This window comes from Dendrobates tinctorius, unplaced genomic scaffold (assembly GCF_039654945.1).
Source record: "Dendrobates tinctorius isolate UK_male_01 unplaced genomic scaffold, ASM3965494v1 ptg000073l, whole genome shotgun sequence".
NCBI classification, from domain to species: domain Eukaryota; kingdom Metazoa; phylum Chordata; class Amphibia; order Anura; family Dendrobatidae; genus Dendrobates; species Dendrobates tinctorius.
In genome coordinates this window covers 3,153,815-3,297,993 of record NW_027361741.1, presented here as the reverse complement: position 1 = coordinate 3,297,993, position 144,179 = coordinate 3,153,815, and the positions used below count along the sequence as shown (strand labels likewise).

The 144,179-nt window shown below is 43.1% G+C and overlaps 1 protein-coding gene across 2 annotated transcripts; it reads right to left on the bottom strand.

Annotated features, from left to right (window-relative positions):
• Positions 1-55,901: 55,901 nt before the first annotated feature.
• Positions 55,902-124,672, bottom strand: RBM19 (RNA binding motif protein 19). 2 transcript variants are annotated; one of them, XM_073582558.1, is made up of 25 exons: positions 124,520-124,672; positions 120,585-120,767; positions 120,371-120,496; positions 119,976-120,008; positions 119,653-119,842; positions 119,089-119,270; positions 117,661-117,735; positions 117,146-117,224; positions 115,808-115,879; positions 114,489-114,689; positions 114,019-114,149; positions 109,182-109,291; positions 108,134-108,230; positions 107,936-108,046; positions 105,750-105,950; positions 97,497-97,611; positions 97,189-97,331; positions 88,758-88,818; positions 82,521-82,600; positions 80,436-80,491; positions 76,482-76,598; positions 75,595-75,700; positions 60,348-60,468; positions 57,591-57,718; positions 55,902-56,616 (listed from the first exon to the last, which is right to left on the bottom strand). In XM_073582558.1, exons 1-24 carry the CDS (start codon positions 124,553-124,555, stop codon positions 57,636-57,638), a joined length of 2,709 nt encoding a protein of 902 aa, XP_073438659.1. In that variant the 5' UTR covers positions 124,556-124,672; the 3' UTR covers positions 55,902-56,616; positions 57,591-57,635. The 2 variants fall into 2 exon arrangements, with proteins under 2 accessions (XP_073438659.1, XP_073438658.1); XM_073582557.1 differs by having other exon boundaries at positions 57,633-57,718.
• Between the last annotated feature and the right edge of the window lie 19,507 nt (positions 124,673-144,179).

Below are 144,179 nucleotides of genomic sequence, written 5' to 3'. Positions count from 1 at the left end.
CAAAGTGCTAAGAAAAAAAAAAATCTCCATTTCTTCTTCCCACTCCCTCTCCCATCCCACAAAAAGTACATGTTCAGCGTTCACATCCGAACAGTCACTGTCCGGTGCAAGTGCCGAACATTTAACAACAACCTATCCAATCCCAACAGGCAAAGAAATCAATCCATAGATCCATAGAGGTCCATAAGTTAATCTATGTGTAATAATGAGAAATAACACAGGAAAAAGTATTGAACGCGCTTGCTGAAATGTATTTAATACTTCGGAAAAAAAACCCTTTATTGGTGAAGACAGCTTTCAAGATGTCTCCTGTATGAAAAAGCTTGTCACATGCATTGCTCAGGTGTGATTATGGCCTATTCTTCCAAACAAACACTCTTCAAATTCTGAAGTTTCTGTGGGCTCCTTCTATTAACTCTAAACTTTAGTTCCTTACATAAATTTTCTAATGGATTCAGGTCAGGTAATTGGCTGGATCTTGCAAGCAGCTTTATTTTCTGTCTGAAACCAATAGAAAGTTTCCTTGGCTATGTGTTTGGGATCATTGTTTTGCTGAAATGTCCACCTTCCTTTCATCTTCATCATCCTGGTAGATGGCAGCAAGTTTTTTTCAAGAATGTCTCAGTACCTTTGTCAATTCATCCTTCCTTCAATTCTATGAAGTTTACCAGTGAAATTTCTTAAAAAACAGCCCTACACCATGATGTTCCCAACTCCAAGCTTCACTGTTGGTATGCTGCTTCAGCGATGATCTGCAGTGTCTTTTACCCTCCAAACATTTGTATTATGGCATTTAAAGAGTTCAATTTTGGTCTCATTTGACCAGACTATATTCTCCCAGTATTTTCACAGGCTTGTCTAAATGTTGTTGAGCAAACTCCAAAGGTGTATGAACATGCTTTTTGTTCAGCAATGGAGTCTTGCATGGTGAATGTGCCATGGATGTTGAGTGCATTACTTATTGTATTCTATCAAATAATTGTACTTCCTGATTCCAGGTCTTTCTGTAGCTCTCTACAGGTGGTCCTTGGCTCTTGGACAACTTCTCTAATAATTATTTTCACTCCTCTGTCTGAAATCCTGCGGGGAACACTGGACTTGTGGCCGGTTTATGGTGAAATGATGTTCTTCCCACTTCTGGATCATGGCCTCAAGAGTGCTCACTGAACCTTCAGTAGTTTAGACATTCTTCTGTAACCAATACCATCAGTATGTTTTGCAACAATAAGGTTACAAAGTTCTCGAGACAGTTATCTAGTTTTACCCATCATGAGATGTTTCTTGTTTGTCACCTTGGTAATGAGACACCTTATTATAGGCCACCAATTGGACCAGCTGATATTTTTCATTAAGTGGCAGGATTGCTTTCTAATTCCTGATAGATTTCAGCTGAAGTCATGACTTTCAATCTTTTTTTACACTTCTTTCTCTTCCTTTTCCATGTATCATTTCTTATTATTACACATAACTTACTTTATTGACATCTATGGTTTGATTTAATGTCAATAGCACCTTTAGAAATATACTTACTTGGTGACATGTTCAATATACTTATTTCATCTGCTGTACATATATAATATATAAATATATATATTACAGGGATATGCATGTGCAAGAGTGAATCAAATCAGTCTGGAGTGGACACTGCCTAGGTGTAAGCATACATAAGGGAGAAAGCAGCTGTAGGCAGGAAGACAATAAACCTTAGGAAAACAGAGAAACACTGCAGAATTCAAGGCGAAGGAACCAACAGTGGGAATGACCAGCTGGTAGTGTGGGAACGGGGCAGGTGCAGGACTGAATATGGGTGTTACAACAACATGTCTTTCCAATTGTCCTCTGGTGATTTTGTCATGATCATGATATAAACCCCTTCTTTTCCAAAAGATTATGCTAAACAATATGGTTCAAGAGCTAGCAGCAACCCAGTCTGCAAAGGGGTTAACCCTTTCCCTGGAGAGGCCTGGCTGTGGTAAGATAACACCATACAAGTAATACACGTAGGCACAACATTGCTATCTTTGCTCCCTGTCCTGCCTTTTATCTGCTTATAGCGTGAGAATTATCTCTGGGTACACTGCAGAAGCTTATTTTATTCACACAGCCCTATTAGAATCAAACAGTCCTACTTTCACTCACCAGACAGCCTAAGCCCATGGCTGCAGAGCATCCCACTCGCGCAAACATCCCTATAACCTTGAATACAACTTGCCATAGAGCATCCTTGCAGAGCATATGGTAAATAGATGTGCAGAACACAGCCTTCCTCTGTTTTGCAAACTCTCGGCAAAGTGTGTTTTAACCAGTAGACCACAGCAGTCATAACGTGTGTGCGTGCAGATTCGAGGAAGGCTAATAACAGACACAGCGGGGTGAGTGTGTGTTTAGAAATGCGTTCGTTATGGGGAATTGAGTCTCCCGGAGTGGGCAGTTAGCTTTAATTGCAAATGGTTTTCCCATCGTCTCTTGCGGCCCCCCTGCAGCTCACACTGCACGTTGGGGCTTCTGAAAATCCTCAGCTTCACTGACACCATTCAAAAATATATTTTACTCATCATCTGAATCCGGTCTTCTGTGGGGAAGCAGGTTTGGGGTCAGTTACCATTACAGATTTCTGCTTTTGAGAAAAAGACAGACGCATGACTGTCTTGTTCTTGTTTGTAGGTTTATTTCAGGATGTTATAAAGCTATGCTAATTTTTAATTAATTGTTTAGGATGGCTTTCATCTTCTGGCTGCCTCTATTACCATTTTTAGTTTTATATTCATTCAGTACAGATTTGCTTCTTTTTGAATTTTGCTCAGCTATTGCTTTTCTATTCATCTTTCCTGCCTTCCTTTTTATCAATAACCTCTTTCTCCTGCTTCTCTTTTATCCCTTCTTTAGCCTTGCTGCTTCCTCCCCTCTTCAAGCCCTCACCCCCTCCAATGACTCCCCCTCCCATTCTCTTGTGGTACCCGTTTTTATCTCTTCTTTTTTTCCTGCAGGCCCAAGAGATAAAAGACAAATCTTAGCTTTGCTTCTCCCCTGGATAAAATTCTTTTCCTGGTCCTGAAGATAAGAGATGGTGACCAGTCATACACCTCTCTCCCCCTCCTTCATATCGCAGGACCCAAATCCAAGCCAGGCTCCTGTGTTCTTCTAGGGACAAGCAAAAACAATTAACCACTACGGTTTCAGATGCCTCATGATTCATGAAATCTTATAATTATGAATTAGCACCCATGTTTCTACTTACACCAATCTATGTGAGGTATTTCATAAGAAGCTCAGTGTGCTTTAATCTGGACACCAAATCCTACAACAGAAGAAATAATTCAAGATAAAATAAAAATGAATTACTAATCAGCATAACTGAAATGTTAACTCATGGAAACAATAAATCTATGTATTGGATAGGAATATATTTAATGCAACCGAGACCTGACTATGCCAATTGTCCAGGAATTAGTATTTTCCAGACCATTGGATAAACAGGGACAAAGTATAGTGACTGTAGTGGTTGCAGTCACACCTGGGACATGAAGCCTGGGGGGGGGGTCCAAAAGGTCCCTTTGGCCCATGTAAAAAGACTAATTCAATTAAAGACTCATGATTGGATACACTGTTGGAGATTATGCATTAAGGTCCCCAAGCTTCAAAGTATGCTACTGTGGATAACCAATGGATTTTGGTTCAATAACTATTATTTTTTGTTATCATATCCAAACACAACCAAAGAGAATAATGGCAAGCATATCATCAGGAGAAGATGCAGCTGCCATTGGGCCACTACAAATAATGGCTAGTCCAGGTTGGTCGCTCCTAATATACTACAAGGTGAAAAGGAACCAATGCAAGAACTTCCCTATCTAGAGGAAAAGCATTATTATCAAGTGGGTGCTTGCCCCAAAGTTGTGGTAAGAAAGTGGAGTGAGGATCAAAACAGCAGGTTCCACTATTGTTGGCGGCAAAACTATATTAGGATCAGTTTTGATTTTCTTATGGGCAAAGTCCACCATGGGCAAGAAGTGATACTGAGAAAATATATATAATGTGGATAATGAGAAAAGTAGGTTGGGCACTAAAGATGTATATGGAGACTGTTTGGATATTAAGCCAATAGTCATCAAGATATTGAGAGCAGGTGAGTCCTCAAACTGGGTCCAAGGAAACATGAGGAGTGAAAAGTTAGCAAGACATTTGCATCAACAGTTAATTTTTCTTTTTTTGGAGCACATTTCCCCACACCAATTTAAAAATTTCCTAAGTCTCAGAATAATGTGCTTGACAACCAGTAAAGGAAATTACAAATATATTCTTTAAAGTGACTTCCCAACCCTCTCCTTATCATTTTGTCCTTGCAATAGAAACCAGATTTGTGTGCACTAAATACATGTTCCGTCTGTGGCATACTTGTTTCGATACACAGCAGCCAATCAGAGGAGGCAAGGCTGCAAGGAAGAGGAAGAGGGCAGCAGCCTTAACCAATGATGAGACAGGAGGTGTGTTTCAGACTACCACTGACTCCCTGTAGGCTCTGCACCTAAATTATAGTCACAATAAAAAATAAGGCAAAAAGTAACCACTGAGGAAAATAAACAGGAGATAGAGCTCTTCTAGTAGTACAAATTTACAATTTATTTCTAAGATTATGTCTGGACAGTTACTTGGTAGATGTGTACAAACACAGGACAAAAACATTTCCAGCTAAGTTCCCATGATGAGTTTTTGACACTGCATATTTTCATTTCACAAAGAAAGTAGTCTTACAGTTCCAGCAAAGTGAATGGGATTTATAGAAAAATATTAACAAATAAAAATTTTATTTCTACAGTGCCAACATATTCCACAGCACTTTACATTTTAGAGGGGACTTGTACAGACAATAAAGACATCACAGAATAACACATAACTCAACAGATACCAAAAGGAGCGAGTCCTCTGCTCGCAACCACACAATCCACAAGGAAATAGGGAGGCCATGAAAGGTAAAAAGTGCTTGTATTATATGGTCCAGCCAATAATATAATAAATAGAAAACTCACATAACGCTGTATGAACCGGTTACCAGCCGGTGTGTATAGAAATACAGTTAACGCATTCTATTATGTGCATGGAAAGTGTGTGAACAGATGTTATGAGGATCCTGATTTTGAAGAAGATTTTGAAAGGGAAAAACAGGGATAGTTCGATAAGTGAGGCGATAGGTCACTCTAAACAAATGCATTTTTAGGTGACGCTTAAAACTGTAGGTATTGGGAATTGTCCTGGGTAGTGAATTTAGAAATAGAAATCTTATGCAGACTGTGCTTTCTTTTCCGACTGCGTAAACGGACCTATGGTATGTTTTTGAATTCCACAACATGTAAATTTTTCCTTGAGAGTACGCTGAGTTTTATGTGCACATTTTCCCTGTAGTTGTATTAGATGCAGAGAATGAGGAAGAAAAAGAAGAGTTTACAGCAAGACTCCATAGTATCAGAGGCAGGGTTACAATGACAGTTAACACCTCAATACACAGGTTCCACCAATCATAATAGACAATGTCACAGCCGATCTGCTTCCCCTCCCTTCACAAAGACCCTTGCACAGGCTATTCAGACAATTCAATACAAAAGATAAGGTTGAGACTCGACCATTGTGACTAATGTACATGTGATGTTTCCTGAAACAATAGAAAGTTAGATTCTAAAAAAGCCCCAGTGGTCAGTGTGAATATTGCAAGATTTGTACTTTTAATACAGATTGTGATATTTAAAAAAAAAAAAAAACATTGCCATAAATCTTTCATAAATACATGTAACATACAGTATAGTAATTTTCTGATGATAGATTCTCTTTAATGTTTGCAGAGAGATAACAAATGCTAAACCCATAACATCTGATTCGGGACCGTGAAATGTATAGGATAAGACAGTAGCCGTTTCATAGTTGCAGTTAAAAAAATTATACCTAAATTTCACTGCAAAAAGAATTTCTATATTCTCTTTCAAGCAAGTACAGATACGGGTTGGATACTATTGATTGTTTGATATATTAGGTATCTAATTTTATAAATACATCAATGCCAGAAAGAAAAAAAAGATGGTATCGGTCCCTTAAAAGATGATAATAAAAAGATAATTATAGAGGACAAATAAAAGGCTGAGATATTAAAAAGGCACTTTCATTCATGTTCACCAATGACCTGTTTGTTCCAGTGATCTTTCATCAAGGAAAAAAATCAAAGTTCACCACCTAGTTTAACACAAAAAAAGTAACGTTGCATCTGAGCAAATTAAACACTGAAAAATCCCCTGGCCCAGATGGCATTCATTCACGAATATTCTTAGGTTAGGTTCACATTAGAGTTTGTGTGCGCAGTGTTTCGTCTGCATGCGCAAACACATGTCAAAATGCATACAAACATGTTTACGCCGCATTTTTTGTCCGCATCAGCTTATGCATGAGGGCAAAAAACGCTGTGTTTGCATGCGTTTGCATTTTTTCAGCGCATGCATTCAGAGAATTTCCTTGACACAAGCCACACCCAGTGGGCGTGTCTCATTTTCCGGACATGATTATTTGAAAAATGCATGCGTTACGAACACATGTGTACGCATGTCCTTGCGTACGCATGCGTTCCCATAGACAGTAATGCGTTTATTTGATACACTCATCCGCATGCGCATGAATGCGCATATTTGACGGATTTTTGACGCTTCCAAAAATCCAACATGATGCGTTCGCCGGAGTCCGCACACCGAAAAACGACGCATGCGTACACAAACACTTGAGAACTGATGCAAACGCATGCCCCTCCGTACACCATGTTAAAGATAGGGAAACATGATGCATACGTATTGCTGCGGATGAAACGCTGCGCAAACAGACGGAAATGTGAAACCAGTCTGAGACTCTCTTGTAACTAGGGTGGTAATACAGGATTGGACGATGGCTGATGTGGTACCAATATTAAAGAAAGGTAAGATAAGAAGGTGGATCCTAGTAACTACCGTCCGGTAAGTCCAATATCAGTAGTGTGCAAAGTTTTTTGAGGGCATCATAAGAGATGATCTGCAGAAATACGTATATTGCAGAGAATAATATAATAAATAACAACCAGCATAGATTCATGAAGAATAAGTCATATCTAATTAACATGTTGGGATTCTATGAGGAGGTAATTGCAAATCTGGATGTTGGTAATGCAGCTAAAGTGATTTACCTGGACTTTGCAAAGTCATTTGATACTGTTTCTCATAACAGTCATACTGAAGTTACAGAGGCAAGCACTGGGGGAAACTATATGCAGATGGGTAAGGAATTGGTTAAATGACAGGAAACAAAGAGTCGTCATAAATGGTACGTTCTCTAAATAGGATATAGTCAGCAGTGGGGACCGCAGGGATCTGTGCTAGGACCGATTCTTTTTAACTTCTTTATTAATGACCTAGTGGATGGGATTGAGAGTAAAGTGACAGTCTTTGCTGATGACACCACACTATGCAGGATATTGAATCTGACCACTGACATTACAATATTGCAAAACGGTATGAATAAGATGACTGAATGGGCAAACACTTGGCAAAAGAGGTTTAATGTAGACAAATGTAAAGTAATGCACCTAGGATGGAGTAATCCTATTACTGTACCCTACCACAAGGGCACAAGAGGTAGTAATGGCAGACACTATTTTCTTGATGCACATAAAATTGCGGGTTTTAGTTAAATTAGTGACAAATGTACAATTTGTGGAGAAAGGTTGAACTTGATGGACAGAGGTCTTTTTTCGACCTATATAACTTTGTAATTACAGTAGTGTTCCAAGTATTAGCAGTGTCTTCAAAAACATGAGTTAATCACAAAATCTTTTTACTAGTTTTTATTTCCATGCATTGGAAACATTGCACACTGTTCTCTAATTCAAAACATGAAAAGAAATGTATATAATTTTTAACTACTTTACAGAAAATAACAAAAAAATAGCAATGTCTGCATTTGTCTTTGAAAACTCACAATATGTACTTTTTGTGGATTTAGCATTCCTGTGAATCACTAACCTAATATTTAGTTGTATACCAGCAGTTTTTTAGATATGCTTCATATCTATTCATAGAGTCAACCAACGTCTGGCACCTATCAACTGTTATTCCAGCCCAGGATGCTTGGACTACATCCCACAATCTTTTTGTCATTTGCTGGCTTTGCCTCAGAAAAGGAAATGTTAATGTCACCCCACAAGTCTTCTATCGGATTATAGCGAACCTGTCTGTTGGTTTTCTTAAGGTACTGTCACACTTAGCGATGTACCAGCGATCCCGACCAGCGATATGACGCGGTCAGGATCGCTGGTACATCGCTAAGTGGTCGCTAGTGAGCTGCCACACAGGCAGATCTCACCATCGACATCGCTGGGGACGGGGGTCGCTACTTACCTGTCACACTAGGCGATCCTGCGTCCTCCCGCCCGGCTCCATGCTCGTCGCTCGTCTCTCCACAGGAAGCGCCGCAGGAAGCTGACGACGAGAAACAGTCCTAAGCGTTCTCGTGCGATCCGCGATAACCAGCGGGGGAGCGGGTCGTAGGTAAGTATCAGACACAGCGATGTCGCTAGCAATATCGCTATAACATCACAAGTTATAGCGATATTGCTAGCGATATCGCTTAGTGTGACAGTACCTTTAGAATCTGCAAATCACTTGTCCAGCTCATGCAAATATTAAATGGAAGAGATGAAAATGGAATAAAAATCTTGTCTTTTATTAGTGCATCATAAAAACAAGCTGACATGTTTCAGTATTGCCTGAAATGCGTCAGCTTGATTTTATGATGCACTGATAAAGGACAAGATTTTTATTCCATTTTCATCTCCTCCATTTAATATTTGCATGAGCTGGACAAGTGAGTGATTTGCATTTTCACCTGGGAGTCGGCTGGCAGGAACTTGGTGGTGATCTGTGCTCTGCACATGTCTAATGAGAATTGGATTCAAACACATAGTAACATAGTTATTAAGGTTGAAGGAAGACTTTAAGTTCATCTAGTTCAACCCATATCCTGTCCTAACTTGCCCTAACACGTCTGGTTGAGTGAGCTGATGAAATCCTAGTATCTGCAAGTTTCTAAAGGGGGTTTTACACATAGCGATACCGCTAGCGATATCGCCATAACGTCACCGATTTTGTGACGTTATAGCGATATCGCTATGTGTGATACTTACCTCCGACTGGCTCTCCCGCTGGTTATCGCTGATCGCGTGAGAATGTCTGGCTCCATTTCTCGTCGCCAGCTTCCTGCTGGGGCTTCCTGCTGTGACGACGAGCGACGTGTGGAGGCGGGCGGGAGGGCATCAGGATTGCTGTGTGTGAAAGGTAAGTATCGTGCGCTGCGTCGCTGCTGCATCGCTGTGAGGTCTGCCCGTGTGACAGCTCACTAGCGATCATTTAGCGATACACCAGCAATCCTGACCGGGTCGGATCGCTGGTCGGATCGCTGGTGCATCGCTAAATGTAAAAGGGCCTTTAGAATCTACTGCACCATCTGGTAAATTGTTTGACATGTGGTCATATAATTTATACCAAAAGCAGTGATTAATCTGGTTAGTCACATTAGACTGCTATTATTTTGAACACTACTGTATGTAAATATTGATATGTAAGATTTACAACTCTTTTATACAGGTGCTTCTCACAAAATTAGAATATCAATCAGTGATGGTTTGGGGAGCCATGTCATTTTCTGGTGTAGGTCCACTGTGTTTTATCAAGACCAAAGTCAGTGCATCCGTTTACCAGGAAATTTTAGAGCACTTCATACTTCCCTCTGCCATCAAGCTTTTTGGAGATGGAAATTTCATTCTTCAGCAGGACTTGGCACCTGTCCACACTGCCAAAAGTACCAATATGTAGTTTATAAACAACAGTATCACTGTGTTGATTGGCCAGCAATCTTGTCTGACCTTAACCCCATAGTGAATCTATTGGGTATTGTCAAGAGGAAGATGAGAGACACCAGACCCAACAATGCAGACGAGCTGAAGGTTGCTATCAAAGCAACCTGGACTTCCATAACACCTCAGCAGTGCCACAGGCTGATCGCCTCCATGCCACACCACACTGATGCAGTAATTAATGCATGCAAAAAGAGCCACAACCAAGTATTGAATGCATTAACTGAACATACAGTCATGGCCAAAAGTTTAGAGAATGACACAAATATTATATTTTCACATGATCTGCTGCCCTCTGGTTTTTATATGTGTTTGTCAGATGTTTTTATCACATACAGAAATATAATTGCAATCATATTATGAGTAACAAAAGGTTATATTGACAGTTAGAATGAGTTAATGCAGCAAGTCAATATTTGCAGTGTTGACACTTCTTCAGGACCTCAGCAATTCTCCCTGGCATGCTCTCAATCAACTTCTGGATCAAATCCTAACTGATAGCAGTCCATTCTTGCAAAATCAATGCTTTTATTTTGTCTGAATTTGAAGGTTTTTGTTTGTCCACCCGTCTCTTGATGATTGACCACACGTTCTCAATGGTATTAAGATCTGGGGAGTTTCCAGGCCATGGTCCCAAAATCTCTGTTTTGTTCCCTGAGCCATTTAGTTATCACCTTTGCTTTATGGCAAGGTACTCCATCATGTTGAAAAAGGCATTGTTGATCGCCAAACTGCTCTTGGACGGTTGGGAGAAGTTGCTCTTGGAGGACATTCTGGTGCCATTCTTTATTCATGGCTGTGTTTTTAGGCAAGACTGAGAGAGAGCCCATTCCCTTGGCTGAGAAGCCACCCAAAACATGAATGGTTTCAGGCTGCTTGACAGTTGGCATGAGACAAGACTGGTGGTAGCGCTGACCTGGTCTTCTCCGAATAAGCCGTTTTCCAGATGTCCCAAACAATCGAAAAGGGGATTTATCAGAGAAAATGACTTTACCCCAGTCCTCAGCAGTCCACTCCCTGTACCTCTTGCAGAATATCAGTCTGTCCATGATGTTTTTTCTGGAGAGAAGTGGCTTCTTTGCTGCCCTCCTTGAGACCAGGCCTTGCTCCAAGAGTCTCCGCCTCACAGTGTGTGCAGATGCACTCACACCTGCCTGCTGCCATTCCTGAGCAAGCTCTGCACGGCTGGTAGCCCGATCCCGCAGCTGAAACACTTTTAAGAGACGGTCCTGGCACTTGCTGGTCTTTCTTGGGCTCCCTGGAGCCTTTTTGGCAACAAGGGAACCTCTCTCCTTGAAGTTCTTGATGATGCGATAGATTGTTGACTGAGGTGCAATCTTTCTAGCTGCAATACTCTTCCTTGTTAGGCCATTTTTGTGCAGTGCAATGATGACTGCACGTGTTTCTTTAGAGATAACCATGGTTAACAGAAGAGAAACAATGATGCCAAGCACCAGCCTCCTTTTAAAGTGTCCAGTGGTATCATTCTTACTTAATCATGACAGATTGATCTCCAGCCCTGTCCTCATCAACATCCACACCTGTGTTAATGGAGCAATCACTGAAAAGATGTTAGGTGGTCCTTTTAAGGCAGGGCTGCAATGATGTTGAAATGTGTTTTGGGGGATAAAGTTAATTTTCTAGGCAAATATTGACTTTGCAAGTAATTGCTGTTAAGCTGATCACTCTTTATAACATTCTGGGGTATATGCAAATTGCCATTAGAAAAAATGAAGCAGTAGACTTTGTAAAAATTAATATTTGTGTCATTCTCTAAACTTTTGGCCATGACTGTACATTTCAGTGGGCAAACATTTTGGATTTTAAAATCATTATTCAAGCTGGTGTTATAAAGTATTGTAATTTACTGAGATAATAACTTTTGGGTTTTCATTGGCTGTAAGCCATAATCATCAACATTAACAGAAACAAAAGCTTGAAATAGATCACTCTGTAATGACTATATAAAATATGAGTTTCACTTTTTGTATTGAAGAACTGAAATAAATTAACTTTTTGAGTATACGGTTTCTTTTTTTCCTGTATGTGCTCACAGGTATCTATGAATCCCAACATTAGGAATCATGACTTTGGCCACTGGCACACTTTGAGTATTTGGTGAGTTTTTTAACCCATGATATGAAAGTCAAAGCAAGGAGTACATTATAAATGCAGAATGGGTGCACATTTCTACTACACTTTCCCTCTGAATGTTCCACTCCTGGTTTGGTTTACCAATACTAAGCTAAAAAACTCACCAAACTTGGCCTAACTTTCCAGCAAAGCTTTTATTTCCAACCAACTGAAATTCCACTAGTAACAAATTCTGAAAACGGATGGCATGCTAGCTGTCAATTCAGAATATACCGTATATACTCAAGTATAAGCCGACTCGAGTATAGGCCGAGGCACCTAATTTTGCCATGGAAAATTGGGTAAGTGTATTGACTCGAGTATAAGCCGGGTATGCATTGTTCCCTCATCCCTATCCTAGTATGCATGGCTCCCCCGGTCCCTGTCATTGTATGCATGGCTCCCCCGGTCCCTGTCATTGTATGCATGACTCCCCCGGTCCCTGTCATTGTATGCATGGCTCCCCCGGTCCCTGTCATTGTATGCATGGCTCACCAGGTACCTGTCCTACCTGCACGCCCTCGCTGGATCTCGTTGCTTTCGGTGCCAGCAGCTCTTCCTGCGATCAGGTGGCCCTGCTCATTAAGGTAATGAATATGCACTACACGCCTATGGGAGTGAAGAGGCGTGCATATTTATTACCTTAATTACGGGGGCCACATGATTGCTCAGCCGGAAGAGCTGCTGGCACCGGAACGAACGAGATGCAGCGAAGGGGATGCAGGAAGGCGTGTATGTGTGCTGGAAGCCGGCGGCTGCGGCTGGCACTGTGCGCTATTACAGCTGTGGTACAGGCTTTAGCTACAGCCGCCAGCTCCTGCCTCTGTGACCCGCTGCTTCCCCTCCCCCGCTGGCTTTCTGGGACAATTGACTCATGTATAATCTGAGGGGGGCGTTTTCAGCACAAAAAAAGTGCTGAAAATCTCGGCTTATACACGAGTATATACGGTAGTAGAAAATTACACCCACATTTTTTTTTACTTTGCTCTGAGTGTTGACCGACGAATTCACCAAAGCACCAAACCTTTTCATTGGGTATTACATTTCAATTGCTTTGAAGTGAACACTGCTATGCTCGCATACCATATATAACTATGGTCAGTTGTGGCACCATGTCTAGAAAAAAGCAATCAGTACAAGAATTTGTGAAGTTTATCCAACTGGAAATCAGTAGTTTGAGATTTGGAAATATGCCTACTAGTTCATGAAAAAGAATATTTAGTGGCTTGCCTCTTCGCCCAGAAGCTGTTGCATTGCCAAATATGATTCTGATCATTGTCCTCAAGCATATTGACAGTTACAGAAATCAATTTCTAAGCACAGAGATGGCATGACCTTGTAAATTGGATGCTAGACAATATTCTTTTCACTCCGTAGTAGACACCGTGTATAGTATCTAGGTTTCTTAGTATTCTCATCCATAAAAAAGCCATGATTTTGCAAAGCAATCATTCTTGAAAAAGATGTTTTGCTTTAGTCATTTCGAATCCTGGTCCTGAAATTTTAAAATCCTCATGAGTTTTACTCAAGTGTTTACCTGGATGCCAGTTCAGTTTGTAGCTAGGTAGCAGTAAGTATTTAGCTGACAGGTTTTCCAGAGACTACAGGTTTTAGAGCAGTAGAAATAATTAAATTATTTTAAATTCAAATTTGCTAGCTTCAAGAATATAAAAAGAGTTATTAGATTTGCAGCTAATCAATTTGCTGCAAGTCGCCATTACTGCTTAGCTTTAAATTGTCTTTAAAAGATGTGTAACACTCTGTGGTCTCCTAGGACTGTATTGAGTCCCTTTTGAGCTATGTAATGCTAACACAATCTTATAAATGTCAAAGTGACCTCATCATATAAGTGGATAGTAAGCAATGATAGCCAACAGCCTGTTTAACAACACGCTGCACTAACAGCTATGACTTTTTCACAAGGGGTGATGCAAAAATCTTTCCTGTTTGGGGAGTAGCAAGAGATTTTTTCTTTGATAAATGTAGAAGCTATAGCTTTTTCACAAGCCATCCAAAAATTGCCCCGTTTTGGGATCTGAGGTCTCTTTAGATAGAGAAGAAGTAATGGCTTCTTATCAAGTTGTACAAAAATTATCCCTATTTTGGGATATGCCACAGGCTTCTCTTTGCAAAATGAAGAAATATTGGTGTATTCTAAAACTATTATCCCTTTACTTAGGGAGCAGAAACGTGTTCTATTTTGAAAGTGAAGAAACAATGGCAACTGATTTGCAAAATGACTAAACAATTACAATGGCTTTTTATCAAGCTGTCCAAAACTTATCCCTTTTATTATGGAGTAGGAACAAGTTAAATTGAAAACGTAATGACTTGTCAACCAGTTATGAAAAAATCATCCCTATTTTGGGGGCAGTTTCATGTTTGTGTACAGTGTAGAGGGTATGCTTCCCAGTACAGTATAGATATACAACGCATTGGACAAACTCAAGAGAAGTGTGTGGGCATCAGTGACAACAAATGCACAGTACGGAGAATTATTGGGTAGGTAAAGGTACAGTCAAGGCTGAAAGTGTTGGCACCCTCAAAATTGTTCCAGAAAATGAAGTATTTCTCCCAGACAATTATTGCAATTATAAGAAAATATAAAGCTGCACTCTGGATTGTTTAGAATGGTTGTTCTGTCTCCGACACTTAATTCATAATCCTTGATTGTCTATTTGATATTTCCAATGATGTATTGAGAATATATAGAATGTCCAGTTTTCTATAGATTCTATTGTTTTCATTGTTTCTGGCTCCATCTAGTGGCCAGAGTCATAACCGCAGTGTTATTCTATTTTACTTTTGCTTTTCTTCTACAAGTATTTTCCCTCCGTTCACAATGTATTCTGGGAAAGTTGCAAGGCACCCTGGTAAGTTTTGCAAAGGATCATGGTTAGTCCAGCCCCCATTTTCCCTCCAGTTCTTCATTTTCTCTCAGCCTGCATCCTGGAAGCATCTCATTTCTCTTCTCCCTCTGCGACAGCATCGCTGGTATGTAATCATGCTTCTTATATCTAATTTCTGTTTCAGATCAGCCTGCTCAGTTAGTTTCCCCCTCCTCAGCTAGTAGTGCAGATGTTGATTCTTAACGTATTATGTATGATATGTATCCCTGATGTACCCTGTATTGACTCAGTGTATGCATATGTTTTAATTGTAGTTTCAGCGCATCAATATACCACCACGATCAATAAAATACAGATTCAACCTACAGTCTCCTTATAAGACCCTGGTATAGCGGTTTAGCTGCCTGTTTAAGCTACATGAAGTCTGTTCAATTAGTGAGGACAGAACAATGGTAAATCTAGAGAATTGGAACTGCATTACTACCATAGAAAATAGGTAAGTGCTATATTACAAAAATACAGTGGGAAAATAAGTATTTGATCCCTTGCTGATTTTGTAAGTTTTCCCACTGAAAAAGACATGAACAGTCTATAATTTTAAGGGTAGGATAATTTTAACATTGAGAGAGAGAATATCAAAAATAAAATCCAGAAAATGACATTGTATAAAATATATAAATTTATTTGCATTTTGCAGTGGGAAATAAGTATTTGATCCCCTACCAACCATTAAGTTCTGGCTCCTACAGACCAGTTAGACGCTCCTAATCAACTCATACAGCTGTCTTACATACTCACCTTTATAAAAGACTACTGTCCACAGACTCAATTAATCAGTCAGACTCTAACCTCTACAACATGGGCAACACCAGAGCTTTATAAAGATGTCAGGGACAAGATCAAAGACCTGCACAAAGCAGGAATGGGCTACAAAACCATAAGTAAGTTGCTGGGTGAGAAGCAGACAACTGTTGGTGAAATAGTAAGAAAATGGAAGAAATAGAAAATGACTATCAATCGACATCAATCTGAGGCACCATTCAAAATCTCACCTCGATCATGAGGAAGGTGAGAGATCAGCCTAAAACTACACAGGGTAAACTTGTTAATGATCTCAAGGCAGCTGGGACCACAGTCACCAAGAAAACCATTGGTAACACATTATGCTGTAAAGACTTAAAATCCTGCAGTGCTCGCAAGGGCCCCATGCTCAATAAGGCACATGTGTAGACCATCTGAAGTTTGCCAATGAACACCTGGATGATTCTGTGAGAGGTTGGGAGAAGGTGCTGTGGTCAGATGAGACAAACATTGAGGTTTTTGGCATTAACTCAACTCGCCGTGTTTAGAGGAAGAGAAATGCTGCCTATTACCCAAGAACACCATCCCCACTGTCAGGCATGGAGGTGGAAACATTGTTTTGGGGTTGGTTCTCTTCTAAGGGCACAGGACTACTTCACCACTTCAGTGGAAGAATGGATGGAGCCATGTACCATAAAATCCTGAGTGTCAACCTCCTTCCCTCCACCAGCACATTAAAAATAGGTCGTGGCTGGGTCTTCCAGCAAGACAATGAGGTAAAGAGTAAATCATGGCCCAGTTGTGATGGTGCTCAAATAGGTTCCCAAACCAATAGAGTAGTTAAATAAAATTTGGCACTCAACTCATGAAATCCATTTTAAAACTTTTAATGCAGTCCAAAATAAATGTTTCTGTCATCAATGAACCTTCATCGGTATACTGACTGTTTCTGTTATGGCTGTATGGGTATCAGTGCCTGTTTCAGGTTAATGTAGTTGGTATAGGTCAGTGAAGTTGCCAGACTCAGATGCGAAGTGGCAGTATAGGATGCTCAACAATTGGCAGTTAGCACCGTAAGAACAATAAATACTAAAACAACCGGAATTGGTGACCCTATGCCACAAGAGAACACTGGCGAATTGATTTAAAGTCCGGATTTGCCGGGTTGAGAGTATGTGAAAATATCGATGGTGGTTTAGTGGTACTGTATCCCTGTTGTAGTGGATATGCGCATTGCAAGGTATCGGTGGTGGGTGGCCCGTGTCCAACGCGGTGTCTGCCGCCCTGAAAGGCCATTCATTTTCCTTTGCTTGTAGCATGGTTTATGGACCACCAATAAATCAGCCTGATCATTTAAGTGGAAACGATTCCTGTGTTACCCCACAACGCACCTAAGTGAGTAGCATTCTCCCAATTGATGTTAGAAGTGCGGTCAGGATTCCCAGGGAACACTTTTGACTGCTACAGAAGTATTGCATGTCTTGGGTGATGGTGGCTATAAGCCAGAGAGCAAGGTCAGACAGCATGCAGGACCTGTTTAAAAACCTAGTGCAAGCCAAGCAGAAACAGATACAGCAGCAACAGTTGGCACAACAGGAGACAAGTCAGCTTCTTATGCAACAGATTGAGCAGCACCAGCAACCATAGCAACAAAACCAGTACCAACAACAGAAGCAGCAGATTGAACTACTCACAGAGGTGGTTATGGCATGGCGACAGCTCGACTCCAAGATCAGCTGATTATTTCTCTGTCTGGAAGATGGCGAGGAGAGATTTGCAGAAATTGACCCCAGATGATGACATAGAACCTTTTTTAATCATTTTTGAACGTATTGCCGATAGGGAGAAACTCTCCGACAGAGCAGTGGGCGGAAGTGATGGTGCCATACTTAACAGGGGAGCCAAAAAAGGCCTGCTATGAGCTATACTTTCAGGACGCCAAAGAATATGCAAAATTAAAAACAGAAATTTTACAGCTCTTGGGGTGACAATGACTGTGGGCATGTTAGAAGAATTATTCCACATATCCATGATGTGGATACATTACATTACTATCTTTGGTTATCCTCTGTGATGTAAACCTGGAGTAATGTTCTATTGCACATTGTACTACAAGGCTTGTTTTGTGCATCTGGTTCAGGTTTCCGGACAGCCTGAGAAATGGGCGGGTCTGGCTGCCCACATGATAAAATGGAGTCTGTTTGTTTGACACATGGCCTGTCCGTGGAGGTTAGAAATCCTCCTGTGTGATGTCTACAGAATGAACCAGTATGCTGAATGCTATCCAGTCTGCGTGTCCTGGACTGTTTCTAAAGTGACTTTGAACTGTTTACTTTGTTTTGATTGCTCTGAAAGGCCATTTATTTTCCTTTGCTTATGGCATGGTTTATAAAGCACCATAAACCAGCCTGGACATTTAAATGAAACCGGTTCTCATGTTACCTCACCATGCACCCAAGTGAGTAGCATTCCCACAGTACCCATTAAGAAACTTGGCACAATTAAAATAAGGAAATTCACCATGCAGTGATTGAGTTATTTTGCCAAAACGTAAGGCAGCCAAGCCAGAATGTTCCAGGCATTGTTGCTCAAGACATATTCAAGTTGCAGGTCAAGAGTGATCGATCCATCATGAGATTTACTGCTTGATGCACAGCAACTCATCCATTCTATGGTTTTGGTTCCCCAAAAATTCAAGTGCTTTACCTTGCATGAATAAAATGAATGGGGGAGGTGTGCAGAATCAATGCTGATCCCTATTGCTATTGGGGATGGGGTCATATCTATTAAGGAAGATGTGGAAGAAGCATTGTAGGAGGAGACAGATAGCCAAAGTCTGGTGGTGGAAATAGACATGGCTCCTAGTCACAGAGGCTTCATCACCTGTCTTTGTCGTGATGGAGCATTGCGGTCACTCAAAACATTCACCTAGCGGGTCGTGAAGCGCATGTATTGTTTCTGCCTATAGTTTCTGCTCCAGATGTCTATGGTGCAGTGCACTTTGGAGCTCAAAGAGAAGATCAGAGAGTTGACCACAGAAGCTCCAAGCAGGTACTCCTTTCTGAGAAAAATAATGACAGCTGGGTATTTTCCAGCGATGCTGAGCATGCACAATCATTTCTCAAAAGGCAACTGATTCCACTAGGTTGTACAGCAGTGACTGCACCATCAGCAATGTGACTAGTTGGGATTTTAGTTGGCAATCAAAAACGATGACTAAAAGTGTACATCTATTTCCTTGACACACAATTAGGGATGGATATGCGGATGACATGATGACTTTAACCAAGTGCTTAGTGCTTCTGTATGATTTGGCCTGGCAACCAGAAAGACAAGTGTGAGGAACAGGGTGAGGAGGACAATTTGAGCCTTGCTCAGAATTCTGGCCAATTTCTTTTCCCAAATGAGCAGATGATGTCGCTTTATGCGTTGATGGAGAGCTGTAGTTCTTTATCTATTCAAACCTGGATGAGCCTCCTCCACCAACAACACATGCAGCATCAGCTGATCCTTAGCCAACCAAAGAAGAAGCATATTTTGTCACAGAGAATCTTTTATCAGAAGGTTGCCTTGAGCTCAATGTCTTCCAACTGATTTCCACTGCCTTATAGTGGCCTCTACCAATGTCAATGCCCCTATCACCCTGCTTTCACAGCTAACAACACATATAGGGATTTACATTGTCCCCATTATCACCTCCAGGCCCATGTCATCTGACTACAAAGGCTGAGAGTTCATCTTTTACAGTAATCAGCTGGAAGAAGTTGTTCTGGTGAAATATCTTCCTTAAGGCCCTTTTACATTTAGCGATGCACCAGCGATCCAACCAGCGATCCGACCCGGTCAGGATCGCTGGTGCATCGCTAAATGATCGCTAGTGAGCTTTCATACAGAAAGATCTCACAGCGATGCAGCAGCGACGCAGCGCACGATACTTACCATTCACACACAGCGATCCTGCGTCCTCCCGCCCGCCTCCACGCGTCGCTGGACGTCACAGCAGGAAGCCCAGCAGGAAGCCCCCGACGAGAAATGGAGCCGGACATTCTCGCGCGATCAGCGATGAGCAGCGGGGGAGCCGGTCGTTGGTAAGTATCACACATAGCGATATCGCTAGCAATATCGCTATAACGTCACAAAACCAGTGACGTTTTAGCGATATTGCTAGCGATATTGCTTAGTGTAAAACCCCCTTTAGCCACTGGGTGCTGTAGGTTACAAGACAATGGTTCAAGGCAGATAGGGTATCATTGATGGAATCAAAATTCTGCTGTGTAAAACTTTAAATACTATGGTGGCAAAGGAGAAGAGATGAGAAGAACACAGACTTAAGGTGACGATGTTGCAGTCATAGGTAACATCGAGAGATATATTCCATTATGCCCTTTGCATCCTCTACACTAATATTGACAGAATTGAAATTCTGCTTTGTAAAACATTAAATGTTATGGTGGCAGAGGAGACTGATTTAGCATAATTCTGACTCAAGGTGGCAGGGTCGCTGTCAGAGGTAACATAGTGACATAAATTCCATTACACCCTCCATTTCCTCTCCACCAATATGGTTGCCAAACTCAAAGGAGACCAATTGTGAGCTCAGTTTTGTGCCACTACAACCAGGATGGCTGGTGCCAGCAATGCTGCTGTTGACAGAAGCTCCCACATTCTTAGCCATGGTATGTGTTTTTTTTTCTCACACATTTAAAATTCAGTTGCTAGTGCACCTTTTCCGCTTACCATTAATTTTAGATACAAGTATAACGTTTAAAAATTTACAAACATGTTACCCAAATCTGGAAGAATATGGAATCAACAGAAATGCTAGGTGTTAGGAAGCATGTGATGGCTTAAAAGGCTAAATACAGCAACAGCCTGCCTGTAATATTGATGTTTTGTGTATGTTTCTCCAATTGGCAAACTTAATCAGGTGTGCGAAAACAGAATCGTGCTTTAAATGTCTCGATTTTATGTAATTTTTTAGATTTTTTGAAACGCAAATTAAAATTACTTGCCCAAAAAGGACGATGCAATTGCAATTACCAGATACACAGCTACATTCAATTCACCCAGGACAAAAAAATCTGCAAAGAAAGAAAGTTATGTTGCTAGGTTGGTGCATGCCTGGAAAGAAACAAGCAAAAACACATCGGCATGACATGTATGCTTGCAAAATTGTACTAGTCAAACAGGTATGCAAAAATTAAAATAGTTATTTTTTTTATATTTTTTTTTTATTTAGGTGGGGGTGAATAGAATATACCTTTCTCCAAATTCGATGTAACAAGAAATGCTTGAAGGCAACACATGCAAAAAGCCAGCACCTGCAACACGGCACTGTATTGGTGTATTGTACTATTAAAACAAGTGGCAAAAATGCTTTCCATTTTTGTTAGGCTACTTTCACACTTGCGTTTTTTTGCACTGCGTACCGTGTGCAGTGCAAACGCACATAAAAAATGCATCATGCGTTTTTGTGCGTTTTTTGTGCGGTTTTGCGCGCTTTTTTTAAAAAAAGTATGCGTTTCTTTGCGCTGATGTGCGCATTAACATGCGCACGTCAGTGCACCCATAGACTATAATGGGTGGTTGGGTAAAAAAACTCATTGCATGCGCATGGGTTTTTTGGGGGGCAAGTCGGACGCTCAAAAAATGCAACAGAGTGCATTTTGTGCGCCTGAGCGCACACTACAAAAAAACGCATGTGCATACAAATGCATGTGTATTCTCACCCATGTTAAGAATAGGAAAAAAAAGCATGCATTTTTTGGCACAAAAAACAGTGCAAAAAATCGCAAGTGTGAAACCAGCCTTAGAAGCACACTTTGTGAGGTAGACAGTTGTATGAACAAGGGGAAAGCAGAAAAGGGTGCTGACTGTTCAGACACCCGTCCATTGGAAGCTATATACATGCCTAGCTCAGAAAGAGGGGCCAAATTCCTGTTTGTACAAACCAAAAGAAATTACAGCAAAACAAAAGAAGTTAGCTGAAGCATAAGTTGGTATCTGTGCAATGTGTAAAAGCACATTCACACTTTGCCCATTTAACAGACAAAACCCCCTAAAAATGAGCATATACCCATAAGTAAATACGGTAGTAATAGTACATGTAAATAACATACGGTACTTAACACATACGGTTACTGCAGACTTGACATGTTTGACCTGACAGCCCCTTTAAATTATGTGGGCCTGTTCGCTGGCTGATGAAATCTTGAGCAATATGGGACATGGCAATGGCATGTTTTAAATTCAAGTGAATTGAATAGCAGATTGTTTATTTGTCAGGACCTGCAAGTTTCATGAAATTTGACTTTAAGTTGATTTGCAGAAGATCAATTCAATTGTCTCTATGTGGCATGAAAGTTTTGAAACCTGAGTTTTGGTAGCATAAAGTTTTGGTATTCCGTCTTTATGCTGATACTGGTATCTGGATAGATAGATTACAGTTGTGGCCAAAAGTATTGACACCCCTGCAATTCTGTCAGATAATACTCAGTTTCTTCCTGAAAATGATTGCAAACACATTCTTTGGTATTATTATCTTCATTTAATTTGTCTTAAATGTAAAAATACAAAAGAGAATGAAGCAAAAAGCAAAACATTGATCATTTCACACAAAAATCCAAAAATGGGCCAGACAAAAGTATTGGCACCCTCAGCCTAATACTTGGTTGCACAACGTTTAGCTAAAATAACTGCGACCAACCGCTTCCGGTAACCATCAATGAGTTTCTTACAATGCTCTGCTGGAATTTTAGACCATTCTTCTTTGGCAAACTGCTCCAGGTCCCTGATATTTGAAGGGTGCCTTCTCCAAACTGCCATTTTTAGATCTCTCCACAGGTTTTCTATGGAATTCAGGTCTGGACTCAACGCTCACCTCCTTAGAAGTCTCCAGTGCTTTCTCTCAAACCATTTTCTAGTGCTTTTTGAAGTGTGTTTTGGGTCATTGTCCTGCTGGAAGACCCATGACCTCTGAGGGAGACCCAGCTTTCTCACACTGGGCCCTACATTATGCTGCAAAATTTGTTGGTAGTCTTCTGACTTCATAATGCCATGCACACGGTCAAGCAGTCCAGTGCCAGAGGCAGCAAAGCAACCCCAAAACCTCAGGGAACCTCCGCCATGTTTGACTGTAGGGACCGTGTTCTTTTCTTTGAATGCCTCTTTTTTTCTCCTGTAAACTCTATGTTGATGCCTTTGCCCAGAAAGCTCTACTTTTGTCTCATCTGACCAGAGAACATTCTTCCAAAACGTTTTAGGATTTTTCAGGTAAGTTTTAGCAAACTCCAGCCTGGCTTTTTTATGTCTCGGGGTAAAAAGTGGGGTCTTCCTGGGTCTCCTACCATACAGTCCATTTTCATTCAGACGCCGACAGATAGTACGGGTTGACACTGTTGTACCCTTGGACTGCAGGGCAGCTTGAACTTGTTTGGATGTTAGTCGAGATTCTTTATCCAACATCCGCACAATCTTGCGTTGAAATCTCTTGTCAATTTTTCTTTTCCGTCCACATCTAGGGAGGTTAGCCACAGTGCCATGGGCTTTAAACTTCTTGATGACACTGCGCACGGTAGACACAGGAACATTCAGGTCTTTGGAGATGGACTTGTAGCCTTGAGATTGCTCATGCTTCCTTACAATTTGGTTTCTCAAGTCCTCAGACAGTTCTTTGGTCTTCTTTCTTTTCTCCATGCTCAATGTGGTACACACAAGGACACAGGACAGAGGTTGAGTCAACTTTAATCCATGTCAACTGGCTGCAAGTGTGATTTAGTTATTGCCAACACCAGTTAGGTGCCACAGGTAAGTTACAGGTGCTGTTAATTACACAAATTAGACAAGCATCACATGATTTTTCGAACAGTGCCAATACTTTTGTCCACCCTCTTTTTTATGTTTGGTGTGGAATTATATCCAATTTGGCTTTAGGACAATTCTTTTTGTGTTTTTTCATTTAAGACAAATTAAATGAAGATAATAGCAAAGAATTTGTGTTTGCAATCATTTTCAGGAAGAAACTGAGTATTATCTGACAGAATTGCAGGGGTGTCAATACTTTTGGCCACAACTGTATGAGTGAGTAGAGTACGAATACAATAGAATGCATAAGCTTTCTACTGCATCTATACTGTGCTGAGTGTGCAAGCTCAGGCAAGAGATGTTTAAACGCTCCTGCCTCTTGAGCTGTGTACATCTAGGGGCTTTGTTGAGTAATCAGTGGGGGTTCTCAGGACTATCTCAGGATTATGTAGTACAGGAGATTCTAACATATAAGGTCACAAATGGCCAAGTGAAGTTTTCTAACATTTTTTGTAGTCCTACTATCTTTAAGTCATGCAGCATTTTATTGCCATATTCTACAAAATGAACCCCAAATTAATTTACCATACAATGATAACAATTTCTGAAGCTTAAAAGACTCAACAAATAACTGGAAACTTTAATGTAGTACACTTTGTACCCACCTGATGGCAGCCTTGTGCATTGATATCGTACGTTATTAAAATAAACAGTTTGCGTCAAGCATATCCCAAGTCACGCACCACCATACTGTTATATTTATGGCTATAGTAAAAAAAAATCTATTGCTATGATGATCAGTGACTAAAAGAGCTTTTCGTTGATGTTTAAGATAGAATAGAATACTTCAATTATTACAGAGAATAAATTAACTCTTGGTGAAGAACTTGTAGCAAGTAGATTCTGAACTTTACAAGATAGGTTTGAATTTGTTTCATTGGATGCCATTGGTAATAGTTGATATAGATAACACTTGAAAATCTTTTTTTGTAATTGACTACAATATCAGCGCTGGACAGATACACTTGATCATTTTCAGGGCATCTCAATTCCAGTAGAAAGAAAAACTACAAAATTGTGGCCAAAGTGGAGATTAAGAAAACTGGAAGCACATGAGAAATAAACAATGTCAACGTTGTGTAAAAGAGTGGGAACTGAAGATGAATTTTAGCAGAAAGTGGGGAAGCACTATATCCATGCTAACTCTCTGTGATGCAGGGCCGGTAAAGAGGACAGCTGTGCACCATAAAACAAACAGAAACCTCAAGCACGGAAGATGTTTTCCTGAATCTGACTCTTTAGAGATATGTGTGAATGCTTCTGAAGATGTGTGGAGTGCAGGCAAATTATTTTTAATATGGTTTTTGATAAAAAAAAAAGAAAAGTTGACACTTGTGTTTATGCATCAAAATTTCACAATAATTATGTGTTTCATTAGCAAAGGTTTGAGGCATAGTTGGAATTTTCATTCCTAACACTTGTTCTAGAGCTTGTGAACACAATGTATCTGAAAAAAACAAATCAATTGTCATAAAGAATTGTTCACTACACAACGGTCTTCCTGTATCCTGCAGTATGTAAGCTGCTATCAGATACTGGACAAATAGATTGGTTCTTTTACAATAATGATCTTCAGTCTCTGTTCAGAATATTATTATTACTACAGCACAGGTTGGAAAATACACTTTCTCCTTAATTTGGCTGAGTAAATCGTAGGATAATAGTTATCATTAGGCACACTCTGTATCTCGTAGGTTATTTTCTGAAGAACATGTATTAAACTTATTTTAAATAAAAACAAAAGTGAATCGGAAAAACCTTAAGGGTAAATATGCTATCAAGTACATTACTCTATTAAAAAGTCTTAGAGACATATTAGAAGACCACATCAGTTGAGTGGATGGTCTCTGCTGGTTTCCCTAACCACAGTAAATCTAAATCCCTTCATTTTGATTTCATAAATGGAAATGCTTAGTGACTCCTACTTTGTGTCCATCCAATTCACACGGCAAAGCTTGTGTTTTTCTGTTCTTTTGCTCTATCACTGGCTGGAAATTTTGTGTTTTAACTTCCGCCTTGTCCACCACAGAACTCTCTCATCTAGCCTACATAACCACTGCCACATTGAGTACTTTGGTTCTATCTCCAAGAGTTGGCGGCAGATATTTCATGAGGTTTCTGACATCTAGAAACAAACAGCTGTGTTTTGTCAGCTCACTATCCTGATTTCTTCAAAATATAACAATCTATATGTAGAGTGCACAGCCTCAGCAGCTACATGCTTCAGTGTTACACTTGTCAAAAGCATTAACAAAGGTGCCGACTCTGTGTAATTTGCAATATGGACTTTTAAATATTTTTTCAAAAATTCTGACATCTAAAATATAAAGCTTAGACAATGTACATTTTAATTTTAGAATGAAATTAACACACTATCACATATGGACCATACTAGAATAATATGTTATGCAAGATAAGTAAAAAGCATATGACCCGATGGCCTAATTTAAATATGTAATAATAAAGGATAAACCACCTTGAATTAATAAATAATACAGATAAAGTATGATGTCAACAAGTACCCCCAAATACAGTATGATACCCCCAAAGTGAATTCCTCCACAGGAATGGCATGAGGTCATGTCCTCTTCACCCCGCAGGGTCTTAGGTCTCCTCTTCCTGGAATGGGAAACCACACTGAGGAGTAAGTAGAGTTATCACCCTTTAATTTCAATAGGTTTCCTGTTCCTGGGGGTGGATACTCTCTCTTGGTGCGGTACTGTCATGGTGAAGGGAAAATAGCCCATTATCACCTATCTATAGTGAAGCCTCTCCAACGACGTCAATCACAGGACTGTCATTAGGTCATAAAGTTGGCATAAAAGGAGTATACATGGTCTACCACAATGTTTAGGTGGGTGGTACTTGTCAGCTTGCCAGGGTCCAAGATTTCTATATATTATACTGTCTCTGATGCTTTGCCTTCTTCAACAGTGCATCTTGGAGCCTTTTCTTTCTCACACTGACTGCTCTAGGACTGAGCAGACCAATATGTGGTAGGCTGCAATATGTTTCTATCATACAGAAGCTAACATTCACTTTTTCACCAATAGGCATAGTTCTTCTGTGGGATTGGACTAAAGAGGCTAGACTTAGGTGCCCATTAGCGATGAGCGAATGTGCTCAGATAAGGTGTTACCCGAGCATGCTCGTGTGCTAACCGAGTGGCTTTGACATGCTCGAAATATATGTTTGAGTCCCCACGGCTCCATGTCTCGTAGCTGTTCAACAGCCACAACAAATGCTGAGATTGCCTGTTTGTTAGGCATTCCCTGCATGCGTTGCGACTTTTGAACAGCTGAGAGACATGAAGGTGCGAGGAATGAAACATTTTTCAAGCATGCCGAAGTCACGGGATTAGTACACAAACAAGTTTGCTCATCACTAATTCCCATTACTCTGACACTGGTTCAAAGGCTCTCCATCCTTGGTTCACTTTTGGTAGGTACTAACCTCTGCATATGAAGAATATCCCACAAGACTTGTCATTTTGAAGACAATCTGACCCAGTTTGTCCAGGATTTGGCCGAGTATTGGGGGTACTTGAGCGCAATGCTCAAGTTCCTGTCCCAGATATTATGTGGCTGTTACACAGACAATCAACACGTGGGGATTGCCTGCCATACACAATAATGCATTACCCATGTTGGCGCCGAGAGATGGGCGGGGGAAGCAGTGAATATTCATTAAGCATTTACATCTAGAAAGAAAAGGTCCCGCTCAGGTCTGATGTAGGCCATGGCACTATGATCACCGCTCAGACATTCACAGCATATGAAGCCTCATTCACTGAACAAAGCTTGATATTCTGTAGCAATCGCTGCACATTCTCAAGCAGATGGTAGAGCGAGAGCTGGCCACTGTGATGAGCGGTGACTTCAGGAAGGTTCCAGTCTGTCACTGACGCTGAGAGCGTGGGTGTGACATCGGCGGCCGTACCCGCCGATGCCCCTTTAGCGGCGGTGCCCGCCGCAGCTTCCTCTCACCTGCCTCCCCCTGCTCGCGCGTCCTTCCGCGCTGCTTGCCGCTCTGCTGCGGGTAACCGCGCCGGCCTTAGGCCGCGCGCGCGCGCGTTCCTCCGGCCTCTGTTGGCAAGGGGCGTCGCTAGGGGAGGGTCTGTAGGGCGCACTTCCGGTCTCCGCATATATCAGGCGCCCGCTCCATTCTGAGGGCGCCTGATGATTGTTTGTGACTCGCAGCACCCATCGGCCTCACCTTTTTCAGTGTTCCCTGCCTATCCTTGTTGCTCCGTTGTCTGCCCTGTTCCTGGTCCTTGTCCGTCAGCCTGTCTCCTTCCGTGGTCCTCCCTGTACCTTTCCTGTAGTCTTCCTGCCATCACCTTCTGCCTTCCTCCCCGCTACTCCTGCTCTGTCTGCCTGTCCTCCGAGTCGTCCCTGCTGGCTCCGGCTGTCGCGGTTCCGCCCCCTGTGGTCCTGCCCCTAACGATCCCTGTACAGGGGTCGGTCTTCACCAGGTGCGCTCGGCCCAGGGGCTCCGGATCCGCGATCCAGGGGGTCCACTCTTGGACGTATTGCCAGAGGCGTCACAGTATCATCAGGCCATGGATCCCGCCGGTGCCGCTGCCACCACACAAAAGGAATTACTTTTCCTTCGTGAAAATCAGAGCCGGATAATGTCCTTTATGAAGTCTATGGACACCCGGTTGTCCGCCCTGCAGACCTCTGACCCCGGACACGCTCCCCTCTTAGTCAGCCTTCAGCAGGAGCTCGCGCAGCAGCGCGACGCCCAATCCCACATCTTGGGTTACATGGCATCCGTGGATGACCGATTACAGGCCCTGCAATCCTCTGCTGCCGCTGCAACTTCCTCCCCGGATGTAGCCTCTACCCCGGCTCCCCGTCTGGGCAAACCCCCCAGGTACAGTGGAGATCCCAAGTTATGCCGGGGCTTTTTAAATCAATGCAGGCTACATTTTGAGCTTGCCCCCCTTCAGTACCCCACTGACCGCGCCAAGGTGGCGTTCGTTGTGTCCCATCTCGAGGGTGAGGCCCTGTCCTGGGTAAACCCCTTATGGGAAAGAGATGATCCCGTCGTGTTAAGCATACAGACCTTCTTAGAAACCTTTCGCAAGGTATTCGATGAACCGGGTCGCTTAGCGTCCTCCACTGAGGCCCTTTTTAACCTCCGCCAGGGTTCCCTCACAGTGGGGCAATATGCCATCCGCTTCCGGACCCTCGCTTCTGAGTTGGGGTGGAACAATGAGGCTCTGGTAGGAGCCTTTTGGAGAGGCCTCTCCAGTAAGATCAAGGATGAGCTTGCCGGGCGTGACACTCCCACCACTCTGGAGGACCTTATTTCGCTAGCCACTCGCATAGACCTCCGCTTTCAGGAGCGCGCTCGAGAGGCAGTCGGAGAGAGGAGGTCCTTTAGGCTGTATCAGGCCCCTGTCCCCCGTTTCCCGGTATCTCCCGTTAGCACCGCTCCTGAGCCTATGCAGGTCGATCGTGTCAGGCTGTCCGAGCAACGCCGCAGGGAGAGGATGACCAAGGGTCTCTGCCTGTACTGTGGGGGTGCCAACCATTTTGTGCGTACTTGTCCGGAGAAGCCTGAGAGATCGGGAAATGCCTCCACCTAGGTCAGGTAAGAGAGGACCCCCTAGGTGATCAAAATTCCTCTCTTCCCCTTACCCTTTCTGCTTTGCTAATTACAGGTCGGGGGCGTGGATCTGTGGAGGCGTATGTGGACTCGGGTGCTGCCGGTAATTTCATCCGCCAGGAGGAGGTTGATAAACTCCAGATTCCGGTGTTGGTATTGAAGAACCCTCGCGCTATTTCCTCCGTTGACGGTAAACCTTTACCCGGACTCATCACCATGGTTACCGCCGAAGTAGACCTTCAAATCGGAGCTCTCCACCTCGAGAAGATTGCCTTCTATGTCTTGCCACAACTAGCCCATGCTGTTCTCCTAGGGCTTCCCTGGCTCAGACGGCACGAGCCTGTGATTGACTGGCGCTCTGGGGAAGTTCTCCGTTGGGGGCACTCCTGCCAGGAGCACTGCCTACGGGCTCTCACGCGTCCCCGTCCATGCTTGAAGCCTGCCGACCTCCCGGGTCTACCCGCACCCTATCACACGTTTGCCGACGTGTTTAGCAAGAAGGAGGCGGATTCCTTACCCCCTCATCGCTCCTATGACTGCCCTATCGACCTAGTTCCTGGTGCCACTCCTCCCAGAGGGAGAACTTATCCTTTGTCCCCAGCAGAGACCTCGGCTATGTCGGAATATATACAGGAAAATCTGGCCAAGGGGTTCATCCGAAAGTCCTCGTCCCCTGCGGGCGCAGGCTTCTTCTTCGTCCGGAAGAAGGATGGGTCCCTGCGACCTTGTATTGATTACCGGGGCCTGAACAACATCACGGTTAAAAACCGGTACCCGCTCCCGCTGATTCCTGAACTCTTCGACCGGCTGAGGGGGGCCAGAATCTTCACGAAGTTGGATCTGCGGGGAGCTTACAACTTAGTCCGAATCCGAGCGGGGGACGAGTGGAAGACGGCCTTCAATACCCGGGACGGCCATTATGAATACTTGGTCATGCCGTTCGGTCTCTGCAATGCTCCAGCGGTGTTTCAGGAATTCGTAAATGAGGTGTTCCGAGACCTACTCTATTCCTGCGTGGTGGTGTACTTGGACGATATCCTCGTTTTCTCGACCGACCTCTCCTCCCATCGGAGAAGTGTACGCATGGTCCTGCAGCGCCTTCGAGAAAATCGTCTTTACGCCAAGATCGAGAAGTGCCTTTTTGAGCAAACAGCCTTACCCTTCTTGGGGTATATCATCACGGAGTCCGGTCTTAGGATGGATCCGGAGAAGCTGTCCGCGGTACTCCAGTGGCCTCGTCCAGTTGGCATAAAGGCCATCCAGCGTTTCCTCGGCTTCGCTAATTATTACCGGCAGTTTGTACCCCACTTCTCTACAGTCACCAAGCCCATTACGATCCTGACCCGTAAGGGGACGAAGCCTAACGTCTGGCCTTCTGAAGCCGAGGATGCCTTTCTGACCCTGAAGCGCTCGTTTGCCTCTGCTCCGATCTTACACCGTCCAGTGGCTAGTAGGCCCTTCATCCTGGAAGTTGACGCCTCCTCCACTGGAGCTGGGGCAGTTCTCTCCCAACAGGCTCCATCTGGACGTCTTGTCCCCTGCGGGTTCTTCTCCAAATCCTTTTCCCCCGCGGAGTGCAACTACTCCATTGGGGACCGGGAATTATTGGCCATTAAGATGGCGCTGGAGGAATGGCGATATCTGCTCGAGGGGGCAGTGCACCCCTTTACTATCTTCACGGACCACAAAAACCTGGCCTACTTGCAATCTGCCCAGAGACTCAACTCCAGACAAGCCAGGTGGGCTCTGTATTTTTCCCGTTTTGAGTTTAAGCTCCATTTCCGGCCCGGCAGTAAGAACATCAAAGCTGACGCGCTTTCCAGGTCTTTGCAGCCACCAGAGAAGGAGGAGGACCCATCTTATATCATCGAGCCGGCTAAAGTTATCTCCGTGGCTCCCGTGAGGTTCTCTGACCCTCCGCCTGGCAAGACCTTCGTTCCTCCAAACAAACGTCTGGAAGTACTGCGCTGGGGTCATTCTTCCAAGGTTGCTGGGCACGTTGGGATTAAGAAGACTCTTTTGCTTCTGTCCCGGTATTACTGGTGGTCCTCTCTCCACCAGGATGCAAAGGACTTTGTAGCCTCCTGCAGGACTTGTGCTCAGAACAAGATTCCAAGGACTCTGCCCTCCGGCCTCCTTCATCCGTTGCCTGTGCCAGAGGCTCCTTGGCAGCAAATCGCCATGGACTTCGTGACTGATCTGCCCCGCTCTGCAGGATGCACTACCATCTTGGTCGTCGCTGACCGCTTTTCCAAAATGGCCCATTTTATTCCCCTGGTCGGACTGCCATCTGCTCCAAAGTTGGCCGAAATCTTTATCCACCACGTGTTCCGGCTACATGGTCTCCCTCTGCGAATCGTGACCGATCGTGGGGTCCAGTTTACTTCCCGATTCTGGAGGGCCCTCTGTCGGCTCCTGGGCACGTCTCTCGACTTCTCCTCAGCGTATCATCCTCAGACCAACGGCCAAGTGGAACGGATTAACCAAATTCTGACCACCTACCTACGCCACTTTTCTAACGCCCATCAAGATAATTGGGTCTCTCTTCTTCCTTGGGCGGAATTCGCTCATAATAATCATTCCAGCGAATCAACGTCCAAGACACCGTTCTTTGTGGTAACTGGGCTAAATCCTGGGGTTCCATTGCCTTTTTCCGCATCATCCGGAGTTCCTGCAGCAGACACTCTCGCCATGGAGTTTTCTCAAATTTGGAAGGAGACCAGAGAGGCGCTCGAGCTGGCCAACGTCCGAATTAAGAGACACGCGGACAAAAGACGAAGGGATCTACCCCCGTACCAGCCCGGGGACAAAGTCTGGCTTTCTACCAAACATATCCGCCTGAAGGCCCCTGCTTACAAATTAAGTCCTCGGTACATCGGGCCTTTTGAAATACTTGGGCGCATTAACAAGGTAGCCTACAAATTGAGGTTGCCGGCGTCACTCCGGGTCCCTAACGCCTTCCATATCTCGCTCCTCAAACCTGTGGTCTTGAATCGGTTCCAACCAACCTCCATGTCTTCTCCCTCGCCCATCTGTTCTAACAATGTCTTTGAAGTAAAGGACATCCTGGCTATGAAAAGGGTCAAGGGTAAAACTCTTTTTCTTATCGACTGGAAGGGTTTTGGCCCAGAGGAGAGGTCCTGGGAGCCCCGAGAAAATGTCGATGCCCCCCTTATCATGAAAAGATTTCTGACCAGCCTCAGAAGGAGAGGGCATATGGGAGGGGGTACTGTGACATCGGCGGCCGTACCCGCCGATGCCCCTTTAGCGGCGGTGCCCGCCGCAGCTTCCTCTCACCTGCCTCCCCCTGCTCGCGCGTCCTTCCGCGCTGCTTGCCGCTCTGCTGCGGGTAACCGCGCCGGCCTTAGGCCGCGCGCGCGCGTTCCTCCGGCCTCTGTTGGCAAGGGGCGTCGCTAGGGGAGGGTCTGTAGGGCGCACTTCCGGTCTCCGCATATATCAGGCGCCCGCTCCATTCTGAGGGCGCCTGATGATTGTTTGTGACTCGCAGCACCCATCGGCCTCACCTTTTTCAGTGTTCCCTGCCTATCCTTGTTGCTCCGTTGTCTGCCCTGTTCCTGGTCCTTGTCCGTCAGCCTGTCTCCTTCCGTGGTCCTCCCTGTACCTTTCCTGTAGTCTTCCTGCCATCACCTTCTGCCTTCCTCCCCGCTACTCCTGCTCTGTCTGCCTGTCCTCCGAGTCGTCCCTGCTGGCTCCGGCTGTCGCGGTTCCGCCCCCTGTGGTCCTGCCCCTAACGATCCCTGTACAGGGGTCGGTCTTCACCAGGTGCGCTCGGCCCAGGGGCTCCGGATCCGCGATCCAGGGGGTCCACTCTTGGACGTATTGCCAGAGGCGTCACAGTGGGAAACAGCCTCTCTGACCAGCACTAACCTGACGTCACTGCTGGTCAGCCACTGCCGGCTGTCATGGATTGCTGCAAGATCTGGCAGTGTGCTCATTTGACAGCCTATGAAGCGGCACTCAGAGAAGGCACTTATCATGTGACATCGATGTGGACTACGGCAGCCCAGTGTAGGATTTTTTGGGGGGAAATTGGTGAAAGAGGGTGTCTGGGTTTATTGATTTTTACTTACAGGGTTAGTGATGAGGGTGTCTGACTGAAACCTCTCCATTACTAACCCCCAGGACTTGGTCTCAGTGCCAGCTGGTGACATCAACCCCCAATCCCATTACCCAAACTGCCACTGCACCAGGGCAAACGGGAAGAGCTGATACGGCACCAGAATTAGCACATCCAATGTGATGTACTATTTTTTGGGTGGCTGAGGGCTGGGATTTTTAGGCTGCAAAGGCGCCAATAACCATGGCCCTTCCCAGCCTGATAATATCAGCCCGCAGCTTTCTGCTTTGCTTTAGCTGGTTATTAAAAATAGGGGGAGACCCCACGTAATTTTTTTAAATTATTTATTGCTAAAAACAACAGGGAAATACGGTGAGAGATGGGGTTTTATTTTTCTTCTCTTTTATTTTGCTTTATCTAGAAGTCATTATACAGGAAAAAATATTTCCTAACCTTTTTGTTTGTTTTATTGCAAGACCATAAAAGTGGCATAATATTCTGACAACGTTGTTTCCAATAGCAACCTGAGAGTCAGAGAAGCATCCAGGGGTCTTCCACATGCTGTTTCCATTTCAGCTGTGTTTCCATCCATTTCAGTGATTTTCTGGCCGTACCAAATCTCCTGGTAGGGTTTGCCATAAAAATGCTTGTTTTTCAATAATCGAAACTCGATTTGAGTAACAAGTACCCAAGCATTTTAGTGTTGGCCCATCACTGCAAAGTTACATTGTTAAAGTTGCTCAGATCTTTACACTTGCTATTTTACCTGTTGCCAACATTCACTAGCTACTTACATCCCACCCCTCGAAAGGTGCCAATGTCACAATTCAGGGTTATTCAATTTACTTGTCAATGGTTTTAATGTTATAACCTGTGTCTTCAAAAAACAAATTAGTCCAAAGAAGTCTTTTTAACATAGTCATGGCCGAAAGTGTTGGCACTAGTGTTGAGCGTGTATACTCGTTACTCGAGATTTCCCGAGCACATGCTGGGATGATATCCAAGTATTTGGATGTGCTCGGAGATTTAGTTTGTGTCGCTGCAGCTGCATGATTTGCGGCTGCTAGACAGCCTGAATATGTGTGTGGAATGCCTGTTTGTTAGGAAATCCCCACATGTATTTAGGTTGTCTAGCAGCCGCAAATCATGCACCTACGGCGACAGAAACTAAATCTCTGAGCACATCCAAATACTCGGAGATCACCCGAGCATGCTCAGGAAATCTCGAGTAATGAGTATACTCGCTCATCACTAGTTGGCACCCTTGAAATTGTTCCAGAAACTGAAGTATTTCTCCCAGAAAATTAAGGCAATTACATATCTTGTTATACACAGGTTTATTTCCATTGTACTTATTGGAACAACACAAAAAAAAAAAAAGAAAAAAAAAAATGTACATAATTTCACACAAAACCCCCCAAATGGGCGGACTACACTTTACAATACAACTGTATGCAAGAAAATACTGTATTGCAGAGGATACAGTACTTATTTTAAAAGTAGTAACTGGCAAATCAAAGAAACCGTAAAGGCCTGCAGTTAGGCATATCTAGATATACTTTATGTTTATTCTTGACATGTGGCATCAACCTAGATTTACAAACTTAGGATATTCTTCAATAGGACACAGAATTGAAAAGAATATTATTTCCAAAATTGGAGAAGTTTCTATATGATCATTCTGAATAATCTTTCTGAAAAAAAAAAAGAAATATTGCATCATGTAGTTATATTTATGAGTGTGTAAAATGGATGTTCCCAGTGATAAATTCAAAACATTGAATGGAATAAAAACATGACAAGTCTTGGATGCATGTATTCTTATAAAGCCAGACTACTGAAAAAGCACAGTAATATAACATTATAGCAAAGTATAATAACTGGTTTAATATATTTGACAGAGGTGGGCAACATGAACCTAGGGAAACATAAATCCTGGCATCCAGGATGTGCAAGGAAAGTCATTCTTTCCAATTTAAAGAAGGAAATTATGTCTACCATGAGCTATGGGAGGCAGAGCTTATAAAGAAGAAAAAACTAACCGAAAGTTGAGTTAAAGACCCAGAATGGCTAAAAGATATTCAGATTGGAAACAGATGATTATGTATTAAATGAAGGCATTTTTCTATAATTACTTGAAGAGCAAAGTGTTCTGCGTTTCAGGCTTATTCCTCTCTAATCCCATCTACCATCTAATCCCAGCTGCATTTTACACCTTTGTTATAATCCCAGACTTCATGCTGTGTCTATGATAAATGTATCATGAAGCAGACTGGCTTTGTGCTGCACCTTACCTTTCAATGCTACGGTACTACACTGCCATGATTCCACTGTTATGTTTCCTACCCGCCAATGCTCTTTCACCCTCTGACACCCATATGAAACACCAAACTATCAGTAAACAAGTTCTTAAGTGCAATCATTTCCCCTCCTGAGCTGTATCTTAGTGTGCTATATGATCTCCCCTACTCTAATGGCCATTTTTTCTCTTACACGGTTCTTCCTCCAAAACCTATACATTATACCCAGGTTTTCACAAACACTTTTTGCAGCATAGTTCTTCTGAAACATCAAATTGCTAGGCGGCATGTTCCAGACTTGTGGGAAGTGCCCGACCTGCAGATCCCTCTGCTGAAGGACAGAAAGTGCTATACTATGGTCTTAAAGGGGATATCCGGGACTTTAAAAAAAAAAAAAAAAAGTGCCTAAGCACTAATGGGCAGGTAGGTGCAACCTACCTGTCTGTTGTGCCTGGCGCTGTTCTCTGCCGAATATAGTGGTCATTGACTTCCAATGACGCCACGTCAACAGAGTGCAGTTTCCCTTCCTGTTGACAGGGCAGAACTACTGGTGTCATGCTGATTGACAGCTAGCTCCCTGCTGCCTAATTGGGGGAAGTTGGCTGTCCATCAGCATGACATCAGTAGTCCCGCTCTGTCAACAGGAAGAGAAACTGCTGATCTGTTGATCAGTGGTCATAGTGATCAATGGTTACCAAAAGCTCAAAATCAACATTTTAAACAAATTGATTAAGAAAGCCATAGAGTGCTTCAGCTCAGCTCCTATTCAATTCAACAGGTGCTAAGCTGCTTCATCAGAGAATGGCCACTACAGTGTATGGAGCCTTGCCGCTCTATCTCCATACACTGTTTATATCAGGCCAATGCTGCAAATAGCTTATCTGTGTGGGTGCCAGACACCACAAATCGGATATTGATGCCTTATCTAAAATATAGATTATCAATATCTATGTCATGGACAAATCAATTAAACAGAGATTACTGCAGTCAGAGAAAAGGCTATGATGATAAATTCACAAAGTACATTTAGTTTAATGTGGGACATACTGGCACATCAAGGCAAAAGTGCAGCATTTTGCCATAATTTCATTGTATAATCAGTAGACTGCTCCATGTGAATATGCCCTGAAGGATTTATTCACTCCTTACAATCCTGACTCCCCTGTGCCTTACCAACAATTAGGGGGTCCTTAGTGATAAAGATCACTGTTCACTTTGAGGTGAAATAAACATTTTTGGCTTTGTTGCACCTTCATCGTTTATGGTAGAGCCAAGGCACGTGCTCGGGAGCTGTGTCCATGCCATTAGCAGGGGGTGTACGCTGTAACACAGCTTGTTTTATTCATTTGATAGCTGCTATAATTGGTTTTCAATTTTATGTTACACCCTCCTCCCTTACTACATAAATGCTTCACTGAGGTTATTCTTTAAAAAAAAAAGTATGAATTTCAAAGCGCATTTTGTAATTCAAATTTCATAAAAACTATTGCCTATGCTGTAAATTACTACAACAGTAAAAGCACAATAAACACGTTGCATGTGACTGCACTTAAGGCCATATTTGGATAGAAAAGGTATAATGTGAAACAAAACAATAATGTAAACCCCCAAATATTCTACTCAATATATTCTGTTTTGTAGAAATGTCTTCTGCTCTTAATAAAACCCTGATTTCTGTTTCATTTATTGAACATACTGTATGTACATAAATTTGATGCCAAATAAATATGCTTAACATACTTTTTAACCTCTTTACCCCCGAAGATGGCTTGAACGTTAAGGACCAATTACAATTCTGACCACTGTCACTTTATGAGGTTATAACTCTGGAACGCTTCAATGGATCCCGCTGATTCTGAGACTTTTTTTTTGTGACATATTGTACTTCATGATACTGGTAAAATTTCGTTATTACTTGCATTTACTTGTGAAAAAGCGGAAATTTGGAGAAAATTTTGAAAATTTTCAAACTTTGAATTTTCATGCCCTTAAAATCATAGAGATGTCACACAAAATACTTAATCTAACATTTCCCACATGGCTACTGTTGTGAGTTCATTTTCTCCTTCGTCACTGAGGTCTGGTGACCTCCCTATTCTGGTAAAGGAAGGTAATGAGCCTGATTATCAGGCACCTGAGTCTAATGAGGATGACTGGCTGAGTGGAGTCACTGACTGGATATAAGGCTGCCGACGCCCGTCTGCCCTGCGGGTGATTTCTCTGTGGACTTCTAGGACACCAGTCTGATTCCTGCTTCCCTAAAGCTAAGTTTCTTCTTTGCCTGTTTGCATTTATGTTTTGTGTTTGTTTTCTTTGCTTTTCTGGATTCTGCCATTCCCTGCTGGGATGAGCTGAATCTCCTTTTGCCGGTTGCTCTGTCTTCAGAATATTCCTGAGTACTGACATAGCTTTTTTGAAGCCTAGCGTCTTCAGGGCCTTTTTCACTGTCAGTCTGTTGGCTCTTATTTTCATAGGGTTTTTCACAGATTGCAGACAGCAGCCTTCCTGTCCTTTCCTATCTAGGTAGTTTGGGCCCCGTCTTTGCTCAGTCTATCTTTCTGTCTGTGTTAGTGTTTTCATCTTGCTTCACCGTCATATGTTGGGGGCTGCCTATTGCTTTGGGGTCTGCTCTGGGGCAGTTTAGATTTCCCCTTTCTTTCTTTAGGCCTATTTAATTCTCCGGCTGTGATCAAGGGGTCTAGGGCATCGTAGGAACCCCCCACGGCTACTGTTAGTTGTTGTTATAGGATCAGGGGTCTGCAATCCGATAGCTGCCAACCTCTCTGGTTTTCTGGACTTAGCTAGCATTTTGGTTTTTGCCTCCTACGGTGACTCAATCATAACAGAATCACCCGCCATACTGCAGATCCTAGGGTACTCAATAGCAGGAAAGAATTGTGTTTAAAAAAAAAAAAAAAAGTGTGTATATCCTTTCCTCTATATCTCTGAGGCCGTAGGGGGGATTTTTTTTTCTCTCAATGGAGATAAAGCAATTGTCTGATCGTGTGGAGCAGCTCGCTGCGGAAGTGCTGGGAATTTCCGCCTACCTTGCTCGTTCGCATGCTGTTGAACCAAAGATCCCTACACCTGATGTATTTTTTGGGGATCGATCTAAATTTTTGAGTTTCAAAAATAATTGTAAATTATTTTTTGCCTTGAAGCCTAACTCGTCAGGATTGGGCGTTTTCTTTGAAACCAGATGATCCTATTCTGACTAATGTGAACGCATTCTTTCAAGCTTTGGGGTTGTTGTATGACGAACCTAATGCTATTGATCAGGCTGAAAAGACCCTGTTGGCATTAAGCCAGGGTCGGGATTCGGCAGAGTTGTACTGTCAAAAATTCCGAAAGTGGGCGGTCCTTACTACCTGGAATGATGGTGCCTTGGCAGCCCTCTTTCGGAAGGGTTTGTCAGAAACTGTAAAAGATGCTATGGTGGGATTTCCTGTTCCCTCTGGTCTTGACGATTCTATGTCATTAGCCATTCAGGTGGATCGGCGTTTAAGTGAACGCAAAACTACACGAGAGATGTTGCCACCTGTTGAACAAATGTCTGAACCTATGCAATGTGATAGAGTTTTGTCTAAGGCGCAACGTCAGGAGTCCAGAAGGCGTAATAAGCTGTGTTTTTTCTGTGGAGATGCCTCGCATATTATTTCTGTTTGTCCTAAACGAAACGCTTTGCACACACGTTTTCTGTTGGTGGTGTTCAACCTAAGTTTCTTCTGGCAATTACTCTGATTAGCCCTGTCCACATTTTCTGCCAAGGCTTTTGTGGATTCGGGAGCAGCGCTAAACCTAATGGACTTGGATTTTGCTAAACGTTGTGGATTTCCGATGACACCTCTGCAGACGCCTATCTCTTTGAGGGGGATTGATGCTACTCCTTTGGCTAAAAATAAACCTGTTTTGGACCCAGGTGGTCATGCGGGTCGCCCCAGACCATCAAGAAAATTGCAGATTTTTGGTGTTGCATGGTCTGCATGATGCCGTTGTTCTGGGGTTTCCCTGGTTGCAAATTCATAATCCAGTTTTGGATTGGAAGTCTGTGTCTGTGGTGAGTTGGGGTTGTCGGTGTGCCTTTAGTGAGGCTACGATTTTTTCCACCTCTCCTCAGTCGCATGATGTTCCTGACTATTTGGCGGACTTTTATGATGTATTTAGTGAGAATGAGTCTGCGTCCTTGCCTCCTCATAGGGGTTATGACTGTGCAATTGAACTAAGCCAGGGGTGTAAATTTCCCAAGGGTCGGCTCTTCAATTTATCTGTACCCGAGCATGAGGCTATGCGGTCCTATATTAAGGAGGCGTTGGAGAAGGGTCATATTAGACCATCCTCTTCACCCTTAGGTGCCGGGTTTTTTTTTGTGGCCAAAAAGGATGGTTCTTTAAGGCCTTGTATTGATTATCGTGCCCTCAATAAAATTACTATTAAATATCAGTATCCGTTACCCCTGATTTCGGATCTATTCTCTAGAGTCAGAGGTGCTTGCTGGTTTACCAAGCTTGACCTCAGGGGGGCGTATAATCTTATCCGCATTAAGCAGGGGGATGAATGGAAGACGGCGTTTAATACTCTGGAGGGACATTTTGAGTACCTGGTGATGCCTTTTGGGCTCACTAATGCCCCTTCTGTCTTCCAGTGCTTCATGAACGATATTTTCCGAGACTTTGTCGATAAATTTTTGATTATCTATCTGGATGATATTTTGATCTTCTCCAAGGATTGGGATTCTCATGTGGAACATATTCGGACTGTGTTCCGGATCTTGAGGGAGAATTCCCTGTATGTCAAAGGATCGAAATGCCTTTTTGGAGTACAGAGGATTTCATTTTTGGGATTTATTTTGTCTCCATCAACTATTGAAATGGACCCGGCCAAGGTACAGGCCATTTATGATTGGGTTCAGCCCACTTCTTTGAAGGCCCTCCAGAAGTTTTTGGGGTTTGCTAATTTTTATCGGAAATTTATAGCAAAATTTTCTAGTATTGCCAAGCCATTGACTGATCTGACTAAGAAGGGTGCTGATGTGTTGAATTGGTCTCCGGAGGCTGTTGCTTCCTTTCAGGAGCTGAAGCGAAGATTTATCTCCGCCCCGGTTTTGCGGCAACCGGATGTCTCACTCCCGTTCCAGGTAGAGGTGGATGCTTCTGAGATTGGTGCAGGAGCTGTTTTGTCCCAAAAGGATCCTGTAACATCTAAAATGAATCCCTGTGCTTTCTTTTCCCGAAAGTTCTCTCCATCTGAACGCAACTATGATGTGGGGAATCGGGAACTGTTGGCCATGAAATGAGCATTTGAGGAGTGGAGACATTGGTTGGAGGGAGCTAAACATCAAGTTGTGGTCCTCACTGACCACAAGAATTTGATTTACCTAGAGTCGGCTAAACGCTTGAACCCTAGACAGGCTAGGTGGGCCTTGTTTTTTACACGTTTTGATTTTGTGGTCTCTTTTCTTCCTGGAACTAAGAATGTCAAGGCAGACGCCCTCTCTAGGAGTTTCTTTGCTGATTCTCCTGTGGTGACCAAGCCTGCTACCATCTTAGGTGAAGGGGTAGTTCTTTCTGCCATCTCGCCTGATTTGAGACTTGCTCTGCAAGAGTTCCAGGAGGACAAACCTGAGGGTTGTCCCAGTGGAAAGTTGTATGTTCCTGACCAGTGGAAGAAGAGAGTGATGTCTGAAGTTCATTGCTCTGCATTGGCTGGTTATCCAGGTATTTTTGGTACTAGAGATCTGGTGAGTCGCTCTTTTTGGTGGCCCACCTTGTCTCATGATGTCAGGAATTTTGTGCAGTCCTGTGGGACTTGCTCCCGGTCTAAATCTTGTTCTCGCTCTAGTGGGTTGTTGATGCCTTTGCCGGTCCCCAGGAGGCCATGGACCCATATTTCAATGGATTTCATCTCTGATATGCCGGTCTCTCAAAGAATGACTGTTATTTGGGTGATTTGTGATAGGTTCTCTAAGATGGTTCATCTTGTACCACTCCCTAAGTTGCCATCTTCCTCTGAGTTGGTGCCCCTGTTTTTGCAACAGGTGGTTCACTTGCACAGGATTCCTGAGAACATTGTATCTGACAGAGGAGTTCAGATTGTGTCTAGATTTTGGAGGACTTTCTGTTCCAAGTTGGGAATTCAGTTGTCCTTCTCCTCTGCTTTTCACCCTCAGACCAATGGGCAGAGAGAACAAACCAGACCTTGGAGTCGTATTTGAGATGTTTTATTTCCGCTGATCAGGATGATTGGGTTTCATTTTTGCCCTTGGCCGAATTTGCTTTAAATAATAGAGCTAGTTTTGCCACTTTGATGTCACCTTTTTTTTGTAACTTTGGGTTTCATCCTCGATTTTCTTCAGGGCAGGTGGAGCCTTCTGCCTGCCCAGGTGTTGACACTGTGGTGGAGAGAATGCACTAGATCTGGGACCAAGTGATGGATAAGTTCTCTCTCTCCCAGGAAAAGGCCCAGCGGTTTTCCAATCGACATAGGACCATTGGTCCCCAGTTTAAGATTAGTGATATGGTGTGGTTATCTTCAAAAAATATTGCTATGAAGGTGGCTTCTCCTAAGTTTAAGCCTAGATTTATTGGACCTTACAAGATTTTGGAGATTATTAATCCGGTCTCTTTTCGTTTGGCTCTTCCTGTCACATTTAAAATCCATAATGTGTTCCGTAAGTCCTTGTTGAAGAGGTTTGTTGAACCAGTTGTTCCTGGGGTGGCACCTCCAGACCCTGTATTGGTTGAAGGTAACATGGAATATGAGGTAGAGAAAATACTGGATTCCCGTCTGGCTAGACGGAGACTCCAGTATTTGGTTAAGTGGAAGGGTTATGGTCAGGAGGATAATTCCTGGGTCTCTGCCTCTGATATTCATGCCAAAAGATTGGTGCGTGCCTTTCATCGGGCTCACCCTGATCGCCCTGGTGGCGTGGTTGAGGGTTCGGTGACGCCTCCTCAAGGGGGAGGTACTGTTGTGAGTTCATTTTCCCCTTCGTCACTGAGGTCTGGTGAACTCCCTATTCTGGTAAAGGAAGGTAATGAGCCTGATTATCAGGCACCTGAGTCAAATGAGGATGACTGGCTGAGTGGAGTCACTGACTGGATATAAGGCTGCCGACGCCCTTCTGCCCTGCGGGTGATTTCTCTGTGGACTTCTAGGACACCAGTCTGATTCCTGCTTCCCTAAAGCTTAGTTTCTGCTTTGCCTGTTTGCATTTATGTTTTGTGTTTGTTTTCTTTGCTTTTCTGGGTTCTGCCATTCCCTGCTGGGATGAGCTGAATCTCCTTTTGCCGGTTGCTCTGTCTTCAGAATATTCCTGAGTACTGACATAGCTTTTTTGAAGCCTAGCGTCTTCAGGGCCTTTTTCACTGTCAGTCTGTTGGCTCTTATTTTCATAGGGTTTTTCACGGATTGCAGACAGCAGCCTTCCTGTCCTTTCCTATCTAAGTAGTTTGGGCCCCGTCTTTGCTCAGTCTATCTTTCTGTCTGTGTGTTTTCATCTTGCTTCACCGTCATTATATGTTGGGGGCTGCCTATTGCTTTGGGGTCTGCTCTGGGGCAGTTTAGATTTCCCCTTTCTTTCTTTAGGCCTATTTAATTCTCTGGCTGTGATCGAGGGGTCTAGGGCATCGTAGGAACCCCCCACGGCTACTGTTAGTTGTTATAGGATCAGGGGTCTGTAATTCGATAGCTGCCAACCTCTCTGGTTTTCTGGACTTAGCTAGCATTTTGGTTTTTGCCTCCTATGGTGACGCAGTCATAACAGGCTACATTATATCAGCACAATTTTGGAAACTTTTTTTTTTAAGGAAGTTATAAGGGTTAAACGTTGACCAGCGATCTCGCATTTTTACAAAATTTACAAAGCCATTTTTTTTAGGGACCACCTCACATTTGAAGTCCCTTTGAGGGGTCTATATGATAGAAGATACCCAAAAGTGACACCATTCTAAAAAACTGCACCCCTCAATGTGCTCAAAACCACATTCAAAAAGTTTATTAACCCTTCAGGTGCTTCACAGGAATTTTTGTAATGAGGAAAAAAAAAATGATGCGCCTAAACAGTGAAAATCCTCTAAAAGTGACACCATTTTGGAAGCTAGACCCTTCAGGGAACTTATCTAGATGTGTGGTGAGAGCACTGCACCCTCAGATGCTTCACAGAAGTTTATAACGTTGAGCAGTAAAAATAAAAAATAAAAAAAATTTTTCCCCACAAATATGTTTTAGCACAGATTATTGCATTTTTATAAGGGTAGCAGGAGAATTGCACCATACAATTTGCTGTGCAATTTCACCTGAGTATTCCAGATGAGGGACAAAACCAATGTTTGGGTGATCGGCAGGTATTAGAAGAGGAGCGCCATTTGACTTTTTGAATGCAAAATTTGCTGGAAAAATTGGCCGGCACCACGTCGCGTTTGGAGAGCCCCTGATGTGCCTAAACAGTGAAAACGCCCCACAAATTACACCATTTTGGAAACAAGACTCAGGGAACTTAAATAGATGTGTGGTGAGAACATTGAACCCTCAGGTGCTGCAGCTAATAACTGGGAGAGCAGGAGCAGTGGGAGTATTCCTTAGACAGCTCCTGAGCTGTAAATAATTAAAAATGTGGCATGGGGACCCCTCTGTTCTTGATAACCAGCTTTGCTGAAGCTGACAGCTGAGGGTTGCAGCCCCCAGTTGTGAGTTTTGCTGGCTGGTCATCAAAAATACAGGGGAACCCACACCATTTTTATTTTAAATTTATTTACAGTGCAGGAGCTGGTTAATGAATACACCCATCAGCCGCTCATGCATTCGCTGTTGATTAGCAGCAGCAGGCTTCACATGATGGGAGCTGTAGGCCTTCAGATACCAGTGACCAGAGGTAAACTTCATACCTCCAATCACAGCTGAGCGCTCACTCTGTCTTTTGACAGCGTGGGAACCGCGGCTCTCTGACCAGCGGGGATAATTTCACAGCCGATCAGAAGCAGTGTTTGCCGCGCTGTCATGCACATGGCAGCGTGGCAAACACTGGATGTTCGGGCCCCCCATTCAAGTGAATGGGGTCCGGGTACTTTTCTGGTACCCAAACTTTTTGTAACTGTTCGGCCGAACTCGAACATCCAGGTGTCCACCCATCTTTAAAGAAGACTCCAGAGGGTGACTATATGACCGGTGGCAGGGGACTTATATTTAAAGTGCCACTCCAGTGACAAAAAAAAAAAATACTGGAGTAGTGCTTTAAAGGCTAACTGGCACTGGATTCATGTTGCCCAAACCAAGGACAGCATGAAGCAAAGCCTGGTGATTGCACTCAGGTATGTTTTACTCTGAAATTTTGTCGTGTTTCAGAGTAAATATGTGAGGGCACACAAAAGGAACAGGAAGGGCAGGGTGCTGGTGGGCCGGGTTTCCGTTGCTCGGTGACTGGATTCAGTGTATTAGCCGACTTTGTAAGAGAAGGTTGTTTGAATCCAATGATTTTTTTCCAATGATTTGTTCAATCTTTCTCCTGGTTTGTGATGGCTGAGCCACATGAACAAAATGCGGGTATTAAGGTTTGTTTCTTTTTGGGGAAAAAAAAGCATCAGAAACGGTTATGAAAGGGTACATAGAAGGAACTGGAATTAATTTATAAAGAAAAAATGTGCATTTATTTGTACATTTTGTTAATTCAGTTTCTTTCAAAGTAATCTCCATTTGCAAGCCAGGGAATTGTCTCTCTGGTCATGGGTGAGCAGGCGAGGCACAAATTTTACTGAAACTCGTTTCATGCCCAAATCCTGAGAGAAACTCCAATCAACTTCATGAATTCATTGCTGGTTCAACGTTGATCTTCCAAAATGGCTTGATAGATTTTCATCAATTTGGGAGGTCCAATGTAATAACAGAATAGTAACAGGCGAAAGACTAAAAAACTGATAAAATGAGAACACTTACTGAAAAGGATTGCCAAGGTCTTACCGTAAACATGGATAACATTCTCAGGATACGTCATCAAGATCAGATTGGTGGAGGTCCAACACCAGGCACCCCAGGCAATTAGTTTGCAAGTCCTGAGTTGATCAACAGGAGAAGTGAAGTTGTAGCACCGAAAATGACCACTAAACAGCGTACGGATCTCTGATGTCCTGGCTCCACAGTAACTAGTTGTATGGCGTGCAGCTATGAAGCTCTGCCCACTTTTTCCAATACTTTAAGGCCAGTCGGAGAGCTGTGTTCTAATCTTGAAGTTATTAATACCGCCATATAGACTTCCTTATAAAGTAATTGAAAAGATGGATGCTGCTGTTCCTGATTTTTTTTTTTTTAAGTCAAAATATTTTATCACTTTGAATTGAACAAAAAAAGAAGTACAAGCACACAAATCCAAGAACACTCACCTATGCATAGAAAAATATTCCACATCCGGTTCATTTTAGTGTGCACAAAATATATTGATGCTGCGGTGTCTGCACAATATTTTGCAAAAATGAATAAAAGATTTCAGGCTGATCTATACAGAGGTAGAAATATTTTTAGCAGACATGGGCTTCGTAATGAATGAAATAAATTGTATGAATGGCATGCATGATGAAAAAAATAGCTGTGATAAATTAACAATGTGTTAGTATCTGTGTGCATGATGTATTTTACCTCCTATATGGCAATTTGTATGAAAAAAATATTTGTTTACTATTACTGTGCCCACAGTCTGGATTCAATGTAAGGTTCAGTGTCTTCTATTTGCAGTGATGAGTAAGGGTACCGTTACACTTAGCGATGCACCAGCGATCCCGACGATATGGATCGCTGGTGCATCGCTAAGTGGTCGCTAGTGAGCTGCCACACAGGCAGATCTCACCAGCGACATCGCAGGTGTCGGGGGTCGCTACTTACCTGTCAGACGCGGCGATCCTGACGTCCTCCCGCCCGCGTCCACGCGTCGCTTGTCGGCGCCACAGGAAGCGCCCGACGAGAAATGATCCAGGACGTTCACGTGCAATCAGCGATGAGCAGCGGGGGAGGCGGTCGGAGGTAAGTATCACATGTAGCGATAACGTCACAAAATCGGTGATGTTACAGCGATATTGCCAGCGATATCCCTGTGTAACGGGGGCTTAAACTTTCTGAATAGTTTGAGAGGATTTGTTTTTCCATTGGCCCCATGAAAGTCACTGAAAATGTTCTCCTCCAGTTGACATACAATGAATGCTGAATGAATCCAGGTAAATTCAGAATTTAGAACATCATACTTTACATGAGGTCATTAGGATTCATCTTATTAGAGTCAATTATTCCAAACATTTCAATAGCCCTAATGATCAAATGCTGGCAGAAAAACGAGCAGAGGAAACTTAAAGTAACATTATGGCAATGAATCTGTAGAATTTATACACAAATTTGCACGAGTTGATTTCTTATGGACATAATACAACTGCATTTTGGCATCCATATTACGTCCACAACATAGGGATGCACTTGATGATCTACAAAAATGAATATGGCTCACCATAGGCTCTAATGGCTATGGAAGTTTGGAATTGTAGAACAGGCAGCCGTAATATGATAAAAAAAATAGACAGTTAAAGAAGTTGTCTCTGTATGTACAATTATACAAAAAAAGGTGTCAATCATTGATAGGACCACCCAATGGACTGAAAATCCTAGAAAGAGCAAAAGTTTAATTTAATATATGGGTTATATGGAATTTGAAGCTAAATATCTATTGGCTCAGTTCTCCCCGCTCTATAACCTGATGCCTGCAAATTAGGCTGTATTTTCATTGTGACATGTTCCCTTTAAATCTGGCCAGATTGTGTGCTCCAGCGCATACAAGCTCCATGCAAGGAGCTTGTAAGTATTGCACATGCTAATCCACAGCTGCTAGAGTGCAGCGGTGGCCGGTAACCTAGATGACCAGCATTAAACAATGAAAATCAAAAATCTCTCATTTATAATGGAAAGGATTTGTAATAATAAAGTAAACTGCAAAGTTTCTTGTTTTAACAATCATTTAAAGCCTTTAAAAAAGGTGTACGTATGTAAAAAGAAATGGTCTTTTAAAGGAAACCTGTCACCAGGAAAAAAAAAAAAAAAAAAAAATCGCTATTAACCTGCTGATAAGGAGTTAATATACAAGTTAATAAAGTTATTAACTTGCCCGGCGCCCACATTTAGCCAAACCCTGCAGGGAGAAAATTAACTTTATTTTCCCCGGCAGTTTTCTGGTTTCAGTCATGGGGATGGCGCTAGAGCTAGTTTAGTCACAACTTTGAGTTTACAGAGCGGCTATAACCTCATCCCCAGCCCTGACTGACAGCCGACCCCAATGATGAGCCATTGTGAGTCAGTGCCGGGGCGCAGTTACAGTCGCCGCTTTCTATACAAAGAGCGGTGACTGAACCACCGCCTCCACAGCCGTGACTGAAACCAGAATGCTGCGGGGAGAATATAATTTATTTTTTCCCAGCAGCAGGGGTCTAAGTGTGAACGCCAGGCAGGTAACTAATAGTATTAACCTGCAAATTTACCTCATATCTACAGGTTAATAGCTATTTTTTTCTAGTGACAGGTTCCCTCTAAAGGGGGTACTGCAGGATATGTATTGTCTTTTGCCTTTTCATTCATAAAAAATGAAAGTGATTTTCATTTGTGCGCTCAGGTAACTTTGACCAAGGTTTCAACCCTTAATAAGCTTGGTAGGGTTATGGCTTGCTCACCATTAGGGCAGATGATGGAAAATTCCCAGCTTTAGAAAAACCCAGCCTCCTCTAACCTTGTGACAAAATAAAAAAGAAAGCAGCAGCCATGGGTTCTTCTATGCAGCTACCTAGCACTCTGAAAATGAAAAAAGTGGAGGTCCACAAAGCAGGGGAGGGGTATAAGAAGATAGCAAAGCGTTTTCAAGATGCAATTTCCTCAGTTCAAAGTGTAATTAAGAAATGTCAGTTAACAGGAACAGTGGAGGTCAAGATAAGGTTTGGAAAACCAAGCAAAATCTTAGTGAGGCAAATCAAAACCCCTGCTTGACTAAAAAAGACCTTCAGAAATATTTAGCAGACTCTGGAGTTGTCTTACATTGTTCTACTAACTGTTCAGAGACCCATGCACAAATATGGCCTTCATGGAAGAGTCATCAGAAGAAAACCTCTCCTGCATCCTCACCATAAAATTCGGCAAATGATAAAATAGAACTCTTTGGGAACAATGATCAAAGGTACACTACTGTTCTAAAGTTTGGGGTCACCCAGACAATTTTGTGTTTTTCATGAAAACTTAAACTTTTATTAATCAAATGAGTTGCCAAATTAATTTAAAATCTAGCCCAGACATTGACAAGGTTTGAAAAAATGATTTTTATTTGAAATAATAATTTTCTCCTTCAAACTTCTCAGATCTGGCTTTTTCTTTGCCACTCTGCCCTGAAGGCCAGCATCCCGGAGTCATCTCTTCACTGTAGACATTGACACTGGCATTTTGCGTGTACTATTTAATGAAGCTGCCAGTTGATGACCTGTGAGGCGTCGATTTCTCAAACTGCAGACTCTAGTGTACTTGTCTTGCTCAGTTGTGCAGGGGGGTCTCCCACTTCTCTTTCTACTCTGGTTAGAGCCTGTTTGTGCTCTCCTCTGAAGGGAGTAGTACACACCGTTGTAGGAAATCTTCAGTTTCTTGGCAATTTCTCACATTGAAGAGCCTTAATTTCTAAGAACTAGAATACACTGTCGAGTTTCACATGAAAGTTATTTTTTTTCTGGCTATTTTGAGTTTAATGGAACCAACAAATGTAATGCTCCAGATTCTCAACTAGCTCATAGAAAGGTCAGGTTTATAGTTTCTCTCAACAGCCAAACTGTTTTCAGCTGTGCTAACCTACTTGCACAAGGGTTTTCAAGGGTATTATAACCATCCATTAGCCTTCTTACACAGTTTACAAACACATAGTACCATAAGAACACTGGATTGATGGTTGTTGGAAATGGGCCTCTATACAAGTATAAAGATATTGCATTACAAACCAGACGTTTGCAGCTAGAATAGTCATTTCCACATTAACAATGTATAGAGTGTATTTCTGAATCATTTAATGTTAGCTTCATTGGAAAAAAAACTGTGCTTTTCTTTCAAAAATAAGGAAATTTCTAAGTTACCCTAAATTTTTGAATGGTAGTTTATGTGTGGAGAAAAAAGGGCACAGAGCTTCAGGAAAAGAACATCTTGACGACCATTAAGCATGGGGGTGGATCAATCATGCTTTGGGGTTATTTTGCAGCTAATGTTATGGGGAACATTTCACGGGTAGAGGGAAGAATGGATTCAATGAAATTTCAACACATTCTTGATGGAAACATAACACCATCTGTAAAAAAGTGGAAGTGGAAAAGAGGATGGCTTCTACAAATGGATAAGGATCCTAAAAACATGACAATATCCACAATAAATTACCTCAAAAGGTGCAACCTGAAAGTTTTACAATGGCTCTCACAGTCTCCTAATTCAAATATCATTGAAAATCTGTGGCTAGACCTCAAAATAGCAATATATGCAAAACTACCCAGGAATCTCAAAGAACTGGAAGAATTTTAGAAGGAAGAGTGGATGAAAATCCTTCAAACAAGAATTGAAAAACTTGTCTGGCTACAAAAAGCCTTTAAAAACTGTGATACTTTCAAAAGAGGGCGCTACTAGGTACTAACCATGTTACAGGGTGCCCAAACTTCTGCATTGACCCATTTTCCTTTTTGTCATTTTTAAGTGTCAAAGACAACAATATATTTGTTAGCCTAAAATACAAAGGAAATATGTCATGTTTAACTTTAGGCCTTTTAGAGATCATTTCATCTTCAACTTGCTTAACTAGTCACAATAACCGTAATTTTGACAAGGGGTGCTCACACTTTTAAGTGACACTAATATCCCACCTGGAAAACCACTATGAACTGTAGATAACATTGATTAAATTCCAGATTTGGAAAATTCAATGCTATCCCATCCGTGAGCACAGTTGCCTAATGCTTTGTTCCTTGGTGTTTTTATTGCAATTTTTGTTAAGAAAAGGCTGCATGTTTACAATGAATTGCATAATTTTTATAATCCGGTTTTTACTGGTGAAACGCATTTTTGGGATTTTTATTTAGTTAACAAGTACACAAAAAATTGTTACAGTAGTGATCAAAATGCCCTGGGAAAGCCCAACCTTAACATCTAGTACAAGGATGTTAGGAACATCTGATATTATACTGCAGAGGCTGCTGAGATACTTGAATATTGTGATCAGTGATCCAAATGTCTGGCTTATATTGACAGGGATAAGATTCCACACCAGGCGAGTAAATATGTCTCGCTCCTGGCTGAAGACCCATAAGCTGTAAACTTTATCATGTTGCCCCGAGAGAATGAAATAGAATGATGGAGCTTGCACTGGCTGAGATTTTGCACATCTTTTAGCAACTTTTGGAAGTGAGGACAGTTGTAATTCACATGCCCCTTGGTGAAATGGGGGGGGGGGGGATCTGTCCCATCTTGCCACTTCTTAATAAAGCATTCTTTTCGGCCGAGATCTGTAGCAGAAGCACTTCCAGATAGTGTTAATCCCGACGGCTTTGATTAGACAGCGAATTGGGGGGACACGTGATGCTGATGCACAAATGTCTTTTCGGACGGCTTGCAAAACAATGTATATACACCTGGTCTATGCACCCTCACTGAAGCCTGTGCCCAGCAGTGATACATAGTTTGCATGTATTTGTATGTGTTCTTTTTATAACAGCAGGAAAAACATTTAACATTTTTTTATTTGCAGATCTGTGTCGTCCAGTTTCACATCTCTATCTTCTTCCAGATCTTTGTGATGGCTAGTGTTATGGCTTACATTAGGCTTTTGTCATGCTGTATGTAGGTTGGCTTCGTTTTCTTCTATGTAATGTACTTAATACGGCCTTTTCTCAGCCTTAAGATTCTTTATGTACTTCCTCAATAGTATATCATTCACGTCTACACTTCCAAGTATTCACACGGTGCTCAACTTGTTTTTCTTTATATTCTTCACTAGTTATGATGATTATTCTGCGGCTTCTCCCTGTCCATTTCTTTCAGTTTTCACATGTCCACATTTTTCCTATCTTTCACATCATTTTACTCCATTACCTTTGAATTATTCCTGGTTAATTTGTTATTCAGTTAGTTAACTATCAAGTAACACAATCCATACATTAAGACAAGTTGCTGTTATTTCCCTATACCTATACCTGTTCTTTGCTGCCTTTCTGCTGGTCTTCCTCCTCTTTCTTGTCTCTGGCTTCCATCCCTCGTCCGCCCCCCTTCTCCTCGCTCAGCTTTCTCTCACTGAGCAGTAAAACTGATTAACCCCAGGTCACCCCCCTCCCTCTCTCTCCCGCTCCCTATTGCTTCTGGCTCTTCTCTCCTCTGATTTACACGCTGCGTTCCGCTCACCACATTTGCATATGGTTATTGCGATTTTATTCTACATCAGGATTTGGATTTTAAAGGAACAACTGCATAAGAAAAATGAGCCTTGGGGGTTGGGAGTGATACAAATGGAAAAAAAACGGATGCCCAAGTGCCACTCAGACAGTTGAGTCATTCTCTGCGATTATTCTCCCGTAAATAAAAAGAGTCTGCACCTGTAGACTACAAAGTGTCCTGATTTTGCCATCCAGTGGTGAAGGAGTTAACAGGCTCACACAAAACCATGCATGCTTATACAGCGTCGGAGATATAATTCTGCCATGTTTTCATCGCTGGGGTGTACGACGGCACATTTTCTGCGTTATTTGTCATTTCTTTGGCAGTCGTGTGTCGGGTTTGAATGGTGTGCTCACAAACATTCATGGTAAATTTTGGCAATTTGCTGTGACGCTACTGACAGATTAAAAATAATAAAAAAAAAATATATAAATTTTTGACGTGAAGAATTTATCCCGCTATAACCCTTCCCTGCATTCGACTCACGGAATTCAATGAAATAAATATACTTGCCGCGCACTAATAGCTGCAACAAATATATCCGGAAGAGCCTTGTTTCACCTGTACTACCTATTTAGCCAAAAAATGCATCAAAACAACGCAAAAATTGCTGTAAAAAATGCCAAGTCAGAAAGCGCCTAATTGGTTACGTGGTAGGGCGTATAATGTGGTTGAACTGCAATACTATATTCAGCCTGCAAATAGGTGAGGCGCTAATTTTAAAACACAGCAGACAATTTTTTCTAATTTTGGACAAATGCCATGATAAATAGCAATAAAATTATTTGATAGATGTACAGTTGTGGCCAAAAGTATTGACACCCCTGCAATTCTGTCAGATAATACTCAGTTTCTTCCTGAAACTGATTGCAAACACAAATTCTTTGGTATTATTATCTTCATTTAATTTGTCTTAAATGAAAAAACACAAAAGAGAATGAAGCAAAAAGCAAAACATTGATCATTTCACACAAAACTCCAAAAATGGGCCAGACAAAACTATTGGCACCCTCAGCCTAATACTTGGTTGCACAACCTTTAGCCAAAATAACTGCGACCAACCGCTTCCGGTAACCATCAATGAGTTTCTTACAATGCTCTGCTGGAATTTTAGACCATTCTTCTTTGGCAAACTGCTCCAGGTCCCTGATATTTGAAGGGTGCCTTCTCCAAACTGCCATTTTTAGATCTCTCCACAGGTGTTCTATGGGATTCAGGTCTGGACTCATTGCTGGCCACCTTAGAAGTCTCCAGTGCTTTCTCTCAAACCATTTTCTAGTGCTTTTTGAAGTGTGTTTTGGGTCATTGTCCTGCTGGAAGACCCATGACCTCTGAGGGAGACCCAGCTTTCTCACACTGGGCACTACATTATGCTGCAAAATTTGTTGGTAGTCTTCTGACTTCATAATGCCATGCACACGGTCAAGCAGTCCAGTGCCAAAGGCAGCAAAGCAACCCCAAAACATCAGGGAACCTCCGCCATGTTTGACTGTAGGGACCGTGTTCTTTTCTTTGAATGCCTCTTTTTTTCTCCTGTAAACTCTATGTTGATGCCTTTGCCCAAAAAGCTCTACTTTTGTCTCATCTGACCAGAGAACATTCTTCCAAAACGTTTTAGGCTTTTTCAGGTAAGTTTTGGCAAACTCCAGCCTGGCTTTTTTATGTCTTGGGGTAAGAAGTGGGGTCCTCCTGGGTCTCCTACCATACAGTCCCTTTTCATTCAGACGCCGACGGACAGTACGGGTTGACACTGTCGTACCCTCGGACTGCAGGGCAGCTTGAACTTGTTTGGATGTTAGTCGAGGTTCTTTATCCAACATCCGCACAATCTTGCGTTGAAATCTCTTGTCAATTTTTCTTTTCCGTCCACATCTAGAGAGGTTAGCCACAGTGCCATGGGCTTTAAACTTCTTGATGACACTGCGCACGGTAGACACAGGAACATTCAGGTCTTTGGAGATGGACTTGTAGCCTTGAGATTGCTCATGCTTCCTCACAATTTGATTTCTCAAGTCCTCAGACAGTTCTTTGGTCTTCTTTCTTTTCTCCATGCTCAATGTGGTACACACAAGGCCACAGGACAGAGGTTGAGTCAACTTTAATCCATGTCAACTGGCTGCAAGTGTGATTTAGTTATTGCCAACACCTGTTAGGTGCCACAGGTAAGTTACAGGTGCTGTTAATTACACATATTACAGAAGCATCACATGATTTTTCGACCAGTGCCAATACTTTTGTCCACCCTCTTTTTTATGTTTGGTGTGGAATTATATCCAATTTGGCTTTAGGACAAATTCTTTTTGTGTTTTTCATTTAAGACAAATTAAATGAAGATAATAATACCAAAGAATTTGTGTTTGCAATCATTTTCAGGAAGAAACTGAGTATTATCTGACAGAATTGTAGGGGTGTCAATACTTTTGGCCACATTCCCTTAAATAGGTGTAGTACCTGTGAATGGCCACTACATAGTGAATGGCGCTGTGCTGTTTATGCTCCGTTCACTACTGGAGCTGGAAACTGATCGTGGGGGCGCCAGATGTCAAACCCCCTGGGTCAGCAACACAGTAAGCCTGGGAAACCCCTTAATCTATTTTGTATTATTCTGAGCGCCCTTTTTATACAAAGCTGCCACTAGAGGGTGCTTTATTATGGAGTCCAATGATCTTACTCCAGAAGCTCCTAAGTGCCCTCTAGTGGCAGCTGCAGGTAGCCAGCATTTTTTCATTTATCTATGTGTCTGTAACCAACAGAACTAAACTATTGCCACTGAATAAATATTTATAGATATTCACCAGCATAAAAAATACATTTTATTATATTTAAAGTCATCACTCTTTCTTATTGCGTTATTTGTGATGCAAATATGTTAAGAAATTAAGGGACAGGGTTGAAGACCATTTAGACTGCTATGGGACCCGTAAATTGAAATAATACACAAACCTAAAACCTGTTGAACAGTAGATTTCCTACAGTTCATTTTACTCATACCGATCAAATTATTTTTATACACTGAGCCAATAAAAATTTTCTGCAAAGTTGATGAAAAATGTGGTGCAAAAAAATTGACAAGACTCTCAGTGCCTTGTGGTAGCTAGTCTTTAGGCTACTGCATCAATAACCAAGCTTCAGGATATAGTGTCTGGAAAAAGGAAATTGTCGAGCCGAATACACGGCGTTTTTGTGAAATGACATCTATGACTAATTGTGTGTTGGTGCGCAGAGAAGATAAAAGGATGGGGGTACACTTCCAATACTCTCAATGGGCTAGTCCAAGTAGATTGTAAAGCCGGTGGCTTAGAAACAAATTGTACTCTATCCCATTGCCGGACATCACCTTTGCCTGCTTTTGGATGAGCAGGGATGAAGTGAAGGGTCCCTTGAGCTGCCGCCCCACCCTGGGGAAAGGGTTTCGCACTGACAGGAGGCCAAAATCATTTAACATCTCATCAGGCAGCATGGCGGTCCGGCTGTCACCGTGGCAACGCTGAGGCTCAATTTCACAAATGTCACATTGCGTTAACATCTTCACACTGCCCCACAACCCAGGGATTAACCCTAGACAGTCTGTAACAGGGTACAGCCCGAACACTAGTACCTACATGTACTTTGCTGGTAGGATGATTTTTTTCCTAGTAATAAAACACTGCATCATAGCTAGTTGAGTATATACGTGTGTGTATATGTATATCGTGTGTGTGTGTGTGTCTGTGTATCTATACATACACATTATATATGCACACACACGCATATATATATTATACACACACAGAAATGCACATTATACACGCACACACACATTATATATTATATATATATATATATATATATATATATATACACATACACACAAACATATGCACACACACAAAATACACACACACTATGACACATAAAATACACACATATGGTTTATATACTGTATCTCTACAGTCAAACATGATTATGATGATACTTTGTCCTATTACAAATATTGTTTACTCTATATCCCAATATGATCACTTGTGCCACCTCACATGGTTTTATTAATCACCTGTATTTCTATGGTTCTACATTTTCACTGGATCTTTTACATTTAAAGATCTTTTTTTTCTCAAGCTGTTAATATTTAAAAGGACCAAGAACCATAAATATGGAAAACGGGACTTTTAATTAAACAAGCGGGCCTCCCTAACAGCCCCCCTGGGCCTACGTTTCATGGTTTAAATATGATTTATTGGACACATGCCTCTCTGTGTGTAGCAGGGAGAACTTCCTTTAGAGAGCTGTCAAGTCCCATAATGCACTGGAAGTGCTACAGCTCACCCTTGTTATCCATCTTGGGACATACTTATCCCTTTAACAGAACAAATGTTGCCAGCCGCCATTACTGCTCTCCTGATATCGCTTTAAGGTTTTTCATCTTTAAAACACTGCACAAAGAGTCCATTGATGGCAAGTCGCAGGTAACAGTTTTCTGGTATAAAATGGCTCCGTGTATTAAAAGTCAAACTGTACAATGCAGAGATCCGCAAGTCAGACAATTGCATCAGTGTCCAATAAAGGCTTTGGATTGGGGTCGCGGTCACCCCAGAGATGTCATAACAATGACATCAAGTACGAGGAATCCTATGTGTGGGGGAAAAACAAAAAAAAAAGAGTAAACAGGTAATCTTATATAAAGAAAATAAAAGTGATGAAAATGAGTAGTTGGCACACATGAGAGCAGAGCGCTGGGCGAAACACGCAGTATGCTGGTATGTGACAAGACATTGTGAATGCGTCCAGAAAATGGCATTCTACATACATTGAAATATTAGAACAAGTCCAATTAGGGGTAGGGGCAAATGTGCATGAAAGAGAGAAAAGGAGAATAATTAGCTGGAGAAGGAAGACAGAAAATGTACAAATGCAGTGCATGCTAGAAAAGAACTGCATGTAAGGAGAGGGGGAGGAGATGCTGAGAAACGAGAGCGAGCAAATACAAACGATGGCTAGAATGGGTATCCAGAGGAGGGAGGCTGCACTTGGTGAGAAGGGGGAGCGGAGCCCATCTGGCCACTGTGTTACACTGAGATTGCTGGTATTAAAGGTTCTCTCGGCTGAGTGGAATCAGGGGACGGCTGGTAATGAGATGACAAAACGCTGGCAGTCTGGGAGGAGCGGCTCGGTCACAGCGCTGCGCGCTCAGCTGGGTCATTTGTAAGTGTCAATCACATGGTGCCCAAGGGGAGGAAGAGGGGGGCATCGTCCCATTTCATCTGCCCAAGCAGAAAGCTGTAGCTCAACCAGGTTTTCCTAGCTACCTGCCCTATGTGCGCATACCACCTGTCGCCATGGGCATGCATAAAGGTATAAAGATGTAGGCATTTGCATACAAATATACACACGAACGCCATACAGAACTAGCGCAATATAAAAAAGAGAAAATGAAAGCAAAAAGCCGCACAGGAACAAATCAGCTGGATTTGTCTTGTACAGATATATTGTATACTCATGCGACAGACCGTGGCACCGCGGCATGTCGTATTTACAGGCTGGCGTTTTGTTTTTATGTGTGGGAGAGAGAATGTAGGAGGAAGTGGACGCAGCATCTCCCTCACCGCGATGCATTAAGATGCTGTCAGGAAAACCATAAGCCTTACATCTTACTCATCCACATCATCTGGCTCTAAGATCCCCAGAAAATCCTCCATCAGGGCAGAGGATTTCTTCTTCTTTTTCGGCAAACCTGTATGAGGGAAATGAAAAATCAAACAAGTTGAGAGACTGATCAACTTAAGGTTTTCAGAGAAGACGCTTATGTATATGGGAGATTGTGGTCAGTGCGAGCATTCGAGAACAGCTTTCCATGACAAAACCATTGTAAGGTCAGTGCGACTTATATATGCATTATACACGCACATGTCCGCATGACGAAGCCCCCTCCACAGCCAAAAGACGTGCTTAAGCATCTCATGCACTGAAGGGTGACTGCCGGCATGAGTGGCACAGCTATATTCCCCAAATCCCCGGCATTATTTCTCACTGTTGCCCTGCCGGCTTCTCCAGGGAAGTTCCCTCCTTTGAGGATGGAGAGGGAGGCCCCACTGACTGACATGTTTACAGAATGCAGAAAACTAGTCAATACTAATTAACCTGCAACGAGACACAGTTGCTGACAGAAGAGGAAGGCGGGGGAGAGAAGCACTGCAAGAATTAGGAAGTTAGGAAAAGTGAGAGCGATAGGAAAGTGTGCAAATGTAAGGAGGTGACAGGAGAACGGGGGGCAATGTGCAGGCGACAAGGGGCAAAGATAGAAGAAGAAGAACAGAACTGATCTGTCCGTTGATAAGAATAGTATTAAAAATTCTTAAGATTCTAAAGAAGGAACTATTCTGTAGGCCCAATATTGATTGTAAGTATCTAGTCTTACTTTGACTCATCCCAAAAATGGTCCTATAGTTCATATGTAACATATACGTAGGGCTAAGTGTGGATTATATATCCCCTTTGTTGGATGCTTATTTATGTAATTCCTGTATCCACTGAACTCCTCTTCTTAGGTACTTGATTTTACATATATGATACCCCTCATTCATAATATGTCATTGAAGACAAGGGGGGGCACAGGACTGGAATTCTTCTTTACCCCTTAGACATATTTGTATATTAAATTATTATTTCCACTTGGAGTGTATATATTGTTTGTTTTTCTGGCTACACTAACGTCCCTTATTGGATATTCTGCTTTTTTTTAAATGTTTTTTATAAATAACTTGTGTCAATAAAAATGATGTCAATGGATCTCTTCAGTACGCAGCCTTTGTAGACCTAGTCTGAGGAGTTGGTGGTATAAATTATATTGCATGGGAAGTGCCATTTATGACCATATTTGTGAGTAATTAAAGTAATAAAAGGCCAGTGAGACTGACAAAGTTGATCTACTGGGTCAGCACTTGTAGAATATTTCTAGACACCATAAACTAGGGGAGAAGGCATCCTGTGCACAATGATTCTTTAATAAGTATATTCCTCATGGCCTGTATATAGGTGAATCTTATGATTGCAATATGTGTCACCCCATATGGTAAAAAAAGGCTCTTGTAAATGCCCCCGTAGGATAAATCTCCCATGTAAATGCCCCCGTGGCACCTGCGCTGTGTCCCAAACTCCAAACCATTAAGTAAGCTGCTGCCGCTTTCAAATGAGTTTGTGGAAGATGAATGTAAATGGAGTATTAATAACCATAAGGTTTGCCATTAACAAGCAATCATTTAAGGAAAAGGAATGGGTCTTAAGAAAATAACTTAAATCAGTTTCTTATGTTAACAGCATTTTTTCTTGGATTTTTTATTTTATTTTTGATACCACATTGTTTAAAAAAAATAAATAAATCTTGCAATCTTCATACTGGCTTCTAAAGAATATTAGACTCATACAGCCTACACTTTGCAGAAGATTTTTCAGCAGTCTCATTATCACAGGAGGGAGATAGAACTGCACACCAAGAGGCATGTAGAAATATTGTAAGTAGGATTTATATCTCATATCCATTAATCACACCTCAGTAGGTACAGAAAATAAGTGGTGCAACGTTTCAGGTATGTTACGCTTCATCGGGTGTGTAAGAAAGGGCGTCTGCGCATACATTTTGAATGTCCAGGGTACGGGATAGGCATCCCACAAAAAAAGGCAAACCGGGACACAATCCTACATGCTGTCTGCGGTGTGTGAAACTGTGGTGTGATTAAAGGGTTAGTCTGAAACCCAAAAGTACATTTCAATTAATAAATCTGTAAAAACTAATAACTTTTGAAATTTTAAGTCATAGTAAAATTCCCAACCATTCACTCCGTCCTGCACCTTAGGGTTCTGTTTATATTACCCACTTCCTCTGACGATTCATTTGAAAACCCCAGGGCATGATGGGACACAAACTGTCATCTGCTGTCACTCCGCTTTCCGGATTACAATGGCAGGTAACACCTCTATACACAGCTGATAACACAGGATCCACCACCATTCACAATAGTGGATGTCACAGCTCACCTCCTCTCCCAATGACCTTTGAACACACTGATTCAATACACAAGATAGGGTCTAAACCAGTCTTTTGCTGCGAATATACATGTGCATTTGGGAGTACGAGTCTAGAAAAGCCCCAGGGACTAATAAAGGTTGTTATATTAAAAAGAAAAAAAAAACAACATTGCCAAAAATAGTTAAAAACATACATGTAAAATAAAATCCGGAGTGAAACGGTACATCTTCTGATGACATAGATTGCCTATGTGAGAACGTGGCCATGTACACATTGGCTGCATGACGGCAGATACTGGAGAAACTACACCCAAATGAACCCAACACCGACTACTCACCGTGATATTGCTCAGCCGTTTTCCTCCTCAGAGCCTCCACGCTTTCCTCTGTGTCTGCCCACTCCAGGACCAGCCTACGCCCATACAGATGGGTACTGTGACACAGAGCATTGAATGCTCTCTGTGAAGAAAAATAATCCAACATGAGTAAAAACTGGAGAAAAATTATTCTATTATGCCAACATAAAAGTCTATCAATAGAAAGCTTCGCATAGGCGTGCTAAAAAAACTTCTCAAAACATGAAAACATTAATGAAGACTCTTAAAACATCAATGGCCAAGTTCCTTGGCAACAAGTTACCTGGTAGGAAATACCAGAGGTCAATATGAGAAATTTCCAAATATTAGGAACCTTCCTCTCTACTGCATTCTTCTTCCCTCAACTCCCCACCACACACACAAAATAAGCCACAAGGTTCATATAAAAGTGGCTCCGGTGGCACAAACTGGATCTGTCACCGGATTTCACACTGAAAACTGTATACATTGTTAAAGCTTATACCCCATGATGCTGGTGTACTTACTTTGAAAACACATGGCTCTATGATCTTGATAATAATATATGAATTTAAATTATTATAGGAGACAACACATCGAGTTGCTGAGAGGCTTACATTTAAAAGAACAAACATATCCACACATATAGGAGCCAGCCATTTTGCAAGGATTTTCAAAGTAAGTACACCAGTCTTATCAAGTGTAAGAGGAATTCCCCCCAAAATGTGTATTCTTTAATCTTTTACCAAAAAATATGTTGTGAAGTGTTAATATAGTCACAATATTACCATTTGCGGTCATCTCCTCTTCCCACTGCTGTTCCTAACCACATAACCACAATTCAGACTAGCCGGCACACAGATTGTCTTCTGTGTGGACCATAAACCACTCTCTCACTCTAAGTCGGCAACAGCCTTGATGGGAACCTCATAGGTTTACATTGGGAAAGCAACTATGTGGTCCACGGAGAAGATGCTCTGAGACAGGTACACTGCCCTGCAGTCATGGGGTTCAGCAGGGGTCTGGAGCGGTGCTGGGAACGGGAGAAGATGGTGTAGCATTTAAACACTTTTACAATACACTAGATAAAGGTTTCCAATGTATTAGGGAACAAAAATGTTTATTGTGAAATATGGTGACCAATAGGCGTTAAAATTCTTCTTTGATTTTAGATAGAACAATGGTATCCACTTCTCAGCCGAACTAGGAATGGATATGTGGGGGGTTTGTTGCCAGAGTAGATGTCCTCTTTCAATGCCAGCAAACATATAACCAAAACGCAAATCCCTATTAGAAAATCATATGACTTTTCATTTACAAATAACCCTTCAGATCATTTCTTCTTCATCCAGACCGGAAAAACACTGATGGGTAAAAACGGACACACTGATGGAAAACACTGATGACACCAGCACTGGCCCATGTGGGTCTCAAAAGATTGCCTTGCACTAGACTAGAATGAAGTTATGAAGAGGTGAGGGGAAGCCATCGTTATATGTAAACTCTCATGGAGTACAGATTCAGAGACATCAGAACTAGTGCAACAGTTGTACACGTAGACTAGATTTTTAGTTTCTTGTGACTATTCATTTAAAGGTGTTTATCAAAACCAAGTAACAGTTGGTTTAGAAAAATTAAATCTTGCTACTTTCGCCCTCTCTCATGCTGTCTCTGATGTCTGTTATTGTCTGCAGCGCTGACATGGCATCGACAGCGTTGCAGTCAATCAGTGAGCTCAGAGGCTCCAAGCAGCAGGTGCAGATAGCTCGGGCAGAGCCACTGAGCTCAGTTCTTGGGTGCAGCCCGGTTGAGGGACCAGTGGAAGAGACTCAGCGATGGGCCCGGGGAGAATTAGGGAAGGACAGATTTTTTTTTTTAAAAAAAAACAAACAAACTATAGCTGGGGAAAAGGGTTTACCAAAACTGAAAACCCACTTGAAAGTATTAAGTTACGTACCGGTAACGGTATTTTTCGGAAGCCCATGACAGCACCACGAGAGAGGGGATCCGCCCTTTAGGGACAGGAAACCTACAGATACAAAAAGGGCGGCACCTCTCCCACACATCAGTTGGTTTACAGAGCTTGAGAGGCTACCATGGTTAGTACACAACATATAATATATACAACCTATCTACCCTATATAGCAGAAACATTTTCCTTTTTTTTTTACACCATCTCCCACATACCGTAAATTGTGGACAATCTTCTAAAGGAGTGCACCCCTATATGTGAACAAGGGAGGGAACTAAGGGTGCTGTCATGGGCTTCCGAAAAATACCGTTACCGGTACGTAACTTAATACTTTATTCGGACTCCCATGACAGCACCACGAGAGAATTACAGAGATGTAAACTAATTTAGGGAGGGACTACAGCCTGCAGCACCCTTAGCCCGAAGGTGAGATCTGAAGAGGCACCCATATCTAATCGATAGTGGTTAAAAAAGGTGGAAGGAGATGACCAGGTGGCCGCCTTACATATCTGATCAATTGACACTCCAGATCTTTCTGCCCAAGATGATGCCATGGCACGAGTGGAATGCGCCCTCAGGTTCTGCTGAGCCGGACCTCCACCTGCTGTGTAGGCAAGAGAGATAGCCTCCCTAATCCACCTTGCTAATGTGCGTTTTGATACCCTACAACCTTTCCTGGGACCTTGGAAGGATAGGAATAATGCATTCTCCTTCTTCCAAGGATCCGTGGCTGCTAAATATTTAAGTAAGCATCTCCTAATATCTAATGCCTGAAGTTTTTGCTCCTTAGGGTTGGTCGGATTAGGGAGGAAGGAAGGCAGAACTATCTCTTGTGTCCTGTGAAATTGTGTTGCTACCTTGGGAAGGTATGCTGGATCTGGCCTTAGGATTACTCTATCCTGTAAGAACTCTGTGTAAGGGGGCAATCTGGAAAGTGCCTGTATGTCGCTCACTCTACGTGCGGATGTTATCGCCACTAGAAAAGCTGCCTTAAGAGATATAATCTTTAATGAGGCCGAATCCAGAGGTTCAAATGGTTTTTCTGTCAAGGCCGTAAGGACTAAATTTAAGTCCCAAGGTACACATCTGTCTTTGTGTATGGGTCTCGATCTAGCCGCTGCTTTGATGAACCTTGCTACCCAATAGTTATTGGCAATATCACGTGCAAACAAGGCCCCTAAGGCTGAAACTTGTACTTTTAATGTACTTGTGGAGAGACCCAATTCGAGACCCTTCTGGAGAAATTCCAGAATATGTTTCGTGGGAATTCCGTCTCTGGCGTCAAACTGAAAGGTGGACAGGAATCGCTTCCAGGTCCTAGCATAAATGTTAGTGGTAGTCAACTTCCTGCTTTTTAGGAGGGTATCAATTAACTTCTTGGAGAACCCTCTATCCTCTAACAGTGACCTTTCAAAGACCACGCCGTCAAATGGAGTCTCGCTACTTGTGGATGGCTGACTGGCCCCTGGTAGAGGAGATCTGGAAGGTTCGGCAGCACCCAGGGATCGCATACAGACATGTTCCTCAACCACGCGAACCAGGTCCTCCTGGGCCAAAAGGGGGCAATTAATATAACTCTTGCCCGATCTTCCCTGATCTTCCTTACTACCAGAGGTAGAAGATTTAATGGCGGGAAGGCGTATGCCAGAGAAAAGTTCCATCTTATCAGGAGGGCATCCACTGCCAGTGGATTTTCCCTGGGATTCAGAGAGCAGAATGATTTTTCTTTCCTGTTTTCTCTGGTGGCAAAGAGGTCTACCTCTGGCCGACCCCATCTGCGGACAATTTGGTGGTAAATATCCCTGTTCAAAGCCCATTCTCCTTGCTTTAGAGTCTTGCGGCTTAGGAAGTCTGCCTTTACGTTGTCCTTTACTCTGATGTGGAGCGCCGTCAAAGATAGAAAACTTTCCTCTGCTATTTGAAGGAGACGTTCTGTTGTCCGCATCAGGGCGTCGGAGCGGGTTCCACCTTGGTGGTTGATATATGCTACCGCTACCTGGTTGTCCGAGAGTATCCTCACGTGATGGCCCTGTAGGTACATAATGAGTTTTTTGACTGCCTGCTCTATCGCCAGTAGCTCTCTTTGGTTGGATGAGATCTCCGTATCCGAATCCCACTGTCCCTGTACTACTATGTCCCCCATATGGGCCCCCCAACCGAAGGGACTAGCGTCTGTGGTTATAACACGGGTTATCTGCGTTATCCAGGGCACCCCTGAGGCTAGGTTTTTATCATCGAGCCACCATCTAAGCGATGTGACAGTCGAGGGGCTTAGCAACAGATGACCTTGTAAGGAGTGTCTTAAGGCCCTGCTATTAAATAGGACATCCTTCTGAAGGGCTCTAGTATGGAATTGTGCCCACCTAACTGCTGGGATGCATGAGGTTAGAGATCCCAACAGGGACATGGCCTGTCTAAGGGTCATAGAAGGATTATCAACCGCCCGAAGAACCTGCTGCTGTATCTTTTGCATTTTATCCAATGGCAACAGACACTGCTGAGTTTCTGAATTTAATTGTAAGCCTAGAAACTTTTGTATTTTTGAGGGCTGGAGTCGGGATTTCTCGTAGTTTAATATCCATCCGAGGTTTCCTAACCTGGACTTAGCTCTTTCTATCTGGTATGTACAATGGCCCACTGATTTTCCCACAATTAAAAAATCATCCAAATATGGAACAATCAGGATGTACACTTCCCGTAAATGCGCCATCACTTCGGCCACTATCTTTGTAAATACCCGGGGCGCTGCTGAGAGACCAAAGGGAAGGGCTCTATATTGATAATGACGGACTGTGCCGTTTATTGAAACCGCCACCCTCAGGAACTGCTGGAAGTCTGCATGGATAGGTACATGATAGTACGCATCTTTCAAATCTATGACTGCCATAAAACACCCTTTAAACAATATTTTTATTGTCGTATTGATGGACTCCATCTTAAAAGTACGGTTTACCAAAAACTTATTAAGGAAACGTAAGTTAATGATCGTTCTAAATGTCTTATCGGGTTTTTGGATCAGGAATAAGGGAGAGTAGAACCCTCTTCCTCTCTCAGCTTCTGGAACCTCTATCAGGACGTTTTTCTGGCATAGGCTCAAGACCTCCGCTTCTAAAGCTGTTTGTTCGAGGGGTGAAGATCTTAACGGAGTAGATTTAAAGGTATCCCGCGGGACCTGGGTAAACTCCAATCTAAGCCCGGTGGATATTACATTACGCACCCAGACACTATTTGTAATCTGTGACCATGCCGGAAGAAAGGGTGATAGTCTACCTCCCACGGGAATTGCTAGTCATTGATCTTGTCTCTTTTGATCTCTAGACGAGCGTCCAAACATGTAGCCCGTACCTCTTTCTCCTTCTATCTTCCCATCTGGGACGGTCTCTAGTAGGCGAAGAATTGCGCCTTCTCCCCAGACGGAATCTCCTTCTACCAAATGGGCGTCGGTAGGATGTAGGCCAGAGATTTGGAAATTTTTTCTTGTCGTCCCCAGCCTTCTCAAGCAGTTCGTCCAGGACTGCGCCGAACAAATATTCCCCCTCACACGGAATAGTACAAAGCTTCGCCCTGGTTTGAATGTCTCCCTGCCAGCACTTTAGCCACAGGGCTCTACGAGCCGCATTAGAGAGACCTGCTGCTCTGGCTGCCATTCTTACTGCATCCGCCGAGGCATCTGCAAGGAAGGCTGCTCCCTCTTGGATTGTTGGTAGGGCCCCAAGAATTGTTTGTCTTGACGTACCCTGTTTTAATTGTGACTCCAACTGGTCCAACCAGACCATCATGGACCTGGCTGTGCATGTTGACGCCACTGCTGGTCTTAAGGAACCGGCTGCCATCTCCCAAGTATTCTTAAGGAAGGTGTCTGCCTTCCTGTCTATGGGATCTTTAAGGGATCCCATGTCCTCAAAGGGCAGCGAGGATCTTTTCGATGCCTTTGCAATGGCCGCATCTAATTTGGGGGCCTTGTCCCAAGTATTTACTGCCGGATCATCGAAGGGATATCTGCGTTTGAGGGCTGGTGGTAGCGACCCTCTTTTATCCGGTTTTTTCCACTCTCTGTGGATTAGATCTTGGATCTTCTGATTTAACGGGAAGACTCTATGCTTCCTCTGCTCCAGCCCCCTGAACATGACATCCTGCATGGATAATTGGGGCTTAGGCTCCTCTACTTCCATTGTCCCTCTGACTGCTTTGACCAGCTTGTCTACCCGGTCAAGAGGCAGACAAAACCGCCCAGAGTCCTCTTCTCCTGAGGAGGACGAGGGAGATGAAGCCTGGGAGTCTCTACTTCTCCTCCATTCTGCCGAGGAATCGGACTCCACCGGGACCCCGCCCTTTATAGTTTCCCGCTGGGACAGTGACTTTAGGGTTTCATTCATTTCCGCCCTAACAATGTCTCTCAAACTCGCCGCTACTGCGGGCGACTCTTCCGCCACTGTCTGCTGAATACAGGGGGGGCACAATCTTTTAGGGCATGAGTCCGGTAATGGGCATGCACAGAGTGCGCATTCCCTGTGTTTAGCCTTACTTGAAGCCTTCTTCCCCTAGAATAAAGCACAGAAGGGGGGGGCCTCGTCACTGAGTGAACTTTCACGAAGATCACTTACCAGTGCCACAATCAAGTACCGGAGGATGAGGGGGGTTCTTCTCAGACGATGCTCCTGTCTGCTTAGAGGAGCTTTTATGGCTGGACTGATCACTTCGTCCCGCACGTTCGCTGCCACGTGACTCTTTCTTTTTCTGCTTGACCTGCCGAAGGTCATCCAGGGGCGGCAGGGATGTTTGTCGCTGCTGCCGTCGTTGCTGCTGTTGCCGCCGCTGCTGCTCGCTCTCCATTACTGCTCGCAGTAATGTGGCCAAGGCAAGGCACCCTACCAGGGTCCTGCCTTTATACCCCTCCTCCGGACAGCAGTATGCATGCCGCGCCCCTCCCCCCCAACCGGGCTCCCTTCCCCAGCTGGCGCCGCACCCGGTCGGAGAGCCGACGCTCATCGGCGTTTGCGATGGGCGCCGCCATCTTGTTTTTCTCGCGCATGCGCAGTGGCGCCGCCGACCCGGAAGCACCTCCTCCGGCCGCCCCCTGACGTCACCGCGACCCCGCCTGACCGGAAGTCACGCGGGACGCCCGGGAGCTTCGGAATACCGCGCTCCCCGGTCGCAGCCCCCCCGCAGCGCGCCGGCCACCGCACTACCGCCGCCGGATCCGGGGGCCCCCGGGGGGGAATATACTCACCGGCGGCGGCCGCCTTTATTCTGGAGTCGGACATCCTCCGGACGCCGCTCCCTGCTGACTACGCCACCGCCGTGCTACCCATCCTGGGCCACCGTGACGTCTTCCAGGGATCCGCACCAGGCCGAGGTAGGAGACCCCCCCGCTACCTGTACCGGCCGGCCGGTCTGGGATCCTGGTCTTCTGTAGGATCCCGTCCCTTCAGGAACAGGAAACCAACTGATGCGTGGGAGAGGTGCCGCCCTTTTTGTATCTGTAGGTTTCCTGTTCCTAAAGGGCGGATCCCCTCTCTCGTGGTGCTGTCATGGGAGTCCGAATAAAAATAGGTATAACTAATTACGGTAAATATTTTCTTTCTTGCAAAAATACAGAGGGTACCTGTTGTTTATCATATACTGTTTTAGGCGATGTTCACATGTTGCGTTTTTGCTGTTTTTTTTTTTTTGCAAATTTCAAGCTGCGTTTTACAGTAGCAGCAAACGCTATGGGATTTCAGAAATCTCATGTACACACATTGTTAACACAAGTATCAGATTTTGCTATGTTTTTAGTGCAAAAACCTAAGAAAGTTGCATCATGTTTTTTTTTGGGGTGGCACTACCGTCAACATGCAAGAGAGACAATAAAAGCGCAAAAACACAATGTGTGAACGTTACCTTAAGGCCCCGTCACACTAAGCGAGATCGCTAGCAATGTCGGTTAAGTGTCACCAATTTTGTGACGCAGCAGCGATATTGCTAGCGATACCGCTATGTGTGATACTTACCTCTGACCGGCTCCCCCGCTGTCTATCGCTGATCGCGCGAGATCGTCCAGGGCCGTTTCTCGTTGTCAGCTTCCTGCTGTGGCGACGAGCGACGCGTAGACGCGGGCGGGAGGACGTCAGGATCGCCTCGACTGACAGGTAAGTAGCGACCCCCGACCGCTGCTACGTCGCTGGTGAGATCTGCCTGTGTGGCAGCTCACTAGCGACCATTTAGCGATGCACCAGCGATCCTGACCACGTCATATCGTGGTCGGGATTGCTGGTGCATCGCTAAATGTGACGGGACCCTTAGACAATCGCTAATCAATGCAGGCCACACTAGTCAGGGAACCCGATGGATTCAGATTTGTTACCTTGCCCATTTCTATTTCATATAGCTATTTTAAGCCAAGTACTTGGTTACCTTTCTAATAAATTGTTGACATGAGTGCGGAATTTCCTCTGACTATTTTAGTGCTATAACTATCCTAACCTGATGAATCTAAGAACGGCAGCCTTGGTTCTTCCCTTGCCAGGTAGTATGTTATAGGTAATAAAATAAATAATAGCCAACTGGAGGATATGCAAATAATGTAATTTTAACAGTAATTGGAAAAGGCATTTATCTCATCAGAAAAATCTGCTTCCTTTTCTGCCAGGATTGATCATTCATTTTTAAAATTCTGAATTCAGTGAAGACAGATTTTACATTATTGAAATAGATTTTAGCTGCTACCAATGGGGCTCTATGTATACCAGTGGGTGGAGCTCTGCCTCTAGCTCCTCCTTCCTTTACATAGAATCTCACCAGCACCAACTGTCATCTCTCATCTGAGTAACGACTTTACTCATAATTTGAGAATAAATGATAAGTCATGGCGGAGAAAGACATAGCTTTGCCTGATGAGATATTTTGCAAAGTTTCTTAATTTCATGTGTATTATTGAATTATGAAATAAAAATGGCAGGTACTAATTAACAAAGGCAGTCCAAGCAATTGAAATATGTTTGGGGATTAAATCTATCGCTCTATGTTGGGTCCCTACGCAACTGCAAAAATTTGTAAATTAAGTATCTGTGATATCATAAACCTATTAAATTTGAGTGAGTTTTCATACATTGGTGTAGTTAGAAATATAAGAAAAATTGTCAATATGACAGAATCTGATTAACTTTAACTAGGGCCTAAATGTAATGAATAGTGAACTGGGTAGGAATATCTCCCAAAATAGTCGGTCTTGTGGAATGTTCCTGGTATGTAGTGTTAAGTACATGGCAAAAATTGTTTAAGGAAAAGCAAAGTTCATTGATGCACATGGGTGTGAAGGCTCTCCTGATAAGTCTGAACCCACAGCATTACTGTAGCCCATATTGCTGAAGAATTTAATGCAGGCTATGTTAGGGAGGTGTCAGAATACATGTAGAGCATTTCATCTAGCTGCATATAGTCGCAGACCAGTCTGAATGCCTATAGTGACTCCTGGTCACCACCAAAATTGTCTACAATACGCCCTTGAGCATCAGAACTGGACCACAGGGGAATGTAAGAAGGTGGCCTGAACTGATGAATCCCATTTTCTGTTACATCATGCAGCTGGATAGGTGCATGTATGGTGCTTACATGGGGGGGAGAAAAAGGTAAACCGGTGGAGGCAGCCAGTGAGAATGGTTTGCAGAACAGGACAGAGAGTTCAAAGTGTTACTCTGGCTTCATATTCCCCAAATCTCAAATTTAAGCATTTGTAGAATGCATGAGGAAAAAAAAAAAGGATCTATGGATGCCGCACCAAGTTATACAATTTAAAAAATCTGTTGCATATTGCATATGTCTTGATTGCTATGGATGATCACTATTTACCCCCAATCTGCGTAGGTCTTGATCGTTATGGATGATCACTATTTACCCCCAATCTGCGTATGTCATGATCATTATGGATGATCACTATTTACCCCCAATCTGCGTATGTCTTGATCGTTACATTATGTTCTATGGGGGAGGCTGTGTTATATAATATGGGGGGCTACATTATATTCTATTGGGAGGTGGGCTGTATTATATTCTATTGGGGGTTACATTATATTCTAATGGTGGCTGTTTTATATTTATTATATTCTATGGGGGGTGATTGCATCATACTCTGAGAGAGCTACATTATATTCTGGGGGGGTAGATTATATTGTATGGGGGGCTTCATCATATGAGGAGGGCTACATTGTATTCCATGGAGGGGCTACATTATACTATATAAGGGGCTGCATTATATTCTATGGGGGGGCTGTATTAACCTCTATGAGGAAGCTGCATTATATTCTATGGGGGGTTACATTATATTCTGTGGGGTGGCTGCATTATACTATAAGGGGTGGCTGGATTACACTATAAGAGGGGGTCTGCATTATATTCTATGGGGGTTACACTATATTGTATGGTGGGGCTGCATTATACTCTGTGGGGTAGCTGTATTATGCTCTGGGGTGGCTGCATTATACTATATGTGGGCTGCATTATACTGTATTGAGGACTATGGGAAATACATTATACTATGTGAAGAACTATGGGAAGTGAATTCTACTACATGGATGACTGGTGGTGTATTATACTATATGGAGCACTATAAGGAGTGTATTATACTATATGGAGGACTGAGCAGTGTATTTTAACATATGGAGGACTATGAGGAGTGTATTATACTATATGGAGAACTATGGCGCACATTTTATATGGAGGACTATAGGGAGTGTATTATACTATATGGAGGACTATGAGGAGTGTATTATACTATATGGAGGACTGAGGAGTGTATTATACTATATGGAGGACTATGGAGCACATTATATTATATGGAGGACTATGGGGTGTAAACTGTTGATGTGCTGCTGATAACATGATACTGTATGGGGACAGATTGATCCATTAGTGATCGTTCTGTCCCCATCATTCTTTCTCAGACGGTGGAAAGAGGCCAGGAAACAAGTGTTGAACAATTTCCGTATTGTCGATCACACTCGTTTAGCGGCCTGAACTCAGCGCATGTAAATACAACTGAAATGCTTCTGTGTGATATGCAATATGTTAGCATTTGCGGCCCCATTTTAAACTTTGTCTAGGGCCCCACTTTGCCTAAAACTGGCCCTGATTGCGATTTAGAGGAACCTGTTTTACCTTTATTGATTTATTGGGCTACTGGACCCCCATGTACTCGGAAGAGGCGCAGCTGATTGGGGGAGGGGTGGAGCCTTGCACATTGGAACAGGTTAATCCGATCAAGTGGGTGGCACCTGGTGCAATTTTTTTTTCTTCCTAACTGAAGGGTAAATTGACTAGATCAATGGATGTTTGACAGGTTATAGTTTCACTCAGCAACTCTTTTTGTGGAATAATCTGTTTCAGGTATATGATGACTCCGTCACATGACCCACAGAGTCTGAACAGCCCGGGGCCCTGGCTACCCTTAATCCACCCCTGTGCGTATGTCATGATCATTATGGATGATCACTATTTACCCCCAATCTGCGCATGTCTTGAATGTTATGGATGATCACTATTTACCCTCAATCTGCATATGTCTTGATCGTTATGGATGATCAATCACTATTTACCCCCAATCTGTCTATGTCTTGATCGTTATGGATGAACACCATTTACCTCCAATCTGTGTATGTCTTGACTGTTATGGATGATCTCTATTTACCTCCAATCTGCGTATGTCTTCAATGTTATGGATGATCACTATTTACCCTCAAACTGCATATGTCTTGATCGTTATGGATGATCACTATTTATCCCCAATTTGCATATGTCTTGATCGTTATGGATGATCACTATTTACCCCCAATCTGCATATGTCTTGATCATTATGGATGATCACCATTTACCCCCAATCTGCGTATGTCTTGATCGTTATGGATGATCACTATTTACCCCCAATCTGCGTATGTCATGATCATTATGGATGATCACTATTTACCCCCAATCTGCGCATGTCTTGAATGTTATGGATGATCACTATTTACCCTCAATCTGCATATGTCTTGATCGTTATGGATGATCACTATTTATCCCCAATTTGCATATGTCTTGAATGTTATGGATGATCACTATTTACCCTCAAACTGCATATGTCTTGATCGTTATGGATGATCACTATTTATCCCCAATTTGCATATGTCTTGATCGTTATGGATGATCACCATTTACCCCCAATCTGCGTATGTCTTGATCGTTATGGATGATCACTATTTACCCCCAATCTGCGTATGTCATGATCATTATGGATGATCACTATTTACCCCCAATCTGCGCATGTCTTGAATGTTATGGATGATCACTATTTACCCTCAATCTGCATATGTCTTGATCGTTATGGATGATCACTATTTATCCCCAGTTTGCATATGTCTTGATCGTTATGGATGATCACCATTTACCTCCAATCTGTGTATGTCTTGAATGTTATGGATGATCTCTATTTACCTCCAATCTGCGTATGTCTTCAATGTTATGGATGATCACTATTTACCCTCAAACTGCATATGTCTTGATCGTTATGGATTATCACTATTTATCCCCAATTTGCATATGTCTTGATCGTTATGGATGATCACTATTTACCCCCAATCTGCATATGTCTTGATCATTATGGATGATCACCATTTACCCCCAATCTGCGTATGTCTTGATCGTTATGGATGATCACTATTTACCCCCAATCTGCGTATGTCATGATCATTATGGATGATCACTATTTACCCCCAATCTGCGCATGTCTTGAATGTTATGGATGATCACTATTTACCCTCAATCTGCATATGTCTTGATCGTTATGGATGATCACTATTTATCCCCAGTTTGCATATGTCTTGATCGTTATGGATGATCACTATTTACCCCCAATCTGCGTATGTCTTGAATGTTATGGATGATCACTATTTACCCCCAATCTGCGTATGTCTTGAATGTTATGGATGATTACTATTTACCTCCAATCTGTGTATGTCTTGATCATTATGGATGATCACCATTTACCCCCAATCTGCGTATGTCTTGATCATTATGAAGGATCACTATTTACCCCCAATCTCCATAACCCTGCCTGTACAGGAACCAAATGTCTGCATGTATATAGCCAACATAAAACCGAAAATCTTAGTTTATAGTCATTAATCAATATTAAATTTGGCAAACAGTTACTGAAAATCTTATTTGGCAGGACAGGTCTGTGAGTTTGTTTGGTTTGACAGGTGACTAAAGTCTCTTGCACATGATCATGTGCATTTTGGCCCAGAATAAAAATAAAGAAATATTCAGTGGTATGCATGCCCCTAATGTAATACCTTAACAATGAATCTGTAATGTTAATTATATTGGTCTAGAATATGGTTCTACACACATGCCACACATTCTTACAACAATCTGTTCGGACTTATCCTGACTAAGTAGTTACCATGTCCGGCACATTACTACAGCTGCTGGAATGCTCTATTAATATTAATGTTGACTGCATCAACTGGTTGTGAATGAGAGAAATCAGATCCGCTAACTAGATAGGCATGCAGATATTGCACCATATGGTCCGTGTTTATGTCAGTTTACATACAAAGCCCTATTATCTATTTATTTTATTAATTTATAGTTCTGGAAGGAAATGGCTACTGTTTAAAGAGGACCTGTCAGCAGGAGAAAAAAAAAGTGTCCAGTTCATGCTCTTATTTTATTCCTGCGGAACTGACAACTATTCTGTTTAAAAAAATAAATAAATAAATAAAAAGAACAAAGCACCATATGGCGCCAAAAATCTGGACCTATATAGTTAGTACTTCTCTTTATGGTCTTTATCAAGGGGGCGTGACTCAGTATAATTATTCAAAGCAGTTTAAAGACACACCCCTGAGGAACCCTGTCAGCCACACCCACATAGTAAAGACCATAAAAAAGCACAGAATAAAATAGGCCCATATCTCCAGAACTGGTGAATTTCTTTCTTTTTTTTTAAAAGCAGAATACTCAATGGAGCAGCTGGAATAAAATAAAGCCAGCCACTTTTGACCTGATGACGCATACTTTAAGTACTCAATTTTGTCTTCCAGTAATCTTTTTAAACTCGCTTATTTTTATTATGAAGAGTGAGATTATTAATCACCATAAAACACGCATATTAGTATAAAGCATACGTCACATAAAATCTCCCATATAATGGACTCAGTAAAAGAGTTTTTAAACCAGTTGGACTCCAAAGAAATTAATTCAAGCAACAGAATAAACCATATAGTGCTGCAACCGATAAAGGCTTTTGTTGAGAACCGAGATCTCTTCAATGCAAAAATGTCATATAGGTCAAGGACATGCAGCCATAATATTGTAAATCTCTAAAAGCAATCTGTGTATCCCGGGTCACAGGTTGCGTTTGCTTGTATCTACTGCCAGAGGCTGCGCTGTACCAGCCCGCCAAGACGTAACGACCGGGTTGAGACACAGTGTGAGCTAAACATTACCAGACCTGAGAATGCTAGGGTACAAATGAGGACATAATTGGAGGATCATCATAAACAGCATCTAAAACATCACCCCCTCTGCCTGTTTATTTACACAGATGCATCACTTGCTAATTGGGAAAGAGGCAGTGTGAAAACAGCTATTTAAGGAGGGGGCTGAAAACAGGATCCCCATGTCTGGAGAGAAATGTGTGATGCACAATATGAGATAGGATTCAGAAACTGAGCAGCACAAAAGGCGAGAAGATGCTGCTGAATAAATAGTGCATGACCTGGGTCAGCCGTACAAGGAGGAACATGGAATAAAACACGTCCAACGTTCACGGTGCAAGTATAGATCGTAATGTCTGGACCGGCCGTGGGTCTCCTAAGCCTGAGCTCAACATCTTCATAGCCATAGTGTGTTGACTTTAAGTCTTAAGACCCAAGACCAGTCCAGAAATCGAGGTCTGTACTCGGACTGTGGACCTTGGACATGTGAGAACAGACAAAGTGTACAGTCAGATTAAATTATTAATTTTATCGCTCTATCATATGCTGCAGAGCTGCAGAGCTGTACAAACATCGTCATCACTATCCTCATTGGGGATCACCATCTAAATGTGGGAGGAAACCCAGAAGAACAACATAGAAACTCTATGTAGATGTTGCACTTGATGGGATTTGAACCCAAGACCCAAAGCCAGGTGCTAATCAATGAGCCACCGTCTGGCTCAGATGACCAATGTCTTGCCAAAGCATGACGAACTTTAATACAGAATGTACATAGAGAAGAGTGGAAACTAGCAGGCCCCTACAAGCATCTCGTTCTCACCTTGGCATCTTGTTTTGTTACAAAGTCCACAAAGCCAAAACCCCGGTGAGCTCCTGTGCCAGCCATCTTCCTAGGCAGACGAACGGTCTTCAGTTCACCAAAAGTGCTGCGTTCAACATGGAGGAAAGTTAGTAAGGAAAATCATCTCTGACTCCGTTAGATACAGCGTCCAGAGGCCAACTTGTAACACAACTTATATGACTTATTGCTTTACACAATGACTCTACCCAAGATGGAGGTTGTAACACCACTGCTTCCCCTATGGTTGTCAAGCTCATGCCATTAGGCAACTATTCCAAACAACCAGCACGAGACATCGTTCTGTCCCCCCAGGTCACAGGGTCTCCGTCACCTAGGGTTCCCACTACAGACAATAAATCTGTTACAGAAAAGGACAAAACAAATGAAGGATGCATCAAATGCTCGCAGGAATGGCTTTCTTACAAGAATCACTGACCAAGACACCTCACTGCATCCTTCTTATAAAAGCTCCTGTACACCTCAAAAGATACTATCAGCCCCTTAGATTTTTATAAAAAAATTAGTCATCAGCCCATACAATGTGTCTGCGGTACATACCAAGGACACACAGAAAAACAAAGATAGTCAAGCGTGAACACTGCAGTGATGCCAAATTGTGACATGAATGAGACACAAGGTCACTCAATCCCAATAGGTACGAGAGGCAGTGAGTACTAACAATACACAGATAGTCAGAATCGGGTGTGAAAAGATGACAAGATGTAGGTAAGGGTACACCCTGCATACTAATGTATGAATCTCCATACCTCCGGGCTCCACCGAAAATCTCAGCTCACACTACAGGAACACAGTACCACAGCTCCCCCTGGTGGACAAGATCTAATATTATAAGAAGCAGCATTCACCTGAACAGCTCTCGGACTTCCTTAACTGTAGCCTGGAAGGGAACGTTTCGAACAAGAATCTTTGAGGTCTTCTGCTTTTTATTCACCTGTTTCTTCCGATCAGTGGGCACTACTGACCTGCAAAACACAAAAGCAAATAGCTTATCCTTTATCTAGTGTCTAAAGCCTTTAAAGCAACATAAATGTAGATTTCTGTGATCTGAGGTGTTGAGTGCCTTACAATCTAAGGAGAATGTATTCTTAAGGGCCTGTCACACTAAGCGATATCGCTAGCAATATCGCTATAACGTCACTGGTTTTTGTGACGTTATAGCGATATTGCTAGCGATATCTCTGTGTCTGATACTTACCTCCGACCGCTCCCCCGCTGGTTATCGCTGATCGCGCGAGAACGTCCTGGACCGTTTCTTGTCGTCAGCTTCCTGCTGAGCTTCCTACTGTGGAGACGAGCAACGCGTGGACGCGGGCGGGAGGACGTCAGGATCGCCTCGTCTGACAGGTAAGTAGCGACCCCCAACCCCTGCGATGTCGCTGGTGAGATCTGCCTGTGTGGCAGCTCACTAGCGACCACTCAGCGATGCACCAGCGATCCTGACCGCGTCATATCACTGGTCGAGATCGCTGGTGCATCGCTAAGTGTGACAGTACCTTTAGCCTCTAGTGTCGCATACGCTAATGAAGCACATCTAATCCCTTGGACTAGTTCTGCCTCAGATTCTCTAATGACTGCCCTCGGGTGTGATTGACAACCTGCATCGTGGTCCACAGTATTGTACGGAGGTTGTGAAGCATGCCCAGATGTTGGGATTAGAAGATCCAAAGCACAACTAGTCTGGGGGAAGAGAGATCCTGCCGGTCTAGTCCTGCCTCATTAGTGTATATAGTCATGGATGACAGTGTTGGCACCACTGAACTTGTTCCAGAAAATGACGTATTTCTATTGCAATTACACAGTTTTGTTATACACGATTATTTCCCACAAAGGAAAAAAAAAAGGCAAATTAGAGCTAATTTCACAAAAATCCCAAAAACGGGCCAGACACAATTGTTGGCACCCTCAAAAGGCAAATTAGAGCTAATTTCACACAAATCCCAAAAACGGGCCAGACACAATTGTTGGCACCCTCAACTTAATATTTGGTTGCACACACTTTGGAATAAATAACTGCAATCCCTTCCTATAACCATTAATATTACATTGATGAGCGCTTTTTTTTTTCCGTCAAATAATCCTTCAATATGGCTTTTTCTAGCATGTCTAAGATGTGGATCTTCTTTGTGGATTACTCTCTGCGGTCTCCAAGTCATCCATGGACCTGACTGTAAATGGCTGAGCACCTCCTCCCCGTTCAATCTCAGTTTGGATGCAGCAGTTAATACCTATGATTGCGATGCCGCTTGTGTCTTTATTAATTTATCTGGCCGTGTGTATGCTATAAAAAAATAAGCCCCAATTTGCAGGGCTGTGGAGTCGGTAAGCCAAACCTCTGACTCCGACTCTTCAATTTCTATGACACCCACTCAAACTCCGACTCCACCAAAATGGGCTCCAACTCCACAGCCCTGCCAGTATGCCTCTGTGACAACTCCGGATGATCTTTTCTGATGGGCAGCTATGTTTCGCCTGGTCATACAGCTTTTCATGTAATAGGCCACAACTATTCCCAGGAGCCCACTTCAGCCAATCCTCTCAATGATAATTTCATGCATTTTTGACAATCTTGACAACTGGTCTAATCCCATTCACTTCCAGTATTTAAAGGGATTCAGTGAAAATAACCCTATCACCCATGCATAGAATAGGTGCTAACTCCTAGATCAGTGGAGGTTCAACTGCAGGTTCACCAGCAGAATGGGGCACTCAAATCCTTATTACAATGGGGTGGTAGTGTGAAATCCCAATCACTGCTCTATTTATTTTCTATGGCGCTGCAGTAAAAAAAAAAGAATAAAGAACAGTGCTCAGCAACACCATAACCATGAATGGAGAACGGTTGGGCATGTGCACTGCTGCTACAATGTAAATCGCGATTACTGGGATAACAGTTTCCAGCTATATGTACAGTATGTTCTGTCAATTTGTGCGGGTCTTACGGTTGACTTCCTAAAAGCCTATAAGTTATCACCTACCCTGAGATAGCTGATAACTTAGCTTCATTGGAGAACCCATTTAAGATATTCACCAAGCTCACCCCATGCAGACAGGGTGATGTCTAACAACCAGTGGCAGGTATGTAAACTTTATGTACAATATATCTCTTTCACTAATGTAGCCATCACATTCTGCCCCCTTACTTTGCTCTATTTTTGAGTAAGGTTCAGTACCTAGCAGTAGGATGGCACAACATACATCATTCACAGAACCTACATGTATCATATTTAAGGTGATCTGTCAACACATTTGACAACTGCAACTGTTTACATTATTAAAAAGTTATTTCTGTCACCATTGTGGGTTTTTCTGTCATCAAACAAGGGGTACCAACAATTTTGACCACATGTGTAGATAACACAATGATTTACACTTAGTAGGAGAGTCTTCTTCCCTTGGACACAAGCTGATCTCCTCCATTACCACCTGTTGCTTTGTCTATACACCACAGACACCTCCTTGTTCGCCCACATTCATGTGCGGTCATGAAGGGCACAGAAATTCATAGTGCAGCACTGCATAAAGGAAACCTGTTATGTAAAAAACGCTATTACCCTGCAAATATGGGGATAATCCGCAGGTTCACAGCATTGTGAACCTGCCCGGCGCCCGCACTTAGACCCCCTATCGGAAGGAAATTAACTTAATCCTCCAGCAGCGTTTGGGTTTCAGTCATGTAGGTGGTGCTGGCGAGCGTTAAGTTACCGCTTTGTGTATAGAGAGCAGTGGATGTAACTGTGCCCCCAGCACTGACTGACAGCAGCTCAGCATTAGAGTTGACTATCAGTCAGTGCAGGGGGCACAGTTGCACCTGCTGCTTTCTATACACAGAGTAGTGAATGAAACCACACCGGTGTCGCACCGGTGACTGATAACCAAACGTTACCAGAAGGAATATAAAATCTGCAATAGGCATCCATTATAGTATGTAAATTAGAATATCTTCTACTAAAGTGTACAGCCGACTAAATAGTGTATAATGAGTTTACATGGCATAAATGAAAGGCATACCACATATAAGACACCAGGAACTCAGTTAATTCCACAATAAATGTATTTTTGCTCTTTATGAACTTTGGTACAAGACAACAGATGTAAACTGTAATGGAACTTTGTTATGTCAGTGTTGGGGAGGGGACAGTATATAATCCCCTTTATTTTTTTGGTACATCCCTCCTAATAATTTATTCCAAAGTGGAAGAAGTATATTACCCCCCCTTCTACCCTAGAGTATCGTGAAACGAGCACAACCGTACCCCATCAAACTTACCCCCTTCCCCTCCACATCTTTACATCAACAGGATAGTTTTAATATCAACATTTTTTTTCCTGTTGTCCAAACCTTGGTGCGTCTTATAGTCTGAAAAATACAGTAATTACTTCTGCCATTTCAAGCAGTGCTCCGATAATGTACTCACTGCTATAAGCCTGCATTGCAGATGGATACAAGGCTTTTCAACAGTGGATTGAATGTCGATTGCTTTTTCATGGTACACATTCAACTGGATAAGCTGAAAGTGTACATAAGTTAGGAGAAATGCTAACTGAGTGTTGTCTTTAAGAGGCGCACCCACAAAAAAAGAGTGAAGATTAAGCCCTGTTGTCCATCCCTGTGCCAACATAAGTTATTATAAATGGCATATTTTCAGATTTCATCAGAAGCTGTGCTCCAAGCATTTACACAAGATGTCGATCCTTTATGTGCCAATGAAAAGCAAAAAAAGCATTGCTCATAGGTGGTTTATTCTGGAATACAACTGACCCAAACAATTTACAAACCAAAGAATGAAACGCAGACTCACCTGACTGCCCGTTCTGACAACTTCACTTCTATCTGGTGATCGTCAATGGTACAGTGCTAGTGGAAGAAAACAAGAAGCACTCTTTTCACAAGGCATCAGCTACTAGTAAAGCCCCCCCACTGGCATGATCAAACTGACATAGCCATCAGAAGCAATGTACCCACAGAGATGCCCCATGTCTCTCTCCTCTGATGTGCTAGATCATATCAGAGGAGAGAGAAATTAAATGGGAAATCAGACTTTTTTTTAGGTCGCCAACCCCCAGTGATCGCAACACTGGGGTCGGTAAAATCGACCCGAATCATGTTCTTCGGGGTCTTGGCTACCAGAGAATTTCCGAAACTGGAGGGCGCTATAACCTTATTTCTCAGTGCCGCTAAAAAGGGGCGCAGAGGAATGAGTACCCTTAACTGCCGCCGTTAAAAGGCGTATGGGCGGTTGTTAAGGGGTTAAAGAGGTTGTCCACTACAATAAATAATGCCCCTTAAACAGTGGAAAGTATTTTTGTAAATACCTATTGTTGCCAGTGGCACGCTCCCCCGACTGATTGGGCTGTGGGCGTTGTGTCAATACACATTACAGCCCACCATTCAGACCGAGTTTTCCCTCTATCCTCTGCTTTCATTGGTCGCAAGCGTGAACTGGATGCAGGGGCTGTGACGTGCAGTGAAACACTGCCCATAGCCCAGTCAATCGAGGGGCATGCCACTGGGTCACGCTACTGGGTTCACGGAACTTGACGTGACATCAGCAAATGTCAGAGCAGGCTGCAGGCACTTGATGCCCTGTGAGCAATTTCCACTGTTTAAATTGATGGGGGCATTATTTATTGTAGTGAACAACCTTTAAATTACCCCTTAACATGGTACTTTCTTTATTGTGTTCTAGGTAGTAATAGTTGACAGTCATCATCCTTATAATAGGGGTTATTAAGGGAACACTCTTGTTAGATACGGTTACTACATTTTCCCCTTGTACTTTGTGATTGACTGTTAAGATTTTCCTACCTTGATACATAAATGACCTTACATTTGTTAGCATTTGAGCATAATTGCTGGAGATTTATGCCATTATTTTTGGCTTAACTGTTTGTCACACCTTTTTAAATATGACTTAATAAAGATTTTTGCTCTCATATTTTTTTTCTATTTGCTTCTAATTGCACACCTTTTTATATGAATTACAGCCATTACACAGTACACAGCAGGGGCACATGTATAAGAATATCTCAGCACAGGAACATTTTTTTTTATTTTTTAACACATCCAATTGTGGAAATTATTATTATTCCAAGATCTACTAATTAAAATGAAAATTGTTCATGGGACAACCCCTTTAAAGATGGACTGGATAGATGCGAGAGTGTTAGCTTGGAGAAATCAGAGGAGCATGTTGCAGTAGTGGAGGTGGGAGATGATGAGAGCATGCACGAACATGTTAGTGAGATATACTGCATAATACAGTAGGTGCACCAAAGTTACGGCAGCCTTAAGCAGGCTACATCCTGGCAATGTAACACATTGATGCCCTGTGATTGCTTTAAGGGGGACCAATGAAAGGATTGCTCAATATAAAACACCAGTCAGATATTGCTGTCAAAGGCATCTAAATTGCTAACAGCAGAGATCAGAGTTCAGCTCCGGCTGCTGCTGTTGGACACGATGAGCTCCTGAGGCCTCATCACAAATGGAGACCCCAGCACTCACATACAGTTATGTCAATTTGTGCAAAGGGGCTGAAACAGATCTTTCAACAGACCATGCTCTGCTCTGTAGGAGCGATATAGTATGTAAACAGGTCCACCTTCCTATTAGCTAAAATGGCACAGAAAAATTATTGTGCCATTTGGCTAACAAAAGCAATCGGAGAATACACCAGATGTATGGTTGTCTGGAGTCAAGCATATTCTTAAGAACAGCACTTCCACCGCCTCTCTTACAGAGACTGCGGGACTTCTGTTATATGCAGACACATAGTACACTGACCTATGGAAGGAACAAACATGGCTAATAGAGGCACAAAACTTATTTTGAAGAAACGAGCCTCACAAACTCTACTTTGATATTCCCAATCTATAAGACATACCTGAAGCTGTCGTAGAGCTTTTTGTGCATGTTCTGGTTTCCTATATTCTACAAATCCATAGCCCATAGACAGGAAGGTACCTGGGAAGAGACATCACTTGAGAACAGCTATACTTGTAACCATTTTGTTTAAAATGGAAAAATAAACCTTGTCACAAAAAAGACATAAGACACGTAACAGCTTTGCACTTTAACTGTAAGGCCTCATTCACACTTGTGCATTGAAATACAGAGCTTAACATTTGGATTATTTTGTCTGTATGTTATTACGCACCACCAGCTGCGATTTAATGGCAGTAATTTATACTGACAGCTCTATATTGTTTCCATTCTTACTTTCTTGTATGTTTTCCCAACTAATTTCTCTCTTATTGCAGATACAAATAAGGCTACGCTCACACCTGTATGCCGAGCACCCCACAGGCAGGAGGTGAGAGGTGTTATATCGTTAGTCTCAAAAACGGGATTTAGATGAGCGCCTCATTTACTAAAAGGCTGCAGTCACTCAGCAGCTGCTGTTATGTAAGGTGATCAATAGAGCCAAAGTCACATGACCACTGGGACACACAGCAACGATCCAGGAATAAGTATGCACTTTCTTTTTTTAATTTTCTGCACCAGACTAGATGTATTAGAGGACATCTGTTAGTAGGATCAACCCCCTAAGCTGCCTAAATGGGCATGTGGGCCATAGGAAGTGGAATAAAATATTACCTTGATATCTGCAATCTAATGTCTCATTCCAGAGAAATCCATGTTTTTCTTAATATGTAAATGAGCTGTTAAAATTTATGGTCTGGACACAGGATCTCCCTGAAAATCTGCCTCAAGTGTGAGACATGTAATGACTGACAGTCTGATCTTCTGATCTACATGTCTCACACTGTTAAAACACACTCACATATAAAATCAGCCCTGTAGGCAGATTCTCATGGACATCTGTGTCCGGCCCATAGTTTTTAACAGCTCCTTTACATATTTAAGGAGTTGTCTGGAATATAAAATGTCCTTTTTAAATATCCATCTTTATACCCTATCTAGCTAGTCCCTAACCGTGTTTTTTTTTTTATACAAATTCCAGTGACGTTTCGTTTGATAGGATGCTGGTGCTGCACTCAATTCCCTGCAGTGTCTATCTCCCCTCCAGGAACAGGATATTATCAGGTGAGTGACGCCAGTGTCGCCCGACAGCTTCTAGCACAATTCATCATCAGGGGGCTGAGCTGTTGTCACTCACTGCTTCCATCACCACCTCCTGATGACGATTCATTTGAGGACTGTACTAGAAGCTGTGGGGTAGCACTCGTGTCACTCACTGCTTTGACTCCTCAATTTCCCAGGAAGGGCAGTAATAAAACACATTTAGAAATTAGCTAGATAAGGAGAAGAGTAGGGAATTTTCTGAGTGCTTGATCAAGTGAATACTTGTGAAAGGGAGAGTGGCCGAAATGTCCATTGTCCAAATGATCATCCGAAGCATCGTTCGGCTGACAGACATCTAATGTGCATGGCCAGCCTTGTCTTATACTGTTAGCTTGGGATGACAGACTACCATTAAGAAAGGACATTTAGAAGATGTCCCAAATCTCACCCACTAAAGGTCTCCTACAGTATTAAATGGGTAATGTTGATCTCTCTCTGTGGACTGCAACAGGCTAAGTGTGACAACGTCATTCAATGTGCACCTCAAAGAACCATTCATTTTTTGGGCAATAATTTTTTTCATTCCTAAAACATCATTACGCAACTCAGTATCTTCTGGTGTATGAGTGACTACATTGTCTATTATAATCCTCTTTCTAGATTACAGCTTCCAGCCAGTGCAGTTTATTAGAACAGTTTTAAACCCCTGTAAGGAGGCTAATGGCTGTACAATCGATGGGAGGTATGTGTCGCAGAGATGGCTGATCCCTGCGATGCATCCCGGAGTATTTTGCTTTAGTGTATGTGAGCACTAAGGGTATGTGCACACGCTGCGGATTCTGCTGCGGATCTGGCCTCTGTGGATCCGTAGACAGTGTACAGTACAGTGTAAGTCTATGGGATTTACAATCTGCAGTACACATGCTGTAGTTTTTTCACTGCGGAAAAGCTGCGGTTTTAGATCCGCAGAAAGAATTGACATGTCAATTCTTTCTGCGGATTCCGCTGCGGTTTGACACCTATTCCATTGTCCAGGTGTCAAACGGCAGGGGAAAACTACTGGCCAATCCGCAGGTAAAACCACAGGTCAATTTACCTGCGGTTTTACCTGCGGATCCGCACGGAAAAATCCGCTGGTGAATCCGCAGCGTGTGCACATAGCCTAAGATGTTGTTTAGTGCACCTGGGTCCAGGTTGCGGGTAGCTATGAGACATGGGTGGGTCTGGCTACCTATATACAGTGCCTTGCGAAAGTATTTGTCCCCCTGGAACTTTTCAACCTTTTCCCACATATCATGCTTCAAACATAAAGATACCAAATGTAAATTTTTGGGGAAGAATCAACAACAAGTGGGACAGAATTGTGACGTTGAATGAAATTTATTGGTTATTTTAAATTTTTGTGGAAATTCAAAAACTGAAGAGTGGGGCGTGCAATATTATTCGGCCCCTTTAACTTAATACTTTGTTGCGCCACCTTTTGCTGCAATTACAGTTGCAAGTCACTTGAGGTATGTCTCTACCAGTTTTGTACATCGAGAGACTGAAATTCTTGCCCATTCTTCCCTGGCAAAAAGCTCAAGCTCAGTGAGGTTTGATGGAGATCGTTTGTGAACAGCAGTTTTCAGCTCTTTCTACAGATTCTCGATTGGATTCAGGTCTGGACTTTGACTTGGCCATTCTAACACCTGGATACGTTTATTTGTGAAACATTCCATTGTAGATTTTGCTTTATGTTTGGGATCATTGTCTTGTTGGAAGACAAATCTCCGTCCCAGTCTCAGGTCTTTTGCAGACTCCAACAGGTTTTCTTCAAGAATGGTCCTGTATTTGGCTCCATCCATCTTCCCATCAATTTTAACCATCTTCCCTGTCCCTGCTGAAGAAAAGCATGCCTGAACCATGATGCTGCCACCACCATGTTTGACAGTGGGGATGGTGTGTTCAAGGTGATGAGCTGTGTTGCCTTTACGCCAAACATATCGTTTGGCATTGTTGACAAAAAGTTCAATTTTGGTTTCATCTGACCAGAGCACCTTCTTCAACATGTTTGGTGTGTCTCCCAGGTGGCTTGTTGCAAACTTTAAATGACACTTTTTATGGATATCTTTGAGAAATGGCCTTCTTCTTGCCACTCTTACATAGATACAAAACCAGACAGGCCTAAATGCATCTGCACTAATACAGGGTGCAGCGGACCCAAGTAAAATGGCAGCTGCACAGGTGCATAAATACCAAATGAAACAGTCAGCCTACAATCAGGGATTGGCCGTGTGGTACACCAGTGCAGAAGAAATAATCCGCATGTGGCAGTGTTCACACAGGGAATGCAGGGCTTCTGTTCACACGGGATGCATTCCAGTTGGCACTGGGCAGCCCCCTATATGGTGTTACTAAGAGGTTGTGAATGAGAAGCCCTGCATTCCCTGTGTGAACACTGCCACATGCGGATTATTTCTTCTGCACTGGTGTACCACACAGCCAATCCCTGATTGTAGGCTGGCTGTTTCATTTGGTATTTATGCACCTGTGCAGCTGCCATTTTACTTGGGTCCGCTGCACCCTGTATTAGTGCAGATGCATTTAGGCCTGTCTGGTTTGTATGTGAATTTTTTGGAGGATTTTTTCCTCTTTTTGAGGTTTTCATGTTAGAGTAGGACTGGCAAGTGTAAGGAACTTTGACGCAGTTTGCCAGCTTCCGTATTAAGGCCTTAATATCAACCAATACCTTACATACAGTATATTGATATGTTTTTTGTGCACTTTTTATATTTCTTTCAGGGTGCAGTTGGGCCCAAATAGTTCTGCAAACTTGTGGCCTCTGTTCACACGGGATGCATTCTAGTTGGCACTGGGCAGCCCCCCTATATGGTGTTACTAAGAGGTTGTGAACCAGAAGCCCTGCATTCCCTGTGTGAACACTGCCAAATGCGGATTATTTCTTCTGCACTTGTGTACCACACGGCCAATCCCTGATTGTAGGCTGGCTGTTTCATTTGGTATTTATGCACCTGTGCAGCTGCCATTTTACTTGGGTCGGCTGCACCCTCTATTAGTGCAGATGCATTTAGGCCTGTTTGGTTTGTATTTGAATTTTTTGGAGGATTTTTTCCTCTTTTTGAGGTTTTCACACTCTTCCATAAAGGCCAGATTTGTGCAGTGTACGACTGATTGTTGTCCTATGGACAGACTGTCCCACCTCAGCTGTAGATCTCTGCAGTTCATCCAGAGTGATCATGGGCCTCTTGGCTGCATCTCTGATCAGTCTTCTCCTTGTTTGAGATGAAAGTTTAGAGGGAAGGCCGGGTCTTGGTAGATTTGCAGTGGTATGATACTCCTTCCATTTCAATATGATCGCTTGCACAGTGCTCCTTGGGATGTTTAAAGTTTTGGAAATCATTTTGTGTCCAAATCCAGCTTTAAACTTCTCCACAACAGTATCACGTACCTGCCTGGTGTGTTCCTTGGTCTTCATGATACTCTCTGTACTTCAAACAGAACCCTGAGACTATCACAGAGCAGGTGCATTTATACGGAGACTTGAATACACACAGGTGGATAATATTTGTCATCATTAGTCATTTAGGACAACATTGGATCATTCAGAGATCCACAATGAACTTCTGGAGTTTGCTGCACTGAAAGTAAAGGGGCCGAATAATATTGCACGCCCCACTTTTTAGTTTTTGCATTTCCACAAAAATTTAAAATAACCAATAACTTTCGTTCAGCTTCACAATTGTGTCCCACTTGTTGATTCTTCAACCAAAAATTTACATTTGGTATCTTTATGTTTGAAGCATGATATGTGGGAAAAGGTTTAAAAGTTCCAGGGGGCCGAATACTTTTGCAAGGCACTGTACCTCCCCTGTGGGTGTGGTTTCAACCTACATAAAGGAGGCTGTTGTTTGACACATGGTCTGTGTCTTGAGAGGTACAAGGCCTCCTGTGTATGTAGCTCCAGACCGATCCTGCATGCTGGAAATTGCCCGAGCCTGTGTACCCACAGGCCTGAGGGAGCAGAAAGCCCTGCTAAGGACAGTTTTGTGTTGTTTTGCCTGCTCTGAAAACCGGTTACCGTTTGTTGTTACGGCTAGGTTTATGGAGTAAATAAACCAGTACAGACTTTTTTAAAGAAGTACGCCTCCTGTTTTGCTCTAGTACAAATCCCTACACCCCCTTTATGACCTATGGTGTATAGGTACGTCATAGGCCGCCTTTCCCTTTTTGATGCGGACTACAGGGCTCATCCTGCGTCTTTTTAGGAACACAACAGCTGATTTGATCAGCTGTCATGTGCTCCTAACAGCTGAGGGTGGAATCGCCATCCACCCGCGACTGTTAACATGTTAAATGCCGCTGTCAATCTCTGACAGCGGCACTTAAAATGTGCGTGTCGGAAGTACGTCACTAACCCCGCCCATTGGCAACCCTGTCACATGATTACAGGGTGCCGATGGGTTGGCATGACATCTGCAGATGATCATTTCTGCTACAGAAGATCACAGCTTCAAGACTCCTAATGAGACTATTGAAGCATATTTAGTGTCACTGCGTTCAGAAACACCCAACCTATCAAAATACAAAAAGAATCAATCCGATCGGTAAATGGCGTAACAAGATAAAAATAAAAAAAAAATTGCCAGAATTACTTTTTCACATTGCAATAAAATGCAATAACAGACAGACAATGAAAACATCGTATCTACCCTTATCTACCCTAAAATGGGATCAATAAAAATATCAGCTCGGCGTTCAAAAAATAAGCCCTCACCCAGGCAACGAAAAATGGAGAGACAGGAAAAAATAAAAATGGTAAAAAAAACAACCCAAACACAACTGTGGGATTGCACTTTTTTGTAATTTCACTGCACTTTGAATTTTTTTTCACGTTTTTCAGTACATTATATGGTAAAACCAATAATGTTGCTCAAAAGTACAACTTGTCCTGCAAAAAACAAGTTATCACATGGAAAAATAAAAAAAAGTTATGGATCTGGAAGAAGGGGAGCAAAAAACGAAAACGCATAAATGGAAAATCCCATGGTCATGAAGGGGTTAAACCAGCAAACATCTAAGTGTGCGAGCTACTTACCTTGCTTATCTTTTTTCTTAGAAATGCTACAGGTTTTCACTTCCCCAGCTTTTGAAAAGACCTGTGGAGAATACAATATATTGCACACTTTAATACAGAGGTTCTTATTGGCTGCGTAGGAAATTCATTGCCATATCTGACATTTGTTATTATTTGTAGTCACTTTCTTTCCACTCAAAAGGAGGTTTAACTACAAGTATTAAAGGGTTTTCCTGATAAAAGATCAGCAATATTAGATTGATGGGGGTCTGACACCTAGCAGCTACACAGATCAGCTGTGCTCAGCTATGCCAGCATCCGTACATAACAGCCAAGCAGCACAGCTCCATTTATAGTGTAGTGGTCGGTCCCAGATGCTGCAGATTGGCTCCTATTCACTTCAACAGAAGGAACTTAGATGCAGGCTGTATGAGCTAAATGGTGAAAATTTTTAAAGGGATTGTCCACTATTCGGACAGCTTTTCCTCACGTTATATTAAAAAATGTAAGATAAAAACACCATACACTCCCTTGCCACACCAGCACTGTGCCAGTGATGCTGTGATAGGGTTAGCTGACGCTCGCGTGACATTGTTATGCCACATAAGCACTGCAGTCAATCAGTGACCTTTAGGCTGAGTTCACACCTCGCGTTTTTTTCGCGTTTTCAAACGCGCGATTTTGCCGCGAAAAATAAGCATCCCATGCAATCCTATGGGATTCCGCAATGCTGTGCTAATGCTGCGTTTTTTTCTGCGGTGGAATCGCTTTGCGGTAAAAAACGCAGCATGCTCATTAATTTAGCGGAATCGCGGCGATCCCGCACCCATAGGATTGCATTGTTCCACTTACTTCCCACATGTGGCTGTGCCCACCAAGCGAAATAGCTTAGTTACTCACCGATAATGGTGTTTCTCGGAACCCATGACAGCACCACGGAGAGAGGGGATCCGCCCTTCAGGGACAGGAACCTACAGATAAAAGGGCGGTACCTCTCCTCCGCCTTCACTTGGTTACAGAGCATCAGAGGGTCTCCAGGTTAGTTAGACAACAGAAATATAAACATAATATTATAATACTGCTTATTTATCAAAAGCACCGTGCCTAAACAGAAACACTCTACTAACAGTAAAACGTGCTCACCACACTCGTGAAGGGGAGAGAAATAAGCGGGTGCTGTCATGGGTTCCGAGAAACACAGTTATCGGTGAGCAACTAAGCTATTCTCTCTCACCCATGACAGCACCACGGAGAGAATTGGTAGCTTAGGGAGGGACCACCGCCTGAAGGACCCTTCTCCCGAAGGTCAGGTCAGATGTAGATGCTAGATCTAATCTATAGCGCCTGAAAAAGGTCGAAGGTGATGACCAGGTGGCCGCCTTACAGATTTGTTCTATTGATACCTCAGATCTTTCAGCCCATGAGGTCGCCCATTGCCCTTGTGGAATGAGCTCTCAGCCCCTCCGGGATGGTATTTCCAGTGGATGAGTATGCCAGGGCAATCGCATCCCATATCCACCTTGCCAGGGTACTCTTGGATGCCTTGAGCCCCTTCCGGGGACCCTGGAAACACACAAAGAGAGAACCTTCCTTCCTACATTTTTTGGTGGCCTCTAAGTACTGTACTAGGCACCTTTTAACATCTAAAGTGTGGAATTTTTCTTCCCCCTTATTTTTTGGATTTGGGCAGAAGGAAGGAAGAACTACCTCTTGGGACCTGTGGAAATGTGATGATACTTTAGGTAGATAGGCCGGGTCAGGTTTTAGGATGACTCTATCCTCTAGAATTTTTGTAAAAGGTGGCCCTGCTGATAAGACTTGAATATCGCTCACTCTTTGAGATGATGTTAGTGCCACCAGAAGCACCGTTTTAAGTGATAGGATTTTTAGGGGTGCCGAGTAAATTGGTTCGAACTGAGGGCCTGTCAGTGTTGAAAGTACAAGATTCGGGTCCCATGACGGTAACCTTTGACTAGCTATTGGCTTAGATCTGGTTGCGGCCTTAATAAACCGTTCTACCCAAGGGTCACCGGCTACATCATGGTTATAGAGGGCGCCTAACGCCGCTATTTGTATTTTTAATGTGTTGACTGCCAGACCCTGTTCTAGGCCCTTTTGTAGAAATTCTAGGATCTTATCAATCTGAACCCCGTCCTGAACCTTTGCCCTAGAAGTGGATAGGAATTTTTGTCCATGTTCTGCCGTAAGCGCTCATCGTAACCGGTTTCCTACTTTTTTGTAATGTAGTTATCAGGTTCTCTGAAAATCCCCTGTCCCTCATCAGCGCCCTCTCAAATTCCATGTTGTTAAATGGAGGTTCGGTGCCTGAGGATGCAACACTGGGCCCTGCGATAGCAGGTCCGGGAGATCCGGTAGGATCCATGGGTCGGTTACTGAGAGCATTCTTAGCCAGGAAAACCAGGTTCTTTTGGGCCAGAAAGGGGCTATCAGTATCATTCTTGCCCTGTCCTCCCTGACTTTCCTTAGGACCGCTGGAATGAGCATGATTGGGGGAAATGCATATGTTAGATTCTGAGTCGATGGAAGCATAAACGCATACAGAGTTAGAGGATTCCCCCTGGGATCTAGGGAGCAGAAGGTGTCTACTTTTTTGCTTTTGAAATCGGCAAACAGATCTATGTCTGGGGTCCCCCACATTTTTACAATCTGCAGAAAAATGGACCACTTTAGTACCCATTTCCCCTGTCGTAATTGGGTGCGGCTCAGAAAGTCTGCCCTTTGATTCTCTGTACCCCGGATGTGTAGGGCTGACAGAGATAGCAGGTTTGCCTCTGCTAGTTTGAGGATTCTGGCGGATGTGTCCATTAGGGCTTGGGACCTGGTTCCCCCCTGATGTTTTATATACGCCACTGTGACTCGATTGTCCGAAAGAATGCGGGCATGGTGATTCTGGAGCAGGGGTAGGAAGTGTGTCAGTGCATAGCCTACTGCTAGAAGCTCTTATTGATTTGAGGAAGCTTTTAATTCTTGATCTCCCCATACGTCCTGAGCCACCTCGTTGTTCATGTGTGCTCCCCATCCCGTGGGACTGGCATCCGTTGTCACTATGTGTGTTATCTTTGTTACCCAGGGGATCCCTTTGGACAGATTTTCCTGGTTTCCCCACCAAGCTAGGGAATGAATAGTTCTTGAATTTAGGGTAATACGACCCTCTAGGTGTCCCCCTATTGCTGCCTGGTTGGCTAATACGTCCCACTGGTGATCTCTCGTGTGTAACTGAGCCCATTGAACTGCTGTCAGGCAGGCGGATAGGGAACCCAGCAGTGACATAGCTTTCCTTAATGTCAGAGGGATTTTGGATTGCTCTTGCTGTAATTTGAGCGATTTTCTCCTTTTTGTGGTCAGGGAGGCGACACTCCTGAATGTTTGAGTCCAGTGTTAGGCCCAAGAATTCTTGTACCCTGCTGGGCTGCAATCTTGATTTTTTTAGATTTAGAAGCCAGCCTAGGCCTTGTAGAGTGTCCATCACGCTGTCCCTCGGTTCCCTGCATTTTTGAGCCGAGCTGCCTGCTATTAGGAAATCGTCTAGATACGGGATTATTACTATGTCTTGTTCCCTTATATGAGCCATCATTTCTGCTACTATTTTTGTAAATACCCGCGGGGCTATAAATATTCCGAACGGCAGGGCTCTGTACTGGAATTCTTTCACCTTGCCCTTTATTGAGACAGCTAACCTGAGATATTTTCTGGAGTCTTTGTGGATAGGGACGTGATAATAGGCATCGCTGAGATCTAACACCGTCATGTAGCAGTTTGGGAACAGGATTTTGGTGGTGGACCTGATCGACTCCATTTTGAAGCTCTGATTCCTGACGTATTCGTTTAGCTTTTTCAGATTTTTGATCGTTCGAAAGGTGCCGTCCGGTTTGGTTACTAGAAAAAGAGGGGAGTAGAACCCTCTGCCCATATCCTGCAGGGGAACCTCTTGGAGGACTCCTTTTTTTTTTTACCAGGCCTAGGACCTCGCTTTCTAGCGCTTCCTGTTCTCACGTACTGGATCTCAGCGGCGTTGTTACATACTTTTGAGGTGGAAGAGAGAGAAAGTCTATTCTTAGGCCCTCCTGGATTAGGTTTACTATCCATGGGTTGTTTGAAATTCTCCTCCAGGCTGGAAGAAAAAGGGTTAACCATCCCCCCACCCTTGGCGTACTGTCACTTGGAGGGCTTTTTGTCTTGGGAAGAGTTACTAAAGAAGAACCCTCTCTCTTTTCTTTTGTCATCCCACTTTTGTTCCCTCGGTGGTCTCCTCTGAAAAAACCTCCTATTTCGAAAGGGCCTTTTTAATGCTGCTGGCCCAAATTTGGGAACCCTTTCTTCTTGTCCCCTGCTTTCTGGAGGATGTCATCTAACGTCTCCCCAAAAAGGAATTTCCCTTCACAGGGGATTGAACATAATTTAATTTGGGTCTGTAGGTCCCCTGGCCAACTATTAAGCCATAGTGTTCTTCGGGCCGCATTTGAAAGTGCTGCTGTTTTGGACGATAGCCTGACTGAATCGGCCGATGAGTCCGCTAGGACGGCAGCCGCTCCCCTTATTACTGGGATAGAATCTAAGATCTTATCTCTTGGTGTCCCTTCCCTCAGCTGTTTCTCAAGTTGGTCCACCCATACCATTAGGGCTCTTGAAGTACATGTCGCCGCTATGGCTGGCCTGAGGTTACCGCCTGCTGACTCCCATGCCCCCTTTAGAAAGGTATCTTCCTTTTTATCTAGGGGGTCCCTGAGGGTGCCCATGTCCTCAAAGGGTAGGGCGAATTTCTTTGAGACCTTTGCGACTGCTACGTCAAGCTTCAGGGCTTTATCCCAAGACGTAGATGCCTCCTCCTCAAAGGGATATTTTCTTTTAAGGGAAGGGACTGTAGTATTTTTCCTTTCTGGCTTGTCCCATTCTTTTATTATTTTTTGATTAGGCCCTTGACAATTTCGTTAAGCAGAATTACTCTCAGTTTTTTCTGGCCTAGTCCCCCGAAGATTATGTCCTGGACTGTTTTACCCGGCCTAGGGTCCAATACCCCCATGGTAGACCTTACAGCTTTTACTAGTCTGTCTACCTCTTCTAGGGGAAAACAGTGACGCCCTCCTGTTTCCTCATCTGAGGATGAGGAGCCGGATTCCGAGGTTTTAGACGTGATTTCTCCCGACGTGGAAGAGTCTGACTAGGAGGTTTGTATCGTGTCTTTCTTCCTCATTTTATCCCTATGCTTAAGGGATACGAGGGAGCTCTGAACCTCTGATTTGATTGCGGCCCTTAGGTCGGATGCGAAATCCGGAGTCTCCTGACAAAGAATTTCTTTTGTGCAAGACTCACATAGTTTTTTCTCCCATGATACAGGTAGGGGTCTAGTGCAAGTGGGGCATTCCCTGTTCTTCTTTTTCCCCTTCTTCTTTCCCTAATAAGGGAGAGGAATTGTATTACAAGGGTGAACATTCACGAAGATCACTTACCCCCTAAAGTGCGCGGCTGCAGGTACCGGTTCGGGAGATGGAGTCAGGTCCTGTATAGGCTGATCTCCTGGTGGCGATTTGCTCCTTGCCGCTGACGTACTGTGCCGCGTGGAGTGACTGCTGGAACGGCCATCTCTGTCTCGTTCCTTCTGCCGGTGGTGGTATTGGTGGTGCTGCTGCTGCTTGGGCTGCAGCTTCTGTTGCTGGTCGCTATCCCCCATTATCAGGATCGCTTCCAGCCAGGAGTTCGGAATCCACCATTTTTAAATTTGCCGCACCTGTGACGTCACCGCTCCCATCCTGCACCGCGCTGGCCGGGGAGCGTGCTCCTGCGCATGCGTTGGTCCCAGGGACCCGGAAGCCGCTCCTCTACTTCCGGGGCAGTGGCCATCTTGGTACTCTCTGTACCATGGCGCTGCCCGCACTTCCACCGGGTCCCCGATCTCTTTTCCGGAGCGGCGTCCCCCCCCCCCGCTCACCCGGCATCGGCCCCAGCGGTGGCGGCTTCGGGCACCGCTCCTGCCGCGACAGGGGCCTCCCCGCTGCCGTATACTGGACAGGTCGGCCCCGGATCCGGACTCTTCTTTGAAATCACAGGTACGCCGTACTGTGGGTCCCCCCGTCAGAGACAGGAACCCAACTGAAGGCGGAGGAGAGGTACCGCCCTTTTATCTGTAGGTTCCTGTCCCTGAAGGGCGGATCCCCTCTCTCCGTGGTGCTGTCATGGGTGAGAGAGAAAGTAAGCAGAACATTTGGAGATGGTACCCACGGTCCGGAGGATAGGAGACTGTCCTCCGGGCTGTGGGTACCATATCCCTGTAAAAAATAGAATTAAAATAAAAAATATTGTTATTCTCACCTTCCGGCGTCGCGCGCAGCCTTCCGGCCTCTCTCCACGCTCCCGGGTCCCAGTAATCCTTTGCGAGAATGACCGCGATGACGCCGAGATCTCGCGGTCATTCGCGCAAAGGATTACTGGGACCGGGAGCGTGGAGAGAGGTGGGAAGGCTGTGCGGGACACCGGAAGGTGAGAATAACTATTTTTTTTTTATTTTTATTATTTTTTACATCCTATCTTTTACTACTGATGCTGCATAGGTAGCCTCAGTAGTAAAAAGTTGGTCACACTTGTCAAACACTTTGACGAGTGTGACCAACCTGTCAATCAGTTCTCCAAGCGATGCTACAGATCGCTTGGAAAACGCCAGCATTCTGCAAGCTAATTACGCTTGCAAATCGCTGGTTTTTCCACGGGAAAATCGCGGGAATTTAAAATGCGATTTTCCCTCAGAATGGAATTCCGGAATTCTCGCAGTAACTTCCGCAAGAGTTCTGCTACATGTACACATAGCCTTAATGGGATGTAGCTGTCACACTTGCTTCTGACATGTGAGGTTTGCAGAAGGAAGTGAGAGCGCAACAGGCTGTAGGACTCAGGTGGCAAAACACTGTCACACAAGCTTTGGGAAACAGGAGGCGACAAGGCATTCATTTTGGGGAATATAGTATTTAAAGGGAAGGTGTCGCGATTTTAATTTTTGTAGTAATAATTTTAATTATATACTCTATTTTTAATACAAAATTAAATGTAGTAGTTTAAGTTTTTTATGTATTATGACACTTACACACCTCAAAAACGGCAGCATGAGCTGAGCTGTCAGGAGTTGTCAGGCAGCGGACGTCTTGGGGGTGAAGTACCGGGACCAGGGAGCGGTGATCGAAGCATGTCATCAGTATTACAGCACAGGCTGTGATCACCACTCACTGCCGCCGACCTGTTCAGAGCACAGCAGGGAAATCAGCACGCTGTTGTGCTCTGAACACACAGACAGGATGCCACGCTGCGTGGGAGCGGAAGCAAGGTGAGTAAAGCATTTTTTTTTTTTTATATGCATTGAACAGCGGCACTGGCAGAGTGGGGGATATATACCAGGATGGGTGAACGTATACTCATATACCTGGATGGGGGACATACCAGTACGAAGTATATGGGGCACATTATACCGACTCGCACAAGAGGTCATGGCATCACGATGTGTATATGCAAAACCATTCAGGGCCTCATCAGAGCCATAAGTGCCACCCTAGTGTGACAGATATCAGTGGTCGGGCAGGAAACAAGAAAATGTGTCAAGGACTGATTGGGTGATAGCAAAGCAGAGAGTGGCAGGAGAACTGATCGGTAAGGTGAGTATAAGTTCTTTTTATTTTCCCTGCCCCTTTATAGTTAATAAAAATGCCAGCCAGCACTCGCCTTTTTGCTGAATCCACATGGAAGCAAATTACAAAAAAAATACACATTTTGGCAAATGCAGATTTTTGTAATAATTAGGTAGGATTCATTTCCACCCAAATATATTCACTCATCTCTAGTTATAACCCTTTATAGTGAATCTGTTCCCAGGTTTTTGTAACCCTACCTGAGAGCAGCATAATGTAGAGACAGGAACCATGATTCCAGTGATATGTCACTTACAGGGCTGCTAGTTATAATTTTTATAAAATCAGTTTTATTAGCAAGAGATTGTCAATAAAGGACTACTTGGCCTGCTGCCAGATCGTCCAAACATGCCACCACAACTTATTGGCAGCTTTCTGCCTATGCACAGTATGCACAGAAAGCTGCCAATCAGTGGTGTGGGTGATGTTATACAGAGCTCAACATTAAGGGACCTGGTAGATCAGCAGCAGATAAAACAGTTTTAAAACCAAATTGCAGCACCCAGTAAACTGGCACATGACTGGAATCAGCAAAAAGCTAGTGCCAGATTCCCTTTATGTTTGGAGGACACCTGGTTGAACCAGCAGTAGAGGGAAAAGTTGATTATGTGTGGAGAGTATTTCAGATCGGTAAAAGTTTGCTTTCATGGCGGAATTAGCATGTCGTTTCAAAATTATTACAATAAACAAACTACAAAACAAAAAAATTTTAAAAATAAAACTTGGCCTTTGGTCTGTACCATATCTAGAGGCACAACACTGACCTGTTTAAGTTTTTCCTCATTGGTACTAAAGTTCAGGTTCTTAATGAACAATGTGCAGTCTGGAAGAGTTTCTTCTTCATCTTCTGAATCTTCTGTCTCACTTTTCTCCTTAGGTTTCTTTTCAGACTCCTCTTCAACACTCCCTACGTGAGGAAATAAAAAAACAAAACAAAAAAAAAAATAGTGAACCCCCAAACAAGCTCATCTGATGTCATGGATACATATGAGATTGTCGCAATCTCCCTCCATTCTCTCACCCCTATCGCGGCCGCTGCCTCATCTTACAATCTTCAGTAAAAATCACCTACCATTATCTTGCTCATCTACTTTGCCAGCTGGCACTGGTCCTGCTTTCTTCTCAGCAGATGGGCTGCTAAAAACAGTCATAGGTGCCCACTCTAAATAAAGGGGGACATGCTGAAACTGAATGGAAGAAAGAGCAAGCTATTTAGTGTGCAGCATTTTGTACAGAAAAAAAATAAAACAAGTAAATAGCAACAAATTCAATTATTTCATGCTTTAACCCCTAGGGCGATTTTCCATTTTTCCTCCCCTTCTTCCAAGAGCCATAACTTTTTCATTTTTCCGTCAATATAACCGTAACAGGGATTGTTTTTTACGGGACAAGTTGTACTCTTGAATTGAACACACTACATTTTGCCACATAGAGTAGTGGAAAACGGGAAAAAAATTCCAAGTGTGGTGAAACTGCAATAAAAGTCCAATTCCACAATGTTTTGTTATTTACCAAGTTCAATATATGGTACAACTGAGCTAGCAATATCATTCCCCAGGTCAGCACGAGTACGCAGATACCAAACATGTATAGTCTTTTTTATTTTTATTTAAGTGGTGGGGGGGGGAATCAGAAATTTGCCCCCAAAAAAATTGCTTTTGTCGACATTTTCCAAGACCTATAAGTGTCTCATTTTTCAGGATCTGGGGCAGGTTGGGGGGCTTCTTTTTTGTGATCTGAGCTGACATTTTTACTGATACCATTTTGAGGTAGGTACAATGTTTTTATCACCTTTTATTGCAATGTCACAGTGACCAAAAAGGATGGGGATGACAGGGGATGACAGGCACAGGAGTCTTCGGCAGAACCCCAGCTTTCAGGAGAACCCATTGGCACCCCGCGATCACATGATCAATGATGCATTTCCTGTCTGCACGTGTGTTAAATGCCGCTGTCAGTGATTGACAATTAACCAATTAATGGTTAATAGCCGATGGTGGCTCTTGGATTAGTGGCACTTAATGGCTGATTATATCAGCCATCAAGTGTGGGGAAAGATGCAGGCTCAGCATGTGAGCCCACATCAAAGGCAGGGACACATAGTTGCACTAAGCATCGTAAATTTTATAGCCCTTTGTGGTGACATGATGATATAATCTTGGTCACCCCTATCAAATCTGACTATTAGCCAACAATAATGTTTTGTCAATTTGTTATTCAAAGTACAATCTCTGAATGAAAAAGTTGGAAGTTGACAAAAATTGAATTACAAAAAAAATTTAAAAAAAAAAAATGACAGGAGATCTGATGGTTTGTTTTTTTTTGCAACACTACCAGTCGCTTCTAAGCAGAAAAATGAGAACACCTCCAAGTATTGTATTAAAGATATGGAATATATATTTTATAGAGACAGAGTTGGTCCACAGTATGCAATGAAGGCACCCAAACTAACACCAAAAGTACATCTAGTTTTGGTTGAAAATAACATGTACACTTGGCAGATTAAATGGCGTTTAAATCTGCAGAGGAGGATCAGGTCAAGATAGCAGGTAAACATTGCCTTCTCCTGAATGTGATATGACAGGTGCCCGAAGGACAAAGTGGTTCTAGAATTAGAAAAAGGAAGCAATTTTCAGTTTTTGCGCTTTAATATTTTCTTTGCTTTCTTCTAGCAGACATAACTTTTTTATTTTTGTTGACAGAGTGAAGGCTTGTTTTGTATGGAACGAAATGTAGTTTGGAAGGACATCATTTCTCCTACGCCTCATTGGGGGCCACAGGACCATGGGTGTTATGCTGCCACCACAAGTGAATATAGAAAGATTAACTTCTCCTCCACAGTATACACCCTCTGCTGGCTCTAGCCTGAACCAGTTCTTGCTTAGTGTCTGTAGGAGGCACTTGGGTCTGGTCATTCAGACCCCAACGTTCTGGCGCTTCTTGTTCTAAACGAGAAGCGCCTTCCTAGTCTTGGCGGCCATCTTCCTACACCTCCGGCAGAGAAAGCCTGGGAGCCTAGACACAAGACACAGGACCTGGGTAAGCTGCAGAATCATAGCTTATCCTTTCCTCTGCACATACACATTCTCCCTCTCTCTCTCTCAATGCATCAGCTTTCCAAGGGACTCAAACCTACACTATGTCCCAATCTAAAGCATCCAAAAAGGCTCACAAAACACACACTGTGTTCTTTGCCTCATGTACCACTTGCAATGTTTCTTTGCCCCGAGGCCACAACACTCCATTCAGCACGGCCTGTGACCCGGTATCTGCCCAGGAGCCACCCGCCACCGCTACCGATCCTAGTGGGGCTGGTCCCACCTGAGTGGTCTACTTCCCTGTCGCGGACTATGGCTTCTCTGGCCAAGGCAATAGACTCTCTACGGGACCCCTCCTCAAGTCAGGTCGTCCATTTGTCAGTTGCGGAAAACCCTTCCGATGGACAAGATTCATCGTCCAGCAGAGGTCGTACTTTATCAAAAAGTGCTCATGCTTCTAAAAAAGGACCCATGGCATGTCCCCTGAACTTTCTCGTGCTTCGGCGTCTGCGAGTTCGGCTTCTCACTCCCCCTCTCCAGGGGTTGGTAGCGAACATGATTCAGAACACGAATCTGATGCATCCTTAGATCAGGACTAACAGCATTATCAGGAGATAGTTGATTCCCTCATTGAGTCAGTCAACAAGACTCTGAGGGTGGATGAGGAACTTGTATCTATCCCAGATCACGCCGTGTCTTTTAAGAGGACAAAACGCCCTCAGGGTGTTTGGCAATAACCCCGAGTTTAATGACATTGTTAAAAGACATAGGGATCGACCAGACAAGCGTTTCACAGGGCAGAAGCCCATTGAGTCAAGATATCCCTTTGCTCCTGATTTAAGGAAGGACTGGTTACAGTCCCCCCCAATGGATCCTCCCCCGTATTGCGGCTTGCATCCAAAACACTTCTATCCTTGTCCGATAGCTCTGCAGTTAAAAATCCTACTGACCGTCAAATTGACAACCTTGCTTGGTCAGTCTTTGAGGCCTCTGGAGCTGCACTCTTTCTGTCCTTTGCTGCAACCTGGATGGCTAAGGCTATGGTCTCTTGGGCTGAGACTTTGGCTGCAGCCATTCAGGAAACTGATCTCCCCCTGAGGCGGCATGCCTCGCTAGCCAGATATCTTGGGCCAGGAATTTTGTGGTGTCCGATTCTTTGGATGCGGCCAACTGAGCTGCACAGGCAGCAGCAAACGCCATCACCATTAGGAGGGCACTATGGCTTAGAGATAGGCGAGTGGATTCTGCTTCCAAAAAGTCCTTAACCTCTCTGCCCTATCAGAGTGGTCGTTTATATGGAGAAAAACTGGATCAACTTATATCCGACGATACTGGAGGGAAGAGTAAGTTCCTTCCCCAGCAAAGGCCCACTCGGCCATTTCGGAGCAAACAACAAGTCCGGACCCGGACTTTTCATAGCAACCCCTAGCTAGTCCTCTACAACCGTCTCTTCTGGATCAGGGCGGGCCCCGCGTAGGGATAGAGGTTCCCAGGTCTCATACAGACCCACCCATTCCTGGAAGAGCAGGCCAAGACAGTCTGGATCCAAGGGAGCCAGATAACATAGATCCTCTACACAATGATCCGGTAGGCACCAACAAAGTAGGCGGTTGTCTACTTTTGTTCTGTCAAGCCTGGCTCTCGGTCGTTCACGACGAGTGGGTCAGAGATCTGGTATCCTCCGGATACAAAATAGAGTCTTCTTCTCTCCCATCAACATGCTTTTTCCTGTCTTCTCCTCCCAAGACAAAGGCAACAAGCCATAGATGCGCTCAGAAAGGACGGGGTTCATTATCCCGGTTCCTCAAAATGAAAGGTTCAAGGGTTTTTACTCAAACCTATTTGTGGTTCCAAAAAAGGGCGGAACAGTGCGGCCCATACTGGACCTAAAACTGTTAAACATGTTCGTCAGAGTGCGACGGTTCAGAATGGAGTCGCTCCATTCAGTCATCGCCTTGATAGCAAAAGAAGAGTTCCTAGCGTCCATAGACATCCAGGATGCTTACCATCACATCCAAATTATTCCCCTCACCAAAGATTTCTATGCTTCGAGGTTCGAGAGAAACACTTTCAATTCGCAGCTTTGCCCTTTGAACTCGCCACTGCCCCCAGAGTCTTCACCAAGGTCATGGCGGCTGCCATGGCCATCCTTCACGCTCGGGGAGTGGTAGTGCTACCGTATCTAGAGGATCTCTTGATTAATGGACCGTCTTTTCAGGCCTGCAAGGAGTGCGTGAGTATCACGATGGATACACTTTCTCGCCTGGGCTGGAAGATAAACTTAAAAAAGTCGTCGCCAGTAACAGCTCAGTGAATTTCTTTCTTGGGAATGATTCTGGACACTTTCCGAGGGTTGGCTATTCTTCCTCCGGAAAACGTCTTAGCCTTACAACAGGGAGCACGGATGCTCTCCCGCTCATTTCCTCACTCCATACGATTCAGTATGGGAATACGCAGCAAGATGGTGGCAGCTATAGAGGCGGCTCCATTCGCACAGCTACACCTCCGCCCTTTGCAACATGCGCTTCTGATGGATTGGGACAGGAATCTGTTCTCTCTCGACCGTCGATTCTGGCTGTCTCAGTGGGTCAGGCAGACCCTCAGGTGGTGGACGCTGAAGTCTTCACTGGATCAGGGGAAGTCCTTTCTTCCAGTACATTGGCTAGTGGTGACCACAGATGCCAGTCTTCTTGGCTGGGGGGAGGCAGTTTTCCGCCATCACACGGCACAGGAATGCTGGTCTACTTGAGAGTCGTGTCTGCCGATCCACATTTTGGAGATACAGGCAATCAAGTTAGGCCTTCTGTGGTTTCATCACCTCCTGGCAGGCTGACCCATCAGGATCCAATCCAACAACGCCACAGCTGTGGCGTACATCAACCGTCAGGGGGGCACCCGCAGCAGGGCGGCCATGACCGAAGTAGGTCATATTCTCCGATGGGCCGAGAGGAATTGCTTGATCATCTCGGCAGTCCACATCCCGGGCATAGAGAATTGGGTGGCAGACTTTCCTCAGTCGCCAGGGTCTCGCCTTGCGAGAGTGGTCTCTGCATCCGGAGGTCTTTCAGCAGATCTGCCGTCGCTGGGGGACTCTGGATGTGGATCTGATGACCTCAAGGCTAAACAGCAAAGTTCCAGAGTTCATAGCTCGATCCCACAACCCAGTAGCCATCGGAGCGGACGCAGTGGTCCTTCCGTGGCATCAATTTCATCTTCCGTACGTATTTCCTCCACTCCTGTTACTTCCAAGGGTCATCAAAAAGATCAGAGCAGAAGAAGGGGTGCCGATGATTCTGGTCGCACCGGACTGGCCGCGCCGGGCGTGGTACGCGGAGCTAGTACAACTCGTCTCCTGGCGACTTCCGGACCACCCAGATTTGCTTTCCCAGGGCCCGATTTATCACCAGAACTCCGGGGCCCTGTGTTTAAGGGCTTGGCCGTTGAATCCTGGGTTCTAACCCAAGCGTTTTTATCTCAGCAAGTGATAGCCACCATGATTAGTGCTAGGAAGCCCGCGTCGATACGCATTTATCATCGCACCTGGAAAACTTTCTTCTCATGGTGCAAGGACTGTGGACGCTCTCCTCTCATGTTTTCCATTCCTTCCCATTTTGGAATTTCTCCAGACCAGATTGGAGTCAGGTCTTGCGCTTAGTTCTCTCTTAGACTGCACCAAAATGCAACACGCTGCGTTTGGCAAAGGTCGCCGCACCGTCAAAACGACACATGCGGAGGCATCTGCATACATCGTCACGGCCTGCGTACCCAATGCTAAAGATAAGGCACGCACGCCGCATGCCAAGGAAGGCGGAGCTTCACAGAGGAAGTCTGCAGCCATCCGCACCTCGACCATACGCTAGTGTGAAACTAGCCTTAGTCGCAGTCTCGTCGATCAGGCGGGTCTCGGCGTTGGCAGCCCTGTCTTGCCGAGCCCCGTTCCTGATTTTCCATCAAGACAAGGTGGTTCTGAGAACGTCACCGTCTTTCCTGCTGAATGTTGACTTTTCTCTCCATCTCAACGAGGACGTTGTTTTGCCCTCATTCTGTCAGGCACCAGTCCATCGTATCGAGAAGGCTCTTCACACTCTGGATGTGGTGAGAGCTCTTAGGAGGTATGTCTTGCGGATGACGTCTTTCCACAAGTCAGATGCACTATACATGATTGTGGAGGGGCACAGGAAGGACCTAGCCGCTTCAAAAGGCCACAATAGCCAAGTGGATTCACTCAGCTATTCATGAGTCCTACCGCGTCAGGGGCAAACCCGTCCCAGCAGGGATTAATGCACATTCCACTCAGTCAGTGGGTGCTTCTTGGGCCATTCGGCACCAGGCGTCAGCAGAGCAGATCTGCAAAACTGCGACTTAGTCCAGCTTGCATACTTTTACAAAACACTACAATATACATGCTCAGGCTTATGCAGATGCGGCCCTCGGCAGGCGTATCCTGCAGTCGGCAGTAACACATCTGTAAATGGTTGGTACATGGGGTATTTCCAGTTGTGTTGTTCCCTACCCAGGGACTGCTTTAGGACATCCCATGGTCTCGCGTCCTCCAATGAGGCGTAGGAGAAATAGGGATTTTTGTGTGCTCACCATAAAATCCTCTTCTCCGTGCCAATCACTGGGGGATACAGCACCCTCCCTGTGTTTTTTCTTTGGTTTTGACATATTGTACTCTTGTTTGCTAGTTATGAGCTCCTACTGCTTTGTCACCGAACTGGTTCAGGCTAGAGCCGGCAGAGGGTGTATACTGCAGAGGAGGAGTTAATCTATGTTCACTGAGCGACCTCCTGGTGGCGGCAGCATAACACCCATGGTTCTGTATCCCCCAATGATTGGCTCGGAGAAAAGGATTTTACGGTGAGTACACAAAAATCCCTATTTTACCTTATAATGTACTGGAAAATGGGAAACATAGCCAAGTACAGTGAAATAGTGAAAAAAAAAACAACACAATTCTGTCATTGTCGTTTTGGTTTTCATTGAAAAGTTTGAGTGGCCTGGCAATACTATTCTACACATCAATATAGTAACGCTGATAAATTAATCTTTACAAGTCTATTAAGTAGTGAAAAAAAATCTAAAGTTTGTAAAAGAAAAAAAAATTTGATTAGTGTCGCCATTTTCTGACACCTGAAATGACGTGTGGCCTTGTTTTTGCACAACAGGCTGATATTTGTATTGATACTATTCTTTTTGGGGTTTTTTCAGGTGAGTTACAGCAAACAAAAAAACTGCAATTCTGTGATTTCAATTTGTTTTCTTTACAACTTGAACGGTTTGGAATAACTGTTATATTTTGATAGATCAGTGCTTTATGCAATATCACATACCATATTTTGTGACTGTAGAATGTATTTTTAGCAATAAAAAGTCTTGCCAAAGTCTGTCAGTATTATAGACCGCGTCCTTCCCGATCACGGACAGAACTATGCAATGCACAGATGTTTCTCCTCCTGCCCCACACTGATCTAAGAATCTGCAAGGAGGCTGCTCATCCTGAAAAAAACTTCAAACTGTGGTAATGTATGCACAGATTATGTTTTGCTTTTATTCTGTAGTTTAGCAAGTGTGATTTGGCTGTGCTAATTGTTTTGATGTTGTAGTTTTGCTGATTGTGTTGCATCAAAGCTACATATGGTGTATTGATGCTGTAGTTGAGGTGTGTGAGGTGTTTTGATGTTTGTGCGGCAGCCAAGGCGACTGAGCGTGTATGTGTGTGCATGTACTGAGCATGCAGCAGTATAGTGTATATGGGTCTCTGCGTCTCTTGGCAGGAAAAAACGCTGCATAAAATACCCACTTTTTTTGCAACGTTTTTGTTGCAGATTTTTTCCAAATCATTAATATGGGTGAAATCTGCAGCAAAAATTGCTCAAAGAATTGATATGCTGCAAATTTACATCTACTGCATGGAAAAAATGAGCAAAGTGTGCATTAAATTTCAGGAATCTCATTCAATTTGCTGGTACTAGTAAATCCGTCAGGTTTTGTGACAAAACTGAACAGACCCTATGTGTGCATAACAGAGTATATATAACGTGAGTGCTGTAAAGCTATATGGGTCTGCTGTCAGACGCAGATGCTGGTTGTGTACTACAGCCAGCACCTGCCAGCTCCTGAGAATCCATCATATACAGGAAACGGACACTACCAGTAAAACCGATATCGGGAAGGGATTAAAAGCACTTGTCAATGTACACATCTATGAAGTGTGCAGAAATGAAGCCAATATAATGTGTGAAATAATCATCACTATTTAATAAAAATATATCCATCACACCCACCTTTGAGTATGCCAGTTTCCGAAAAGCTTGTTTAGCTTCAGTTGGTTCAATAAATTCCACTATGGCCGATATTCCACCTTCTGGTAGCAATACCCTTCCCAGATCTCCAAAAGGCGCAAACACCTCCTGCAGTTCTGCAACCTGAGTCCTAGCTGGAAGGTTCTTGACTAGAATCACTGTTTTGCTACGTGGTGAAGCAGCCTGAGAGAAAACAGATAAGACAACCTGTTATAATTATTGGCCAAGAGGATATATTTGGGTTATGCCTCTAAAGCAGGGTTCCCCAACTCCAGTCCTCAAGGCCCAACAACAGATCATGTTTTCAGGAATTCCTTTGTATTGCACAGGTGAAGCAGTTATCACCTGAGCAATACTAAGGAAATCCTGAAACCATGATCTGTTGGTGGGCCTTGAGGACTGGAGTTGGGGAACCCTGCTCTAAAGGTCACAAAGTGGTGCATATTCATTTTTAACATTAAGTGAGAAATATATAGAATTGCTAAATATATCTTTGCCAAATTTAAAGGGGATTACTAGGACAAAAATATTGATGGCCTTTTCTTAGGACATTCAAAAAGATTTGATATTTGGGATATTCACTGATCAGTAGAAAGGAAAAGGCTAACGCCCTCCATTATTTAGATGTGAAATTTTTTAATTAATTTTCATTAATTTTCTTTTGGCTTCATATTTAGTCATCTAGTCTACAGTATTTCCCTGCTTTGGATACTAACATGGCTTCATTCTATACTTGGACTACTACTATCAAGTGTATGCAGCACTACATGGACATGTATACGTACATGTTTGACCAACGGAATATTTGGTGTATATATTTTTCAAAATATTGCCATATATCATATCTACCTCTGTATTTGACAAATTTGTAATTAATTAATTATTGTTGTTACGTGTATGCCTGTTGGCAATGCTATTTATACATTGGTACATGTCATTTGCATATGGTGATTATTTAAATATTATATGTATTTTGTATGGCCTGTATACTATTTTATTATGTATGCCTTCTATTTAAGATTCCGCTCTATGCGTTTGCTGCATTTACTCTTTTTAAACCTCTCTTTTCTCTTCTCATATTTTGATGGCCATGCGCATCGCTCCTTGTGTCAGCGACTCCACTCTGCAGCCGGCATCTATATGTACTGCGCCTGTGTCTGGGTTACAGCCCAGCGCATGCGCCTTGTACATGATGCCTGTGCTGCTCTGTAGGACCTGCGGACACGAGGGCGCATGCGGCGAGGGCGCCACTGTCATTGGTGGATTCCGGTCACGTGACCGGGTTCAGGGGCTATTTCAAAGTCCTGGTTGGCCTGGTGCACCGCGAAACCCGCATCAGGGGAGGCATAGCCTGGTTCTCCCTCTCCTCCCTTTCCTGGTAAGCTACCTTGTGGCTATTTTTGATATTGTTTGGCTGCAGATTGCGGCCTGCCATTATATCGCACTAGCGCTCTCTCTTTACCGCCCTTGTTGGTGTCTGATTCTGATATTCAGTTTCTGGGCGCTATCACTGCATATTTACATGGTTTACTGGGTATATGTTCACAATGGGGATGCTTACTGGGATGTTTTTTCCATCATGGTGGGAGGAGTCGGGTATTTGGGTTGATACCGTCTGCATTGTTTGATTGGCACTCTGTTATGTATATATTATCTGTAGTACATTTTTCTAAATAAAGTTTTGATTAATTTATATGCAATTTACCACATGCTCTCGTTTCTCCTCCTGGATTTAACTAATCTCCAAAGATGTAGAAAGCACAATATAAAATTGGCCAGGCAGGGTACAGCACAAGATGAAATAACGCACAGAAGCAGAAGGTGAAATCTTCACTTAGATTAAGTTGATGATAACTCGGAGAAGTGGGGCTAGTCAGGTGCATATATGACAGATGGAAAACATTTGCAAGCACTGAAGTAAAGCAGGTGTTGCTGGGATATGTACTTTTTTCAGACAAGAATAAGACTCCTCATTTTGCCAAGAGAAGCTAGATGTACAGAAGGGTAAATAGAGATGAAAGAAGACACATACAAGAAAAAAAAAAAAAAAGTTATTTTGGGCTTAGTCTATGTATTAATAATAATTATACATTTACTGTACTTTGTGAAAAATAATAACCCTTTAAATACTGGGAAATGTGTGAACCATAGACCATGAACACCATTACCTGACTGAAAGAATCCAGACATACTCCATGCTCCTGCAGGAAGCGACGAACGTCTTGAACTAACTGGGTTTCTCCCAATGCAACTCTGACTGCAACACTGCCTTTTCCCTCCTGATTGGGATAAAGAAGAAAACGTATCAGAGCATAGGAAATACTTTTACTACTGACATAATGAACGCAGGTAAGATGATTACTCACATGATCCAGGACTTGGCTTTTGCTTGTGTTGTACTTTTGTGCAATCACTTCGGCCACTGAGCTGGTCCCCATGAACAGGGTATTCCAGTTGTGTGAACTGAGTGGGAAAGTGAACACAATGAGAACAGAAATAGATTAATCTACACTAAATGTATCACAGTGGCTCACGCTTGATGCATTTATAGCCATGTTTGTCTAACTTTACACCAGCTGTGGGCTAGCTTATTTTTAGACCAAAACCATCAAAAACCTACTGCAAGCTATTAATTAATTTTGACATATCTTACAAGCAGCATACTCATCGACACTATATTTTCGCAACCCTTTATAAAAGTGTCTAACACCATTACCAGATGTGTCAGATGGAATGTGTGCAAATCTGACCTATTATGTTATCAAGGATCATATGTTATAAATTAAACTTGGATTCTATGACAGCTTTACTTTAGACTATACTATTACTAGGCTGAACTGGATTTCGCAACTGAACTCATAGAATATCCTCATTATTCTTTAAAGTAGAAACAAGTTTGAGGAGAAGAAAACATTTCTGTTCTAGCCATCTGAAACCTGCACCTGTCGCTTCTCAGCAACCAATTTCCATAACATAAAATAGATAATACCTGGGTGATATATATATATATATATTTTACTCACTTATATAGCACCATTAATTCTGCATTACAGACATTATCACTATAAAACTATTTAATGACTATGTAAATTGTCTGAAATTCACCCACCAGTCCTTCTTTTTCAAAATGTATTGTATATCATGAAACTACTAACTAGCAGAATCAGAGATAGGTAAAGGATGGTTTGTTTTTTCCCTGACAAGTGCATACTACATATAAGCATTATTGTTGTGACTTACATATGCACCTCTTTACAAACCTAACAAAGACTTCTTATGGTGAAAATGTGAATAGTCACATGTAGCACAGATAAAAGGGCAGCAGCTAGTGTTTTATTCCTGTTCTTGCGAAACTGGATGACAATAATACATGCTGCCTACTAAGTCACTAGATTTCAGGATTATGGACAGTACCTGGAACTGTTGGCTTTGTCTTTCAAAGCTTTTTGCTTCTTGTAACTTGCTGCTGCTTCACCTTCATCTTCCTTTTTCACAGTGGAAGGAAGAATATGCAACATGCGGCCCTGGAGACGAGTCAACGAAAAGACGATAAGGGGTATTAGATCTCCCTCTCTCTTCACACCACTGAAATACTGTAATGGGGCTCACTTGGGGTGCCTAACATTTCCCTCCAAACAGGCCCCAAGTCTTGTGCTTATACAATTTAAAGAGGACCTGTCACAAAGTCAAGTGTGCTCAGTTATCGCCTTTATTATTCCCGCTCCTCCACTCATTATTCCATTTTTTTATTTTAAAACTGCAAAATGATTCCAGAGATATGAACCGCTTAATTTAGAGCTGATCTTTATGTTCTTTACAAGGGGTGTTGCTATCAATATTTTTGGGGGGGTGTGTTTTGGCTGCTCAGCACTATTACCTTGTAAGTAAAGCAGCTTCGGTAAAGACCATAAAAATGAGCATCTCTTGTGCACCAAACAAAAAGGCCCATAGTTCTAGAACGTTGAAGCGGATTTAGAAGAAAAAAATGGAATAATCAGGGGAACAGCAGTATAAAACGGAAAAAACTGGCCACTTTTCACCAGGCTCTTTTTAATATCTATTTAACCCCTTCACCCCCAAGGGTGGTTTGCACGTTCATGACCGGGCCAATTTTTACAATTCTGACCACTGTACATTTATGAGGTCATAACTCTGGAACGCTTCCATGGATCCCGGTGATTCTGACACTGTTTTCTCGTGACATATTGTACTTCATGTTAGTGGTAAAATTTCATTCAAATAACTTGCGTTTATTTGTGAGAAAAACGGAAATTTGGCAAAAATTTTGAAAATTTCACAATTTTCCAACTTTGAATTTTTATGCCCTTAAATCACAGAGATACGGCACACAAAAAACTTGATGACTAACATTTCCCACATGTTTACTTTACATCAGCACAATTTTGGAACCAAAATTTTTTTTTGTTAGGAAGTTATAAGGGTTAAAAGTTGACCAGCGATTTCTCATTTTTACAACACCATTTTATTTTTAGGACCACATCACATTTGAAGCCACTTTGAGGGGTCTATATGATAGAAAATACCCAAAAGTGACACCATTCTAAAAACTGCACCCCTTAAGGTGCTCAAAACCACATTCAAGAAGTTTATTAACCCTTTAGGTGTGTCACAGGAATTTTTTTGAATATTTAAAAAAAAAAAATGAACATCTAACTTTTTTTCACAAAAAAAATAATTCAGGTTCAATTTTTTTTATTTTACCAAGGGTAACAGGAGAAATTGGACTGCAAAAGTTATTGTGCAATTTGTCCGGAGTACGCTGATACCTGATTTGTGGGGGGGAACGACTGTTTCGGCGCATGGCAGAGCTCAGAATGGAAGGAGCGCCGTTTGACTTTTTCAATGCAAAATTGGCTGGAATTCAGATCGGACGCCATATCACGTTTGGAGAGTCCCTGATGTACCTAAACAGTGGAAACCCCCTACAAGTGACCCCATTTTGGAAACTAGACCCCCCAAGGAACTTATCTAGATGTGTGGTGAGAACTTTGAACCCACAAGGGCTTTACAGAAGTTTATAACGTACAGCGGTACAATTAAAAAATCATATTATTTCCACAAAATGATCTTTTCACCCCCGATTTTTATTTTCCCAAGGGTAACAGGACCCTAAAAGTTATTGTGCAATTTGTCCTGAGTACGCTGATACCCCACATGTGGGGGTAAACCACTATTTGGGCGCATGGCAGAGCTCGGAAGGGAAGCAGCGCCATTTGACGTTTTTGGCTGGAATTGAGATCGGACACCATGTCGCGATTGGAAAACCCCTGATGTACCAAAACAGTGGAAACTCCCCACAAATGACACCATTTTGTAAACTAGACCCCCCAAGGAACTTATCTAGATGTGTGGTGAGCACTTAGAACCCCCCAGTGCTTCACAGAAAATAAAAAAATCATTTTTTTCCACAAAAATGATATTTTTGCCCCCAATTTTTTATTTTCCTAAGGGTAACAGGAGAAATTGGACCCCAAAAATTGTTTTGCAATTTGTCCTGAGTAGGCTGATACCCTACATGTGGGGGTAAAACACTGTTTGGGCGCATGGCAGAGCTTGGAAGGGAAGGAGCACCATTTGACTTTTTCAACTCAGAATTGGCTGGAATTGAGATCAGACGCCATGTTGCATTTGGAGAGCCCCTGATGTGCCCAAACAGTGGAAACCCCCAATTCTAACTCCAACCCGAACCCCAACACACCCCTAACCCTAATCTCAGCCCTAACCCACACCCTAGCCCTAACCCTAATGGAAAAATGGAAATAAATACATTTTTTTAATTTTATTATTTTTCCCTAACTAAGGGGGTGATAACAGGGGGGTTTGATTTACAATTTATGGCGGTTTTTATGTTTGGCAGCTGTCGCACGCTAAAAGACGCTTTTTACTGTAAAAATATTTTTTGCATCACCACATATTGAGAGCTATAATTTTTCCGTATTTTGACCCACCGAGTCTTGTGAGGTCTAATTTTTTGCGGGACAAGTTGACATTTTTATTGGTACCATTTTCGGGCACGCGACATTTTTTGATCGCTTTTTATTCCGATTTTTGGGACGCAGAATGAACAAAAACCAGCGTTTCATGAATTTCTTTTGGGGGGGTGCGTTTACACCGTTCCGCGTGCGGTAAAATTGATAAAGTGGTTTTATTCTTCGGGTCAGTACGGTTACAGCGATACCTCATTTAGGTCGTTTTTTTTATGTTTTGTTGGTTTTATGCAATGAAAACTTTTATATAAAAAATAATTATTTTTGCATCGCTTTATTCTGCGAGCTATAACTTTTTTTATTTTTTCGCTGATGATGCTGCGTGGCGGCTCGTTTTTTGCGGGACAAGATGACGTTTTCAGCGGTACCATGGATATTTATATGCATCTTTTTGATCGCGCGTTATTACACTTTTTGTTTGGCGGTATGATAATAAATCATTACTTTTTGCTACGTTTATTTTTATTTTTTAAGGGGTTCGCTACGGACGCGGCGATACCTAATATGTGTACTTTTATTGTTTTGTTTTGTTTTTTTATTTCCAAAAAATGGATTTATTTGGGGGAATATTTTTTTTTTTTTCTAATTTATTTGGCGATTTTTTTAAAATTATTTTAACACTTTTTTTTTTTTTTTTTTAACTTTATTAAATAGTCCCAGGTGGGACATCTCTGTCACATCACAGATCACTGTGACAGATCAGCGATCTGTCACAGGCAGTCCAGAAGGCTTCCTCATGCCTGCGCTTTGCAGGCACTGAGGAAGCCAGCTTCCTGCAGGCTCCCGGAGGTCCCCGCCACCATATTGGATCCGGGGACCTGCAGGAAAGGAGCCCCCCGCAGCAGCGCTGCACATTGCGCTGCCGTGGGGGGCTCAGGGAAGCACGGAGGGAGCCCCCTCCCTGCCGATGCTTCCCTTTAACCCCCGGTACACCGCGATCATGTTTGATCGCGGTGTGCAAGGGGTTAACGTGTCGGGGGCGGTCCATGACCACCCCTGACACATTGTGCCGGGTGTCAGCTGTGATAATCAGCTGACAACCGGCCGCGATCAGAGGTGCTCACCACGTGGTCGCCGCTGATCGCGGTAGACGTACTATCCCGTCCCATGGACGGGATAGTACGTCTGATGTCAGGAAGGGGTTAAAGGGAACCTGTCACCATAAAATTGCAATCCAATCTGTAGGTCCCATGTTATATAACAAGGAGAACAGAGTAGACTGGTGTATTGTTTTGGGAGAAGAGATGCAGTATAACCTGTGTTTTAATAAATTAAACCTTTGCTCTTGCTGAGATTTTCAGTCAAATGGGTGGTCCTATCAGTGACTGATGGCTTTTTTTTTTTTTAGTTTAAGTGTGCATACAGACATAACACTCATATTAAATCTTTACTCACAAAACTATATATCAATCTACTCATCTCTCCCTGCTATAACATTATCCCTGAGGATCGGACTGCAAATCATGGTGACAGGTTCCCTTTAAGGTCCAAAACCCAATGTTTTGTTTTTCCACAAAGTTTCATTGTGCAACAAAAAATCTACCTGTCATTTCAGGTGACGGCTCAGAATACGTTGTCATGAGGAATAATAGTATCTCTAGCCATTACATGATTTGCATCATGCAGTTTCGACCAATATTCTCATCTTGAGACTATCTCCCAATTTTCAGTGGTCTCAGAAACAGTGGGTGGACACTAGCCATTATGATTTCTTACACAGCGAGTACACAGAGATTAATGATTACTCCTATTTGTGGCAAGCAGCAGCAATGAGAAGTGTAGCTGTGAATCCAGAACTGGGGTGGACAACAGAAAGCAGTGACATCGGTCTGTATATCCACCACTGTGTCTTTCAGTATGTTTGCTTCCTCCTTTTCCTGTCCAAACTCCATACACTTGAAAATCTTTATTTGGGGTCAGTGGATGAAAACATTTTTGCCCACATGTAAAAACGTTCAGATAATTTGCTACAGTAATTAACTTTATTATGAATGAAACCTAGATTATTACTTCACACCTAGACTGACTACAATTGGAGATTGTGTATATTCTAATGAGAACCTTTAGAGACAAGCGATTCTTTACTAACATCAAATCTCACCCAAAAAAATGCCACAAGTCCATTATACTGGATGGAGTTTATGAAGTTCTCCCAATTTATCTACTGACAAGCCTATATGGCATCAGATAATGAACTTATTGAAATACATGTAATTTCTGTTATTACAAAACCAAGTACGCACCTGAAAGATGTGTCCATCAACCTCGGCATAAGCTTTCACAGCATGTTCTGTAATAAGGTATGTAATAAAGGCAAACCCCTTAGGCTTCTTAGTTAGCTTGTCAATCGGAAAATGGATTTCTGAGAGAGGACCTGAAGGTGGAAAAAGAATTAGTGAAGAAATAATTTTCTTAAATGAAGCATTTACAACAATATTAGTTGCTTAATAAAAGGATAGTGTACGACAAGGATAAGAAGGAATCTTTGTAAGTGCCATATTTTCAAAAACACTTCATATCATAAAATCAATTTACAGTCAATGGTATAGAGGGAGTTCATATTTACTGACATTTTGGACACTGGCTTAGACTTAGAAGAAGAATGTACGTTTATCAGGTCCTGCAAATCAATTCTGCATATTTACCACCTCTATAAATATCAGTTTTATGCTCATTTCCATTAATGAGGATAAATAGTGCATCCATTTCTTACCATATTTGGAGAATAATGTCTCCAAGTCCTCCTCAGTACAGCTGTATGGCAGGTTTCTAACAAAAAGTCGTCCAGAATCCGACAAATCTTCTTGCACCTCAGAATCATTTTGGCGCTGTTCCCATGGTCTGTTCGGCGGTTTTCCTGAGACATGCCCTTCTTTTGTTTGCTCAACCCGGAAAACTTCAATGTATCTTGTACCTATGGATTCATATAATTTAGCGATCGGTTTTATCTTCCAATGACATAGCGAATTTAAGGTTGTCAGCATTGTTGGATCTGAAATAACTGACATCACAGCACTGTACATACATTACTTGCTATTTTCAGTGCATTAACAAAGGTACCAAACTAGCTAAAATGTATGGATCACTGAAGGAGAGAAGACATCCGTACTGGGGCCTTTATATGCTTTACTAATGCACAACATGTATCTACCTATACCCAACCACTAGAAATGGTTGAAATTAAAATCGCAGACCTTTAGGTATGCCTAAATTTAAGTCATAAGATCTGCAAAATGCTGAGTGTGACTACAAACCGCTTCATGATCTGGAACTTAAAGGAAATCTCTCAGTAAGTTTTTGCTATGTAATCTGATAGCAACATGACGTAGGAGAAGAGATCATAATTCCAGCGATGTATCAATTATTAGGCTGCTTCTGTCATTTTGATAAAATCCCTGTTTTCCCTACTTCAGATCTACCAGTTCTCTGAATTCTGAGCTCTGTATAACCCCGCCCCCACCACCGATTGGCTGCTTTCTGAGTACACTGTGCATTGTCGGAAAGCTTCTAATCAGTGGTGTGGGGGGGTCTACACAGAGAAGCTGACGAGCTAGCAGTAGAATGCTAGTGTTCTAGTGATAATCTCCTGCTGATAAAACACTGATTTTATTGAAACCACAACAAGCAGCTCAGTAAATGACACATCACTGACATTAATGTTCTCTTTTTAGACTAGTAATATTATTGTAATGCAAATTAAAAGAAGCACCACATGTAAACATTACATTGTTTCTTCAAATCATATACATAATTATCACACAGTCTTAACTCAAGAAATGTTACGTAAAATCAAAGGACAGCCTGCACCCTGAAATGACGGCCTGGTCCACCATTCCCTCAGGTCAACACTAACATTGTAGCCTTGCTAACTTCAGATGAACCGTGAGGGCAAAAGTCAACAAAACACAGAATGCTTACATTTTACCATTGTGCACATACTGTATTGTAAAGAAAACAGAGCAGCAGCAGATAATGCCAGAAAACGTGATCTGATGTAGGATTTCTAATTGTGATCATCACATGACAACTCACCCATATAATCCTTATTCTTCTTAAGTGCTCTATGCACATCATCTTCAGTATTAAAATCTACAAAAATATAACCTGAAATGATAATGGATAAAGAGTTGGCTGCTAGGTAAACATACAGTGTAGAATACAGACAAAAAACATCAGTGTCTTGCTGTTTCTTACTACAGAGATGCTGTGGGTTTTGCTTTTTCTGCCTAAGGCTAAATTCCCAAGAGTATTTGGTGAGTTTTTGATGTTGCAGATTTTCTGCAACCTTTCAGTACCTTTTATGTTAATTATGTTACTTACGCTTTTTTTTTTTATTGCATTGGTGTGTACCTTTTTTTTATTTCCCCCAATACCAGATTTTCAGCTCTGTCCAACCATTTCAATTGACCACTACTCCTTCATGGCCAGTTTCAAACAGTTGATTTTTTTTTATTTCTATCCAGTCTTGTGCAATTTTGGATGTGTGCTTTGGCTCATCATCCTGCTTGAAGACCCATTATGTTTAACTCATGGTTTTCTTACACTTGGGATCAAATTTCATTCTAAAGTCATTCTTGCTCCAGCTGCGCGATACCAGCTATACGTGATCCAGGTACTCTACACCAGTTCGGCATCCTAACTACAGCCCTTACATACTCAACCACAATCCACCCCATCTCAGCCGTCCTGCTGCACCAGCACCATCTGTCCTTGTTACTCAACAAATGCTTAGCTGAACCCACGGCTTACGATCCAAGTCACCAGGCAGTTACAATAAACACTTTAATTTCACTTTGTTGTCCAGCAAATTTTACTATATGGCAATCTTTTCTGTATGTCTCTGGGACTCATAGAAAATCCCACACTTACAAGGCACTAAAGAATAAGAAATCGAACGTATTCTTTATTCCATCCTTAAAATCGCATGGTGAGATACAAACACGAGGTAGACCCTGTGTTCTCTACAGGATTCCTACAAATTTGTTTCATGAACATGGAGAAAATGACACATTTTTCAGGCTAAGATTATTTCTATTCAGTTTAAAGGGGACCTGTCAGTTGATTCAAGCTGAGCCAACCATGGGCAGCATAAATGAGAACCCGGGGATGCATGAATGCAGCCAGGTATCATTTGGAACACTCAGGTGTCGTCTAAAGATCTGGCCAGTTTCTCCCCACAATGCTTTAGTTACCCGGTGGTCTCTCCCCATGTACCAGGCTACAATCGTGCAGCCAAATTCTGATTCATGCTGCTCCCGTGGTTTGGGCAGCACAAATTGACAGGTTCCCTTTAATCATTCCTTTCTAAATCTAGGGTTCCTTTAAGATTATCGCAATGTCTTATAATTGTACAAGTACAAAAGAACATACCTGTCTTGTTTCCACAGGAATTTCGCACTATTCGAATAGCAGCTGGTTTTAGCGGTAGAAGAAACTCTCGGATGTTTTGCTGGAAACACAAAGCATATTTTGTAATGAGTAAGTGGTCTTTAGGTCATTCTTGCATTTTAAACAAGAATTTATTGGCGCTTGTTCAGACCATGTTCAGATATGGCAAACAATTTTCAATACAGAAGGGTTATACGTGTATTTGCCAAATATTTCATCTGTAGCATGGAGAGGATGAAATACACGCAACAATCTGGAAGAATTCTGCAACATATAGTATAGAAGACTCTGCACAGAAAATATGTGAAGAATCTTGCAAAATCCTCAGGCAATTTCCTCTGCCACGTGCTGCACTCCACTGAGAACTTGTGCAACAAGCTACATACACAATCTTATTGTATTAAATTGCATAAAGGGAACATAATGCTTAATTGCAGTGTGTGGAGTATCACATTTTTTTTGGAAGAAACAATTACCATGTGATGTACAAAACCTACTTCTGTTACATTGAATGGTGCTCCTCTCAGTTTGACTGTATAAGGTGTCGTAGGCGCATTCAAAACAGGTTGTTTCTGAAGGATAAAAAGTAGGAGCTTAGTTATATGCATAGCAATGAAGTCAAGAGTGGCATTTTGACATGTTATTCACCGGTGTAAAACACAAATTCATTGTTATAAATTGCATCTAATATACTCAACGGTTTGAACAAAGCGAAGCTGCGCATACATTTAGCAATTTTTGCTGTTTTCACACCATTTTTGCCCAGCTGTCACAAAGTGGAAGAGTCTCAACGAGATGGTGCAGTGGTGACCCCTGCTCGTCATAATCATTACAGGCAGTGGAGTTCCTTACACCATAAATCTTACTCCAGTCCATGACTCGAGTAAGTTTTGTAGTGAAGCGCACACAGATCTACACACCACTTTGCACCTCACATGCATGCGCCTTTTAATGAATTATGCGCCTTATTCTTCGTTCCTCCCCATCTTCAAGACAGGCAGCAAAAAAAGTCACCGTTCTTGATGAATCAGGGGCCATAGACTCTATTGAGTATGTGTTCTATTTGTGAAAAAAAAAACATGTATTTGAAAAAAGGACAAGTGAAAAGGGCCTTTTACGGCTGACACACTGGACTTCGCAACATCACACTTCGATGGCCTGGGGTTTACTCCTTAAGCTTAAGCAATGTGGGTGTGAAGAATGGCTGTAAACAACTGGGTTCTAAGGAGTAAGATTTTTCCTTGTAGAGAGTGACATGCCAAGCCTGGTATGCCTGTGTAAGGAGGCTTATAAGCCATGCAATGCTTTTCGGGGAAATAAAATATGAAAATTGCAGACTAGAACTATAGTACCACCTATTGGAAGCAACAATCCTAAAAGGGAACATCAAGCCTTGCAATATGATTTAGGATAAAATCCGAAACAGAATCTCAATTTGCAGACATGATGTTTCAGGGTGTTGCTCCTCTTCAGTACAAAGCATGAGATTTGATTTGGCTTCAAGAGAGGCTTATGACTGTGGTGGAAGGAATAACGTTTCTCCTTGTGGAGAGTGACATGCCAGTCCTGCTCGTTAAAGAATCCATATTGACTTTTCGGACTGTTGCTTCCTAGAGATGGTACTAGAGTTCTGGTCCTCTTCCACTCTGAAGAGACAATTTGCATATGTAAACAAATGGACCCAATCTATTGCATCTCTTGTTTGTAGCTAACCAGTTCAGGGTTCCTCATACCCAGCAGGAGGCTCTGCTAATTTATTACTGTTTACAATTTATCAGTATGCTTCTAGCAGATAGAACTGTCAGGGTGGAGAGTTTAAATTGAATAGATAGTACTGATACGTGAGATGATATGGGAAGTGTAGATGGTAGAACTGTGGGTATGAATGGAGCACTCAACATTTATAAAGAAAAGATATCACTTACTTCTTTCTTTCCTGGTTTGGTCTTCTCAGAAGAACCAAGAACTTTGCTCTTGGCATCCGTTTTCTTCTGGTCTGCAGCTTTCTCCTCTTTAGCCCCACATGATACAGTGGAGGGCTCACTCACTACCTTTGATTTGAGGTAGTCCATGTCAGAAATCTCTGATTGCAAGGCTACCTTCTCATCTACAAATCAACAGAAATGGATTAAAATCTTTATGCAGTATATTTGAAATTTCTTATGTAAAATAAGATACAAATCAGTATTTCCATTTTTGTTGTCATTTATTTGAATGGCAATGTGCAAACTAAAGTGTGTAAATGAGCACTGCTATGATGGACACTTCAGAGTCTGCACTTTTTAAGCACATAGCTTAAAAATATGTTGGAAATATCTAAAACTCCCAAATCACAAATAAAGTCGTCTACTAGACTGAATGTTGCCATAAACCAAATCTAAGAAGTTTTTTACTCCCCTAGTCAAGAATTACATATTGAAGGGTTCAATTTTTCAAGGTTTGCAGTTAGGTTTCTGCAAATCGTAAGTATGGAGATAAATAGTTCACACCTGTGTTTTCCCCACCGTCCTCATCCTCAGAATCTCTCTCTGAATCAGAATCAAAGTTGAGGTAGTCGTCCTGGGATCGGCTCTTCACCTTTTCTACAGGCTCAACCACTGTGTCATTAGCCCATGTAGCTGTCTTGCTCCTGCTTTGGTGAACATTAAGAAATTCCTTGAAGCCACTGTCCTTTTCCAGCTGCAAATCAAACAGCACTATATTATATTAATTGAAGTGAAATCACACTCCCTTTAAAATTAATCAAAAAATGTAATATTTTTTTAAATACAATGCAATTTCCTTTATAATCATACATATAAAGATTACTTACATCTCCCAAAACAAAAATTTGCTCTTTCTGTGCCTACAAAAAAAGATTAATTCTATTAAGTATGGGTAACACAAAGTAGTTGTGCAATCAACTTTTTTTTATTTTATATCTGTCAACAGATTTCACAACATAAAAAGAATTCAGACATGATGAGTTTGTCATTTTAGATATTTTACAAGAGTTTGGGGAACACTTTACTGAAGGTGAACAAGCCCTTTAGTTTGTTTGGTGAGGATCATGGTGTTACATTAGGAACACACATGCAGCCCTATCAGAAGATTCCAACAATGTTACTAATGTTGCACCCGGTAGCGGTAGGGTAGGTGTTTGTCTATTAACAAAATGCATACTGTCAGCTTAGTTTTTACTTTACTACTAGACTTCTTTTACTTTACCTTTTTTATTTCCGTTTTGGCATGTGCTCCATCCTCATTTTTTGTGACGTCCTTGCTTTTACTTTGCGAGTGCTTACTCCATGGTCTACTTTTCGTGGGATCACCAAATGATTTACAAAGCTCCACCTTTAAGGAAAGATGAAATAAAGTGACTTTGCTAAAAAAATGTATCGTGACCACTCCCCACCACTGGTGATGTATCTGGCTTACTCACAGATATACGCGATGTGTCAATGAAGCTCTTGTTGAAGTGGCTAAGAGCGGCTTTAGCCTCATCTTCTGCGCTAAACCCAATGAAGCCAAATTTCCGGAATTTCCCATCCTTTGTGAATTTTAGGGTGCAGTCGGTTAAATTGCCAAACTCCGCAAACAACTCTCGGAATCGATCTTCCTTCATCTTTACAAAAAATAAATAAACCATCACCATGTTTTAATTGAAGGTTAACTTCTTTGCTTTTATTAAAAGACCTTGTGTTAAGAAAACGGAAAATAGTTTTACACCAGAGAAATGAAACGGGTCAGTGTTCAGAGAAAAGTGCTCGTCCTGAATAATGCCCATCAGTGCCACAAAAACTATTAAAAGGGTATTCCCATTGCCAAGATCCAAACCCAATATGTACTAGATTTAATAATATTAGCAAATACCTCCAATTAGAAATGTAGTATAGTTATTCTGATTCGCTATGTTGCTTATCCCATGTGCAGGCATTGCTGTAGCTTAGGTATCCACGGTTACGACCCCTAACAACTAGCTAACTGACATTAAGTTGTTGTAACCATGGATATCTAAGCTACAGCAATGCCTGCACATGGGGTAAGCGACATAGCGAATCAGAATAACTATACTACATTTCTAATTAAAAGTATTTGCTAATATTATTATTACATCTATAGGGATATGATCTTGGAGTTGGGAATACCCCTTTATTGCAAATCCATAAAATCCGAAGCCCCAGCACTTTTAAAGAGCACATTAAAAGAACAGGGGTATAAATGCAAACAGTCATTTTTTTCAAAATGTTTACACATGGAAACATGGATATTCAGCATGTGCGCTCATTCTCAGGTGCCTTTTATTTTATACACATGATTACAGTGTGCTCCCTAAATAGTGAGTGCTGATTGTTCACAGCCCACAGGGCTACCCCAATGACTGGAAGCTACCGACTGCAGAGACAATATAACTTCATTTTCTCCCTGGAGAAACACTTATAAATAGACATCTCCACTGTATTTAAAACAGTACTTATCTGCAGATTACCATTATGGCTGGCAAATACCATTTTATAGTCTTGACAGGTTCCCTTCAAGTGCAATCAAATTATCAAATAAAAAATCCCTTTAAAAATATGAAACTTTAATAAATTGAGGTAAAAAACATCCCCCTAGTGCAATAACACAATTACCAAACTCTATACCATAATAACCTACGATAGCCCTACCCGTATAAACTACAGGTGGGAAAACAATAAGCAAATAAAAGAGATGAAAGATAGTGCTTAATATAATACACAGGCTATTAATGTACAATTCATGGATGTGAGGTCTCAAGGTTTGCCTCTCTATCTGGACACCTCACATCCATGAATTAGCTGGTTCCTTATTGTGCCTCCTGATGAACCGTGTGGACGGGGAAATGCGTCGAGGCTGGAAGCTAAGTTTGGGTTAACCCCCAATTGTTTCTATAATTCTGATGTTCTTTTATTGAACCACGCTATTTTTTTACCTCTAGTCTGTGCTTGTCTGATTTTACTCCAGAGAGGTTTTTTTTGGCTTTATTTGATAATGCATATGGAATCTATGTTTTCTGTAGTCTATTAATACCCAAAAAGACAAGATTGCCACTATCTACTGGTAGTCTATGGAATCTATATTTTCTGTAGTCTATTAATACCCAAAAAGACAAGATTGCCACTATCTACTGGCAGCTTATGGAATCTATATTTTCTTTAGTCTATTAATACCCAAAAAGACAAGACTTGCTAGTATCTATTGGTTATACAAGAGGTTTCTCTATGTTTACATGTAATAGCCTGTCTTTTATATATTGTACATTAATAGCCTGTGTATTATATTAAGCACTATCTTTCATCTCTTTTCCCACCTGTAGTTTATAAGGGTCATTTAGGCCGAGTCTGGGAGAGCCGCCGTGGAGTGGGGGCGCCAAATCGTATCTTTTAGGGTGCCAACCTCCACTGTCAGGAAGGGATAGCAGGCTAGTGTAGGGCTATCGTAGGTTATTATTGTATAGAGTTTGTTAATTGTGTTATTGCACTAGGGGGGTGTTTTTTACCTCAATTTATTAAAGTTTCATATTTTTAAAGGGATTATATGATTGCACACACAGGTTCCCTTCAAGTCGCAAAAAAAACTAGACAGTCAACAATCAAAAATGTAAAGTGGCAAGTCACTTAGAAGAGGTGATGAGTGCACCTTAGTCTCTACAATAGGTCTGGAGGTACAGGGTCACACTTACGAGTGTGATACAAGAAACTCGTGCATCAATACCCAGCACTGCCGCCGTCACTCGGGTGTATTTCGCTCCGGTCCTGAGTGCCGGCGGCTGTGCCGGGTATTTATGCGAGTTTCTCGCATTGTAGTTGTAAGTGTGAACCCGGCCTAACTCACATACTGCTTTCCAGAGCGCCTGTTGGTTGCTAAGACCCCATTCTCCTAACGTAGGAGGCATCCAGAGATGTCTACACAGATCACCATTAGTACTTGCCAGTCCCTACTCCACAGTTTCTTGCCACTGCTATTCTGTGGGTGGCTACTCACATAGAGTTAATCTATCATGCATTTTTCAATCCATGTGATTGGGGGCTGCACAGAATTGCATCACGGACAATATGTAGCCCGAAGGCTGCAGATTGTGGACCCCTGGTCTAGTTCTTAACAGCATATTAGTCCCAATTTATACCTGATTTATAATAATAATAATCTTTATTTTTATATAGCGCTAACATATTCCGCAGCGCTTTACAGTTTGCACACATTATCATCACTGTCCCCGATGAGGCTCACAGTCTAAATTCCCTATCAGTATGTCTTTAGAGTGTGGGAGGAAACCGGAGCACCCGGAGGAAACCCACGCAAACACGGGGAGAACATACAAACTCCTTGCAGATGTTGTCCTTGGTGGGATTCGATGTTGTCCTTGGTGGGGTCCTGGGCTGCAAGGCTGCAGCGCTAACCACTGAGCCACCGTGCTGCCCCATAAAATGAATATGTAATATAATTTGGACTATAAAATGTAGTCAGATAATATTTGTATGAGGCTACGTCCCCACCATAAGTTTTTGGTGAGTTTTTTATGTTGTGTATTTTAGAAATAATAAAAGTTGAAGGGGGAAGTTTGAGAGGGAAGGGGAGGCATTGTTGAGCCTGTGGGACGGAATGACCTGTAGTCATGGGGACTCAGCCTTGCAGCATGGGTGCTGTGAGGCACCAGGTCACCTTCCCTGCTGCTGCGGTGGTGGTTGGTACATGCTGCCGCACCTGAAGTCTATACAAAGTTACGGACCCACTGAGACTTTTATTGCAGTTTGAACCTACACGTCTATGCGATTCTGCACAGAAAACTCGATCCGCAAACAAATTGAGGAACTAAGAATAGCCTGTCGCAGGGTATGAGTGCTGTGAAAAAATTAGATCGAAGTCCTATGTGGAAAAAATGAAGTGTGCATGAGCTCCATGCCTCTACTTTCTGCAGCAGCGATGATGTCCCATTACAGGGTCATGTGACTGCAGCAGTGGCCAGCGATCGGCTGCAGCAGTGGCCGGCCCCTGTGACGGCACATTATCGCTGCTGCAGAAAGTAGAGATCAGCAGGTAATTGGGCAGCATCAGAAAGGGAGAAAGCAGGAATACAGGAGGGGAGTCTTGCTTTGTAAAACCTCCCACTCTCAACACGGCCCCTGTAAGGTCTTACTTAGGAATCACTATTGACAACGCACAACTTACTGTACCACTGCAAAACTCAAGGAAGTGATACGTATCGTGATAGAAGACGCACAACAACGATGTTGCCAGTGAGAAATCGGGAAACAAGTCTGCACGTGAGAACCGTGAACATGACCAGAGCCACGGACAGCCCCGAGATGGGGCGGAATATTGACCTCGTTAATGAGTAAATAAAGTATTAATTACCCCATTCGGGAGATTCTTGACGATTAATCGCGACATCTTGCTTAGTGGTGTTAACACCAGGTAGTGGAATCACGTTTAGTCCGTGGGCGCTGCCATCTTGGTTTACACCACGTGACTAGTGCTGCGCAAGTGCAAAGACGATGGGGGCGTGTCCTGCCTGTGGCGCTCACTGCTGCTCTGTATCCCTCTCCTGCGTGAGGTATTAGCGGGCGAGAAGTTCATTCGCTCTGCAGGCAGGGGGCAGTATACCTGTAGCGCCATGTCATTTCTACGGCTGCGAACAAGGTTGTTGTAGGGACATACTGTGAGAGCCATAGTGTGGGAGGGCTCACAGAGAGGCAGTCGGCCGCAGTCTGTCTCTTCCCTAATAGCCCTGTGGTAGCAACAGTGCCAGAGGCTGTGGGCCCTATAATTGCGAAAAGTGTCCCTATAGAATTCATCTATTGGCACCATAAATGTCATGTGTCCCATGAGCCGGTGAGGTGCTGTGTATGACCCTTGATGTTTCTTAGGCTACGTCCCCACGGTCAGTAATCGGCAGCGCTTTGGACGCACCAAATGTCTGCTACATCCAAAGCGCTGCCGCCCGGCTCTTGTATGCAGGTGATTCCGCATGTGTTCATTGAACCGCGCGGAATCACCGCATCCTATACATTGTACGGGTGAGATTTACGGTCAAGAAAGAAAGGTGCGCCGCATGTCCGACTCCACGGCTAAGCCATGGGCGTCCGTGCATGCATAGTGGGCATGAGATTTCTTGAAATCCCACCCACTGTGCTGTAACATCCCGACACTGCAAGTTGCACATTGCGTATGCACACAGCGTCCAACCCGCAGTGTTTAGTGCCCGTTCTGAGATATCCTTTTTATTCTATCGTAAGGACTTTATGTCGGGACGCATGCGCAATAGTGCATTTCCGCTATACAATGTGTGAGATAACCCTCCTCTATTCTAAGTGGGGAGTGTGAAGGATCAATGGTAACTTTGCTTGCGCAGGCGCACTGGTCGATTTTTGTCACTGCTCCGGGAAAGACCTTCTTCCGCAGGAAGCGACGACTGAGAGCGTCTTTCGGGCCTAGACAGAGCGTTCAGTCCCACCTTTCTCTACATGTGACCGCACAGGCGCACTGGCTGAGTCTGGCTACTGCTCCTAGCATGACCTTCCGCGGGAGGTGACGTCCGAGAGCGTCCCTCATGCTTAGACAGAGTGTTCAAGCCCGCCTCTCCTCATATATGACCGCACAGGTATTAACCGCAGCTGCTGCTTATTGCTGGTCTTATTTTGCGTATATATATATGACTTCTCTCAGACCTAACCTTCAGCCCCTGACGAAGCTACCTTGCGGTAGCGACACGCGTCGGGCATCTCCACAGGCTCCCCCTATTCTTTGGTATTGTATCAGAGCGGTGCACTTAGCACTTATGTTATGCGCTACCCTGAATGATGACTACCGGGTCTGAACCAGTTCAAACAGGGTCCTGAGTCATTTTCTCTGGCCCTTTTACCTCCTCATTATGTTATTTCTCTGACTACATTATTAGGGGAAGTGGGTAATATGTGCATCTCTCTAGTACATGGCTTTATACACTTGGGTCTTGATTGTCTTACCCATTTGGGTTTCATTGCAATACATCTGTATGGTATTTCTGACACCAAGTTATCTTGCGTTTCAATCCTTAATAATCATTTGGTTGTATGTATCTGTATATAATTAATGTGATAGGGGAGTCTTAGAGGGTTACATTTTTAACCCTATGGGCCTATTGTAATTGTCATGGAGTGACTTTTTAATGTTTTTAAATGGTTTTTTGGTCTGTCTGAAATTTAATTTTGTGAAAAATTAAATGAATTTTGTGTGATTTATGTGGTGATCCCAGTTTTTTGGTCAGTAGCTTTCTTCTCTCTTTTGATTTAGAGATGATCTGCAATGAGGAGTGGACCAAAATTCCTCTTGACATGTGCGCAAACCTCATAATCAGCTACAAAAAAAGTCTAACTGCTGTGCTTGCCCACAAGGGTTTTGCCACCAAATATTAAGTCTTGTTTGCCAGAGGGATCAAATACTTATTTATCATTGCAAAATGCAAATAAATTTGTATAATTTATAAAATGTGATTTTCTGGGTTTTATTTTTGATATTCTGTCTCTCAATGTTAAAACTAACCTACCCTTAAAATTATAGGCTGTTCATGTCTTTGTCTGTGGGTAAACTTACAAAGTCAGCAAGGGATCAAATAATTATTTCCTTCACTGTATATTGTAGGCTTTTAAGTCCAAGAGAGGTATTGTTAGGAACGGTGGAACGTACTAAATAAATAATAAAGTGCTTTTGCCGCTTAGGGTCCACCGTGCAGAAGGTGTAACCACTGCTGCTAAGTAATGGCAAACACTAAATATGGCGGTATTACGCACGCGGGTTGAACGTCACCCAGGTGCGCGGAGCGATCTCTGTTAACTCACAGAGATGCCTTAAGTGAAAAACACAAAAAGGCTGAGCCTGTTAGCGTCACAGTTCTCAGAGAAGTGCACGCACGGTATATGGTCACAGGAGCTGGGCCCTAGGCAGAGGGTCTGCGTCCGTCTAGACCTACCGTGCGTGCGGCGTCGCAACTGCGGACGCCAAGAGAAGCTGCAGACTGCAGCGCGGCAACAGACACTGCCGCTAGTCGACAATGCCCGATAGCAGGCGCACTGTCGGACGCTACCATTGTGGAGGATGCTGTTGTGGCTAGTAGCTTACCACTTGCTGGCGCTGACTCTAAACCTAAGTCCCTATACACACTCGTAATATCAGAGGGAGGGGATCTTAATGAGTCATTTGCAGGTTCGTGCATCCATCACTATTCACACAGTAGCAACTAGAGACTATACTAGCGCATGGCCGAGCGGCCATGCGGGCCTTTTATAGCCGTGCACTTCCGGGACCTTCCAGATCTCTGAGATGGACCAATGAGATCAGGAGAAGGACCTGAGCATGTGACTCCCGATCTCCAATGGGAGATTGTCTCGTGAGCATGCCCAGTAGCGCGACAAGAGGACTTAGCCTCTGGAGCGTTTTGCTGCAAAGCAGCCTGCATTGCTATTGCTGACCCAAAGGTGGCAGCAACAGCCAGACCCACAGAGCAAGTCTGGGCAGAGCATCTGGGACGCTGAGACTGCTGAGCAATCTCCTCTGCGGTCGATAGACAATGAGAGACCACAGAAGGTGAGGTTCTGGATTCCTGCTGAGCCGCTGCAGGAACCCGACACCTAACAGGTATCTTACCAGGACAGGGACACAACTATAAGGTACACATTGATGTTAAGGTACTGTCACACTTAGCGATGTACCAGCGATATGACGCGGTCAGGATCGCTGGTACATCGCTAAGTGGTCGCTAGTGAGCTGCCACACAGGCAGATCTCACTAGCGACATCGCTGGGGACGGGGAACGCTACTTACCTGTCACACCAGGCGATCCTGCGTGCTCCACGCGTCGCTCGTCGTCACAGCAGGAAGCGCCGCAGGAAGCTGACGACGAGAAACGGTCCTGAACGTTCTCGCGCGATCAGCGATAATCAGCGGGGGAGCCGGTCGGAGGTAAGTATCAGACATAGCGATATCGCTAGCAATATCGCTATAACGTCACTAGTGCTAGCGATATCTCTTAGTGTGACATGCCCTTGACAGTTGGGCTCATGTAAACTGGACAATTTATGTGTTAAGTACCTTTTAACTGTAACTTTTCCTATAGCAATATTACATTTACAATTTTCCAAAATTCCATATGTACATAATATAGCATTTAACCCTACGATGCATATCCCGGGCCTAAAAGGCCCGGGAACTTTTGTTTTGCAAAAATTCTGAAAGGTTTTTAAACTTAGAATTTTGAAACTCTAGGTACTCCTCAGGTCTGTAGTTGTGTGTAATTTCCAGTTGTTTATATATTTTTATGTGATGGGGTTTTTTTATATAATTTTTTTTTTGGAAAACTACAGCTTCACTTATCCCGGGCCTTTAAGCCCGTATTAGGTTTATCATATGCTCATCAGTTTATTTGTCTTTTTTTTGCTATTTTCTGCAAGATTACTTGCTGTACTTTAGAATTTTGAAACTCTTGGTATTTCTCAGGTTTTTAGTTGTTGGTAGAGTTGAGCGATACCGTCCGATACTTCAAAATATCGGATCGGAATGGATCGGCCGATCTTTAAAAAAAAGTATCGGTATCGCCGATGCCGATACCGGAAGTCCCATTCAAGTCTATGAGACTTCCGGTATCGGAATTGGAAAAACCCTTTCCTGCCCTTGTACGGGCCTGCCGGGGGTCTGTGCCGGCCTGCCGGTGGGCTGTGCGGACTGCCCGGGGTCTGTGCACCCTGTGGTGGTCTGTACCGGCCTGCCGGGGGGCTGTGCTGATGTCCGGGGGTCCGTGCAGGCATCGTCCGATGGGACTACAAGTCCCATCGGGCGATGCCTGCTACCATGACAGTGATTGACACATTAGCCAATGATGGGACAGTAGTAGTCCCATCATCCGGCTAATGTGTTAAATGTAAAAAAAAAAAAAAAAATACTACATACATACATACTACATGCATGCTACATACATACTACATGCTACATACATAGTACATATATACTACATGCATGCTACACACATACTACATGCTACATACTACATACATACTACATATATACTACATGCATGCTACATACATACTACATATATACTACATGCATGCTACATACATGCTACATGCTACATACATACTACATACATGCTACATACATACTACATACATGCTACATACATACTACATATATACTACATGCATGCTACATACATACTACATGCATGCTACATACATACTACATGCTACATACATACTACATACATACTACATGCATGCTACATACATACTGCATGCATGCTACATACATGCTACATACATACTACATACATACTACATATATACTACATGCATGCTACATACATACTACATGCTACATACATACTACATACATACATACTACATATATACTACATGCATGCTACATACATACTACATGCTACATACATACTACATACATACTACATGCATGCTACATACATACATACTACATACATACTACATGCTACATATATACTACATACATACTACATATATACTACATGCATGCTACATACATACTGCATGCTACATACATACTACATGCTACATACATACTACATGCATGCTACATACAATACATACATACATAGACATACAGTACATATAACATAGAGTAACATACTTACCAATACTTGTCACATTGTTCCCCGAAGCCATTGTCGTCTACGGAATAAATATTAACATAACAAACCACAAAAATACTCACCCATGATCCGAAGCAGTCCACGAGTGTGTCCCACGACGATCTTGGGTAGAGAACTGCAGCATCAGCTGATGCTGCCGCTCTCTACGGGCTGCAGGAATCCAATGACGGAAGGTAGGTATCCTTCCGCACTGTATTCCTCCGCCACTTAAAAAAAAAAGTCCCTAGTCTCACTTTATGGTAAAAGCTGTGTGGGAATTTCCCACACAGCTTTTACCATAAAGTGAGACTAGGGATTTTTTTTTTTTAAGTGGCGGAGGAATACAGTGCGGAAGGATACCTACCTTCCGTCATTGGATTCCTGCAGCCTGTAGAGAGCGGCAGCATCAGCTGATGCTGCAGTTCTCTACCCAAGATCGTCATGGGACACACTCGTGGACTGCTTCGGATCATGGGTGAGTATTTTTGTGGTTTGTTATGTTAATATTTATTCCGTAGACGACAATGGCTTCGGGGAACAATGTGACAAGTATTGGTAAGTATGTTACTCTATGTTATATGTACTGTATGTCTATGTATGTATTGTATGAATGTATTGTATGTAGCATGTATGTAGCATGTATGTGGTATGTATGTGGTATGTATGTGGTATGTATGTAGTATGTATGTAGCATGTATGTAGCATGCATGTAGTATATATGTGGTATGTATGTAGTATGTATGTAGTATGTATGTATGTAGCATGTAGCATGTATGTAGCATGCATGTGGTATGTATGTAGCATGTAGCATGCATGTAGTATGTATGTAGTATGTATGTAGCATGTAGCATGCATGTAGTATATATGTGGTATGTATGTAGCATGTAGTATGTATGTAGCATGTATGTAGTATGTATGTAGTATTTTTTTTTTTTTTAAACATTTAACACATTAGCCGGATGATGGGACTAATACTGTCCCATCATTGGCTAATGTGTCAATCACTGTCATGGTAGCAGGCATCGCCAGATGGGACTTGTAGTCCCATCGTACGATGCCTGCACAGACCCCCGGACATCAGCACAGCCCCCCGGCAGGCCGGTACAGACCCCCACAGGGTGCACAGACCACCGGCGGGCCGGCACAGCCCCCCGGCAGGCCGGTACAGACCCCGGGCAGTCCACACAGCCCCCCGGCAGGCCGGCACAGCCCCCCGGCAGGCCGGCAGAGACCCCCGGAAGGCCCGAAATGACGGCGCATCATCATGCGCACACACCGCGCATCATGATGACGTCATTTCGGCTGTCAATCAACTTTGAACTTCCGATTCCGATGCCCGATATTGAAAAAATATCGGATGTCGGTATCGGAATTCCGATACAGCAAGTATCGGCCGATACCCGATACTTGCGGTATCGGAATGCTCAACACTAGTTGTTGGTAATTTCCTAGTTTCATGTGATCATCGTTTTTTTTATAAAAATGATTTTTTGGAAGAACAAATATTTCCATGACACAGGCCTTTTAGTTTATGATATTGTCATGCCTTCTGCATGACATTTATGTTTTCAGACTAAAGGTCCTTTCTCTGATGATATTGCAAATGAGGTGGTTTTATGCACAAACTCTGAAGGAAGACGTATTGCTTCTGGAAAGAAAAAAACTTGGAAAGATATCTCACGAGATGAGCTTTATGCTTATATTGGACTAACACTTCTGGCAGGGTGTCAAAAAGCATATGATGTACCTATCAGAGAATTATTTCTGGACCAACATTCTGATCCTTACTATAAAGCAACGATGTCAGTGAATAGATATGAGGATATTCGGAGAGTGCTTCGATTTGATGATAAGCGAACTCGTCCTACGAGATTGGAAACGGATCAACTAGCGCCTATTAGTTACATTTGGAATATTTTTATCGGGAATTGTACCAAGCTCTACAATCCTGGTGAAAATGTAACTGTGGATGAGCAACTTGTAGCCTTCAGAGGACGTTGTAAGTTCATTCAATATATGCCTAGCAAACCAGCCAAGTATGGACTGAAAATATTCTGGATGTGTGACTCTGCCACTTATTATGAGATAAATGGACTTATCTACTGTGGAAAAGAACTTGGCGCACCAGTGCACAGAGACCTTGGTGCCGACATTGTAAAAAAACTTGCACTACCCATTTACAATTCTGGTAGAAACATAACAATGGACAATTACTTCACAAGTGTAGAACTTGGCAATTTTTTGCTTGCAAAAAAACTTACAGTGCTTGGTACTATGAGGCCATATCGACGAGATATTCCTCCAGTGATGAAGCACAGTCCACAGAGAGAACTTTATGACAGTGTATTTGGGTTCAGCGACAAATCAACAATGGTCTCTTACAAAGCTAAGAAGGACAAATCCGTTACATTACTCAGTACAATGCATCATGATGCCATTGTTGACATCAATACCTGGAAAAAAAAACCTGAAATCATCATGTACTATAATAAAACTAAAGGAGGTGTGGACAAGATGGATGAAATGATTGGGGAATACACATGCAAAAGGCAAACACAACGTTGGCCTGTAATCTTGTTTGCAAATATGCTTGATGTATCAGCCCTGAATGCCTACATTCTTTATTGTAAAATTCATCCCGATTTTCATGCTAAGAGGAGTGACAAAAGGCGCCTATTCTTGAAGGACCTTTGCCATGAACTTATAATGCCACACATGATGCAGCGAAGGGACACACAATTCATGCCAAAGCAAACGATTGAAGCTATGAAACATTGTGGTGTAAGTTTTCCAAGAATTCAACATCGAGAAGAAAGAAAACGAAAGCGTTGCTTTATTTGTCCATCAGAAAAAGACAGGAAAACCGAGCGGTACTGCACCATTTGTGGAGAAAATGTTTGTAAAGAACATTCTTTAGAGAAGATAACATGCGAAAATTGTGATGGAGAGTAATAAAATTGAAAAGTAAAGAAAAAGTTAGAAACGAAAACTAGTTGCAGGTTTTGTCTACTTCAATTTCCATGTTATTTCTCTTTATAACACTTATAATTGCGTGCATTTGTCATATCTGACTTTACAATTTTGAAATAAACTAAAAAAATGCTTACTTATTTTTTTTGGTCAATTCCTTCCATATAAGTTGCAAACGGGCCTAAAAGGCCCGGGATATGTAAGAGTGTAGATTCCGAATGTCATGCATCGTAGGGTTAATCAATTTCCTATGGCAGTAATGCTGTTCCAATTTTCTAGATTTAGGCTATTTGCTCACGTGCAGATTTTTTGCGGTATTTTCCGCTGGAATTCCGCAACTCCCTGCCACGGGAAATACGCTTGAATTCCGCATTTTTAATTCCCACGTATTTCCCGCGATTTAACTAGCGTTTTGCAAGCGTAATTAGCTTGCAGAATGCTAGCGTTTTCCAAGTGATCTGTAGCATCGCTTGGAAAACTGATTGACAAGTTGGTCACACTCGTCAAACATAGTGTTTGACAAGTGTGACCAACGTTTTACTATTGACGCTGCCTATGCGGCATCAGTAGTAAAAAGATCTAATGTTAAAGATAATAAAAAAATGGTGATATTCTCACCTTCCGGCATCCCGCACAGCATCCCCAATCCTCGCGATGCTCCTGGCAACTCCCGCTCCCAGCGACGAACTTTGATGACGTAGCGGTTTTGCGAGACCGCTACGGTATCGCGAGACCGCGACTTCATCAAAGGTCATTGTCATTGTCGCAAGGCATCACTGGGAATGGGAGTTGACGGGAGCATCGCTTAGGCCTGGGAATGCTGTGAGGGACTTCGGAAGGTGAGAATATCACCATTTTTTATTTTAATTCTATTTTTTACAGGTATATGGTACCCAGGGCCTGGAGGACAGTCTCCTCTCCTCCAGACCGTGGGTACCATCCGCACATTTTCCACTTACTTTGTGCATGGTGGCCATAGCCACGTGCGGAAAGTAAGCGGAACAATGCTTTCCTATGTGTGTGAAATTCCCGCGATTCCGCACAAAGAATGAGCCTGCTGCGTATTTTTCCGCGATGCGATTCCGCTGCTGAAAAATACGCAGCATTAGCACAGCATGTGCAGAATGCCATAGGATTGCATGTGATGCTTTTTTTTTGCGTTTTCGGGGCAAAATCGCGCATTAAAAAATGCAGCGAAAACGCAAAACAAAAACGCTACGTGTGAATGCAGCATTACCATTCTAAACAGTCCAGAGTGCATCTTTATATTTTCTTAGAATTTTTATGTTAGCTGGCACATGTTCACATTAGTTGGGATGTGCTGGTCAGTTTTTCTGTTTGTAGCAAACTCATGAGACATGTGCACTCCTACGCCAAATCCCATCAGACTCAGGTGGTCTTAACTAGCTGGTTCCTTCCTACCCCATATGTTATAGGCTTTTTAGGCCAAGAGAAGTGTCTTATCAGGACAGGGTCCCAACTAGTGTTGAGCATTCCGATACCGCAAGTATCGGGTATCGGCCGATACTTGCTGTATCGGAATTCCGATACCGACTTCCGATATTTTTTCAATATCGGAATTCGTCATCGAAATCGGAAGTTCAGTTGATTGACGGCCTGACGTCATCATGATGCGCGGTGTGTGCGCATCATGATGCGCCGTCATTTCGGGCCTTCCGGGGGTCTCTGCCGGCCTGCCGGGGGGCTGTGCCGGCCTGCCGGGGGGCTGTGTGGACTGCCCGGGGTCTGTACCGGCCTGCCGGGGGGCTGTGCCGGCCTGCCGGTGGTCTGTGCACCCTGTGGGGGTCTGTACCGGCCTGCCGGGGGGCTGTGCCGGCCTGCCGGGGGGCTGTGCTGATGTCCGGGGGTCTGTGCAAGCATCGTCCGATGGGACTACAAGTCCCATCGGGCGATGCCTGCTACCATGACAGTGATTGACACATTAGCCAATGATGGGACAGTAGTAGTCCCATCATCCGGCTAATGTGTTGAATGTAAAAAAAAAAAAAAAAAAAAAAAAATACTACATACATACTACATGCATGCTACATACATACTACATGCATGCTACATACATACTACATATATACTACATACATACTACATACATACTGCATGCTACATACATACTACATACATACTACATGCATGCTACATACATACTACATATATACTACATACATACTACATACATGCTACATACATACTGCATGCTACATACATACTACATACATACTACATGCATGCTACATACATACTACATATATACTACATACATGCTACATACATACTGCATGCTACATACATACTACATACATACTACATGCATGCTACATACATACTACATATATACTACATGCATGCTACATACATACTACATGCTACATACATACTACATATATACTACATACATACTACATACATGCTACATACATACTACATACATACTACATGCATGCTACATACATACTACATGCATGCTACATACATACTACATGCATGCTACATACATACTACATGCATGCTACATACTACATGCATGCTACATGCATGCTACATACATACTACATGCTACATACATACCACATATATACTACATACATACAATACATTCATACAATACATACATAGACATACAGTACATATAACATAGAGTAACATACTTACCAATACTTGTCACATTGTTCCCCGAAGCCATTGTCTTTTCCGGGATAAATATTAACATAACAAACCACAAAAATACTCACCCACGATCCGAAGCAGTCCACGAGTGTGTCCCACGACGATCTTGGGTAGAGAACTGCAGCATCAGATGATGCTGCCGTTCTCTACGGGCTGCAGGAATCCAATGACGGAAGGTAGGTATCCTTCCGCACTGTATTCCTCCGCCACTTAAAAAAAAAAAGTCCCTAGTCTCACTTTATGCCATTGCTGTGTGGGAAATTCCCACACAGCAATGGCATAAAGTGAGACTAGGGACTTTTTTTTTTTAAGTGGCGGAGGAATACAGTGCGGAAGGATACCTACCTTCCGTCATTGGATTCCTGCAGCCCGTAGAGAACGGCAGCATCATCTGATGCTGCAGTTCTCTACCCAAGATCGTCGTGGGACACACTCGTGGACTGCTTCGGATCGTGGGTGAGTATTTTTGTGGTTTGTTATGTTAATATTTATCCCGGAAAAGACAATGGCTTCGGGGAACAATGTGACAAGTATTGGTAAGTATGTTACTCTATGTTATATGTACTGTATGTCTATGTATGTATTGTATGAATGTATTGTATGTATGTAGTATATATGTGGTATGTATGTAGCATGTAGTATGTATGTAGCATGCATGTAGTATGTATGTAGCATGCATGTAGTATATATGTAGTATGTATGTAGCATGTAGTATGTAGCATGCATGTAGTATGTATGTAGCATGCATGTAGTATATATGTAGTATGTATGTAGTATGTATGTAGCATGCATGTAGTATATATGTAGTATGTATGTAGTATGTATGTAGCATGCATGTAGTATATATGTAGTATGTATGTAGTATGTATGTAGCATGCATGTAGTATATATGTAGTATGTATGTAGTATGTATGTAGCATGCATGTAGCATGCAGTATGTATGTAGCATGCATGTAGTATATATGTGTTATGTATGTAGCATGCATGTAGCATGCATGTAGTATGTATGTAGTATATATGTGGTATGTATGTAGCATGCAGTATGTATGTAGCATGCATGTAGTATATATGTAGTATGTATGTTGCATGTAGTATTTATGTAGTATGAATGTAGCATGTATGTAGTATGTAGTATGAATGTAGCATGTATGTAGTATGCATGTTGTATGTATGTAGCATGTAATTTTTTTTTTTTTTTTTTTTTTTTTTTACATTTAACACATTAGCCGGATGATGGGACTACTACTGTCCCATCATTGGCTAATGTGTCAATCACTGTCATGGTAGCAGGCATCGCCCGATGGGACTTGTAGTCCCATCGGACGATGCCTGCACAGACCCCCGGAGCCTGCACAGACCACCGGCAGGCCGGCACAGCCCCCCGGCAGGCCGGCACAGCCCCCCGGCAGGCCGGCACAGCCCCCCGGCAGGCCGGCACAGCCCCCCGGAGCCTGCACAGCCCCCCGGCAGGCCGGCACAGCCCCCCGGAGCCTGCACAGACCACCGGCAGGCCGGCACAGACCACCGGAGCCTGCACAGACCCCCTGGCAGGCCGGCACAGCCCCCCGAAAGGCTCGTACAGACCCCAGAGAGGCTGTACAAGGGCAGGAAAGGGTTTTTCTTATTCCGATACCGGAAGTCCCATAGACTTGAATGGGACTTCCGGTATCGGAATCGGCGATACCGATACTTTTTTTAAAGATCGGCCGATACCATCCGATACGATACTTTGAAGTATCGGACGGTATCGCTCAACTCTAGTCCCAACTATAAGGTGAAGATTGACGTTGCAGTTGGGCTCATATACATTGGCCAATTTATGTACTAACTACCTTCTCTTTACTGTAAATTTTCCTATAGCAATATTGCATTTCCCATTTTTCAAAATTCCATATCTACATAATATATATATGGAATCTTAGACCGCATAAGAAAGATGATCAAAGGGCAATCTTAATCATGTATAAAACACAATTTTATTAATACAAGATTAAAATCATATAACCAGTTACTGGTACAAACAGAGCAATGCAAAGTGTAAATCACTCAAAAATACTCACCGACGCTTAGGTCCGGGGTAGCAAGATTTATGTTGGCATGACGACCAGGCAATTTAAAATACGGGTCAGGGAGCACGTACTCGGTATCATAGCAGCTGCGACTGCGGAGGATGTAACGTCCCTAAAAACTATCCCCCGACATTTTAGGAAGTGCCACGATTGTGATGGCACGCTTCTTAGATTTAGAGGGATTGATATGTTAGACTTGGGACAACGTGGGGGCTGCATTTCCAAAAGGTTGGCTCAACTTGAGTCCAGGTGGATATGGACCCTTGGCACGGTCCACCAATCTGGACTCAATGAAAATATTAGCTTCACTCCATTTTTGTAATTTCCATCACGGTTTTCCATTCTGAGTTGGGGGGGACATGCGTGTCATTCAATTATCTTAATTTTAATTTTATTTTTATTGTAGTTCTTAGATTATTATCATCCTGTTTTCGGTGACCTGGTGGTGGTGATGCCATGGATGTCATACTGATTCTGATGAAGTAATGCGGCATGATCAAGAAATTCCAGTATACATCCTTCAGTATATGAGATTTATGGGTGTATATCTGATATTAAATTATATGTATATATACAGTATATTTTTTTTTTGTGATATTTTTTGGCGATGATTTTTTGTGATGATTTTTGTAATATCTGTACTTATTGCCAAGATTAATACACTTTGTCATATGCTATTTAATGTTACTTGATATGGTAATTAGGTTTTATCTAGAACAGTAACTATTCTACCTCTATAGGTGACTAAGTACCTTGATATCATATCTGTCATGTGTTTGTGTGATATTATATGTGTGACTAGGTCCACTCCAGGTCCCGATACGAATGGGTGTTTTAACATATGTGTGCACTGTCTATTCACAGTATGTATGGTAATGTGTGTCTCTGCGCTCTCATCCTGCACGCACATGCGGCTTGGTTGCCGCCATGCCCGCCGGTTCTCGGAGTCAATCAGTGGACTAGGCCCATCCCGGCTCTGCCCACCCTGTGACGGCGACGCCCGCTGGCATCGCTGGTAGCCGAGCAACATTGCGCATCACTTCCGGGTGGGGTGCGTCTCTTCCGGCCGAGCGATTATGCACGCTACGGCCGGGAGAGATATATAATGGAGAGACACTGTTGTATGACAAGTCCCTTGAGAAAGGAGTCGAAACGCGCGTCGGGGAGGACGCGCTGGCCTGGGGACCACGGCGCCTTATACCGCTGACGCCATTAGGTAACGACTATGCAATATGTTATGTATATTTTGTTAGTCATTGGTATGAGGGATTCATTGGGCACTGCTAGGCTGTTTAGCCATGTGTGAGTATATGGCACAGGGTATAGGCACTATGTTATGTGGACATTAATTTGCATATTTAGATAACTGTGCCTTAACCGTGTGCTTTCTTTAAATACAGCCCTATATGAGATATATCAACTAACTTGGTTACACAATAGCACCTAATAATTATTAATATATAGTACTTGCCTAAGTCATAGCAATTATATGTTATAAATATATTGCAGTGCCCGTTATGCCCATTTCATCTGTGGTGCCTGCTACCCTGGACCTAAGCGTCATTGAGTATTTTTGAGTGATTTACACTTTGCACTGCTCTGTTTGTACCAGTAATTGGTTATATGATTTTAATCTTGTATTAATAAAATTGTGTTTTATACACGATTAAGATTGCCGTTTGATCATCTTTCTTATGCGGTCTTTGTGATATTTGGTGATGGGATACTAAAATCCTACCATTACATGGTTATTTAATCATGTAGGTGTGTCAGACCTGTTGGTATATAATATAGCACTTAACCAATTTTCTATGGCAGTAATGCAGTTCCAATTCTCTAGATTTACTATTCTAAACAGTCCACAGTGCAGCTTTGTATTTTCTTAGAATTATCTATCAGTCATGCCAGCCTGCCTACCAGCTGTGCCAGCCAACCTACCTATCTGCCGTGCCCGTCTGCTTGTCTAACAGCTGTGCCCACCTGTGCTTGCCAAGCCTACCATCTCTGACCATTCCTGCCTCCAGTTCCTTGGGAGTCAGCTGCCATCTTTCCAAGGTCAATCTTGAAGTAGCACCAAGTTTTCCTTCCCTCGTTTCTCCTTGTATCATGGTATCATGAGCCGCAATGCATCCTAGGTCGGACTTGGTGAAGCACCTAGTCACGCCCCTCCAGGCTCTCCTCAGATCATGGCACAGTGGTTCCACTACCCAGTCCAGGCCCGGATTGGCAATATAACCAACCGGGCATTTTCCCGCTGGGCCGCTGTCACGTGGGCCGCGGGCATCTGGCCGCTTGCCAGCTGCTGCGGCCACTGTTGCTCCTGCCGCCGGCCCTCTGCGGGCATGGCGGTGATAGTTTCAAGTTCCTCCCGCACTGCAGGGAGATAAACCGCCACGCCCCCCCACGCACCCCATCCTCGCCGTAGCATGAGACCCCCCCCGCCACTCACAGCGTCGCACTCGCTTGCCTGCTCGCTCTGTTCGCAGGACCTGTGATGAGGTCACAGGAGGGGAGGAGTCAAGGGGGTCACATGATCAGGAGCCTTTGTCCAGACCCCCGTTCATGTCACCCCTGACTCCGCCCCTCCTGTGACCTCATAACAGGTCCTGTGCGCTCAGCCTTGCCTCTACCGTCTGCAAGACTCTGCTTTGCTGTTGTCATGGTGCTGGTTGAGGTAAGTATGTGTGGGGTCAGGATTTACAGTGTGGATGTAGCAGAGCTGTGTGTGTATGAGGTGTACGGAGCGGAGCCGTGTGTGTACGAAGTGTACGGAGTGGAGCCGTGTGTACGAGGTGTACGGAGCGGAGCCGTGTGTGTACGAGGTGTATGGAGCGGAGCCGTGTGTACGAGGTGTACGGAGAGGAGCCGCGTGTGTACGAGGTGTACGGTGCGGAGTCGTGTGTACACCATCTTTCCCTTCTTCAAAAGTTGGGAGGTATGATAGGGGCGGCTATGACCAGGGGGTCTGGTTGCCCAATAGAGAGCAGTTCTGCCAGGAATTCTGTAATCATGCATACAAAAGGGGACAGAGATTTGGGTTGAGTACTGTACCTAAAAGCAATAAATAGGACTGAGCTGAAATACTGGGCACAGCTGTGACTACATGTTATATAGTCGTGTTAATCTCCTCTCACTTCTTGTAAACTACAAGTGTACAAAGATATTATATAGTCACCATGTGACTAGTGGGCCTGTGTAACTTCAAATGCCAGGGCTGAATTTTAGTCCCAGTCCGGCCCAGTCCATTACAAACATTTTTGTGATATAGTGTACAAAGACTGAAACAGAAAATTTCAGATGACCGCATTCGCGAATGGTGGTGTTAGGAACGGCAGAACACACTAAACAAAAATAAATAATAAAGTGCATTCGCCGCCCGGGGTCCACCGTGCAGTAGGTGTTACACCGCTGCTAGGTAATGACAGACGAGCAATATGGCGGTATAATGCGCACGGGTTCAACTTCACCCGAAGTGCGCAGAGCGGGCTCTGTTCACACACAGAGGCGCCGCAACAAAAACATACAAAACGTTGAGCCTGTTCGTGTCACAGACCACAGGGAAATGCACACACAGTATCAGGTCACAGGAGCAGGACCCAAGGCAGAGGAGCTGCGTCCGTCCAGACCTACCGTGTGTGCGGTGTCGCTACTGCGGACGCCAAGGAGGACTGCAGCGCGGCGTAGGACACTGCCGCTAGTTGACAAAGCTAGGAAGCAGGCGCAATGTCGGACGCTAGAGAAGAGGTGCGATGTGCACAGTGGCCTGAGGCTTGCCACTGACTGGCACTGACTGCTGCACTAATTACCTATACACTAGCGTAATATCAGAGGGAAGTTGTTTCAAATGAGTCAGTCACCAGATTCATACATCCGTCACCATTCACACATTTAGCTTGAAAAGTCTATACTAGCGCTTGGCCGAACGGTCATGCGTGCTTTGTATAGCCGTGCGGGACCTTCCAGATCTCCGAGATGGACCAATGAGATCTGGAGCAGGACCTGGGCACATGACTCCCGATATGGGAGATCGTCTCGAGAGCATGCTCAGTAGGAGCACAGAGGAACTTAGTCTCTGGAGCGGTCTGCTGCAAAGTAATCTTCTGTGCAGTAGATAGACAGCAGGAGACCGCAGAATGTGAGGCTCTGGATTCCTGCAGAGCAGACGCAGAAACCTGATGCCTAACAGGTGGAATATGGTTGCAGAGGCTGAAGGGTGTGACCAGGGCCGGGACAAACTATTTTGGTGCCCTAGGCAGATAAAGCCAATGGCACCCCCCCCAAAGCAAGGGGTTGGCTCAGAGACTAAGGTAACATGCCCCTAATGAAACTCTCTTGTTACCCTACAATGGGTTAGGTAGCAAAATCTAATGACCTCTTCCACTAGACTTGTTACCTTTTTCACAAAAAATGTTATTAAAAGTTAAAAAAAGTGGTTTACTTTAGGGATGTGACTTAACGAGGAGTGCAATTTCAAAGTTAGACACAGATTCAATCATTTTTTGAGGACCATTTACACAACACAAAGTGAAAAATAGCGATATTCATCCCTGCTGGGTTGCACTTTATCTGTCCTGCTGCTCCCTAGATACCTGAGTGTGCCAAGTCCTCATTTCTCAAGTACCTTCCTGCTTGCTGCACTAACACACAGGATCCATGTGCCTACCCGGACCTGAGGCTTAGAGGACCCACCTTATCAGGTGAGATAAAAAAACACTAAGAACACTTTCATGAAGAACTAAGAACACTTTCATGAATAAGTAATGGTAACATCCTCCAAGAGCAACTTCTCCCAGCAATCCATGAACAATTTCATGATGATGAACAATGCTTTTTCTAGCATGATGGAGCCCCATGTCAAAAAGCAAAAGTAATCACTTAGTGGCTTGACATTTTGTGTCCATTGCCATGAAACTCCCTATTTCTCAATCCCATTTTCATGATTCTGGACAGGATGGTTCCGCCTCCATCCTGGTTAATTTTAGTTCACCTCTTTTTGGTTCTGGGGCGGCTATTTAATGCTGGCAGTTCCTGGATTTAGTGTCGGTGATACTTCCGTATACTCGGTTTGTGCTTGCTGACCCAGGTTACTCATCCGTAAACGTTGTGCCTCTGTGCGTGTGTGGTTTGTTGTGTATGACACGGTTTGTCCCCTCACTTTTGCCTTTGTATCCTGCTTTGTACTGCCCTGTCCTTCCTGGTTATCTGACCCCTTGGCTCGTCTCTGTTTACTCTCTGTCTTATCCCAAGGTACCACACTCTCGTCTGACTTTTGACCCTCAGCTAGACTACGTTTACTTGTGCCCTATTCTTCGTGCGCTCAGCTGCCTTCCCTGTCCTCACGCATGCTGACTCCGCCCCCTGGTCACGTGACTGCTTAGTTCCAGGTCCTGTGCACACTGCTTAGTCTCAGGTCATTGCACACTGTGCGCCTTGTTCCTCCACTCCTTGCGCTCATTCACATGCCCCCTGATAGCGCCCCCTAGGCTGCGCCAGTGACACCATCAGTGTCATTACACCCATTAAGAACTTGTGGTCAATGGTCAAACCTCAAAAATTGGGTGGACAAGCAAAAACACTGAAATTGTATTAAACTCTAAGCACTGATTAGACAATAGTGGGTTGCCATCATTCAAGATTTGGCCTAGAAGTTGATATCCAGCATGCCAGGGCGAATTGCAAAAATTTTGAAAAATAAGGGTCAACACTATAAATATTGTGTCTTTGCATAAACTTGATGTATGTGTGAATAAAGTGAATAAAAGAATAAAAACTTGTGAAATGCTCAAAAGTTAGAAACCTCTGGCTAAAAGAGGAATAAAGCACTGAAGCAGCAAACTGTGTGATATCCAAAATGTGTGTTAGTCTCAAATCTTTTGGCCACGACTGTATATTACTAAACTAATGGTAGAAACATTTTAAAAATGGAGAGCCCTCAGTGGTTGATACCTTTTTAACGGCTACTTGAAAAGATGGTAACAAATATTAAGCTTTCGAGACTTAGTTGTATTTGTCAGGCATAGTATTCATTTTTCTAGAAAAACAGCAGAGGGCAGTAGCGTTCTTTTACAAATTAAAACCCCTGTGTATAGTCTGTGTCCAAAATCTGTATTGCAAATTGCTTAGTAATTAACTTCAAAGTGTACAGTTTACAGTTTCGTATATATAGTTTCAACAAACTATTTACAATTAAACTGTTTAAACTGTTTTGCTTTTCTCATCAATATTTAGTCTTATTTATTCAACAAGTTTACCCATTTGAACAAATAATACTGAAAAGATATAATTGCATTACTCAATAAAACGAAACAAAAACACAGATTTGTTTGTTTGTTTGTTTTTCTTAAAAAGACCTTTCACCAAATTTTTGGTGAAAGTACACCCCATTCCAGTGAAAACTATCTGATAAAGCCCACTTGGACTTAATTAATTAGGTGCCAAATACTTTGTTAATATTTCCACAATAATGGAGAGGCGAAATGAAGAAAAAAACTTAAAATGTTTATTGTGTTCTGCAGCCACTATTATATAGTGTCCAGTTCATCATGAAAAAATTGGTAAATGGTCCTCTTTAAGTACATGTACTTAATATTCTTATGTGAACAAGTAGCTAACACAAGCAACTCTTGAAACTTGCCAAAGTCCAGTCACTTGTGATGCT

Bases quoted from the DNA above. Each gene is read 5' to 3' on its own strand.
- RBM19 (XM_073582558.1), bottom strand. From the start codon at position 124,555: ATGTCGCGATTAATCGTCAAGAATCTCCCGAATGGG. The intron at 119,843-119,975 runs GTAAGTAATCTT...TTTGATTTGCAG, and splicing joins AAATTTTTGTTTTGGGAGAT to CTGGAAAAGGACAGTGGCTT. The intron at 117,736-119,088 runs GTAAGTGATATC...TTTATCCTTCAG, and splicing joins CCAAACCAGGAAAGAAAGAA to AAACAACCTGTTTTGAATGC.